Here is a 144179-nt window from a genome sequence, read left to right on the forward strand (position 1 = left end):
ACAAAGAAGAAACAAGAAAGAGGTTATTTTCTGAGTTATATGAGGCAACTTTAAGTTTAGCATATGGTTCCCCTCAAGGAGCAGGTGTCCAATAGACATTTTTCCAACTAAATTTTATTGAAATATAACTGCCTTTAAACCTGCCTGAAGTGATAATTGTGGGCTCTGCCCTTTGACGCCAAATTTGAACTTGCAAACAAGAAAAAAAAGGAAGTGTTAACAGGAACTCCCCTGCAGCTACCACTGGTGAACTGAAAACACTGTAAAACGGCTTTAGTTTTGTTTGAAATTTCCCTGTTGCTTGTAAAAATTGTACTGGACATAAACAGGATTTCATTCTTGAATGTTATCTACTGAATAACAGCAGATAAATGCAGTTCATCTCCAAAGAGGGAGAAAAAAAAAAAGGCAAGAGGGAAAACATAGTGCTCTGGAAGGGGTTACTGTAAGAATTTTTTTACCCTTTCTCCTCAAGGCAGTGGCCAAACAAAGACAATTTTATTGACTTGTAGCTGTTACAAGTAGGATCTTGCTTGTACTCCTGCAAGTTTACACTGCGCTTAACTGTTTCTTTGTGGCGGCGGCAGATAATGTCGTATCTGCCTGCGTAACAGCTGGAACAGCTCCAGCTATTTAGAGACCAGAACTGGAAGAGCTGCTAACAAAGGAGGTCTATGCAAAAACCAGAATGATTCCAGCATATTCAGCTCACTGGGCTCTACCTTCCTCCTCTCCCCCCTCCTCATCTCCTTCTGTTTCTAATTTCCTTTGCTCGTGCATCTGCTTCTGAAGTCGCTTAGCCTCCGTCCTCACCTAACCTTTTGACTTCCTCCTGTTTTTTCAGCTCTCCTTATTTCCTCTGATTTCTTCTTGCGGCTTTTGGGTACCAAAGGTAGCTCTGGTAAACATAAAGTTTGTTTGTTTGTTTGAGGTGTTTGTGTGTGCAGGTGTGCTGGGGGGGAATGTACAGTGACTTATGTTAGCTTATGTTAAGGCTGTAGTGAACTCTAACTTCATACTAGTCTGTTCTCCCCACCCTCAATGCCTCCTTTTCCCTCTTCTTTTAAGCGAGCTGCACCTTTTTCCTATCAACTGTGCTTTTCTCTTGCTGTCACTCTAATAGCAAATACACTTGCTCCAGTGCTTTTGCGTCCTTGCTGGCTTTCTCTGCAATTGCAGCTAACGTTCTGCCCTTTACACCACCGAAACAGCCCCATCCAGCTACCGATGACTTTTCCCATGCTGCAGCCTCCCCGTTTCTTTTCTGGGATTGTTTCTCTGCATGGGCACATCCAATTGTTTCCTCACGTACACCAGCTTTTTTCCTCCAAGCCCATCCTCCGTGGGAGTGAGCACGACTGCCATGTCCTTAACCTTGCCTTTCTTCACGCTGCACGCTGGTACTGTTGCAGGTGCCCGCAGGGTCTCCGTTCTGTTTTCCAGCTCGCTCCAAGGCAGAGGCACTGGGTATGGGGGCTGCGGTGCGGGCTGCCCACTGAGAGCCGTGCCCTTCTTTGCCTGAAGCGACTTTTCACAGAAACCCACAGTCGCTTCCTCCTGACAGGGTGACACGTATGCCCAGGAAAATGATTTCTGGGGAAGAGCAAGGTGCGGCTCAGCGATACGAGTGGTGTAACTGCCCTCGCTGGTCATGTGGTGGGAATGGAGATCAGCAGGAAAGCTTAAACACCGTTGGTTCCTGGCCGTCCTGGTGAGTGTAATGCAAAACAGTTGCTCAGAATAGCAATTTTCACTTGAAAAATATGACTCATTTTGACACTCTTGGCTGTTTTAACTGCATAAACCATTTGTAGGGCTCTAATGACTCAGTGTGAAAAAACTTGCCTGCACAGCTTGCGAAAGGCGAGGTCAGTGCTAGAATTAGCCCCAAACCAAGTCCACCACCACACTTCTTCCAGGGAGGCGGTCCTGAATGAAAGGGGACCCTGAGCGCTGGCAGCTGTATTCCCACGCAGGGTGAAAAGCACCAAGAAGTGACTTCCAGTACTAACCTGACCAGCCGCTGAAAACAGACGCCTTTTTGTCCGGCTTTTGTTTTCAAATGGCCAATAAGAACAGATCAGCACTGGCACCATTGTCTGTAATAAATGTGTTTTCACCCAGTGGAAGACTGTGGCACGTTGTAAACAATTATGGCACTGAGTAAAGCATAATCAGTCACAGAAGTGCCACAAAGGATGCATTTGCCAAAGCATGGTTTAAAGATCAGGATCTGTATAATGGAGCTAGCACACAGTGAAAAGGAGGTATCGGCATTCTCTGGGAGGAAATATAAAATGGAGCGTCATAAAAAGACTTCATAGCCCTTTACCATTTTTGTGTTTTCTGCATCACGGCAAAGCTCTATCTTCTGCTTGTCAGAAGGTCCCTCCCTACCCAAACAGGTATTTTGTATTGCAAGTAACTAGAAGATAAATGCCATGTCTCTTCTCAGATGCAGACTTAGTTTACTGTTGTGCAGTGAGAGATCTTTCTGTGTGCTATAGGTCCTGTTCATTGCTATGTTCTTGAAGCTTTATTTTGGGATTACTCTGCTAAAATCTGGAATGGCAAATTCGGGTGTTCAGAGACACCCCACAATATGTGGCCACAGGATAAATATCTGGGTCCTACAGGGAATATTATAGCTTTCTAAAGGCTACATCCTGTGGCCGTATCTTCTTGCGTTTCTCCTGTTCTTCCACCCCTGGACAGGACATCTTTTTTTCACAAATGAAAGGTTCCCTCCTCCTAGCCAAACCTTATGCTGATAAAGTTAAGCTGCTTTGAAACTCCAAGTATCAATACAGCTCTTCAAGATGCAGGTAAAAAAGTTTCTTTGCAGAAGCAGATAGTTGAAATAATGTAAGGGGTTTTGAAAGCTGCAACACAAAGAAAGATGTCTCTCCTCCAGACAGAGATAGGCAGATCCGTCCAGAGTTACGAGGCTTCAGGCATAAAGGTTACAGCACATGAAGGGAGAGGTGGTGAAGATCTGAAAAAATCAGGTGAGGTAGGAAAGCTAATCCTGTCTCAGAAGAAAATTTAGCTTGACCCCAAGGACAAGCCAGGGAATCAAATCTACTGGGAGAAGACTGGAATTTGTGAGCAGCTTGTGTATTTTATTTTCTGCTTTTTGTTTGTTTCATTCTGGGCGCAGAAGCTACCACCTGGCTTCACCACCACTTTCTCCTCCCCCTAATTAGAGCAATCAATGAGACACCGAATTTTGATTACCTGCTTCTAGCAGAAAGCTGACAAGCACCATGGTGTTCACCTTCCTTCCGTATATAGCTGTAACAGCAAATTCAGTCTGCCCAGTCTTCCTGCAGCCTCCTACAGGGTTTTTTTAAATACTCTAGAGAAGCTAAGGTTTACATGACAGGATGGGTGGAGCCAGCTTCTTGCTTCTGATCTCCTCTTGACACCCAAAGGGAACGGATCTCAGCAGGCTTCCCGGCAGTGGCTGCTTCCATGTGGCACTCCACAGAGACACACCAGGTAGCTTCCACCCGAGTTAGCAGAAGCTCAGACAGACGGACTGCATCAGTTATAGTCAGGTCCTGTTGTCGAACTTTCAAGTATTTGGAGGGAAACATCGTCACGGAGGAGTACGCTGTGCACCTGACAGGCATGAGGGTTAACCAGAAGCAATGAAGGGAATATAACTAAGTGAAGGCATGTTTTCTGTACTGAAGCAAAGATAAAATGGAAGAGCTTTTTAAAGGAAGCTTTTTCATTCTATCAATTTCAATTTGTTACCTGTATATCAATCCTGTTCACAACTGAGAGAAAAAAAAAACCCTGACTTTCAGTTGTTTATCTTCTCTAACACAGTTACCTGCAATTCTGTTTTTCAATAGAGATCTCACAAACCCAAACATAGTATTAAATACATTCTTACTCAAACTGAAATGTCAGAGTACTGGAGCAAAAAAGAACCTCTCTGTACTTACAGCAAAAAACCTCCAAACCAGCCACACCTACAGTATACCTTTCTGCCCCAGGAACAAAGGGTTCTCAGAACAACATTTTTTATTCTTTATTGCCCGTATGATACAGCTGACGATGATGAAAAACTCCACCTATGTTTTACTTGAGCTACAGAAAGCTGTAATGAAATGGCTGCTAGACAAATTAGTACAAGATTAGTGAATGGCACTCTTGGTAAGATCACAGAATTTCATTGTTTTTACTGTTGTGTGAAAACATTTGTCAAGCTCAGCAGAAATCCCTCCTGCCATCATACTGGGAACTTGAGCACTTCCTATAACAAAGGAAACAGTGATCAACAGATGCTGTCAAACCTCTTGAAACCTTCTGCACCATGTTTTGGCAGTAGCTGCCAGCAATATTTCACAAATGACCTGTCTCCCTCCCTTGGTCTGACTACCGGCTTATATTCTTTCCCAAATGGATTCTTTGAAGTGCGGTAACAGGCTCATGGACCAGCAATGCTGAGAGAAGGATAGAGAGAACTCTCAAAAACCTGACAAGAGCCCCCCTCCCAAGATACAGTGAGAAACTTCATCCCTAAAACTAGAGGAGGGACGGGAAACTTTCGGCCCAGGGGATGCTTACAATCCACAGTTTAGTTCTCCATGTCACTACTGAATAACACTGTGATGTCATTTGAAGTATTGCCATCCTTTGAGAGCCACAGAAACAGGAAAATATTTTGAATGAACAATTGCAATTAGTGAGTCATCACGACGAATATTATTAGAAATAATTATTCTGTACTTCTGACCTTTAAATATTCATCTTTGCTGATTTTTACAACAGGTAGCTAAGACATATGAGAGACTAGCGTGTCTCAGCCACTTCTGGGACGGAGTACTGAGATACAACCACTCTTAATTACTTAAGACCAGGAATGAAAAAGAACAGAGTGAAACTAGCCAGCAAGTGAAATACTAGCATTATTCAAATTGTTATTTACTCTCCGTAAAAAGCTCTCAGCCCTGCTCATAGCAGTATTGCCTGGGAATAATTGCTGGCAAAATGGTAGGGCTGTTACTGGGAGGCTGAAAGACAGACATTTCCAGCCACACCAAGCCCTGGAGCAATAGCTAAGTCAGTATTAGCCAATACCTGAGAAATCCCTGGTAACAGTGTTTGCTTAAGGGAGAAATACATTGAAAAGAGGAAATGGCAGACAAAAATAACTTCTGCGATCTCAGAGTCTCCTGCGGAAACTCTCCACCTATGAGCAGCGTGCATGCGGAAAAGCTGGTACTCACATCCTCTGTTTACTTAAGCTCACAGGCACTGATGTCACAGGCCAGGCTTTTCCCAAGATTTATTTCACGCCTTTGTCGGAAAACACCCAGCCATTTCCTAAAACGCTAATACATCAGTGTGAAAGTGGAACACAGTGAGGCTGCAGGAACTGGGACAGGGTATTCGCAGGCGTGGTGTTAGGCTGCCGACGTCTGCTGCGGGCTTCAGCCAAATGACAGGCATGTCATGACACCGCATGTGCGCCGGCACGTGCAGCTGCCGTGCGGAGGCACGCTGCAGCACTGACATTCAGGGAGCGGGCTGAGAGCCAGCGTGAAAAGAAACAGCAACACACTCATTTATTCTTTTTTTTAAATTAACATTTGTCGATCTTGGAGAGAAGCCCAGGCTGCAAAATTTGGATGCAAAATTTAAAGAGCTCAGAAGCTGGAAATGTTCACATACAGGCTCTTCGTTTATGCCCAGTCTTTTTTATAGGTCATGCAGAGATGGCTGAATTGCTCTTATTGTAACTTACAATTAGCAATACAGTTATTTTTTTGTATGCCATAGTGCAGCAGAACTATACTCCAGAAAAGTGGCAATGTTTAATAGTAGGTGGGCATTTGTTTTCAAGAAAGAATTTTCCTGGAAGTTCCTCTCTTTTGGGTGGAGGAAGAGGGGAATGCCTTTAATGCCATCAGCAGAAAAGAGTAAGAATATTTTGACCAGATCTGCGAGTTGTTTGTAGCAGTTAGTGGTTTCTCAAATTCATGTGAACTTCTGGTTTACCTTCCTGCACAGCACTGATGGATGAAAGTTCAAATGATTAACTTGTGTCATTACCAAAATGCTGAATTCTTGGCATATGATTGAAAGCCACTATTAAACTCTTGCAATTTCAATATTAAGTCACTAACTTCACAGAAGGTCCTCTGTGTGAGACTTGGATTAAGAGGTAAAAATCCAGCCCTTACTTTGCACTTTTTACCAGCACAGCACATAATATTCCGCAAATCATGCTGTCTGCTGACAGTAGAAGAGAACGGGAATTGGAATATTACATGTATTACTGTGTTACTTTAATAAATATAACATCACTCTCCATCATCCTAAATGGCCTGTAAACACCACCTCTAATAGAGTACCAAGCACTTTAAGGCTACTTCCAGTTCCTAGCAGGGCATTTGCATCCATTATGTCCTAGCCTAGCGAAGACAGCCCGGGGAAGCAAGACATTGAGTCATATTACGAGGTTCAGAGGGACTTCAGAGCTGTGGAAACCCTATGAAGTAATACGTTGTAGTGTTCCTTTTCTGGAGCTTTGGAGAGTACAGGCAGAAGAGTGAGCTGGCTACTGATGAGCCTTCCTCAGCCACACGTTTCCAAGTCTCAGCTCCCACTGGGGCCACATATGAGGCTGAACAGTCCTGACAGCAAGGACAAAACACATGGCTTCTCTGACCAGAAAATTAAACTCCTTGTTTGTTCCTCTGCGCTACTTCTGGACCTGTCTACAGCTAGCTTCTACTTTGGCTTCTAGATGACATGTAACAGTAACACCATGCCTCCATGCTGATGCATTTCAGAGGAGTGAAAATGTTAAACCTTGGAAGAGAGCTCTCTATATAGAAGTTAACTCTTATGAATAGTCCTTCTGCCCCAAATATTCTTCAGAAAGAAGAGAGACTGTTTTATAGCACAGAACAGCTTCATGTGCATCCTACTAACTTAGGGACACCTTCGTTTTGCTGGTCTTTAGTTCTGACATTGCATTAGATAATGAGCAACATATGAAGTAACGTGAATCAAGTAATTTAGCTGCAGTGTGGCTTCCGATTCCTGCATTGAACCAGCAGTGGAATAATTACACAGGTAATTGGTTTTTTAGAACAGCCTTGAAAGGCTGCTTGTGACAGACCTCTTTGCTCTCCTCATGCTTTTAAGGAAGGTGGTGTGGCCACTTGCTGGATCAGTAAGACTGCTTTCAACACAGGGCTTAAGTGGCTTTACTGTCTAAATGGGCAAACGCCATTCTTTGCCAGATTACGATTAAGGGACACGTATCACTCTTCAGAGAACAACAGAAGTGTCCTGCTTAAACTAATGCCGTTTCAGACAGTACCATGAAAAATCCTGTAGATTAATGACCTATAATTAGCACACTATTTTAGAATTACTTTGTCATAAAGGAAGCTAGCTTTTCTTCTGGAGATTTTTTCCTACCACATTAGAGGTGTTTTGGCCATGCTTGTCTCAATAGATTAATTTCTAATAGAATAAGAGGCTTGATTCTTAAGGGAAGATTTTTGATTAGTTGTGTTTGTTATATTAGCATGAAGGAGGAGGGTTTTTTGAAAGTATTTACATAAACAGCATTTATACAGCACGATATTTGCAATCCAAAAGCATCAGTGAGCTGCTTTGCAGGCAATGGAGAAGGGGACTGCTTTATCTTAAGTTGAAGTAAACCCACTGTTAAAGTAAATACGCAGTAGCAACACCACCTAACAAAGGGAACATGAATAATAACTTTTCTAATTTAAGCTGAATGTGGGAGGATATAGGTAGGCAGCAAATGAAGTTGGAAACTGATTTCCAGCATGATTCATAGACACTTTCAGCAGGTAAATTTTAATAGTTGGCATTTACATATAGCTTTTCACTTACTAAAATCTGATGGGTTTAGGGCTTTTTCTTTTTGGCAAACAAAATACTGAAGCACAACGAAGTTAAGAAACTGGTTCATGGTACTGACTGTGTCAAGTGTCTTGACTTTCAGACACAGAACTGATCCACTGATTCTGCAAAATACTGCTTAACTTCAAGTGAGAAAAATTAATTGCAAGATGAATGGAATTGCCTATGGAAGTTAGGGGAGGACTTCAGTATTGCTGGAATTGTACCAGTGTTGTCCATGGCTTATGAACAATTGTAACCAAAAGGATGTATTAGAACTTTAATAAGGTTATTTCTTTGTTCCACACTCCTTCATTACCCATAACATCTAGAATTACTCCCTACCTACACATTTACCAAGACAAAGGGAGCTCCCTGTTGTCATTACATTTCCGACTCCTTCCTCCTACTTTTTTCTTCTTATTCCCTATTACACAACTTGATTTGACAACATTTTTCCTTAACAGAGATCAAAATTAGGTGTTCTGACACAAGAACAGAAAGCAAGAATAATCCAAAGGATGTCCATGGAGATCTACTATATACTATAAATGAAAGCAGCATTTGACCCAATGCTAATATAAAGTGACTCTGAAACAGTGATGACACATAGAAAAAAATTAGAAAGCCAACAGTACTTTCTAAACAGTACTTTCCACATTCTTTGGTCTTATATAGATTTCATTATCATTGCTTCTGTTAGAGGCAATGTAAAAATAAAAATAATTACAAAAAACATTCATAACAGTCTGTCTGGAGGACCACTCCCCCCCCCAATATATTCACACATTTGTGTAGGGCTGCCCTAGGAGCATGCCAATATTATTGAAATATTAGTTTGTTGCTTAATTCATAAACTTCCAATTCGAAGCACCAATTTACTTTTACTTGCAGCTGACAGCAATTTTGACCCAGCCTTTGTGAAAGGATAACACTGTATTCTTTCAATATCATCAGTTAAATACTTTCTACTATATGTATGTAAATGGCAATAATACACATTTTAAATTCCCTTCAAACCCTTTGCAAGCAATTTTCTTTCAGCACTGTAGAATATCAAGATTACAGGCTGCCAGTATCATTCAAAAGATTTTCACACTACATAACATTCTCCAATGAAGCAGAGACACGTTCGTTAATAAGAATTTATTAGTGTATTTGGAGGGGATCTGCAGTAAATCTTTACAGCACAAAAGTAATCATGGCTCCATGTTGAGTCCAAAGTGTGCATGTTACTTCTTAAAAGTGCATGACAAGCAACTTGTTAAAAACAAAAAAGAAAAAAAAGAAAGCCCCCCTGCCCTGCCCCCCCCCCAAAGGAAGCCTCTAAACTGAAAAGCAAATGGTAGAAAACTGTATTTTGGGCAAACCAAGTCAGCTCGAAACAATTTTAGTAGGCATCTACTGTGGCTTCTGGAATCATTGTTGCATGCATATCTCTAGTCATATTGGATTTCTCTTTCAGCTTTGACTGGAGTAATGTGTGTTCCATTACACCAATTTGTATGTCCATCTGAACGGTTTCTTGCTTCAGTTTTGTTAAGGCCTGTTTAATCTTCACTAGAGGAGCTGTAAAAAAAAAAAAAAATTATAAGCAGTGCAACTCCACGTCAGCTACTTAACACAAAAGCATTATTTTCTATAATTCACTCCTTAAAATTGAAGAGTTGAATGAACAAAAGGGCGTTCCACTCTAAAGACATGACTGTATTGATACATCATTTTTAATATGCAAGACACTTTAAATAGGCCATGACAATTTTGCTGTCTTCTTGACATCTAAGATCTGCATAAAGATGTGCATCAAGATTCAGATAGGTTTGTCAATGATGTGTTTTACTCAGCTGAAAGCCTCATCCCGATACCTGACTCGAGTAGAGAAATGAAAATACCTTCAACAGCAGGACATCTCACCTGTGAAAAGCTATTAAAATGTTTTGTGCTTCATACTTTGTTTCTAATCCCTCACTTCCCACTAATGTCACCCTAGGGATGCTGCTGCTGCATCATATTGCTCCTTGTAATTCTGGGCTCTAGATTTTATCCCGACCTTTGGCCATTCCACAATACAGAAGAGGTGTTGCAAGGCAAGTGAGTAGCTCCTTCACAGTAAAGAAAGGGTGCACAAAATTTCCTTATACAATAATGCTTACAACTTTACTTAAATAAATTAGCTGTAACAGTTAGAGTTAAATATGGATACAGCTTGCATATTTAGCCCTACTGTAACTGACATCAATTTATTTCTGCATTCATACTTCTTATACATTTGCAGCAGAATGCATTTATCAGGAAAAATCTCAGACAACCAAATCCCAAGTCTGAGTCAGACTAATTTATATAGGTGTGTAGTTTTACATATTAAGAAAGTCCAAATATCAAAACACTAAAATGAATTTTCTCACTGACTCCAGATAGCCTTAGTCAGAGAATCCAACAGACACTGCCAGTAACTATTTCAGAATAAAAAGGGCTAGAACCTGTAATGTGTGAATTTCTTCCAGTGAGTTGATAACTATTAAAAGCAGACACAAACCCTATTTTTTTAGATTTTTACAAATAATTTAACAAAGGGGGTAAATCCTGGAATCTCTACCTTCTGCAAACTTACATAACCTTTTCAAAGAGGTTTAGACTCCTGATTTTCTTAGACACCTTCTAAAATTTTAATACTGATATTTTAGAGTAGTCACTCATTCTGGTCTTGTTTTATTTTTCTTTAATACAAGACAAATTATGTACCTGTCACTGAGAAAACAGGTGTTTGGTTTGAGGCAAAAACATACTTACCACCATCAGTCATACTGCTTCCTTTCTCTTCTGTTTCCTGCTTTACTCTCTCTAATACTTCTGTAATCTTAAAATAGGTATTTTTTTCTTAATTAAACCAGATGAATGTCAAGTTAAAAAAGAAAACAAAAAAATTATCTGCTGAACAACTGCATTTGTTAAAAAAAAACAACTAATCTTATTTGTTGTACACAGAGGAATAATTTTTTTTCAAACATTAAGAAAATTTTCATTTAACTTTAAATAAATTAATGGTGTAAAAATTACAGCAAAAAGAGTAAAAAGTTGGCCAAACAGCATGGTGTTCCTGTGAATCTGCATGTCCCAAAACAATAAAAACAACAGTGAAGTGTTGCAGTATGATGCTGGATGGAAGATAGGAGCCAATATCCCCACAGACCAAGGTTCATCAAATGACCATGCCAGCTGCCCTTCTGGAAGTGTCAGGACTTCAGCAGGTGACAGTGGAAACCTGAGAAACAGCACGGGAGCAAAAGATGGTGCAGCAATCAAGCGTGCTGCCGCTGGCATGGGTACGGGTATGTAAAATGCACATATGAAGAAAAAAGTCCATTTCAGCCCTGACTATCTGTCAACCCATTTGCCTTTAGAGACAATGAGGAAAAAGCAAATACATGATTCTAAGGTACAGTCTACGTAATAATTTAGTATATTTGTCTGCAATATAAAAATGGCCCTTCATCAAGGCTTCAATGAGCCTTTTCAGTAACAGAAAAGAAACATTGCTGCATATTAATGCATACCTAAAGTGGTACTGGTATCACCAAGTGGGCTGAGATTTGATTGCATGCCTGAAAGCAAATCAGTAGTAATATCCAATGTGTCTAGTTTACCTCAGATATGCACCACTGCATCTACATAGTTTGAAGACTGCCAACTAGTAACATATTCATCATTACTAATCAGCCAATACTTTCCAAAGCACAAACACATTATAAATCTGAAGTCATCGTAAAGTACTCTCTTTTTTAAACTTACTTCCTTGAGAGTGAAACAGAAGGCAGCTCTAATTCTGCAGAATAATCCATACACTCAGAAATCTTTGCTAGAAAACTCTTTTTAAACCGCTGTGTTTATTACCTACTGCAGTTGGACTAGATGATCGTTCTGGTCCCTTCCAACTGAATTATTCTATTCTATTCTAAAAACTCTCAAACCAGTTTTACAATTTCCAGCACGTTCTTATAGTGTGATCTATTTTATGTAACTATTCCAGACACTTTATAATCTAATAAATAAAGTGGGTTTTTCAAACCCAGAGTTGTTAAAAAAAATTTATGCATTGGACAAAAGGTTGAAAAATTTGGACATCAGGCAGTAATTCTAAATGAAATGCCATGAAACATTCAACATGTTGAGGCAGTTAGGCATTTGGGGATTTTTCTTTAAATTTGTCAGAGCACTGATTTAAAAAAACAAAAAACAAACCCAGAAAAACAGTTTTAGGTATTAAGATAATTTGACTGGTATGGAAAAATTACTACTTAGTCAACTATTGCTTTTAAGTGCTTGGAAGATTAAAATCTCAAATTTTAAATTTTAACTAAAAATAAGAGCTAAGCTTTTCTTCTCCCAAAGAATTTATCAACATGACTTGATTAATCCTCAATAACTCTAGGACGCAGGTTATAAAATACAGAACATCTATCCTCTTTTACAAACTGGGGAAATTAAAAGCTTACAATAGGTTGTCCAAATTCACAGGTTAAAAATCAATGGCAGCCTGTATTTAAAATTTAGGGTCTGGACTAGACCACCTCCACTAAACGAATAGATTAATCTATAACCCAGAAAGAACTGGGTTCATAAAACAGCAAACACTAAATGCCAAGTCTTTGAAGATTGTTTTAAAATAAGTGAAAGAAATTATGTGAGGTTTTACCTCAGAAAGCACTCTAATCCTTTCAGTTACTCCTCCACTTCCCTCCTGGTACTTCTCTTTAGCCTGGAAAGAAACATGTTTTTTGCTGTAATGACAAAGCTGAAGAGGTGTATGCAGATAGCTCAGAGAGAACACCAAAACTTGCTCTCACACGTCCCAGTTCCAGAAACTCTCCCACAAAGTCCCAATGACGTTTACAGCGCTACACATATGAGGACAGGCTTGAAACCTCAGCCCCTGTATTGACTATCATTCAAAAATTTAAAGCAGTTTTAAAAATTGTAATAGCCCTAATATGTACACAATAAGACCTATGTTTTCTAATCATTTACATGAGGAAATAAAGAAAATTTGCCAGAATGCAGACAGAACAGAATCCTGAAACCCAGAATATTTCTTCATCAATAGTAAATTATCGTCTTAAAGTTTCTTGAAGTTTAATAGTAAGCTAAAGAGAAAGCACAGACATCAAATCCTGTTAGTCATATTTTAATGTCATGCCTGCAAATGGGAAGGGTAGCCTAATGGCAGCTTATACAGGCCTCCTAACTAGCAGATCAAAAAGCTCCTCAAATAGCACTCTACTTGCATAAAAACTAAATGAAGTAAAGAAGTCAGAGTGCTTTGTGCACATTAGGACGAGTAATCAATAGAAGAGATGAGTGCTGGACTGAGACTGTGGTTTCTGCACTCATCACAGATGTGTGAACTTCACAGGGAAAGCAGAACTAGCAATTTACTAGCTGCTGAATATAGGTGACAGATTTACGTAATATTCAGGAAAAAAAATTTACTTTCCCATGTTGAATAGTTGAATGAAAATTGCTAGTTTATCTTAAAAACTATATAATTTGACAGCCAATCAACATTTTCCCTGCTTTATATCCAACAGCAGAATTCACAGATAACTCCTCCGAGTCTTCTTTGCCTTCGCCCTCACTTAATAGCAATTTAATACTAGAGAAGGCAACAACAAAAGATCAGTGCATTACCTCACTCAGCAAGGCTTGTGCTGAACGGTACTCTTGAACCAAGTGGTCCAACTGATTGTTGATGTACTTTTCCCTGCTATTGATCTTTTCCAGTGTTCTGCTGATTTCATTATGGAGTTTGTCAAGGTAACCCTGGAAAATAATATTCTGTGGGTTAACAGTATACAGATAGTATGCAAAGAGTATTAAAATGTAATGAAGAAAGGGTATGGAAGCCTACAAGTGAGAGAGAAAAATAGTACAGAAATGCTGTGCTTGGCCAACGAAAAATTATTCCTAATGTGTTCTAGTTTGCCCACCTCCAAACCATGTATTTGAAGTTTTACTGATTCCACTCTCCCCTCCTCAATTAATTACAAATGTCAATGTCGGTAAGTTAGTCTAACAACAGTATTTGACAGTATTTTGTGGTTTTTTTATTAGCACATTTTCAGATTGTATTATTCTATTTTGCTCTCTGTAGTCAGCATTATGGTAATGCACATGATATCTGAGGCAAAGGGAAAGCTCTCATGCAGGTGAGTAGGAGTTAACAATACCGTAAAGGTTACAACATCAGAATGAAACTGGATCTGGTGGTCAAGAAGATGAAGAAGCATTTGTACTTAAGCAGTAAACCATGAAGACTTAGCTGTTCCTGCACCACTCTTGAAAAATGCAACTGCCATGAGGTCAGCAGAATCCCCAGTAACTGGGGTAGACACAAAGGTGGCAGGGGGAGATCGCGACCACCGACTCAGTTGAGGGACAATACAAATTAGACCCCCACCCTTTTGAGGAGCCTGCGCGCCAGTTTGAATATGTGTAACCCATAATAAGCAATGTGGTAATTAGTAGCCAATGAATGTAAACTTGAGAGGGTTCTCTATGGTTTTTGCTAATCACATAAGGGGATAAATGTGTGGCGATTCCTCTGTGTGGTGTGCTAGCTTTGTGGAATACCACCTAGCACCCATATCTGCACAAATGTGCTATAAATAAAATACCTCTACTCTGTGTGTATTGGCATGTTGCACACTGGGTATACAATCCCACTTTTGGGACAACACATACATTAATGAACCCTAAAATCCCTGTTTAATCCTCACATATGCAACTATTTCCCACAGGATATTCTGGCAGTCCCACTGTCCCTAATCATCATTATTGTATATTACCCTTTTTAGTTTTACAGCATTAGCACAAATAAAATGAAGGGGGAAAAAATCAATTTAGTTCTTAACGTACATCAAGTAAAAGAGAAAATAAAAATGCTGACAGGTCAGTGAAATAGTCTGCACATACAAGACATACCCTAGTTTCTCTCAAAGAAGATTCAATTCCATCCTTATGCTGATGCATTTGATCTACATGAATCCTCCAATCCTAAAAAAGATGCCACAAAGTAAAACACAGGTAAGTACAACTTTTATCTTTCTCTGGTTACCAAACAAAGGCTGGTATGCAAGGCAGGGTCAGTTCTCTTTTATGGTATTACTGTGTGTCATTCTGCCACTGCCATGTTCATATCCAGAGGCACTTGCTTAATGTGAACCAATTTATAAATCTCCTAAATGTCACATGTGACACTCAGATCCATAAACAAACACTGACTCCCTCACTGATACCACCGTAGTTATGCCTTTTAGAGTCTGTTTGATCTCTGTGGAACTATTTCTGCCAGAAACCAGTCTGGGCACAAATACTGAAAATATTGATAATAGCTGCGCTAGTTCAGCTTATTCTTAGATAAAAGGAGTGCTTCAAATACCCAACACTTACCAGTTCCAGACTATCAGATCCCCTTTCCACTTAGCCCTTACTATTATCAGGAGAAGAACGGAAAGAAGTGAAAGAGGCAGGCATACCTGAACTTGTTTTTGATAGTGGGACAAAATTAAAAGGGGGAAAATTATTTGCAGTTTCTAGGTCGTAGGAAACATCCATGGATTCAGGGATGGGGGATGAGAAAAGGTGCGTTTTAACTCGATAGGTAAGCATCTTTTACTTAGAAATCAGTTCCAGTTCCCAAGCTTTATCACAAATTTCTCCTTATCAATGCAAACTTTTTACATCTCCCAAACCCAAAGCACAGCTGCAGACAGACTGTGAGTTCAAAGTGAAGCAGAGTAGCAGCACTGCAGAATTACTGCTATTTCAGTATTGTGTTTCTGAACATGCTAAAAATGCTTTTAAGATTTTTAAGCTTTTGGCACTGTACTGTTTTAGGTGTTAAATAAAAAAAGTGATGTTAATAAATCTTTATCACTTGAAATCAAACCTTAGGAGACTTTCTCATAAAATAGGTACTGTAAGGATATGTGGAAGGTGACAGTAAGATTATCTGATCAAGGACCTTGTCAAAAGGACATTAAGCAAAACATAGAGGCACAAACCTGACCGGCAAACAATAATGGAGGCAGTAACAGGAAAACAAACCTGGCCTGTTACACTAATGGATAAGGGCATGTGGAGTGTGAGAATGTTTGTATTAGCACAATTATCTGATCGAGAACCTAGTCAAAATGGATGATAAGGAAAAGGGGGTGGGAAAAAAACAAAACACAGACCTCTCAGACAAACACTAAGGGAGACAAGGACAAGAAACAAAGCTCATCAGTCCCACTCACTGATGGGCTATGAAGAGACTGCAAGCATCACTTCAAAGAAAGTGAACCTGCCCCTTGCAACTGATAAGAATGCAAACCTGGGGGTTCTGGATATTCCAGACAAGGTTTGGTGCAACTATGCAAACCAATGAAGCAACATGCAGGGGAAGCGGGCTGGAGAGGAACAAAGTGAGGAACAGAGAGGGATATAAGAGGGTCTGGTCATGTGTAAACTGTTGCCAGTCAGTCTACTTGTCTGAATGAGCCCTGTGCCTCATCACCGCAATCTGTCCTATCTTCTTATTAAATTCTTTTTTAATTACCTTTCTGTGAAATCTCACACCCTATCCCACGCATGTATGAGTGCTGCAAGGACTAAGTGCCAGCTGCTGGTGAAACAGGATATGGGGCCAGCAACTAGAATCAGACCAGGGCTGCAGGTGTCCCAGATCTGTGGCGTCTGCAGCCAGAGAGAGTGGGGTCTCAGTGGTAGCTACAGGAGCAGGTGAGGGTCTCGGCCACCAAGGCAGGATGGGCATGTATCCCAGAATCCAGTTACTGGGAAGGCCTGGTGCATGTAAAGGAAGTGAGGGGCTCAGTGCCAGCAGCTGGAGTGAGACTGCAGGTCACAAGCCCATGTGGGTGGTGCCAGAGGCTGAGCTGGGGACAGGCAAGTGTTTGCATCTTCCTTAAACCTGCTGTGCATGTGTAAAATTCAACAGCAGACTTTAAACTAGCCATCGAGTCGTAGGCCCTGGATCCAGGCCTGGGTATGAGGCAGGCAGAGGGTATATGCTGGTATTCAGGGGGACCCACACAATCAACCTTTCATGTGGTTGATAAATTGAACAGTGGAAAGATAAGAAGTTTCTCAGCTCTCTTCCAGGAAGATGTTTTAATAGCTGCTAAACTAAGGGTAAAATTTTTCAGAAGTATGAATACACTGGAAATGTTTAATAATTTAAGAAGTTTCCACTGAATAAATATATGGAAATAAGGTGCCCTGTTAAGTAGCAAAAAAAAATATTCTTATATAATATTGGAAAAAAAAAAACCTACTGAAAATTATTGCTTCTAGAGTCAAAAGTAAGTGACAAAGATTCAAACAAGGTAGCGTTGGAGAGTCCATTATTCACAATTGTTGGCATGACAAAAGAAAAAAAGTTGTAAATGGAAAGTAAACAACACTGACCAAAATCACACTTTAATCACCATGTGTACACAGCCATTCTCACATACCTTATTGTCAGTCCTGACTGTAACTTTCAGCTGTGGAAGCACACGTTCCACTTCCAGATTCCACTCTGCTGCATCTGTCGTGGACTGTAAAATCTCTTCTTGCTTTGCAGAGTCATTCACGTCCTACATAAAAATCACAAAGTTTGTATACAAAATATCATCATTATCCATAGTGAGAACTGTTAGAAATCATGTTACAGTGTTCATAGTCAGAAAACTATTTATATCCAGAATGATCTAGACTGCTGATAACAATAGATTTCTTTAACAGCTTTCTTTGAATTCATAAAGACGAGGAATGAAAATAAATACATCTTATAATCATATTTAGAATTGAAAAGAATAAAATGTATAAAATATTATAATATATTCCAGAAAGAGCAAGGGGTGGAAATTAAAATATATTCAAGAAGCTAATACCATGTTTCCCTAAAAGTCTCTGCAAAAATATCTTGCAAATGTTTCCAGCAACCTTGCAGTGATAACAGTTCAGAAACTGGATGTATTTTTTTCTTTTAGAATAAGCTGGTTCTGTTTCAGTTGGAATGTTTTTTAAAGTTTAGACTATATCAGGACTTTCACACTTGAATCCAACAGAAATAAATTGCTGCTACAGATGTAAAAATCTCTCAAGAGAAGACTGATGAGTAACAACTTACCGATCTGTACGTTTGTGCCTTTAAAACATTCAGGTCAATAAAGTTCTCTTCACTGTCCGACTCTTCTTCCTTAAGGAAAATTTCAAAGTAAGACTTCAGTAAATATTGTACAATCTTTCTTCATGATTTTATTTTGCAGAAGCACCGGACAAGGAGTATTAAATTCCAAATTTCTGAACAAACCAAGACATGGAGAGTTTATGATAATGGAGCTTGTATCTACCTAAAAATCTTATGAAGGGACACAGTATCTGGGACAAGGTGAAAGGTGAAAGCTATGCCACATTTCCCTCATGGTACCACAGTATTTAAAAACTAAACCAACCAACCAAAAAAACCCCCAAAACCTAAGCCCTCTCACATCAAATGGGCCATTATCAATACTTGTATGGTAACTGTAATTTCTTATGTATTTCCTAAAGCTTTGCATTAAAAATAAAACCAAAACAAAAAAAAAGGCAAACCACAACCAGACTTGAACAGTTTTCAAGATGTTGTCTGCACTACAGATTTGGAGCTGCAGAATGATGCCACATTTTAAAAAGTGTGCAGAATGATGCAATTCAAATTGAGGTAATTGATTTGTTTTCTTGCCCATGACACTACACACTGGGCTGATGGTTTTATAGAATTATAGTCTCAAAATCGCATTCCTCAGTGATCATAATTAGCTCAGAGCCCACCACTGCATAAGCCAAAGATGCTTTTGCCATGCGTTACCCTCCATTTATCTATACTGAATTTCACCTGCCATTTTATCACCCATACAGTTCCCCCTTATACACCTTGTCCTGTAGCTCTTCTGTTAGCCATCATCTTTTCCACCAAAGTCAAATTTCATCATTCACCTCCTTTCTAGACAAATCATGAATGCTGCAATAACACAGGTCTTAAGTGTAGAACCCTTAAAGACTCAGTGAAAAGTTGGGAGCTTATTCCTGTACCTTACCTAGTTTTTAACTAACAGGGACCATTTTATTTTCTTCTGGCATGTTTGGCCCCTAAGTCCCCTGAATACTTGCAAGAAAATAATGGTGACTAGACTGGGACTATCTTTTGATAGATGGACAATATATATTTGCACAGCACTTAGAAGAACACATTACAACGCTACCATGACAACAAGACTAGTTATCACAACTGAGGAACCAAACTGCAGATTTCCTTGCACAGCCAGCCTCACTGGCTGCTGTTCACCTAATTCCTCAAGATTTACAGAACTAGGCTTGTCTCTGTCAGCCTCATCAATTTTATTCAGAAGAATCAAAACCAGAAGAACAATCAATGAACCTCATCATTAGCATTTAACTACTGAAAATACTGCTAAATTCAATTATGGATACAGCTAATACATCCAGGACATATCAATATATTGGCAGCAATAATGGACTGGGGAAAAAAGAATTACATCAGCATATAATTAATCCCTGTAGAACCATTAGGGGCTCCAAAAAAGTGGTTATCCACTTGGTAGAAACATAGCTCAATGGTTTAATTAAGACACAAACTCAGAAGAGCTAATAAAATATGTTAGTTGTGAAAGTCATGGCCTAAGATACCACAGGAGAGCAAATACAGAGGTTCTTTGAAGGGTTTCAACTGTGCGTAGTTAACTGTTTCCTCCCCACCTCCCAATTTAAACAGCTTAGATCTTAATGAGACACAGAAAAGAGCAGACAGCTGACTGTTTTCATATTTAATGCTTTTAGCCAACAGCTTACATTTCTGAGGCTGGTCAAACATGCAATACAGAATGTTATCTTATTGTTCTCAGAATTATTCAAGGCTTTTTCTGTGGAGACTTCAAAGCTGATAAAAATGCTGCCAGACATCCACATCACAATATTTGCATATTGTATGAAATTTAATAATAAAAGTCTGGGAATTTTCTTGGCTAATAAAAATGAGAAAAATAATGCAATACTTAGGAAAACTGTGAGACGAGGACAAAGAGAAGCAAACTCTTCAACTTACATTCTTGTGAACTGTAGTGGCATATAAATTGGGACTATGATCAGAACCATACGATAACATTACTGGCACCCTATTTCCAACTTTTTTGACCTTTAATTTTTCCCAAGCACTTGAAAAATGTGAACACAAAAATGGGACAGTTATGGCATTTTCTATGCAGTATTGCTGGGCCTTAACACTGCAGAAAATTGTTTTCTCCTCAAGTAATTTACTGACCCAGCAGGCGAACACTTCCAGGCTCACAGCTTTCGATATTTTGGTTTTGATCTACATTTATTTTGCACAGAATCATCAGCTTTTGGAGAAATCAGATGCGAAACTAACTTCTTTTTGTAATTTTCACTTTGTCTTCAGCTAAATTCCCTCTCCAGAAAAATCTTAAGTTTAAATCAGCAGTAAAAAGATTCACTTTGAGAAGACTGACAGAGGCCTGTGAAAATGACAATGTCTTGTGATAATGTTACACTACCAGAAACAGTGAGATTCCAACTCTCATAAAAATAATCTTCAATTGCTGAAAGTCAGTCAGCAAGAAACAACTTCTGTTCAACACCCTGTGATGGTGCATCCCTACCCCCCCGCCTTGCTCGGTAGTCCTTGGCCTTGGAGCAGAGAGTTTGGCAGTACTAAGTGCTCTTCCGTAGATGGGAGTAACTCAACATCCCCGGACAGCCTTGGAGCATATCTTATCTAGCCGTGATTCAGGTGGATTGGTACCAGCGTCACTGGGATGTCAAGAATTGTAGCAATTACCACCAAATGATTTGTGGCAAAGATGGAAATTTCCTGATGCCTAAGGTCAATCATCTCCCAGTCCTATGAATAGTGGTCCCTAGTGAGACACTCTGAGCCCTCCTGGACCGCAGCAGGCTGTGATCAGCACCTTCCTCTGAGAGACGCCTCTCAGAGCCCGTGAACCCTCAAGTTCACGATCAACTCAGAAGCTCAGCTGATCACCCATTGAGCGGTGCAAAAGCATTCCACGTGAGTATTCGATCAAATATGAGGGGGGCATTTAAAGGTACCTTTGTATATATTTATCTCTTTTCTTTATATCTCTTTAAGTGTCTGATCTTAGTATGTTGCTATGATTTAATACCATGATTTGTCTCAATATCATTAATCTTAGTAAGTTTTAGGTTAATTATGTTACTAAGTTTTATATGATTTGATATTGTGATTTATCTCAATAGTGTTAGTGAATTTGACTGCTGTTATTTTAAAGTCACACGAAGCACTACATCAGAATCCCCGATACCCTATCCCTTTAGTCATAAACCATTGACCAACTTTGGGACTAGGGGTGGATTTCGGTCCACTCTGAACCTCGTGACTCAACGGGAGGGTCTTCCCTACTTTCTCTTCTCAATATACATATAAACCACATTAGCCTGGGTTCGATCCACAAGCAAATCATTCCAATCTAATTGTAACTTGGTTTCTCTTTGTACACCTTTTCATGTTAAGTAAGTAATAGAGTGAACCTTGCCATCGAATTCTGTTAAGCTGTACCTTTTTACGAATCTATATTAAAATCATTTCGCTTTCTGGTATTTTTGGTGGTGACTCTTTAAGCAGCCCTACCACTTGCTCGTGACACACCCATCAGTAACTCCTAAAAGCATATTTGAACTTACAGGTGTATTTCATAGGCTGTTTCATAGAACTGACAACTTGACTGTAATTATTATAGTTAAAAAGCAGGAATAAATAAAACAGTTCATCCTCAAACATTGACATCTTGTTGGTAAAAGGCATTTCAAAGAAGACAGATTTATTTTGCAGTCAGAATGGATGATTGGATATTACCACTTCATTCATGGAATATATAGCGATGAGCTGCCATGTCCTTTCTCTACAAGAACAATTCTGCAACCTTTATTTAGGTCTTTGCTGGTGATTTTAAACAAATGCTCATTTTCCAGTTGTTCTTTTCCATCTACCCTGTTCCCAAATCTTAAGATCAACTAAGTACCTAAGTTACTGTTACTGTTTCCTATTTGCAGTGAAATCTGAGTTACAACAGTAACTATTAATTCAGTGCTGAGCAAATTTTAACCAAACATTAGGCAATTCCGTAAACCAGGACTGAAGTTTTGTTTAACATCAGCAGCTTGTACTCTGTCTCTGCAATTTTAATGTAAAGTGAAGGGGAATCTAACCATACATTAACTATAAATGCATGTAAGAACATAAGCTCTGTCCCAAAGGGTTAACAACCTTATCTAAAAAGAAACAAAAAACTCTACAGAGAAGCTGATGATGCAGGAAAGGAGATGCAGGAAAAAAGGGCAATGGAACAGCTAGTAGAAAAGACTTCTTAAACAAAGCCAAATAAAATGAACAGTGAGAAAAATCTCTTCATAGCTGACCAATAATGATAGTAAGCAAAACCAGTTAGGTAAACCTACCACAACATCCTCTTCCAGTTTATTAATTATTAATTCTGCATCATCTTCTGTTATTTCTTCTTCTTCTAGCTCTTCTGTTGGATATGCTGGCCTGAAATTAGTTCAAAGAACAGAAGAGCTTTTAAACACAGCAAATTGGAAATAGCTCTGTAAATTGCTCCTAAGTAAACATCCATGAGAAGTATGGATGATGTGGAATATGACTAGACAGTGGCTCACACACTTAAATAAAATTAATGCTCAGTCTTAAAAGTCTTTGTTTATCTTTGACTGTCTTAAAATTGAGGGTTAGTTATTATGCCAGGCAGTACAGTACATTCATACTGCAAAGATATCTGGGGAGCAAATTTTGAGCAATTTTCTCTTTTGGTCTAACCTAATCTTAAAATTTAAGTGCAAGTCACCAGAGACTCATTTTCAGCTTACGGTCGCATTTGTGTACTAAATAAAGGTAACAGTAAAATATTTCCAAAGTAGAAATTACTCCACTATATCCATTTCAAAACCCATCTGAGGGAAGGAATGAAATAAAGAGCACTTCTAAAGAAATTTTCATGTACTTGAAATTATCTGTCATCTAGTTTCTCCTAAGATTTCCTTCAGATTAAATACTCAAAGTTATTGTAGCCTACTTGTAACATCATCACATACTGTGCATACCTCCAACTGAAGAGGTCAAGATTCACTGATGGGACCTAAAAGAATACTAACATGTTTCAACTCAACTGTCAGTTTAACAAGCAGTTATACATAGGAAAATGACCAAAAAAAGGTCATTAGTCAAATCTTTGTTAATTAGCTAAGAATATCAATGGCCCAAGCTCATCCTTGCTGGTAATAGACTAAATTGTGTGAAATTGCAATAGGAATTTATTTATCCCACTGCTTCAAGCCTAGTTGAATTTTACATCTCATGAAACATTAAGTAAAACATTTTTGGTAATTACTATGTTTTATCTTTAAAATTACAACTTACATTTGCTCGCTGGAAAACAACGTATAAGGGAAGATGCTTAAAAGTGCACTATACCTTTTCCAGCTAAAGCCAGTGTATTTCAAGGCTTCTTCAGCTAAACAATCAAGAACATAGCATGCTTGCTCTCCGTAACCTGCCTTTAATTTTGAGGGAGGAAAATCCACAGGCCTTCCCTAAAATAAAGAGATATACTGTTTATGAACGGCTACCCATCAATCGCGTTTGCTCTCAGGGAGGTAACAAGCTTTACTATGCTAAAACAAAAGTGTCCATTGTATATGAAGATTTTACCAATGTTAATTCATATCCTTCCCTTATGCAGCTCCAGTCAGGCAACAGAAGCAAAAACTGAACAACCCAAGGAACAATGCAGTGTAGAAATCTTAAAGCACATGGTAAGAGGATACTTGCAGGGAGCAGAAGAGTCAGAAGCTGCAAGGGAGACAGATGGTCAAGCACACAAATGACATGCTGGCAAGGCAAGAACAGCTATGGAGGAACTCAGGTACTGAGACTTAACCACCAGGTTTTCAACATTGCCTTGTTTGTTCCAGATTTTTTTTATAAAAAAATTTACATTTATTTATTTCTCTCTTACAGAATAAATATCTTAGGTTTTTTTCAAGTAACTCCTTTAGAGAGCAGTGTTCTTAACATCCTTCACAGCTGTACCACAGTATAATCTTCCATAAGATCACACTTCCCATAAGTTGATACTCTCCTGACCTCGGTGGGTTTTTTTTTTAATATTGAAAAAAATCCCAATAGTTCCTGGCAGTTTATGCACTCTTTTACTCCTTAACAATAAAAAAAAAAAAAAATGAACACAATTCTAAACCATTTCCTTCACTATGAATTATACGATTGACTTTGGAGGAGCAGGATCACAAGCACAGTGTAAACTTGCAAGATAAAATCTTTGTAAATTATACTGCTATAAATGAGCAACATATGTGGCACTACAAGAACTAAGCCCAATTTAATCCATTTGACAGATTGTGGAACAAAATTAATTGGAATCACATATAATATTGTAAGACCATTTTTGTAGTGCCAAAAAAGTTAGCAAGTAGGTACACACAGCATAAACTTCCAATTAACTCATTAACATAGTACAAACTTATAGATAGGAAAAGTCTGTCCAGTCCTTGGGAACATAATCAGACAGGAAAGGAAGTGTGTCATTACTGTTACTTCTGAAGGTGATGCACATTCTTGAAATACACTTGGGAAAACAGCATGTTCAACACTTACAAATGATCGCAATTCTGAGAGTACATTTGATATTATTGCATTGGGGTCATCATATTCTTGTGGCTGTTCGAAGGGATGTCCTGCTTTAGTGATCAGCCAAGCAGCAAGCGTGGAAAACATAAAGAACTGCTCACCGGGATTAGTGGGCAGTGCAAAGTAGTGCCTGTTTAAAAAGGGGAAAAAAATGGTAAATATTTTGAGCTCCTGGAGCTCTTACAGCATTATAGGCCAGCACAGGCTAGAAAGCAGTTTCTTTAACTGACTTTTTCAATGACTGATCCATCTGAACTAAATTCAGGATGTCTAGTTTCACACATAACCACAGCAGACTAAGTTTTCTACATGCAGCTCACCTGTTTTCCACTTTGAGTAAGCTATTAATCAACGTAAGACTTCCAAGGAATCAAATGGAAACTGGGTACTCCTCTGCCAGCAGGATTATACAGCTTCAGTTAAACACCACCAAATTAACATTTCCACATAAACCCAAGTTACTCCTCTTATTTACCTGAGCAGTCTCAAATCATGATGAGCTCAATTCTGCTCCCATTTAATTTTACGGATGCAGAATCCATCCCATCACTTCATAAAATACCACCACTGACTAATCAAGAGCCTATACAATGGATTCGTTCAAATGTCCCTTGCATAACATAAAATATTTGAAAACTCAAAAAAATCAAAAGTCAAAGATCTGCAATTTCCAATAATTTGTAGGCCATGAATGAGATAAGATTTTGCTAAATCTTGGGCATTTTTCACAGGGCAAGTGATTTACAGTGCAAGACAAAATTTAAATTTGAAAAACATCCTCTGAATAGATTAGCAAAAGCGATTGAGAACTACTGTCAACATCACACAGCAAACAGCCTACTTCAAAAAACAAAATTAAAATGATGCATTGCTAAAGCTTTATACCTTTACACATGACACTGGAAGCCAGGGTGAATTTGTCTCATCTTTTAATCTACTTGAGAACACATTGAAAAATGCTTTAGAAGCGCATATTGCTCTCTGTTAAAGGGAGTTTAGACAAATAACACAAAGAAAGGTATTTCTATTTGGGTATACGATTATGCCTCTTTAAAAATAAGTAAGTAAATAAATTAAAAAAAGGAATAAATTTTGCACCAAGTGACCACATGAAAACTTGAATGGCACTTCACTGAGGAGAGGAGAACAAATTTAGTGAAGCCTCATTGCCTAAAAAGACGCATCCTCTTTCTGCATATTGGCCTCATTCATGCCATTACACCACAGTAATCTCACCTCCTGTTCCCGTCTTGACATCCCCAAATACTCTCCCTGACAACAGCAATACATCCGGTTCCTTTTGCTTCAAAGCTCCCCAAACCTCTTTCCCTTCCCATATTCCTCCAAAGTGGCAAGAGGCTGGTGTCTCTAAATCAGTGCGTAAACTCAGATTAAGAGCATGTTTTTGAAGCGATCCTTCTACCCACCCTCACCTACTGTGCTTTGAGTTGCTTTAGAGAGCAAGGTACACAAAATGGGTCTATTTTGGATAACACTAAATTGAAAGATGTGGTCCTAACGAGAATTCAGTCCATAAAATCAGACCACAGTTACTGCCCCAAAAAAATAAATCATGTGCACACTGGATACTCATAACCAAACGCTTCCCTTTACAGACACAGATGCTTGCTACGATGGACAAAGATTTGCTTCCTTGCTCCAAATATATTGACAGTCCGACAGTTGGCTAAAACCAGCTTATAGCCACTGCGTTCATACTCGAGCCTTTTTCCCCCAACAAAAGAATAAATCTGGACTACGTTTTCCCCCCCCTACCAAACTGTTACTTATAGGAAGCTTAACTGTGTGACATGCTGCTGTGGAGCCTGCTGAAACTGGCAGGTCGATTTGAAAGTGATTTGGGCAGGTGGATGTTGGTAGCACATTGGGCCCGTTTCCCACATTTCCTGTCTTCCACCATAATTTAAAAAAAATTACATATGAAAGATTTATTAGATATGAAAAACCAGACTTAAAAACAATGTGTTCAAGTCCCCTCACAAATACACACACCCCACAAGTAGGTACCCTGAATAGAAGAAATTGGTGTAGGGCAGAATTACTTTTTTTGCACAGATACACTGGCATGCAAATATTCAATACCTGCTGGGGGGAGGGAAGGTCAAGTACCTATTTACTTATCCCATCTCAGCCTTCGGAGGGACTTCCAGGACCGAAAGCTTCAAAACCGTACGGGGAGCCGTGAAGTCGGCTCGTTTTTCACTCGCCCCGGGCACCTCGCCATCCGAGGGCCAGCCTTCCTTCCCTAACCCCACCACGGCAGGATTTCTTCCTGCTAGCAACCGGGAGTTGCACCCGGCCGCGCACACCCGCGGCGCAATGTCTGACAGCTCGCGCTGCAGCCGTGGCAGCTGCGGACACTCACGCGTGGAGCTTCGGACCACGCGGCGCCCCCGCCCTGGGTCCCAGCAGACCCTGCCCAGCCGCCCACCCGCCGCCAGGCGAACGCTTTCCCGGACAGGTGGCCGCCGCCCTCCCCAGGGCCTTCCGCGTCCCCAGGCGCCGCCACCAGCCGCCTGGAGGAGCGGGCCAGGGGCACCTGGAGAACGGCCGCATATTGTGGCGCTGCAGCGCCTCCTCCTCGTAGCTCAGCAGCTTCAGTTTATCCAGCAGGTCCTCCATCAGCACGAACATGTGATAGGCCGCACCCGGGCCCCGCTCCGCTGCCGCCGCCCACTCCTCATCCCGGTCCCGCTCTCCTGCCGCCGCGCCACGCCGCGTCCCGCCGCCGCCCGCGGCATCCTCCGCCATCTTGGAGACCCAATGCCGCAGCCCGTAACCAAGGCAACTGGTCCTACCAATCACACGTGCCCGGGGCGCCGAGAAGCCGTGCCTGTCCAGCGCGAATCACCAATGACGATGAGGCATGCCGGGTCAACATCCAATCACCGCTCCACGGCGGCGTGACAGCGACAGGGCCCACCCTCGGCTCGCCACACTACACGCTGCCGCCGAGGGGGAGGGATTGTAAAGCATTGAGCTTCGTCACTTCCGCTCAGTTACCATGGAGACGCGAGGCTGCGGCAGGGCTGAGGAGTTGGCGCTTGTTATTTTTGCTGCTCTTCTTTGCCTGACGGGTGCCACGCGTCTGAAAGGACGGGGCTTTCGTGTTGATTCCTCAGTGAAACGTTTACCCGATTTAATACTAAGCTGTGAACACGTTATGCTGTGCAGGCTGAGAAGAGGCAGCAACTATACCTACCGATAGCTGATAGCAGAGCTCGTGGCCTGAGTGCGGTAGTTTGCAGATGGGTGTATGGAAAAGTAAGTCTTGCGAAGAAAGGAGTTGTAGCTGGAGACCAGACTGCCAGCTGGAACTCTTGTGGGGTGGTGGGAAAGAGTGAGTGGGAAAGCTGGCTCTCCCAGGAAAGCAGGAGACAGAGGTCATGTGTGTACTGCTAACTCCAGCTGGGATCTTTGAGGACAGACACCGTTTCCTTTCACTTCTTCCAGCATTTTGTTTGGCTTTTCGTAAGCCCTCTTCCCTGAAATACTTGAGTCGTTCTATTAGTTTCTTCTACTGGAAACCAAATAGCACACGTGAGGCTTGAATTGTCTGGAGAAAATGAAGCACTAGTGAAATATTGTTAGAAAATAATTACCTACCCTGCAGACAGCTCAATGCACTTACTGTACTAGTTTCAGATTACCAGCTTTTTGAGAAGAGTGGCGTGATAATTTGTATCTTGTGTTCTTTTTATGAGCCCATACAGAATTTACCTCGCTGCCTGCATCAGATTCCTACACTCTTCCTTAGTAAGAGAATTGCTGGTCTGTACTGCAGCTGCAGTGCTCCTGCTGTTGTAATGCCTGAGGAAAATCCCCAAGCAGCATCACCACTGCTGTAGAAATCACATTTTTGACTATCACTGATTTCTTCTGTTACTCAGTTACAGCTTGCGGGAGTTATCATTAAAGAGTTTGTCCAACAAAACCAGACAAAAGAAATGGTTAAGAGAAAAAGCTTATTAAAGCCAAACAGGGAGAAGTGAATTAAAAAGGTGTGCAAGCTTCACTCGTATAGAAACATGGTTCATACTACAGCTTTAATTGTGGGTCAGGAGTGAACTTGCATGTTAGACACTTGAGCTCTGGTATGTGTAGGTGTGGCTGTGAAAGGAGCAGGGAAGAGGCAAAACTCCACAGCTTCAGGAGAGCTGTGTGTTCATTTTCATTGTATATATAAACCCTGCCTGCAAGAAACACATGAAACAATGAGACTCTGAATTTTTTGGCTATTTGTGAAATCAGAAGAGGTAAAAAGCCCCTGACATTCTTACAACAGCTCTATGGTGTTCTAAGTGTATGGGGTGGGGGAGGTGGGGAATATGATATGTGTATATTGAGGTAAAACACAGTATTTTAGGTCTACTTCCTAAGACAATTTTGGATGTTTAGAATGTGGGAAACTTTTTCCTTTGGGAATATTTCTCAACAACTGAACTATGAAGTTAGCATTTAAGTTGTAAATGATTCATTGGGGGAGGCAGAGAATGCATTCTCTTTTCTATTGCAGAAATGCTTCCTGAAGATTCAGTGGGGAAATTCTGGAAAGCTAGTATCACTGTGGCTAGTATGAGATTTTAGCAGTGTGTGATTAACATGGATTTTTTAGAACTTTACACATTTGTTTTTCTTGTTTGCTTTTTGGTAAAACTTGAAATCATCAGGCATTTCCAGTCCTCGTAAGTGTGTGTGCTTGAAATGTGCTGTTGTTAAGTTACCTTGAAAAGGAATTAATCAGAATCCTTTTTACTAAGAAATAAATACCTTTTGTCTGACAGTATGGGGAGAATATTACAATATGCATGGCTGCTCTCAAAGTGTGTCACAGAGGAAAGTTCAGTGAGCAGAGATTATCCCAATGCTTGTATGCCTGGGAAGCGCTCTAATCAGGGTTCAGATTGAATGCAAAGTTCAAAGATGATGCAGGATGTAGGACACATGGTTTGGTTACTGACTAATAGAAAAAAAGAAAGCATGTGCTGTTTGATGTTTGTTTCTTCTACTGGCCAAAGCAAGTGCAGTGTTGCCCCTACTGCTCAGCTGTTCAGTGCTTGACTTTGCTGTATGACTTGGAAGATGCATTTTAGTGCCTTACCTTGCTCTCAGAAACCCTGGCTGAGCTGCTGCCCAGTTGAGCCTGTGGCAGTTCTGTATGAAATAAGTCTCCTGAAAACTAGAGCATCAGTAACTTACATGACTATAGTGATCTTAATTCTAGTTGTACGCTGTCTGTATAAATAATTTTGTACTGATATTTCACTACAAAGCCTTAGGGCATGATTTCTTGGTTGTGCCATTTAGGTCTGTAGTAAACAGGAAAAGCATGTTTCTTCAGTACTTCGCAGTGTGGCTCTTAACTATCAGCATACATGTACTTTATGTCTGTAAGACCCCAGATCTGCTGAAAAGACTGGCCAGAGCCTACACTCCTCACATTTTTTCACAAGACCAACATTTTTCTCAGCATGCTACGATAGGAACATCCAAAGCTAAGATTTGTGCTGAACATGAAAATTTTCAACTAACTAGTTAGAGTTCTGTATTTAAGTACAGCTAGAAGATGTGAGGCAGCCTGTGCTGTCCACGCTTCACTCCTTGATGCATTCCCCAAAGGCATCACAGAGGTGCTGTTGGAACCATGTTACTCTCAGAGCATCACTGCCAATTACACACAACTGTCTATTAAATGTGGCAGATCACTCACTAAGGGATATTTAGCATTGACTGCAGTTTCTGAAATTCAAACATCAAGCACAATGTATTGTATCACTCAGAAGTGATAGACAAATGAGCAAAAAATCCAATAAAGCATGATGTACCCCACTTGCCAATGCAAGGAGGAAAGAAGGTAGATACTGGCAATTGCTGCTAACATGGAACAAAAGTATATATTGTAAGTGTTTGTTTTACTCTTGCATCATCTCTCTCAGGTTTAATATTTTGGTGTCGCTCTGTTTGGGGTTTTTTTTTTTCCCCCCTAATAGAAAAGTGAGAATACATAAAATAATCACACTAGCTTTATAAAAGAAATAACATGCAAAAATCCTTGGGACATAAGATTTACATCTACCACAAATACAGTCATACACACTGGTCAAAATTATTCATTAGTATTAAAAGAACTGAATAGCAAGCCTGACTAAATCTGTGTCCTTTGGTAGAAGTTAGGGATGGTACCTATAGATGTCCTTTGGCAGAAGAAAAGGACTAGGGTAAGCTCGTTAAATCTTTTCAAGCTATCTGATTCATGGGGTAATTTCTCCACTGTGGTACACTGTATTTTAGAATAGCGTGCCTGGACGGAAGAAGAGTGTGGTCTATCAGTTACAATAAGATTTTTTTTTTTTTTTTGATCATGTATGAGAGCTTCCAGTTCATTGGTACTTAACTGACAAACCAGAAGAAATTATGGGAGAACCTCCTCTTCCTCCTTTGGTAATGAGAGGGCCTCAACCATTATGAAATGTATAGTATTACATAATGACTCAGGCCAAAAAACTGGGCCAAGACTGTTATAAACAAAGAACATGATACAAAGGCCTACAGTCCTTAATAAGCTGTACAAAGGAAATTATATCATTAGGGTATGTCTTTTACCTGCATTTAAACAGGTTTTCTCCCCTTCTTTTATGTTGTCAGTTTGACATGAGTCTACTGTGAATCAAAGAAGACATGAAGGGACAGAAAATACCATCTCTTCTCATTTATTTATTTCACAGAGGTGCTGCACTTTGGGGTAGGTTTTAGCTCTATTGTTTATGAAAAATAATAAAGATGGCAATTATTACTCAATTTTTAATAGAGGGGTATTAATTAAATTCAAACACTGTTTATTAATGGTAAAGAATTGGTTTGGGGTAATGTAAAACACTCCTGAAGCAAAAGACAACTGTTTAGAAGATGGCTGCATGGAAGGCCATGGCCATCGAGCATGTTGAGCACACAAACTGTTACCTGCCCATGTTTCTGCCCCATGGCTCAGCTGGTGGAGTGTGTCATGTGACTGCTCAGCAGGCAGTAGTTGTCAGTTTGTACTGAAAATAGTTTGAAGTACATTGGTTGAATTTCCACTGAGGAGGATAAGGAAAAGTCATCCGGATTGCCCTGCCAGATGAGCTGGAGAGGGCACCAAAAATTCTGAGAAGACAGCTGCAGCTGGATGCTTGCTACCAGCCTAACAGGTTGTCTGACATTGGCCAAGAATGTTAAGTTAATGCAGTCAGTTTTTTAAAGGATTCATTTAAAATTGTTCTTTTATGCCAGCAAGGCCTAAATTAAATCTTAACAGTGATCAGATGCTACCACTGTTGTGAATTAATTTTGAGGGATCGACCTTAATTACCTCTGGGGGCTGGGACAGAGCTCCCTGACACCTTCTGTGGTGGTGAAGCTGTTTCAAGAAGTTCTGTCCTTCCTGTTGGTTGCACCATCATGTCGTTTTTTTCTGTGATGGTACAACTGCTTGGCACTGTGTGAGGTTATTGGTAACCTGGGTCATTGCAACATGGCACTGTGAACATCTGAGCAAGAAGTAAGCTGCAGCTCAAATGGTTTTGAGGTTGAAGGTGCTGCTTTTGGAAACATATTTGAAGCTCAGGTGCAAAGGTGGTGGTGTGCTTATTTGAATTTGTAGGTGCGTACTCAGGTTATCTACTTAAACTGATCATAAATTCAAAGACAAGAGCTCTGTGTTATAATATAGATTAAACCAAATGAAGACCCTTGGTGTCCCAGAGACTCATACTGCAGAAGAGCTGTGAAAGAGCTGTTGGCACGCTTGGTAGGAATGTACTGCCTGCCAGAGCCAAAACAATTTTTTTGTCAGGGGTAAGGAGGGGCAAATATGCTTGTAGACTAGATTTAACTTTTTCATTTGTACTTACAGGCTTTAGGTTTTACAGAACAGGAAACGGTAACGGGGCTTGTTCACAAGGATTACATCCTCCCCTGTCCTTTTCCACCTGGGGATGATGAAGTAATTTACTAGAAGAAAGGGGCCAAAAATGTGCACAGCTACTACTACCAGAGGGATCAGCTGGAAAGAAAAGACCCAGGTTACAGACACAGAACACATCTTTTCCATGAGAACATTCATAGTGGAAATGCCTCCTTGAAACTTAGTAACTTGACCATGACTGATGAGGGCTTTATAATTGCTATGTGGGAACACAGCAAACTAAAACAGAATTGGAAGTCACACTGTGCATAAGAGGTCAGTAAGACATCAAAAGCACATACAAAGAGCAACGAAGCGGGTGAAGGGTCTAGAGCACAAGTCTTATGAGGAGCGGCTGAGGGAACTGGGGTTGTTTAGCCTGGACAAGGGGAGGCTGAGGGGAGACCTTACTGCTCCCTACAACTGCCTGAAAGAGGGTTGTGGTGAGGTGGATGTTGGTCTCTTCTCCCAAGTAACTAGTGATAGGACAAGAGGAAATGGCCTCAAGTTGCACCAGGGGAGGTTTAGATTGGATATTAGGAAAAATTTCTTTGCTGAAAGGATTGTCAAGCATTGGAACAGGCTGCCCAGGGAAGTGGTTAAGTCACCAGCCCTATTTAAAAGACATGTAGATACAGCACTTCGGGACATGGTTCAGTGGTGGACTCAGCAGTGCTAGGTTAATGGTTGGACATGATTATCTTAAAATTCTTTTCCAACTTAAATAATTCTATGATTCTGAGTAACTGGTACTTTTCAACCTCTCCTGTTTCTTAGGAAGTATTTTTTCATTGAATCAAGAGCAATGTGAGAGCAGTTCCCTTGAGATGTGCATGGCTGCCTCCATTGACCTGATTTCCCCCTAAAGTATACCCAGGCACTCTCAGTTCCTATGCACATGTTTCAGAACAAGAATGCAATTTTTAGTTTACATACAATAGCTTACAACTATGGAAGGTTTCAAGTATGGTATCACAGTAGGTAACAAGTGCACTATAAGCGTCTATTTTGTTAATCTAGCCTTCTGATCCACAAGAGAAAAAGGTACATTTCATTACGCTTTTGTTTGAATTTCTCTGCATCTGTCTATCCTCTCACTGGAACATTTTGAAAATACACTTCTTTCCTTTTCCTTATATAATAGCAGTGTGGGGTACTGTTTTGTTTTGGTTTGTCCTCATGATTTGCAGCCCCACAGTTTTGTTCATTTAGATCCACACACAGAAACCAAATGTGGTTATACCATGTCAAAATAATGTATTGGTTTCCTCTTCAGCAGACTGCCAGCCCCCACAGCCTCCTGTGTTTTTCCTTCCTTTGCAGCAAATCCCTGCTGTCAAATAGATAGTTGTGCTATGATATTGTCTTATATTAGTATTTTACACAGTAGCTATTAGTTCCACTTACCTGCTCTTTCCTTCCCATTCCTTTTTTTGAAAGCTATTAAGTGTATGTCTTCCACACAGACAGGTAAAGTACTTAAGTCCACCATAGCTGAAAGTTATTTCTAACTAAATACAATCCTTTTATTCTTTTAATTAAATTATGTTAAACAGTTTTACCCTTTTTCTTTAAATGTGCAGATATCTGATTAATTGCATTTTCTCCCTGCTCCCAAGATGTGGAATTTCATGCTACTTTACACAGTAACTTTTATTAATGAGCCCCACAATTAGAGGAGAAAAAACCAAATGAAAACAAAATAATTTTCGTAAGTATAGCTAATACCAATTAGAATTTTGTTTATGTAAGATAAGTTTGATTTTAAAATCTTCAAATGGTTCTAGAAGCATACTGTTATGTTTGAAGATGGTATCAAAATAGTGACATAAGTTTTTACATTTGTCCACGGTAGTATTGGACTTAAAATTCAGAAAGTATTTAAATAACTTCTGTAGTATTTTCAAAAAAAATGGCAGAGGGTTCTTCAGTTATCTGTTTCAGACCAACTGTCTTACATGGAAGGAAGTAGCACTGCAATTCCTTGTGAATACAGCAGTAACACTGCAAACACCGAAGGTATCAGTGTTGTCTGGACATTAAACAGGAATTCAGTGATCCTCCTTCAGTGATACATCTCACACTTACCAGCCTCGAGTCTGGATTAACCAAAATTACTTTTCCCTAATGTTGCATGATCTTAGTGCAAATGACAGTGGAGAATATCTGTGTAATATTTCAACACCTCACTACACAAACTTACTGTGAAAACTTTGCAAGTTGGTAAGTTGCCACTCTTTCCATTTTGGAGGATGGGGACCAGTGAGGGGAATGCAGAGCCAAAGGGACAATCAGAAATATGTAAAATATTGAGAAAAATCATCTTGTAGTACAGGTGAGCAGAAGAGATATTTTGTTATTGTTGTCCCAGGAAAAAACATTACCTAAGATGTATTTATTTAAAGTCTTGAAGTTTCTGGTTTTTTCTATCAGCAGCTTGTTGTGGCAAAGGTGTCAAAGTCAGTAGCTGCCCTCCATTGCCACCAGCTGCCCTCAGAGCTGAGGGCACAGGGAAACTCTCAGAATCGTCCTAAATGCTCTGCTGATAGCAAATACAGCCTTTAAAGGTAGCAGGGTGATGAAGGGAGGCCCAAAGATATGGTATAAATTTGCCTGCAGAGGAAACCTTGTTGAGGAAAACACACAGTTCTTCTTTTCAAAGCTTTAATTCTATGCAGCAGGCCTTTTTTAGACCTATATATGTTTATATGCATGCCTGTGTTTTTATGAACTGTAGTAAATTTCCAGCTGTGAAGTCTTAGTTACAGTTATTTCATTGTCTCCAGTTTCAAGGAGACTTACTGATTAACTTTTCTATTTATTGAAAACTCTTACTGAAGGTTAAAAAAAAATTATTCCAGCTTTCTAAAATTATAGTGCAAACAAATTACAGATTTGTTGAAAAAGAGTGTGCTGTTTGGGATACAGCCTCCTCAAATCTCAGTCCAAAGGCAGGAGAAAAAAAAACATTCAAAGTAGCACATAGGCATTTTACTCAATTCAACACAATCGCCTAAAAGACTCATTTTTTTTTAAAAAAAGAAGAGAGAGAACTTGAAACAAGCCAGTAGGACACAAAAAATAGAGGCAACATAGCAGAAAAGGGGCTAGAATAAGTGATAACAACTGCATATTTTTGTCTTCCTTTCTTCCCCCTTCCCCCCGATAGCTTATTTTCAGTCTGAAAACTTGATGTAGGGTGTGTTTTAAATGGCAGTGGCTATATGCAACCTGAAGGAGGGGAGTTAGATTAAACAGTTAAGTAAGTCAGACAAACACACTTCCTTGCAGCTCAAATTCCAGCATGGTCTTCCTTATACTGTAAACCTAATATTGTGCTTCTGAAATGGAGAACATTGAACAGCTCCAAGGAGTTACACACTTAACTGATGTGCACAAACTCATCAGTCTCCCTGTACATTTACTGGAGACAGACATGTGCACCTGTCCAGTCAAAACATGATATGGATCATCCTCCACAAATGCCTTTCTCTAGCTGTTCTCTGCAGATGGATCTTACAATAGCCATAGGTGATACAAATCCCCTCTTTAATGGCTAAATTATTGTGCTGCTCACAGAATTTTCCTACTTGTGGACCTGAAATACATTATACAGAACAGAGAAGATACTTACCAGAGAGAAAGCAGATAAGCCAATAGAGACAGTAGGGCATAAGGGAATGACCTAGATCAGTTGGATAGTGGTCGTAGCACAGTGGCTGCTCAACTGTCAGATTTCCAAGTGGCACTGAAAAGGAGATTTTTAAGGGGAAAAGTGAGGTGAATTTACAATCATTTCGGAGGCCTTCTCCTGTGTAAAGAAAGGTCGCAACTTAAAGCTGTTCTACCAAAGGAAGTGACAAGATGTGAAGACAGGTCTGCATGTGGGGACAGAGCCAAGATAAAGGCAATGACTGGATTAAATGCTCTGTTCTGGCAGTTCCCATTTTTTAACTGCCAGACATCCTTAGGGAGTTTCCAGAGGAGTGTAGAATTTTTCAAATTCTTTGGACAAGATGCAGCAGTGGAGAGGAAGCCTGAAGTAGAACAACCATACTGAAAGGAATGAGTCCTCCAGGTCTGAGTGTTCTGACATTGAAATTGGCTGGAGTAATGAGACACCTGGTGCTGTGCAGAGGTTTCTGCTAGATGGGCTCTTACCTCTGTGGAATCTGTTGTTACCACCCACCTGAGAATCTGATGCTTCTTGTGCCCACCTGGATTGCATGGTTGCATCATGAAAATGGGAAATGTTTTAGATGAAACTTGCAAAGAGTTTTGCAACAGAAATCATGAAACCAGTGGTCCAGACTGGATAACGCTTACTGAGTTGTTCTACCGGAAAGCAGCAGTACCGCTAATGGCACTGAGCACTGTACCTGGAGGCAGTGTTTACTATACTGGCCAGCTGATTGTTTTTAAATGGGACTTGTGTTAAGAAGTCATCAAGTCAGATTACATGAGCACACATGGAATTTTGTATCAGCACAATTAAGTAAAATAATCTGCATTCAGCTATTCACACTTAAGTCATTAAAGTATGACTTTAAAGTTTTATAGTATAGGTCAAGTAACTTGAACATTGTTGTATTGGTAACATTGAAAAGAAACTGAGACATTCTCCCTAAATCATAGCTTTTAGATTATAAAGAGGAGAAAGATCATAGCTTTGTTATACTTATTGAACAATAATGAACACTAATTTGTGATATAAAGCACTTCTGTTAAACTTTTTAGAATTTGTATTTTTAAAGAAAATTCAGGTAACACGGAAATTGTGCTAGGAGTGATTACTGCAGTGGTGCTGGTAGCAGCTCTGGTTCAAGGTATGTACAATCATTAGGGGATTTATTTTTAAAGGTACTATTAAGCTTAAATCCGGACCTTGAATGTTTGACCAAAACATAAATTTGATTTTCATGGATTAAAGCATACAAAAAAGACTGTAAATGTAGGATGATAAGTCTCAGCATAAATAAATTGTCCTCATTCTTGTTATTTTCTATGTCCTGAAGGCCCTCTGGTACATCTATGCAGTAGTATTTTGGTTGTAACAATGTTAACATGACCTTCCCTTGACCAGATGCTTGCCTGTGCTCTGTAAAAAGGTCAAAAAGTTGGTAGACTTTCAAAAGTTGGTAGACATCTTCACAAATGCTTTCTGATAACTTGCTTTAAAAACAAACTGGTTAATTTTCTCTCACTTGTCTTTAAGACCAAGGAAAAAACCCCAAAACAAAACATAAAGTCCCTCAAACAGTACACATACCTTGTCTTCATTAGGTCTCAGATTACTATTTCAATTATATCCAATGTCAAAGCTCACCAGAACTTCAGTGTGAAAAGTTGTACTACTTTGTTTAGGAGACTGTTATAACCGCATGGTCCCTGATCTCATTTCTCTACACATCTCTCCTATTTACTAGAGTACAGTATCTTCAAGTGGATGCATTTTATTCTTGTGCATTTGTAATAGGCTAGCTCTGTCTTATAGTATTCTGTCTCCTTCCTCTGCATTTGTGGTGAGTATCTGTAAAAAATGAATGTTAGCTCGTAGTCCTTAGGGTACATCTTTCCGTGTCTGACAGTAAAGCCCTATCCATGGAGAGGTATACCTCCAAACTCCCTGGGCCTGAATTTGGTAAGCTTCGGCAGACATTTTATGATGGTTACCATGAGGTCCAGCAAGCACACACCAGAAAGAAAATTCTGAAATTATTTAGTCTCAGTGTTTTTTCATTTTTCTCTCACTTAGAAATTCACTTGCATGCTTCTTATTAGTCAATTTTGATGCTTTAAGAGATGATAACATACTTTTGAGATGCAGCTGTTTGTTTAGTTTAAAGAATTTAAGCAAGATTAATTTGTCTTGGGACCTGCTGAGACCTTTAAAATATCATAATCAGAGGAAGTGGAACAGTTTACAGGTTATCTCAGCTCTAGTTACACTGATGGAGGGCTAGATGGAAGAAACAGGAATGTTTCTGCACTGTTATGTGGATGTTTATTTTACTCAGCTAATGTTAAAATGGAAAATACTGGCTTATCTTTATAGTGAGTGTCTTGTTCTATTTCCACTAGAGGATTAATTTTACACATCAGTACTGCTTATAAACATTTTTGTTTTGACTAGAAACGCAGAAGAGGAGGAATCATATGAGCACCTTGACATACTGGAAGAAGATTCCTCTCTGCACACACAAATGCTACTGAGATTGCTGCTGAAAAGAACAGAGTTCCTTCACCTTTCCTATTAAGTTGCACTAAGAGCCACATGGAAATGTGATTAGCGGAGCAACAGTAACAAACAACTGAACTGATGGATAGAAAAAAAAAAGTCAATTGACACTTGTACGTATGTGAGGAGGTGGCATGAAAAATTGGAACTTGGGTATGCTAAAGGGACGATGAAAAAATTTCCACAGAAGAAGAATCAGTTTTGAGGGATTTTTTTTCTCAGTATGAGACAGGCTTACCGTTTTGCACTTCATTTAGTAATTTAATTTCAACTAAAGACAACTTCCCTGTTTAATAGTGTAAAAGATCTGAGAGAACACCTTATTTCTGAGCCCCAGGCAGTCGTGATGGGACATGTCCCTCCATAGCATCTCCTATGTCTTTCCTGCAGCTGGCAAACAAAAGTCTTTTGGCTGGTAGTAGTGGAAGCTTCTAAACTGACTCTTCATATGAAAAAGTTTACTTTCTCCTCTCCTACAAAACTCACAGAGACTCCAACTGGCAGGACAAATGGAAGCTGGGTTAACCTAGCTTTAAGGGCTGTCTGCCTGCACAAGTTTAGCTGCTGCTTTAACAATCTGCACATGAAATACATGAGGCTGTGAAGCATGATTGGATTTGCCCTTGGTTTTGATTTTGTCAGAGATCTGCCAATTAGGATTTGTTCCAACATAATGAAGTCAGCTGTTGGCAAGATGTAATCTTTTATTGATCCCTGGGGCTTGGCAAAATAGAAACACAAGGAAATGAATGGAATACACTACACAGTCTCTGTGGATTTTCAGTTGATGTTTATTTCTGTAAGTGCTTATTTTTTTTCTACATCTGCTTTCAGTTGTGCCTGATTATATCAAGCATCTTCTCATGTCTGTCAGCTTGGACTGTACTTATTCCTCTTCATGAACCTGAAATGCAATTGAGATAGTATACAACTGTGAAAAATGGAAGTGTTGAGGGGGTTTTAGAGTAAGTTCACAAGTAAATGACAAAAGCTTCTCTTCACTAATGCTTCTGCTCCCTAGTACTACCAGTTTGTATCTGAAATAGACGAGCACCAATCTAGCCAACCTTTGCTGTCTTTCTTCAGCTAACAATACAGGTTTCTTGTCCTCATTCTAGAGTATATATCCCTTTAATAGCAGATGACTTGTCTACAGCCCTGTTTCAATATATGGTGGTGTTTGTTCTGAATCACACACCTCCCAGAGTTTCCAGGAACATGGGTAGCAGCAGACAAGGTATTTCTAGTGCTACATGATTAAAGTAGTCTTTCCAGGGTCTTTCTGTCCCCATAGGAGAAGTGTCATGACTTTTGGGACAGCGGTCACTGCCTGAACATGTTTCCTGGCAGCTACTGCCAGTGGGAAATTTTTTACTCTTAAAAGCTGCAAAACGTCTTTTGAGCTTCAGTTACAGTACTGCTTCCATCATATATAAATGTGGGAGAGATCAGATCTTCATGCAGTTTTAATGTAGCTCTGCTCTAGACAGTGGAGCTGCAGTCATTTATATCAGTCAAAGGTGACTTTATTAGTCCAATATAAAAGCAGAAATTGGAGTGTTTCCTCCCACAGAATGGTGGATACAGAATAGAGTAGGAAGGGCTCAAGTGTGATAAAAATACTAAAATTATAAAGAAAGATTTTTTTCCCCCCTCTTTCTTGACTCAGGAGCTGTCACCCCCATAAAACTTACTTATATGACATTAAGTGTGTCAGTTTATGTTTCGCTTGTAAATGAAATAATAGAAAAAGCAATGACCCAGCTCCTCTGTCTATCATTCCTGCAAGTAACAACCCCACTGTTACTTGCCCTGGTTTCCACAAGGCAAGCATAGATAAGCAAAGGTTTTCTTTCAGTCCCAGACCAAACTCTTAGACACCTTTTACTTTCATCAATATTAATCTACTAGTATTCTGCTACAGTGCAAAACACCACAAATATATTTCTCATTAATAATGACTTCCCAGCACCTAAGTGACTAATCATGAATATTTTCTTTTCACCCAGCTCTTCAAATCAATACAAGTTCCTTGAAAGGGCAGTGTTAAAATATCTGTCAATCTGCTAGTGCAGTAATCCCCAGGCTGTATTACATACATAGAAGTCTACATCATCAGAGGGAGAAAAAGATGGAGCATTTTAATATCCCTTGCAAATAAAACCCCAAAATCACCAGTTCTGGAAACTTCTGGCTGCTGAGCACAGAGGTTAAATGACAACATCAAGAGGACAGAGAACTGATTTTGCCTAAGCATCAGATTGCTGTCCTAGCAGTTTACCTTGATGTTAAAATAAAGGGTAGACTAAAACTAAAAAACGTAGTAAATGAGAATTTACTCTAGTCCATGCTACTTTAAGAGGTGTAACACATCTTCCTGCATACATAGCATCCTCTACTGTGTATTAAACAATCACATTTACCCCATAACCATACCTTTTTCATGCCAATATCTCTTGACTTGCTCCTCAGCTTATTAACTTGAGATTCAGCTATTTCAGCCCGTTCTTCAGCGTCATCCAGATCATGTTGCTGTTTTCTGTACTTCGAAAGGTACAGATTGGCTTGAGCTTCCTGGTGAGAGAAAACAGTGCAGCTGATTTCCTCCTGCCCTCATGAAACAAAGCTTTCCCTTTCAAGTGGGAAGGAAAGTGCTCAGCATGACTAGGTAACAGCTGTATGAGAACCACTTGCCTCCTGGAGGACTCAGATTGTTGTTGTATGGAGTTGACATTTCCAGTGGCACTCTCCATGTTAAGCAAACTGGGAAGCTCTCAACATGCCTCCTGAGGGACTAGGAGGAAAGTTGTCTTTCCTGTTCCTTCCCTTCCCCCCTTCCCTTGCAAATTATACTGCAACCTTAAGATAAAATTGAATACCTTTTCTTAAATATAATCAATGCATAGGCTACGTATCTTATTTTATAAACCCTGTATGTATAAATGTATTTATAATATATATGAATAGAAAGACAAATATTAATATGCACACAAAATATGTACTTGTACTAAAAGCTTCTGTGGATTAAAGATTGTGGGGTTAGGACAACACATTTCTCAAAGGTAAAAAGGCCCAAATAGTTACTTACAGCTTCCTCTGCCTGGTGCTTGTAGCTCTTCACTTTTAATTGCAGCTTGTCAATCAGATCCTGCATCCTGGCCAGATTCTTCTTATCTTCTTCTGACTGCATCAAAACACCATTAATTGGGTTGACAGTGTAAAAAGGCCTAAAGCATCCCCCACAATGAAATAGGTATGGCTGCCATATACATAATTTTAGAAACATATAGTTCGAAATAGAAACAAGCCATAATGTGATCACCCTGCGTATAGACGAGAAAAATTTCTGTGGGTTGACTGAAGATGTACGTAAGCCTGGAGGCTGAGGACTAAAAGAGAGTACCCTCCCCATTTATATATATGTAAATATAGATACATATAAACATGGATATGTATGTGCACATACTTGTGTATACTTGAGGTATACACATATAGACACACAGAGTTCCTCAGGGGTGAGGAACACTCTTGTCTTTATAGAGTGTGTCATTATTTAGTGAAACAGACTTATGGGCGGGCCTAAAATATGTAATTTACCTATTTTAAAGTCTGGTTTGGAGGCATTTCTGGTAAACGGAGCCACGTTTAAGCTGTCACAGTCCATAAGCAGAAGGACCAGCTATCTGCCTGTGCACTGTATTCTAAGGAAACAACCTTCAGCCTCTGCATACAAAAGTCAGAGTAAAACAGGAGGTAGGAAGCTAAATAATCTCCTAAAGCAGATGGATGGGATTATCTTCTTAAGAATGCTGTTGAAAGCAAAAGGATGAGTGCTCTGTGCTGAAGACCTTTTCGGAAAGGCAAGCAGCAACAGCAGCTGTTAGCAAACCTGTGGGAGGCTCACGACTAGACCTTGCTGCTCAGCAATGGGTGACAGAGCCCTAGGACTGGGCAACGCTACACTGAGTGATGCATTACAGTCAGCTGAATCCTTCTGGCTCTTTTTAGTAACATCAGCACAGCTGAGAGACAGCTGGACTCTTTCTTCTCTTGCAGTGTGAATAGTCATCTAAGCCTGCTCTATATTAATACTGTGCTAAAACTGTCCAAATCCCAGCAATAGAGGCTTTCTGACATTATTCACAATGAGTCAGGCAAAATTATGGTAGCCCTAGGTAGATGTTCTTCCTATCCCTAAAGCTTCCTACAATCAGAAAGCTCTGGATAATGCTATCCTTCACTGAAACACTGAGGCAACTTAAGACACTGTTTGGGAGAACACGTTTCGAGTGACCTAGTGGTTACTACAGGCCTCAGCATACCTGGTAAGTTAGCTCCTTTATGCGTCTCTCAAACTTGCGGGCTCCTTTTTGGGCATCCGAATTGCGACGGAGTTCAGTCTCAAGTTCATTCTCCAGCTCACGAACCTGCAAAAAAGGAAGAACCCTTACTGTTATGCTACGAATATAAAACAGCAGATAATTTGGTTCACAGTTCAAGAAATACTCATTTTCTTAGCATCTCCATTGAGTTGCATTTCAGGAACAGTTCAAAATGTCACCTTTCCATTCTGCTTTTTCTTAAATGTATTTAAACTGTAACAGCAAAGGTGCAGACATATGCAAAGGCCAAAAACATTCAACTGAAGCAAGCACTGCAGATGCTTTTCCTGGTTTTAGATGTTGGGTTTTTTTAATTTTTTTTTTAAATCGAGGGCTTGGTCATTTGCTGTGCTACAACAACTCATTGTAGCTGGATGATGAGGGAGAGGAATGCCTGTTGTGAAACAGAGGAAAGCATTCATAGTATCCTTTATTGGGCTCTGTGAACTTACCAGGCAGCCCTAAGGCACCTACCTGGTCCCAGTTCTGTAAGCAGGAGACAGTAGTCTGAAATTGGATCACAAGCTTACCCTGGATTCCAGTTTCTGGATCTGCTTCTTGCCACCTTTCAGGGCTATTTGTTCTGCTTCATCCAGTCGCTTCTGGAGGTCTTTAATGGTTTGCTCCATGTTCTTCTTCATTCTCTCCAAGTGAGCACTAGTATCCTGCTCCTTTTTAAGCTCCTCAGCCATCATTGCTGCCTGAAAAACAACCACATTTTACAGCAGCTCTCTTATACTATTGAGTTATGTCTCAGAAGAAGTGATGGGAGATCGATCTTGGATTATGCACTACTAAGATCATTCACTGTACTCAAAGCTCCAGAGGATATCTTGTGTGTGCCTATCTTGCCTGGACAGAGAAAATGTGAAGACAGAATAGCCTTGGAGGCCTTTTTTCCCCTCTATATTCTAATGCTGTGATTTAAGATTTTTCCCCTGCCTTTGTTTTTCTTTTTTTTTTTTTTTTAGTATCCGTGTTATTATAATGTCCTCATTTATAATGCCTACAAGTAAGCCTATGCCATTCACTACAGACATTTTACCTAGAACTTATTCAAAGTCTAGTCTTGGTGTTTGATGCTCTTGAAAGCTAGTAGATTAAAACAACTGACAGACAAACTTCCTGCACAGCTACAGACAAGAGCTGCCTGAGCGGCTGTAACAGCATCTGCAGTTTGTGCTCGGATAGGAAGCTCAGTCTCAACATCTTACATAGTCCCTGGCCGTTCTGTAAGACAGGTAACAAGGGGGCCTATTAGCTCATTCCAGCTTGACATTTGTGCCTGCCACCAAGAGCCACTTTTGTACACATCACTGAGCAGTCACTGGAAGACAGCAGTCATTGCAGTCCATGCTGGAGCTGAACCAAGGACAATCAGTGCCTTCTTGCTGGTAGGCAGTAATAGTGCTGTCAGCTGAGATGCAGTAAAGACAGGAATAGCTTTGTCCAGGCACTCCAGACATGTAAGTCACAGAAACCTGCAGTTTTAGCTTTCACTTTATCTGTTGGTATGATGTGATACATTAGCTGAACTCTGAAGACATGGATTTCTCCAGGTCTGTGGGAAATAAAACTAGACCTGCCCAAATTATGTCTTCTCTAGAGGAAGAATGCACTCCATCTTTCCTTCTGGGATCTTAGGCCTCATGTTTTTCTGACAGACACTTAGTTCTCAAGTACCTCGTTTGGGATTCAGGAATTTTGTTTCTCGCATCAGATTCTATGAACACCAGGAGACCAGTTAGTGCTAGTTCAGTCTGAACTGGTTTAGCTTATCCAGGTGTATGATTTACCTGATTCAAAGGTGGCATAACTTGAGACATTCATGATCAGTGGAAACTGCATTCTTGAGGCAAAAAAAACCCAACAAAACAACCAAAACCAAAACCCAAACATCAGGAAGAAGTCCTTCCTCTCTTTTTACCCCTAGCCTGTTTTGTTTTGTTGTTTCATCAGTTACCTGCAGATAACTGTGGAGCACTCTGGATGTATGAGCTTTGTAACAAGCACAGAAATGGTGACCTGGGAAATACTTGTTTGTCCTAAGATATTGCTGAAAAAAAGTCATCAAGGAACCAGCCTACTTACATCTGTAATAGCTTTCTTGGCTTTTTCTTCTGCATTCCGGCACTCCTGGATTGATTCCTCCACTTCATTCTGCATCTGGGAAATGTCACCCTCCAGCTTCTTCTTTTGATTGATCAGGCTTGTGTTCTTTTATTAAGTTTTCCCCAAAGCAACAGCAGAAGAGGAGGAAAAATGATGATTAGAGACATAACTTCCCTAAATACCATAGCACACCAAGATGGCTTACTGATTTTCACAACTCCTGGATTACACAGCAATATCTGGGAAGGGAGATCCAGGGACGTGGTAAGGGCTGGCCTTTACTATGTAGCTTAGCTTCAGACTGAGGAAATATTAAAAATACTCTCAAAGATGTAAGCATTCAGGTTTTGGTTTAGATAAAATAATAAGCAAGAGGCTGAAATAGAAGAATGAATAAGCCAGTTCATTTTTGAAATCTAACAATCCATGATCAGTTAGTCAGTGAGGTGATTAAAACAGAAGCCCCATGGCATCATGGGCTGGAGGAAACATTTCAAAACATCACCAGCCTGTAGCACATTTTCATTTCCTTCTGACCATTAAGTATTTGGTGAAGAGAAGCTTTGGTTTTATAGCAGAAATGCTGGCATGTCAGGGCATGCCCCTCCACGTCCTTGTAAAAACTGCAGTGTCCATCATGACAAAGCCCAAAGGCCTCTATTAATGAAGACTTGTGATGTGGCAAAGGGCACTTTGCTGCAGGGTATTTTCCTGCCCTGCACAATGCACCTATTGTTAGAACCCAGCCTCTGCAGTTATCATTGCTGAGTAACATCAATGCCCTGAAGCGTCACTTCTCCAAAGAAGTGCTGCACCATCCCAGCCATGGCTTAACTCGTGGGAAACATTGGAAGTGTGGAAGAAGGAAAGAAATCAATTTACTCTCATTATCTTCCATCATTGCTTTTTCTGGAAACTGTTTAAAGCAGTTGGCTGAATCATCAATTCCAGCTAACTTGAAGGGAGTGAGGTGGCCTATCTACAGAGTGACTGACTTCCTCTCCCTCATTTTTCTCCCTTGAAGGAGGACAAGGTGTGTCTGATTTATGATGGCCATGGACAAACAGTGTCAGAGCTTAATAGACAAGGCTCAGTTTAACCCAGTGAGGGAGAGAGCACAAAAAAAGCTAACCTGAGTGTGAAGCAGGTTCACACGTTCAGTGGCTTCCAGCAGTTCATGCTCTGCCAGCTTCCTTGCCCGTTCCGTCTGGTCCAGCAAAGCCCTCAGCTCATCCAGCTCTGACTGGAGAAGATTGTTCCTCCTGTCAGAGACCGCCAGCTGCTCCTTCAGATCTTCATTCACATGTCCCGAGTCATCTAGCTGCACCTGCAGCTCCTATAACAAAGCAGATGTTTGGGTGTTTTGCCAGTGCAAGTCCATTTCAAGCCACTATGCTTGCCTAAGAGGACCCCAGACTGCAGATGTTGCGTGGGGCCCACCTCAGGAATTTCAGTGCTTCTTTATTGGGGAAAGGCTTCCTCCACACTGTAAGCTGAATAGCTTTTGTGGTATGTAGTGCAATGGGGGAAAAACCTGTGTGTTCAAATCTGTCAGAGCTTGCAGTTCTGCCTGAGGCAGAACTAGCTGCTTAGGTGTTGGAGAGGTGATGACTTAAGAGTTGTCTTAGGAAAGCCCTTTTTTTTTTAAGCTATTACAAATGTCGAAGAAAACAACAACACTGAAGATACACATACTCCCTGTGCTCTAGCCAGCTGACTTGCTCTCCACTTTTGAGTCACTTCTTACACTGATTTGCAAGCTCACAAGAAGGTCATAGATTTTCAGTATCTCATGCTGCAGCTTTCTGCCCCTGCAGGAGGCTGTAGCCAGCAAGGGTTTTATGACTGGATCTCATCCAGCTTGTATGCAAGTCTTGGAAGAAATCCATATTTCAGTATTCTCTTATGCCAGATGAGATCACTAAGGGCTTTCCCTGCACATCCCTGGGAGTAGCTTCTCTCTTAATTACCATCACCATTGCTGTTTTGCTCTGTGCTAATGAAAGGTAGCCTGCACCTACTATTGGCTGCTTGGGACTGGCAGCTCTCGCAGTACCTTTATTTGTGTCTGCAAGACACGTGCTGACTTTGTTGCTTCTGCAGCATGCCTGTTAGCATGGCTGAGCTGGATTTCCATCTCGTTGAGGTCCCCTTCCATCTTCTTTTTGAGCCGGATGGCCTCATTTCTGCTTCGGGCTTCAGAATCGAGGGTGGACTGCAGTGAATCTATGGCACGTTGCTGATTTCTCCTGGTTATGGAATAATGTAAAAAGGACATGAAGGGTGAATGGAGTAATTTTCCTCTCTGCACAGGAATGCAGAACTACATGCAACAATACTTCATTTTCTGAAAGTGTCTGATTTCCAGAAATGGCATATTTCTTAATGACATACATAGCACAGGTTTCTAGTGCCTCACTGCCATCTAACTGGCTGGTGTGCTTCACACCCTCAGCTAACTCCTGATCTGTAAGCACCTATAGCATCCTTCTCCTGTGTTTTCTTTGGCAATATTGGAGCAAGGGATTCTCTCAGATCAAGTACAGGTTTGAATCTAACAAGAAGCACTTCAAGCTTAGCAGTCACTTGCCAAGATATTTACTGAATCATTTACTGGCATGTTTTGCATCTCAGCCTTTTTATGAAGGCATTAGTGGAGGGGATTAATCAAACTGAAGGTAGACAGCTACATTCTAAGCTAATTACTCTAGGCACTCTTTATAGTAAATGGCATGTGTAAGCTACAATTTATTGTATCTTAAAGTAGATGTTGAAACACATTTCTTATGCTCAATTATAAGAGGAATAATTCAGGAATAGAAATCTGTGTTATGGACATCTAAAGAGAGAGAGATTAAGTTCACCCTAATTAACAGCCTGGTCCCCCTGTGAAAGGCAGCTTAGTGCCAATTTAAAGATGGCAAAACAGATACAGACAGGTGCTTAATTTTCTTGACTCTGTAACAGTCAAGTCCTATGATGAAAGTTTTGCTCTCTTACAACCAGAAGGTAACTCAAAGCATAGAATATGACTCATACAGGGAAATATTTCTCTTGCTGCTGGCAAAGTTTTGCTTGAAAGCATAGGAGTTCTGGGAAATCACTGAGTCAGCAAGGAAAACCTTGAGGGCCTTCGTGCTTCAGCAAGATACTGAACTGTGCCCTAGACTCCCAGGGAACAACACAGCATGTCTGCTGAACATCTTAGCAGCAAAACACTCGTAACGAAGCTGAGGCAGAAGGCATTGATTAAGATAGCTTGTCCTGAGATCTCTGTAATGCAGACATCTGCAGGACATCAGAAGATAGTATCTGAAAGGGCTGAAACATTGTTTTCTAAACAATTAACATATCAATCCTTGTATCAACGTTGGCCAAGGTGAGCCTTGGACTTCGTTTCCCTACCAACAAACAGTGACATGGTTCTTGCATTAATAGTGCTGCAACACTGACTAATTCAAGGCCAGAGTTTTCTGAAGAACTGTATGTACACATTACTGAAAATCTGGCCCAGTGTAGCATCGTTTTAAGAGTGTAACTCTTCAGATCAGAGTTGGTGTGCTGGGTGGAAGGGGAGAGACAAAAGACATCATCCTCCTGTCATCTAATTGCTTTACGTTTTTCCTGTTTATCCCTTTCACCTACAAGCCTTTTATATTCATACTTTCTGTACCTCTGCAATTGTCACTGCTTACCCAAATGGTGTACACATAAAGGCAAGCTCCTCACATCCTCCTATAATCAGTGTAGCTATAACTGCATAAATTAATTAAATGCAGAGGTAAAGATTGTCTTCACATAACATAGGTTTAAGCACCATTGAGGTACTACTGCTGATTTTGCCTGTGGTTCCCCCTCGGAGGCAGCCATCCTAGAGGATTAGGAGATGGCAGCTCTCTAGGTCTAGTTGTCTCCATACTGTAAACATACAGACTTAGCAGCCCTTGGTCTGCTGCAACTTTGGTTATGCCGGCCAGCTATGTTACGGCTGGTATGTGATATGTACGATGGGCTTATGTGTATGCTGGCAGAGGCTGAACTGACAGGAGTATTTGAACTAAGAAACGGTAATGTGGTAGGACTACCCTTTGGCAAATAATCAGAGCTGTCTTGGTTTCTAGTGCGGACTGTATCTGCTTGTGCTGGCATAACTACCTGTGGTGCATTTGACTGGCTTGGATCTTGAGAATATTTCTGGTTTTTTGAGGTTTTCCCTTTAAAACAACATGCTGCTTCCTGCACAATACCTTATGTTTTCCATTTCTTCCTCCTTTTCTGTCAGTTTCCTTTCAAACTCTGCTTTAAGCTGAGAAAGTTCAAGCTGAAAACGAAGGGTCTTACTTTCTTCATGCTCCAAAGCTCCCTGAAATCGAAAGCACCAAAAGCTTGCAAGCCAAGAGTTGCTATTTTTTATTTTTTTTAAATCAAACTGCTGCACAAAGATGATTCCTTCACACTTTTCTTCCCATTCCCAACAGCACTGTTTCCTCCCTGCCTCTCTCTCTAGGCAAGGACACAAGTGGCTTACGTGGCAAAACAATGCATTTATTTGCCTTCTAATGCAACTTGGCAGATGAAAAACTGAGCAGCAAGCTCCTCAGAGGACAAATTGTCTAACAGGCCATGGCTCACAAAAAAATACCCTAGGGTCTGCCTACAGTTTTGATATCACCAAGATGTTCCCTGCTCCACACCCCTGTATAGACACTCCCTGGAAATTCACATCCCAAAGCTTGTAAGGGATAGGTAAAAGCTAAAACAAGATAGTTGTTGGGAGGGTGAAGGGATCCACACATCCCCCAGCTTACAAAGATCTCTCCAAATCATGTAATGTTGAAAGCCTCCCATTTATACAATCTTACTCGGTAGTATGACTTCAAGGAAAGAAATAACAGACATCAGCTCTATGTGACAAAATGCAAAAATACTCTGGTCTTTCCAATTAACATGAAGACAACTCTATGAAACAAGGGAGATTTGCTCCTGTGTCTTTGTTCTGACATTTCTCTCATATATGGAAGTCAAGAACTAAGCTGATAACAGCCCATAGTGAAATAACAGGGCCTCTGACTTCCAGGTCTCACATAAACCAGGCTCAGTGGCATTCCGACTCCTCACTGCTCACATCGCCCAGGGAAGGGAAGCAGAACTGAACGCCATATATTTTGGAAGTGCTCTCTGAAGGGTAGAATTACACGGGCTTAGCTATGCTTCCCTTGAGAGATGATGGAAGGCGAATCTGTTCTGAAGACAAAGCGGTACAAAATCCTTGCCAACCTCCAGCCATCATGCGGCAGCTACAGGTCAGTTGAATGCACACTTCATGCCAAGGAGCCACAGTGTATTAATGGGAACAGCACGCAGGAGTGCCGTGTCACCATTGCGACTGCCGGAGACGCAAACTCACAAGGAAGGGAGAAAATCTGTATTAAACCATTTCTTTCACAATCAAAATAAAATACATCCCCACTTTACTTTTGTTAGTTCCTAATTTCACTGAGCTTTAGGAAGCTGTTCCACACAGTCCAGGAAAGTAAAGTGTGCCCCTTAGATCCCTCAAGAACCGATGTATTCTTTCTAGCAAGAGAAGTTTATTGACAGAGTATATAATCACTCTCCGCATCTTAGAGCTGTGGAAGAAAGGCACGCTCTCTGCTCTGATCAGGACACTTGTTTGTTTGGCTGTGAAATCCCTGCAAAGTATAAAGTGTCTTGTAACAGACAAAAGAAGTTGCACAGCATTGAAGGTATTAACGGATCCCTGTCACTGGGTAGTGTTCGCCTTAGCAGCTGTTGTTTAGAGTACAATTCGAAAGAAATGCAGCCTTCACTAAAAATCCCTTGCTATGTGCTGTGTTGCTTCTAGCCAACACCACCTAGACCCCTTCCCAGCTCTGCAATGCACCAAACTTTAAAAAAACCTGACAACCCAGCCCTTTAAGTGAATAGTCAGGATTTCCAGTTGGCTTGTTCCGTATTGTTGGTTTGTTTCTGGAAACTGGGATGAAGCATCCCTCTTGTGCATACTTGTCACTGTAGAAACTAATGCAGTGATGCTAAGTGTCTTTCCACACTCACATGGGAGTCAAAGATTTTCCAAATGGCCTGTTTTCATTTGGTTTTTGAGACTGCTACTATTTTTTAAAGCAGGCTGCAGTAACCAACACAATATCTGAGACCTTACACAATTTAAAGTCATCAGGACGTTTGCCGCCTTATTCTCAAAAACAGGAAATGGCCAATTTGTTGTTGGAAATTAGACACTAGAAATATCTGATAAAAGTCCATAATTCTCATCAGCTCCTGTTTCTTGAAAGAGTGAAATATTCTATGCTGAAGTGAGCAAGAAGGACTGGATTTTCAGGATGTGAGCAGAAGATTTCTGAGCTTCCTGAAAGGGGGAAAAAAACCAACCAACCTCAAAAAACCAAAACATACACGGCACCTCCTTTGAAAGGGCCTCCACTTGATGACCTTAGAGCTGACATCTCCAAAAATCACCAGTCACTCTTGAATACACTGGCTAGCAAGGCCGGAGGAGCTGGGTGCAGAAAGGTTGTACTTGCTAATGATCAACACAATGGCTGTGTTGTTGAAAGGATGAAAAAGGAAGGAAAATCATGATAAAGACACCCTTTCCTCTTCCCTTGAACTTTCTTTCCTTACCTCTGCTTCTTCCAGAGCCAGCTGAACTTCCGACTTCTCTTGTTCAACCTGTTTCTTGATTTTTTCTATTTCATGGAGGCTCTTGTTTCCTTCACTAATCTGATTGGTCAGATCAGAAATCTCCTCTGAAACCAAAAGGATGGATGGATTTAGCGATCAGTGTGTCCCAAACATACTGCAATTCATAAAGTGTGAATACAGGACCCATGCCTCAAACTACTACCTCAAGGGTTTGTCTGTACACAAATGCTGCCTTACTTTCATTTACAGCAACTTTTTTTACCTGACCAACTTGAAGGCAGAGACTTCAAGCATGTGAATGCTTTTTGAAGTGGTTATTGTGGTTTAGTTTTTATCTGTGATCTGTAGGTTAGCAACACTGTGCTCTGCTTTGGGAGCTGTCTAGACTTCATCTGCTGCACCTCTGTCATCTTTCTTGTTCCTCCCCTGAGACTGGCACCTCTGCCAGTGAGCTTCATTGACAGGTGAGCAAAAGGATGTCTGCTTTTCGCTGGCCATTCTGATTTCTATGTTTAAAACCTGCATTGCCGGTATCAGTCAGTGTCTCCAAACACATCAGAAAGCTAGTCTCAAGGACGAAATAAACGCCTTTCCCCACAGCTGTTACAGGGCACCTGCATCCCTTCAGCTGTCCACTGGTGTGGCTCTCACACTGGCTGTGGGCCCTGAATGAAGCCTACCTTGGAGGTTCTTGTTTTCCCGTTTCAATGTCTCCAGATGGTCCAATGTCTCCTCGTAGGCATTCTTCAGCTTGAAGAGCTCAGTGCTGAGGCCACGGGCCTCCTTCTGGGAAGCCTCCAGCTCAGCCTGTGACTCTTCGTACTTCTGCTTCCAGTCATTGATGATCTTGTCGAATCCACGCTGCTTCTTGTCCAGGGAGGCAGCTGCTGAGTTGGCCTTCTCCAGGTCAATCATCATGTCTTCCAGCTCATTCTGCAGCCTGTGCTTTGTCTTTTCCAGAGAAGAGCACTTGGCATTGGCTGCCTCGATTGCTTCCTCAGCTTCCTGCAGGCGAGCTGCAAGCTTTTTCCTAGCAGGTGGGAAGAGACAGTGAAATGACTGAGAACCACTGCTGCCATGTTATCCAGAAAAACTGATACCAACCAGTATCTCAATAAATCAGTTTTGAAAGGGAGAACTGGAGGGGGCCGGGGGGCAAGAAGAAGGGAAGGGGAAATCAAGTCTCTAGAGAGAAAGGGCTATGATAACCTAAAAACCAGCTTAAATAATGAATGCTGACATGTGGCAGATAATTTTGTGCATGTGTACATATGTGTGAATATTTGAAATTGAACTTTTGAACTCTCAAGCAGCAGCTTGCTACTTGCTAGCTGTAACCAGGATGGGCTGGTTGTAAATTTTGGTAACACCTGGTCTAAATGAAAGTGTCATGTTCCTCCAATTAAAAGATATAAAACAGAACTACCAGTTAGGAGGCTGATCACTGATCACAAAAGCCTTGGGCTTTTGTTCATAGACTATTTAGATTAGGAAAACAGAGGGTTGGGAGTCCCGGCAGGAAGAATAGGTCCTGGAAATAAAGGAGGGCCCAGATAGAAGAAAGTGAAGATGCTAGATCGAGAAAATGTACTGGAAGTGGGGGAAGATCCTGCAGATCAGAGATGTGTGGAGGTAGATGCTGGAGGTGCTCAAAGACCTTGCCCAATAATACCCGAGACTGTTAATTGTGAGTGACTGCACAGCACGAACCAACATGACTTTCTGCCCTACCTTCCTGGAGCAGCCATCATCTCCCTGCTGGGAAGGCAAGTTAAGACCTAGGGAACGTAGCACTGGGCCAGGGCAAAGCAAGTGAATGTGCAAGACAACCAAGTAGGGTAATCTGATCTTGTTAGTTCTTAAATAAACTCCAGTATCCATATCTACTACCCCATGAACAAGGACTCAACAGAAACATTGACCTGCTCAAGTAACGAAAAGAACAGAAGAAGGACAGCCACAAATGACAGCAATAAGCCAGGGGGCTTTTTCCAACCAGATTGCCCTATTTCCTTAGCATCATAACAAGACCCAGGGAGCACAGTCTTCCCAGCTGAGGGCACAATGAAGCCCATATAACCCACTTACTTGGCATCTTCCAGCTCCTCAGTTCTCTGAATGGCGTCAGTCTCATACTTTGTTCTCCACTGTGCCACTTCTGCATTTCCCTTGGAGAGAGCCCGCTGCAGCTCTGCCTTGGCTTCTTGCTCTTCCTCATACTGCTCCCGCAAGAGATCACAGTCATGCCTGGCTGCTTGCAGGGCATGAGCCAGGGCATTTTTGGACTGCAGAGATATAAAGGTCACAGTATTACAGGGTTACCTACAGCAAAACCCAAACAAACAGCCCCTAGAAATCCAAATGGAAGCTTAAGCCTTTTTTTCTTTTTGCCTCTGGTCTTGACAGTCCAGGGCAAGGGAAGTAAGAAGTCTCTGAAGTCATCCTTAACTGGTGACACGCTGAGGGAGCTATCAAGACTGAAGATAATCTAACACCTTTGGAGAAGCATCCAAACTTTTAAGATGCAAGATCTGAGATTTTGGCTATACTACTGGGTAAGTTTTATTTAGCAATTATAGATGCTGATTATTTTTCCAAACTCTTCTCCTGTGTCTTGCCTCAGTCAGGGACAGGAACTTATATCAGTACAATTACCAAGAAGCATTCTCATTCCTATGTCTCATTTCAGCTTTTATCCAGGCTACAAATGAGCATGAAGAGTTTTCCCCATTCCATCTCAATGAATGGGACACAGTCAAAGCATTACCTTCGTTTCCTCTTCTAGCTGTCTCCTAAGTTCTTCAATCTGTTGCGTAAATGATGTTTTCCCACGGGACAGCTGACTTATTAGTGACTCCTTCTCTTCAAGCTGTCTTATAAATTCACCTGCCACAGGATTTAACCACAAAACAAAAAAGAGGTAAGACCAGAAAATTACAAAGTCCCAGACAAAATCAAAATCCCACCTGTCCAATTCTGCTGAGGAAAAGAACTAACAGGGATTGTGGCTGACCTCTTGTGAAGCTTCTTCCAAAGTTGTATCTATCAGAGACTTCACCAGGATAGTTTTCCTTAGGTGTTTGGTTGGGCAGGGCGGGGGGGGGGAGAGGGCGGTGTTTGTTGTTATTTGTACTGCCACTCTCTTGAGTCATTAATTTCAGTTCAGCTCATGGATCAGACTAGACTGATGCTTACTCCACATGCAGTTGTAGCTGGGGTTTTTTATACTTTTCTTTACTACTTTATATTGTTTTTCCACACACTTCTTTTCAGAGGGCTCCAAAGCACCCTGAGAACCTCACAATGACCAGCATACAGAACAGAGGGATACATAAGAAAAAGTTCATTTATCACTAGAAGGGCATCACTGCAAGGTGGAAATGGCAGCTTCATAGGAGTACATAGAACTAACATGAAAACAGACAGGAAGTGAAAAATATGTCTTTGAAAATATGCAGAACAGTGATATCTGATGAGGATGCAGAGATTAAATAGTACTACTCTGGCTAAAAAAGGTAACAAGCACTTAGAGGACATGTGGTATTTTTGGTCGGATATGAGCGTCTTCTAGAGTGCAATGCCCAAGGTCATGCTGAGGAAGATGGTATTCACACAGACAGCAGCAGTATGCCAACTCTTTCATCTTCCCTCTAGCATTGCAAGACAGATGTGCACATCCTTGTTCCTGAAACTGGGTGCCTAGCCAGCACATCCATTTCAGCTCATGAGACAGTAGCACGGTATGCTGGTAAACATGGTTATAGGTTTGTTTTAAAAGCCGGTCGAAGGCAAGGTTGTGCCTGCTGCCAAGGTTATAAAAAAAATTTGAAGACAGGAAAGTCAAAGGAGCCAAAGACACTGCTTCACTGAGCAATCTTAATCCAGCCACCTTGAAGCAGATGTGATCACACAATACGTCTCACTGACATAGTGCTGACACACACTTGGTAGACTGTTTCCCAGTAACTTATCTTCGGCTGAACACGCACATACCATTCTCACTCTGGAGTTTTGTCTTCTGAGTAGTGAGGTCATTCATGAGGCGAGTCATTTCCTCCAGTTTAGTTTTTGTCTCATTCAGATGGTCTTCGTAAGTGCGACAAAGTTTCTCTGCATTTGCCTAACAGGAATCAGGAGACAAGACATACAAAGCTATAGCCTCCAGACAGCCATTTGGAAGTGGTAGCCTTCCATATGTATCTTTTTTTTTTGTTTGCCTTTCAGAGAAATGGCAGATAGCAAAGACACAGATACCACAGCTGTAAAGGGAGGAATAGTAGCCCTGTGTCTATAGTCCCAGGCCAGGGGTCTTCCCATCAGATCACCTTCCCCATTTGTTTTCCCTGAACTGTGTACTCAACTAAAGCACCAGCGTAAAAAGACTCTGCAAGAACTTCAAAAGTAATCACATGCCTATGAAGTTCAGGCATAAGCATCCTCATAATTGCTAGATGGGAAAATCACCTCCAATGAAAATTGCTTTACTGATTCTGCCTTAATTGCCATTTACCATAAATTGAGTTTGATGACAGCTTTCTAACTCTCAGAATACTGGAATTTCTTCACTTTGCACTGAAAGAACTCTTTAGAGTGCTCTGAAAGCTACCAAGATTATCTACCCAGGAAACAAAATCCACTGTTCAGCCATAGGAAGTAAAAATATACATGATGGTCATGCAAGCCTTTGCTTTGCACTCCATGAGCGCAAAACTGAGAACCAAGGGCAGGATCTGAGAGGATTCTGCTTAGGATGGGAGATATCCAGCCTTGGATGGCATCACCCCAGTCATCACCAGCCTGGGGGAGCACAACTTAAGTGACACAGTTTTGTGCTCTGACATATATGGATAAACAGTATGCCTGTGACTGGTGTTGCACTATGTGTTTTAGACGGACCATCTTAATTGCTGTCCCATGTCCAGGTAAGAAGGGTTATACCACCAGGTGTGGAAGGGAGGACACTGTGCTCATAAGCACCCTTCGATTGCAAGGCACCACCTTCTAAAACACTTCAGCCCTACCAGGTGTCCTGGGAAACCTTCAGACCAGCCCTAGCTACACATGACCATGTTTCCCAGACGTGACCAGGTCTGGGAAACCTCAGGACCCTTACTTTTCCCTTGACCATCTGCTCCATGTTGGATGACAGATCATCCACTTCCATCTTCAGCTCGCTTTTCTCCTTTTCCAGTTTCTGCTTGACCCGCTGCAGGTTGTCCAGTTGCTCCCCCATCTCAGCCACACTGTCTGCGTGCTTCTTCCTCAGGGTGGCGGCTGTGGCTTCGTAGTGCAGTGTGGCCTCCTCGAGGTCCCGCCGCAGCTTCAGGAACTCTGCCTCACGTTTCTTGTTCATCTCCAGCTGGGCAGCTGTGGCTCCCCCAGCCTCCTCAAGTCGCTCACTTAATTCCTCCAGCTCTCGGGCCAAATCTGATCTCTGCTTTTCCACTTTGGCTCGAGCAGCTCTTTCTGCTTCCAACTCCTCTTCTAGTTCTTCTATACGAGCCTACCAAAGAGACACAAGCACCTTTAGGTTACCTTCATTATGCTTCCCATTGGAATATCTTGAAGCACTTTACAAATGGTTAAACCCTCTGCCAGCCCACACTTTACAACACAGGTGGACACACAGCAACTTGCACATTTGTGCCAATAAATCAGATCTTGCGCTAGAGTAAGAATGATGAGTCACATCTTTGGGTCTCAAAGTTAAGCTGCAGCTAGCCATGAAAAGCTCTGCAAAGCCTTTCAGTGAGGCACAAACTCATCCTAAGGTACATAGAAGGAAGCAAGCTGACCTGAAGCTCCTTGATCTTCTTCTGCAGCTGCATCACTATAGCTTGTTCATCTTCTATCTTGGAATTCAGCTGGCTCATTTCAAATTCTTTCCTGCCACAGAAAGGAAAATCCTACTGTGACCTTTCCCTGTAGCTTCAAGTCAGGCTTTTGCAATTTTTAAAGAGTTGTTCAATAAAAATTCTAATGTAACTAAAAATGAAAGCAATCCTTGTGTATTGCTATTTGCATGAAAACACATCTTCCTCTGAGCAGCAGTTTCCACATCAAGACTCTGCATGCATTTGTGCAATTACATTTCTGGTTCTGTGTGTCATACAAAAGTAACATTATTTTCAGACTCAGTGGAAAAATATATTTATCAGTCAGGTCTTTCAACAATACTGTCATAGCTAGTTAGGATGAACGACTTTAGAGACTTCCTTCAACTTTCTCCTCTAAGCAATGAAAAACATAAATACCTTTATTTTTTATTTAAATGCTGGAAAGGGTAATGAATTCTCATGTTTCAGGTGTATTGTGCACAAGTAAGTGATTATCCCTCCCTCCTTGGCTACACGCTCTCTCCTCTGTCATGGAATTTCATTTTAGCCACCATTAGAACAGGATGACACGCCTGAAGGTTCTGAAATGACTGCGGTAATTGTGCTGCTTTATTTTGTACAACAGAATCAGTCTCTTTCTTACTTTTTTAGCTTTTCTTCCATCTGTAGCTTGTCATTCTCCAAGTCCATGACACTCTCTTGAGTCAGCTTCAAATCCCCTTCCAGTTTGCGTTTTGCCCTTTCAAGATCCATCCTCACTTTCTTCTCTTGTTCAAGTGAGCCCTCAAGCTTTAGGAACAAAGTCACTTAATAAATACATTGAACACAGATGGTTTACAACAGCCAGATATATGCTAAGCCCAGCTTTGTGCTGAGCTCTAGCAAGTGGCAAAGCAGAAATACTTAAGTACAAGCATCCTAATGTACGTTTTTTGTTTTCTAGCAGCCAGTGGACATACGGGCTAAAGAAATATAACATAAGAGAGTCCACACTTGACATTTGTGCAAGCATCACAGTTCTCTTAGTAGCAAAGTTCTGTTTGACTTCATGCCAGTTACAATGCAAATGCAACCTGAGTGGATTTTCCCTTGTTATCACACTCCTTTCAAAGGCTGAACTACACGGATAAATTTTTATAGCATTCCAGTAATTATACCTTTTACAGACAGTACAACAAGGACTGCATTTCTAAATCTTCAGTCATTTCAAAAAGGACAGGAATACATTTCAAAGCTTTGCAGCATTTCAGACTCATGAAACTGTAAGTGGTGGACAAACAAGCCTGGGGAAACATGAAGGCAGAGCCAGCTTACATCATCCACTTGCTGTTCCAGTTTCACTTTAGCTTTGCTCAGTGTGTTGACCTTGTCCTCCTCTGCTTGTAGGTCATCCAGAACTTGCTGATGAGCTTCCTGCAAGGACTTTTTCTCCTTAGTGAGTTTGCTGATATTCTCATCAAGTGTCGCCATTTCTTCTGTCAGATTTTTGACCTGTGTGAGAAGGGAAGATATATTTGTAAGACTTTGAAGTAAGAGATTGTCATAACCTGGGTCAAATAACTGTCTGTACTGAACTTGTATGCAGGAAGACGATGGAAAGAAAGGGATCTCTCTCCCCACAACTCCATGTGGCTTTTTGAGTGAAATTGCCACCAAGGGAGCCAGTGTGTGCCAGCTCTTATTGTGGGTTTAGTACATTCTTTCAAATGTACTAAATTCTTTTCAGTGTCACTTTCATTGTGGCAGACTCCAGCTTCTGATTCCCTCTGGAAAAAGTAGGAAATGAGCTTTACATTTACAGGCTCTAAGAAAAAGAGCTGGAAGAACTCACTGTTACAGCAGAAAATTATTTACTTAAAAATGTCCAAACTAGGCATAATTCTTTATCTGAATTGCAGCAAAACTCACTTCAGAAAAAGGGAAACAGGCTCAGAGTTAATACTGTGTCCCCTCATCAAGTCAGATAACTCTGTATATACTGATCCTTCAGTGTGGCCTGTGTAACAGACAGTGTAAAACCATCAGAAGACCAGTAGCTCTTGTCATAAAGGTAATCCATGCCCAACCTCTTTTGAATATACAGTGAAGTTCTAAAGTTACCTTGTTTTCAGTAGCATGCTTCTCTTTCTCTACTTTTGCAAGTGTTATTTCAAGGTCATCAATATCCTTCTTGAGCTCAGAGCACTCATCTTCCAATTTTCTCTTCTTAGAAGTCAGCTCAGAGTTCATCTCTTCCTCATCCTCAACCCGCTCGGTTAGTTCTTTGACTTTGGCCTCCAGCTGAATCTTGGATTTAATCAACAAGTCACATCGTTCCTCAGCATCTGCCAGAGTGTCTTGCTCCTGGTGTGGCACAAGGAAGAGGACAGCAATGACTACCTGGCCTTTTTATTTCCTCACTTGTCCCCTATCCTGTAAGTGGTCAGAGAGCTTGATCCAATGCTACAGAGAAGCATAAGGAAAATTTCCCACTCCTGATTTCAGAAGACAAGACCAACAAGTAATTAACAGAGCAGGATGAGACAGTGGGGAGCATGACTAGTCACATATAAGACTACTTCTATATCTAACTGCAATGAACATTGCCTTGCACAGAACCTGTTAAGATTTGCATTGCTGGCCCGCCTGGTTATATGCTAGAACATGAGAATTTCTATCCACTCTAATTTTTGGCAAGAGTCTGACAAGACCAATAGCTTTAATTGAATTGCACTAACACTCTGGTCTGTAAGCCTTTGAGCTTCAAAGAACATCTAATTAATATATGAATATACGTGTCTACTCACAGCTTGAAGCTGGAGAAGCAAATCATTTTTTTCCTGAACTAAAGAGACTTGCTTTTCTTCAAGTTCCTTTCTCCTGGCTTCAGATTTCTCCAGGGCCTCCTTCAGTTTCAAGAACTCTTCCTTCATATTGGCCATCTCCTTTTCAGTTTCTGCGGACTTCAGAAGAGGTTTGATCTTAAAGAAAAGCTTCATCCAGGGCCAGTTCTTCACAGCCATAAAAGCACGGATGTTCCACTGAATTACAAGAAGGGCATCCCTGGTTTAAGAAGAAAACAAACAAAATTCCCTAAAACTTAGCCTGAACTGAGAAAGTGAGAATTTTTTTCATTCTCAGTCAGTTTTATGGCTTTGTTCTCAGTAATATTAGGAACTTGTACTAGGTTCCAAGATATACAAGAAACTTCCTTCATATCTCTTGATTTTAAGGGACACAAAAAATTTCCAAATCTGATTTTTACCAGAGCTGCAGGCAACTAATATACAGTTGCTATTATTTTTATCATACATCTACTCTAAACCTTTAATTGAGGGTAAGCTATAGCCTTAGGGACGGTAATAATGGCTCTATTCAACATATAATTAAATGGTAATGACTATTATCTGCTAAGATGTAAGGGGGTGCCTTCATACCTGCGCTCCACTATCTTTTGAAACTCAATCCGCATCAGTCTGCCACGTGCTCTTGCCTGGATCATCGTTAAGATTTTCGCAAGTCTCTCATCCCTCATTTCTTCTAGATGTCCCAAGAGACCGGCTTTGAAGAACACCTGGAATGATTTTATTCCAGAGTTACACAAACCTTATTGAAATCATTCAGAAGAACGGTATTTTTACTGACACGTTACAAAGTAAAAGAGTATAGAGGGCCAAATACTACTTGCATCAAGGACTCCACTGTACAGTTCCAAAGTTGTTTTAAAACTCATCTCCCCAGTTCTGAGTAGGCCAAACTATTTTATTGCCACATTTTAATTGCCACAGTACTTTTCAACCGTGGCGGGTTCAAAGCAGGTCAGCTGAACAACAACCCCCAGGTCCCTGCTAATGGGATCCTCTCATAATTGCACATGGCCTCATTTCAAAAGCTGCAGCTGATCTTGTGGTCCATATATGTTTGAGTGTATCTATATTATATTAAATAAGCTATTGTTTTACTGGAGGTCATGGAGCATCAGCTGCTGTGTCCACTTGTAGTGTGGCTGTAATAAAAGTTTTGTGGGAGCTTGAGACAGAGAAACAAAATTTCTCTAGCACAGCATAAAAATTAATATCACTTTGCTGCTATATTACTGGTTCCTTGTATTATTAACTCTTCATTAATTGCCACCACCAGAAATTGCACAATGTCCTATTCTGCAAATTAGGTATTAGATCCATCACTTTTCTCTTTACATAAGCAGTGATGGTCTTTTCTGGTTACCTTGGTGTGTCCAAAACGATATTGGTTATGGTCAACATCTAAAGATGCCAGCAGTTTTTCAGCAGCTTTTCTGCTATCCACAAACTTATCCTCTGGGATCGCGCCTGGATTCAGAATGCGATACCTGTTAATAACAGATGAGCAATGAATAAAATTGGCTTAGATTCCACTTTCCCCCCCCGCCCTCTTCCTCCAAAACTTAAAAAAAAAAATCACCCAGGGTAATTTCCTGTTTTGCATCTACACAGGCACAAGCAATAGCAGAATTCTGCCCTCCACATTCAGGCAAACTAAATGGAAAATGCATGGAATAAAATACCTCAAATAAAAATGAGAAGACATTCTTTGCTTATTTTGACTGATGGGTTAGGGCAGGAGACAACACAGTTCTGCATTACCTTTGTTTAAAGTCAGCATAAAGCACCCTGTTTGGGAAACCCTTACGGCAAATGCGGATGCCTTCCAGGACACCATTACAGCGGAGCTGATGCAAGACAAGGAAAGCATCCATTTCACCTACAGAGCAAAAACAAGGCTAAATTAAATTGAGCTTCTCCATAGGGCTTCATCTTAATTTCACCATGGGAATAGGAAAATGTGAAGTGTCATCTCCTGAAAGAGCAACACCACTGGATAAGGTGAACAACACAGACAGTATTAAAGTACAGTCTGGTGACTTGGAAGTAAGTGTTGGAATGACATAGTTCAAATATACTAAAATTTTAAGACTGTTGCATTTTCCATACCTGGAGTTTTTGATTCATTGGGGATAATGCATCGTACAAAGTGAGGGGCTGTAGATTTTAGGTTAGTCATCAGCTTATTTAAATTTTCCTAGAACAGACATATTAAAAACACAATTAGTTTTAGCACTTTAGTGGAATTCTAATCACTTATCTCTTTGATTTTTTGGTTGTTAAATTTATTAAGGTCATATCTCTGAATAGTCTCCAAGAAAATTATAAGCTTGCCAAAATTATTAACAGAGAAGTGTGTTCAAATAAACCAAAGTATGAATTAACTTTTTTATAGGAATCCACATCAGTTTTAGCAAAGTCTTAAGAAGGCACATGTTTTACTTACAACCCAGAAATGTCAGAAATGAAATGAACAGCAAGCAAGATGCAGTATCATCCCGCAGAGCATTTCTGTAAAGCCAACTGCATTTTTGCCTAGTCACTTCCCCACTCGGTAAGCATAGTTCACCTTTCCCATCTGTTCCTCGTAAAAGCTAGCTTTTTGTCCTCCTGGCCAAACATTTTCCCTTTATTGATCTTAATCAGACATCTCCCAGGCAGGCAGCAAGCTAGCTCAGCAGCAGCCAACCATTCAGTGCCTACCAGTGATCACCAAGCTCTGCAGAAAGTGTTTTGTCTAGTAAGCAGAAAATAGAGACCATTAGAGGTGGAATATAATGTCATCGGCACAACTGTTCAAACCAAAAATTTCTCATACACCAGACAGGATGATAAATGAGACAACCTGAGCTGGGTACTTAGCAGCAATCTTGTGTGCTGGAAAGTGGGCTTCTATTTGTGGATTATTAAATTACTGAGTGATCCTTCAGCTGTCTTTACACTTCTTCAGCTGGTAAAATACAACTCTCTGTTTCCTATCATTTCCCTTCACAAGGAGTACCTCCAAACAAGCGAAAATTACATGACTAGTGGGAGATAACTACTTCCTTCCCTACCCGTGGTTTACCTACATTACAGCTTCCTCAGTGTTATGCATAAGAAATGGTACTAATGGTAAATTACAGGCTCCATTTTTCCCCGGCATGATCCTAGCGACAGCTTCCACCACAACCACATGCCAGTCCCAGTAGAAGGGAATTACTCTGGCAAAAAAGAGGCTATATGCCGCTCCATTCAACAACTTTTGTTTTCTGTGACTGCTCTAACCCTAGGATCCAACTGCAAACAGTAATCGGATAGGGACTGGCAAATAACTTGAAGTCAGTTCCTGTTACAAAGACGTGCATGAAGCTGTAAGTCACAAAGTAAGTGGTAAAGGTTGTTCGCAACATTTTGTGATACTTCCTCAAATTGAATAAAAAACACGTGTTCTCCTGAATGGTCAAAGAAGATAAAATGGAGCAGCCCCTCACACATGCTGTTTTAATAACAGTGTATTCACTTAGCCAAGGTCAATAACCCAGGCCCCGAATCAAATTCCCATGTTGGATTTCAATTTTTATTGTCCATTGCAATCCTTAACATTCCTCTTCAATGTATTATCTTAACTCAAACCATCAGGTGGGGAGGGGTCAACAAACCTTGTGCAATGAGGACACCGTTTGAAAAGAAGCACCTTTCTTGCGTTTCTTTTCTCCACCCTGGTCAGCTAAGAAAAAAATGAAATAAATAAAAATCACAATCTGTATCTCAGTAAGGGGTACGGGCAGGGCACGGGAGACAGACAAACTCTTCTAATAGTACACCTTCCTTTGAATGAAAGGCATGGCTAATCACTTGATGGCTCTGGTTGCTCAAATATTACACAAAGACTTCTGAACATCAGGTGTTATGTATCACAAGTTTGCAGCTCTCTGTACGTACTCAGGATTTTTGTCAAAGACCACTATAAGCTTTCTGGATTGCATTTGCATTTCAGATCCAGACATCATCACTTGTTGTGCAGAAAGTCCATAAATATGAATAAGGCAGAAAAATAACTTTTAGCAAAATAGAGTCATTTGCAGTTTGTTAAAAAGCCTATAGGGTGAGGCGATGCAGAAAAAGAAAAAAACTAAAGTAAAGCTTATGGAAAGTTTATACTGTACATTGTACTGTATAGACACTTATTCTCACGTGTGCAAGGAACAAGAACTTGTGCAAGGAACATCTATCTAGAAGAGGGAAATAAATATTTGTCATTTTAGATAGAGTAGCTTTGCATCCTTTGAATTTTGCTTAAAGCTTCAGAGTCAAAATCACTCAGATCCTCCAAAGGAATGCTAGTTTCTGACATGACCTTTATGAAGTTTCACAAGAGCCAAACACCACCCAAAAATGCACAGCAATTGCTGTAGCTTTCTAAACACTGGACCATTAGATCATTCCCAGGAGGTCTGGCATTCTGTCACCTGTCAACAACAGTCAACATAAAAGGAGAATTGAGAAATACAATGTGTTTGATGCAATTTCCCAAAACCTTTCCCCCTTTTGAAGGTGACACTGCTGAGACTGGAGGAGGCTTAATCTGGACAGGCTGTTCTTTTCTCCTGACACTGAGGAAAATCAAGGTAGTATTCCGACAGACAGGAATATTCACAGGCAAATAGGCAGTTAGTAACTTGCAAGAATTTGCTAGTGGTAGGATTTTTGTTATTTACATTCAGCTCTGTCTCTTATCACATTATGAAGTCTGCAGCCTGCTTGCTTCCTTACAAAGTGTCTTATGATTCATGACAACATCATCTATAGAAATGAGGTTACTAATAAATAGGCTGTAAGTGACTGCAATTTCAGGACACAAGAGCTACATCTTTGTAATGAATGCTAGTCTTATTTACTTAAGATCAATTTTCTGGGTGCTTGCTACTTGTCTTCTCACAAATAAAACTGTCCTGTGGAATGCATACAGCTTAAATACATTCTCAGACATACATTAGTCTTGTCAAACAAAAAAACAACAGCAACCAAAAAGGAAGATGTATTGGAAAAATCTTCTACTTTGGCCTATGTGGAATGGTGTTCAGGCACCTTCGGTGCCTACTTGCCACTAATCCAACAAAATATTCCAAAACATTCTCTTAAACATTGTATTTCTTATTTAATTCAGGGTGGCTAGCAAAGGAGGACTACAGCGTGGGAAACAAGAACTGTTCTTGTTCATAGGCATGTATGTAGAAAATTTTTTGTGCAACACTTGCCTGCATATCTGAACACTTGCATGCTCAGACTCCCTCTGGAGTGTTCACAACACACAGTTCCGTTGCCAGAATTGCTCAGAGGTATGGCGTATTCAAACTAGCTGAGTTAATGGCCTCCTTGGCATAACTGGCAACCTCCTACAGATGCTGTGCACATCTAAATAATTAGTCACTGCCTCATCTAGCATTGAGTCAATCGCAGTTGAGAGAATTGTTTTGTTTCTTAAATTAATTCCCAAGCACACATACTAGAAATGAAAGAAAACCCATGTGAGCTGATTCTGCTTACCGCTGTCAGCGCCAACGTAGCTTTCAAACAAGCTTGCCAGGAGTTTGTTGGATGATTTTTGGAAAATACCTACTACAGTTTCATTAAGCGGGTCTTTGTTCTTCTCAAGCCACCCAATGATGTTATAGGGAACCTACAGCAAGGCATTGAAAACAAACCAGAGGTTGCAAATGTTCCCCTTCAGAGCAGCCTGTAGTTCTTTACGGTTTGGCTTGAAGCCAGTAAGCTTTTGTGAAGCGCTGCTCTCAGAGCAGTTCCAGCCACCCGGTTTTTCATCACTTCCCCTCCAATTCTCTACTTCCTAACTCCCAAATCTCTCTTCCTAATAATACCACCTGAATCCCGCAAACCCCTTCCAAACTATCTGGTCCCTACATCTTCTCATGGACTCCATGCAGTTGGCTGTAGAGATACCACGTCATCAGTGTCGCAGGACCCTACTAATAAGTGCTGAACTATAAAATAAACAAGTAATAATTTCACTTCACAGCAGCATGCTACACTGGAATAATCAATATTTTCTGACAGAAATTTAGTGATTAAAAATCTAACTTCTGGACTTTGCCACAGTTCTGTTTAGTGGGAAAATATGTTCCGCTATTCTACCCCCACAAGAGGATAGAAATTCTAATTTTCTTTGCTGAATCCATTAACAACTACAGATAAAAAGCATGATGGTCTTTATTTCTCTTAATACATACAAAATTAGCTTAATGTTCAATTATAATTTGAAATTAACAGCACTAGGTTGGTTCCAGCTGTGCTGTCCTGAGGCTTCATATCAGCTCTAGTTTGATAAAACATCTCCTGTGTCCCTTTCAAATTCTTTCTGCCCATATGGTCTGAAAACAGAGCTTTGAAACTGGGTGAGTTTTGGCTCCGGTATCACAGCACTGGATTGTATTCCCGTTCACCCCATCATCAGCAGACCCGTTAACTAAACCTTCGCAGTAGAATTTCCCTTGGTTACTTTGACACACTGGTCATAACGTGAGTAAAAAGTCTTGTCAAAGATTATTTTTTTTTTAATCATCCCTGGAGCTAGGCAGAAATTACTCAGTTCATTTGCACAGGGAACAAAGATGGAAAGTTAGATGCTGCTGGTGTTTAATCACTATTCTGAATCTGATTATAGGAAAAGTGATAAAGGCAAGACAAGGCATATTTTCAGCAAAAACACCTGAGCCTTCCTCAATTTGTTTCATTTTATTTGTGTATCCAAGAACCAGATGTCCTGGAATCTGATGGCATCTTACTGTGTGTTGCAATGCCTGTGCAGAGAGAGTAGACATCTGCTTTTACTCCTCACTGTCCCTTTCTTCCCCTCTTCATCCTTCCCACCCTCCCTTGTTGTGTGCTATGGGCCAAATCCCACCTGGAAGACCCCTAATACAAAGTCTACCTGCCAACAGAGGAACTTACTGCACCGGCGTAATGAAGAAGTTCAAAGTGAGCTTCATATTTCCTTTTCTTATCAGGCCGGGGCTTCTGTAAGTTAGGTGACTTGCCAAGATGATTGTCGTAGAGTTTGGCTTTGAATGTCATATCAGTAGCTTTCGGGAACATACATTCCTCTTCAAGGATAGAGAGAATTCCCAAGGGCTGTGGATTTAAGAAATGGTTGGAAAATGCTTAGGCTGCCTGCTTTCAGTAGCTGTGCAGCCTTTAAGTTTGTTTGATATGATGGAATTTTAAGCCTGCAAAATTTCTTCTCATCCTGAGGAGGAAGCCTTTGACTGTTCTGTTAAAATAGTAACCACACCTTTGACTATTCAGTGTGTTAATTCTACCTTAGGAGGCTTTATGATGACTTCCAGAAAGGGCTTGATTTACCTTTCAAGGCAGTTGCACCAACTAGCATTTTATTATTCATGACTCAGGAAAAGATGAACTAACTTCCCAGCACTGGACAGGTGGTTTGGGGGACTAGGATCATGCACAGATATCCTACCCCTGGAGAAGAAAGTGATCAAGTAGAAGAGCACTTAATCAGCCTTTCTACTCCAGTTATTCCAAATGTCCTGCTAATGCAAGACTCAAAATTTAATTTTTCCTCACAGATCAGCAGGGTTGGATGCCATGCCATAAGAGACAGCAGAAGGAGAGATACAGCAAGGGACAGCTGTGCCCACCAGGACCACATTATACTCACCAAGTAGAGAAATGGAAAGGCGTATCTCATGCTGGGGAAGCAGTGTGAGGGAAGCAATAGTTCCAGGGTAGGAAGAGCACAAAGGACTTTGCACATCAACATATAATGAAAGAAACAGGAGCCTCACAGGGGGAGGTACAGGGCATGTGACTGAAACATAGCATTTGCTCTGAAAAGCTGACAGGTAAGTTTGATGTTAAGCGTATGTGGAACAAAGTAAATGGAAGAACAGTAGGGACAGAGAAAGAAGAAAGTAGAAACCAAGGAAGATTGTACAGCCACATAAATTAACAGTTACAGCTTGTGGTTACTGTTGGCTCTGTAAGGCAAACTTACGGAGGTCAAGCCAAGTAGCCACAAATGCCACAAATACTGATTTTCCTCTGATTCTGTATTGTACGTAGAAAGGCAAGAAACCTGTCCTGCTGTTTATCCTCCTCTGTTCACTGGGACTTGAGGACATCTCCAAGGGAGCATCATGAATAAAACCAATTCAGTAAATACACCTTAGCACTCCTGTGCATACCTTCTCAATTAGATCAATGCAGGCCTGCAGGTCCATGCCAAAATCAATGAATACCCATTCAATGCCTTCCTTCTTATACTCTTCTTGCTCCAGGACAAACATGTGATGATTGAAAAACTGTTGCAGTTTCTCATTAGTGTAATTTATGCAGAGTTGCTCAAAGCTGTTAAACTACGGGAGACAAAAAAGAACATTTTCACTACAGTTAACTATGGTAGGGGCTTGATGGAACAGCAAGAAGGAAGCTGTTTACATCTAAAACCTTCTAAACAGTAACTGGCTGAGAAACTACTGAGCATAACACTGAAGTCAAAGGAGGGGGGAGCTCAGTAGCAGGCTGCTGGCTGCCTCATGTGCTGTCCTCCAGAGTATGAGGATGCCCAGATTTGTTCAGGTCCCTCAGGATGCACATGCCTTTCCTTCAGCAGCAATGCCACATCAGCCCTGTAAAGCAGAGCCAATGTGCTCTTTGCTCTGCTGTGTACAGAGAGCAACATGTAGCATTAAGCAATTATCTTCAGGAATGGATCCTGAGAAACAGAAGTTGTGACATGCTTTTCTCACATACACTTCTTGACAACGATGATAGAATCGCAGAACAGCCCAGTTGGGAAGGGACCTCGAAAGATCATCTAGTCCAACCTTTTGTGGGAGAGGGATCCTAGATGAGATTGTCTAGCACCCTGCCCAATCACATCTTGAAAACCTCCAGTGACGGGGACTCTAGCAAATACTTGGGGAGGTCATCCCAGTGAATGATTGTTCTCACTGTAAAAAATGTCTTTCTTATATCAAGGTGGAGATATATATCTTGAGATACAAAGAGGAAGAAATACCATATCCTATAAAAGATGCTTTCTCTCAAAGAGTGGGAAGAATACATTCTCCTAAAACAGCCCAAAGCATATGAGATGTTGTCTTTGCTAAAGGTTGCCACCCTCTTGTTCTCCAGGAACTATCAGCATGACCAGCTGTGCTAAATGCTGAGTGTTTTCTACATGTATTAATGGAATAACCTTGTAAAATCATATACACTATTTGCTTTACGGCTTTCTCAGCACTTTGCCTTCTGTTCATTTAGAAGAAGAAATGCCCACCCAAGAGCTATTGCTTGGTATCTTTTATGTCCTTCCACCAAGTCCTTGCACATTAATACTCACATCAAAGATTTCAAACCCGGCAATATCCAGGACTCCAATGAAGAACTGTCTTGGCAGCTTAGTGTCCAAGGTCTTGTTGATACGGACCACCAGCCATTTGAACATTCGATCGTACACTGCCTTAGATAAGGCTCCAACAGCATACAAAACCTAAAATACATGTTCCAAAATACCACTGTGTGGAACAAAAGGATTTCAGTGCAGTAGCCTATTTCCACCCCTACTTATGGTTTAAATGAAATTTCACAATGGTTCTTATAATCACAAGGCATACTTAATACAACACACAGCTGCTCCCATTATCTATGCTGACCTTTCTTCAAATTGCTGCTATGTATATATATGTATACTAACATATATATCAAGTGATAGTAAAGTACCTCTTGGGAAACTGCTAGACAGCAAGTTGCAAAGATTTTAATCCCTTACATTGCCATGGAAGTTAGGTGCCAGAAAGATCATGGGCCAGATGCTAGCCATGATGTCCAGAGCTACTGCCAGAATAGGGTATGTCTGTGCTCAAGTTGCTCATTGCCATTTGCTTCTAATTTTTGAGAGATGCTATGGCATAAGCAGGCCATAGGAAGTCTCTCAAAAGTCTCTTCTTTAGCCTATGCATGACTACACCGATAAGATGGACCTCTCTCCAGCAGTTTTCTAGTTTCTGAGCCTGTACCACAGCCTATCTTCAAACAACAATTTTCATTGTATCCAAAATGCTGCAGCATCTTCTACAATACTACTACAGCTGCAGCAAGTGCTGACTCAAGGACTTTTGTTTCATAAATTAAGAGAGATGTCTAAGTGAATATTGCCTTTAGCTGATTGAGGTCACAAAGAGCTTAAAATTACATGAATAATGAATAAGTGATGAGTGAATAAATAATCCATGGCTTCCATGTAACTATTCTCATCCAGAATAAGGTATCAATCCCCATATGGTTTTACTGCACCTGGCTTCCTTGAGTGGCTGCTACAAACGCATCAGAAAAACAAACCTATCAAAGGCAGTGCTGGCCACTATTCCTTTGTCAATCTCTTTACCAGTTTCCCACGCTGTTTGGGGATATAAAATGAGAACAGGTACTAGAGGTACGTGTTAATATTTCTAGCAGCTGTCTGTCTCTCTAAGATATTACAGATGAATCCTTAAGGCTTGCAGGATGGGCGTCCAAATACGCTGAAAGCTTCTCCTTACCTGTTCAACACTTTGACCTTTGGTCACATACTCGTTGCCAACTTTCACTCTAGGGTGCAATAAACCCTTAATCAAATCAGAGGAGTTGATTCCCATTAGGTAGGCAGCTTTGTCAGCACCTGGTCAAGAGAAACAAGGTTTCAACTGGCTTTGAACTCTTATATGGAAGCATGCCTAGCCAAGAAAAAGGTATTAAGTACACCCACTTCCAAAGAGAAACTGCGTAAAGACCTTGCTCTTTTAATGATTTGTGTTAGGTGTGCCTGTACTCTCCCTTGTGGTAGAGAAGGTCATCTAGCTACCTCAGACCCCAATTTCTGCAAGAATCACACTTGAGAAGCTCTTTGGCTATAGGGAAGAGAAACATAGACAGTTTCAGGTGCAAGAGGAACTAAAGAAGTAAGACCTGAAGATATGAAAGAGAAAGCTAAGGTAACAACTATTTACAACCATTTTGTTCAAATTATCACAAAAATGGAATTTCAGTGGGTTACTCTGACTATGTCTATTCACCTTCTGTTAAGTAAGATTACCCACCACTGAACAAGCCACTGCTGCAAATAAAGCACGGCACTCTTGGTTGAGCAGGAGCTACATTGTGCAAGACCAAAGCAAACAGGCTGCTTCTTCCTCACAGTGCATAATACGTGACAGTCTTTTGAAGGTAAGGACTAATGTTATGTGTTATTCTTACTTTCAGTGCCATCAGCCTCTGCCTGCTCTTCTCTGGGTCTTTGTTTGAATTTCATGTTCCCAAAGTGCATGATGGCACCTGTGAGCTTGTAGGAACCAGTCTTCTCATCTGGCACAAATCCCAAGATGTCCATGGCTTGCTGTGAAAGGGAAACATAGATATTTTGTCACTTCTCTCTTCAGAACCAATGGCATTTTGCTGCCCTGCAATCTACTTTTGCATGGCAGATACTACTAACCTGCCAAGGGGTGTTGTCTCACAAAGCAGACACTGGAACACCCTGAAGACCTAGTGTTTGGGGAGCAGAAGGAGAGCTCCCTTTATCTAGCATTGATATATCAAAACTATAAGAACATTGTGCCCATGAACATTACATGGAGCAAGGCCAGATGCAGAAGTGTGATAGTTTATTAGGCCTCGTGCTTCACAGTATGAATGCAGTTAAGACCCGTTTCTACTTTCACTTTAGTGCAATAGTTTCAGTGACAGAAGTTAGGCTCCTGACACCAATTTTCCTCCCCACATGCACCTAATCTATGAAGTAGTAAGTCAAATCAATACAGGCTTACATCCGTTGCCATCAATTCTTCTCCATCATCCAAGTTGTCCACAGTAACTACTCCTTGTGAGCAAAAGTGGTAGTCATATGGGTTGGTCGATACCAGTAGCATATCTGTAAAAGAAATTCCAAGGTAAAAACTGCCATCCTTTCAGGATATCTCCCAAAAAATGGAGATCAAAAGCTCAACTCTGATAATCATTTGTCTCTGCACAACTGCGTATAAAGTTGTATTTTGGGTTTTTTTACAACTGCAGGGCAGCAACCTACTTTCTAATTCTACTATTCCAGTCTGAAGATCAAGATTTAGAGAAAACATGAGTAAGAAGAATATGGGAATACTGCATACACATCCATTAAACATGTTTTGCAGTATACCGAGTTCATAATTTCCCATATAGCCCTACTTCCTGCCTTGCAAGCCTGTAGGGGTTAAAATCCCACACAAGTACAGAGGAGAAAAAGATTTTGGTATGATCCAAGACAAGGACAATGGGCATCATTCTTCTCTTTTATAATAGACTAACAAAATAATGACTTCCAGGACTCTTTGGAGAAGATGCTTGGCTCTTGATAAACAAAAGTCTAAATATGGCACTGTCTGTCTCTCCTCTTTCTTTTCCTTTCACATTAAAACCCAAAAATGTAGAGTTGTTTTCTAGAAATCTAGCGGGCTCCAAAACTACAGGGAGACTCCTGCTACCCTAAAGCAACAGAAAGTTTCACTCACATTCAGCAGACCAAGGTTTCGTCTAGATTTCAATCTTTTATATACATATACACACACCTACACGTCTAAATATGTATGTATGTAAATATATACATGTCTATCAATATATGTGTATATAACATTCTCTGTAAGTCACTGTAGTCACTATGTTATGCATTCATTTATCTACATTTATATTTTTCTGTATCTATACTTATCTATATTTAGATATATACGTATTTATATACAAACACATACATTTCTTGTCTACAAAACAAAGTCCCTATTGGTTTCAGCCTCTTCAAGAGCCTGCAGACATGATCCTGCTGGCCAGAAAGGTGTGTGCTGTTGTAGAGTATACAGACAGATGGTTTACGGAAAAGTGCGTGTTTTCCCAGCACAGGGATTCACACAGGAATCTCAGTGCAATGCTTCCTTGAAATCTTTCCCATAATCGTCATTAATTAGGCCACATGAAAGCTAAGAGGGTTAGGGACTTGACCACGCACTGTCAGGATTATGACATTATATTATACACTTCAAAACGGATTATGATTGCTATGGCTTAGTAGGAGTTTAGTGGAGCAATAAAGTGACTCTTCAATGGATTTTTAAAAATGTGTTCCTTCAGAGCACAAATCAAAGTCAACAAGCCACATCACTTAAATAACCGGTGAAGGTTTTATTCAAAGCATTAGGCGATGGGAGCAGAGAGATCTCATCTGCTCTCTGCTCTTCTCCAGCAGGTCTACAGGACCGCGCTCAGCCAGAAGGAGCTTGAAAGGGGTAATCGCCACATAATCTGCAGCAGGCAGCTTTGCATATTCTCTCTCGCTGCGCCGCATGCTAGGATGCCAGTTTTGGCACTTGGGGCAGAAAGAGGAAATCAGGTCTTCTTCATGGACCTACACGCAGATCCCCTCATACGTGAAAATCTGCATAATTAAAGTTTTATCATCACAAATGCTTTGGGAGGCGTAGCATTTTCCAGATGTTTCAAGACCTTGGATTACACAAATTCAGTGTGATGTTTTTTGCCTTTATAATGCTACGGTTTAGAAGTCCTGTCTGAATCTCATTACCTTTAGACTAATCTGTAATACCACTTCACCTTACAGGGTTCCTGCATCAGTATATCACAGAAAAATGGACTCTGTTGCTGCCATTTCAATGGTATCTTTAAAAGAGTGTATTTGACAGTGGAATGCCAGTTTCATCAAGTGGAAACGTAAGGGCCTTTCTGCACATGGGTTTGCCCCGTCCCCTCCTCAGCCACTGTCTATTCAGCTGAAGGTTGGTTCTTAAAAGCTGTAGATCCACGTATCGCTTACCCAGTAACTCTGGTTTCTTTCCTGACAGGATTTGGTAGAAGATGTGATAGTCTCTTTCGCCCGGTTGCTGGAAAATCACTCGGGATTTCTCCAATAAATCTAGTCGCACAAAGGAAAATTCGGTGAGAAAGGTTCTCCCAGCTTCCAGATGAGCAATTGTATTTTTTAAAAGGAGAGAGTTTTCTGCTTACAAATCTCAATATCAGCAGATGACAGCTTGCCTGTGGTTCCAAAATGGATTCGGATAAATTTACCCTAATTCACACAGAAGAATATTCTAATTAGTGCATATAGTACACACAGAAGGAAACAAAGGATGCTGCTTGAAGGCAGCCATTTGGCCCAAAGAATCAGTTTATGCTCGCTCCCTAACTTTGCACAGGCCGATTTTCAATGAGAAATATTAAACAATGATCTTACACTTTTCCAAGACTAAATCTATACATACAGCTATGTAATCAGCTTGTGGGAAAAGGATTACAGTATACTTATCTGCCAGGCTAAGATACGGGAATGCATGTAGCTTCCAGTTTCATGATGCAGGTTTACTGTAACACAGGACTCGGAGCAATAAGCCTGGGCATGAGACACACAGGCTCCTTTTTTGATTCCTCCTCATTTGCAGCCCTAACTAACTTGATATGCAACTACTTATGTCAGGAGGGTGCTGTGGTTTTACACTGCTTTGCCCATTAAATTTGCATATTCATCCTTCCAAATTTCATAAAAATTGAGTAGTTTTCATTTAATTTATCATATTCAAACACATCAACATTTTAAAATAATTAATTTCCATTCCAGCTGACAAACTCCTTACACAATTGTGTCGCTTTCCACAGATGCTTTCCACCTCTGACCCTCTCCACCCCTTCCGATTTCATTTTTAACTGGATTTGTTAGGGAAGCACGGGCTATAAGCTCAGGCTGCCATCCTCGTGCCATTCCTTTTGGACCGTTTAAAGAATTATTCAGGGATCATTCTTTGTTTCTTTTTATCTTTAATCCTTCCTGTAGTTTTTCCTGGTTAGATGCTACTTCATTATTCTTCCACCATGTGGAAATCCAACCATTTTAGTGGACAAAATGAGAATCAACTTATGAAGGGGTTATTACAAAGATGTTATTAACTGGCCATGGTTGAAGAGGACATCATTACGTTATGTTACAGACTTACAAAACGTGAAGAGTTGTCATTTCTCAGGGTTTTGGCATTTCCAAAAGCTTCTAGGGCTGGGTTTGCTTGAATGATTTGATCCTCCAAGGTTCCCTAGAAATCAAGGTTTCTATTTTATATATTAAATATACTATTAAGAAATAGTATATTCAATATAAAAATATATCACAAATATATATAATATACATAATAAATATAATATATAAAATATACTATATTCATATATAAATATATTTTTATATATAGATATACTATGAATATAGTATTGAGAAACCTACAAGCCACAAACTCAGCTTTCAATTGCAACTCAGCCACGCTTTCACTTACAGAGAGAAGCCTCCATAGCAAAGTGATTTAGCTCCACTCCAGGGGTGGCACGGTGCGAATGCCATAACAGCAAGATCGTCAGTCGATTATGAGTGCTTAAAAGGCCTCAAACATTCTGCTGCTCTCTACTGTTTCGCTTTGTAGGTTTGATATTTTATGCCATTTGCATGTGAAAGAAATCACCATATCTTCCCATGTACTGTGAAGCACGTGGGAACATCCAAGTGGACGTGTGTAGGAGGGGGCTATTGAAGACAGCAGCAAGCACTAAAATGCGTTAGATTTGAAAGCACTTAGAGCTTGTAATATTTGGGATTTTTGGAGATGAGAAAAACATTAACTGTCACTTGCACAAACTTAGTTTGCTGGAGCAAACTGCTTTAACTGCCTGGGCTCCAGGGATCCTTCAGTGGGGGAGCCACTCAAAGTGAAATGCTGAGGTTCGTGAGACAGACTGAGAGAGCCCAGTACCATTTTCACATGGAAAAGATAAAATAGCAAAGCTGATGACTTACCCCAGTTTTGGTAGCTGGTTGCTGTCAGAAGAGGAACACAATGGAGAGGGGAAAAAAAAAAAAAGAGATAATGTAAGTACTACCACGAAGGGCATCACAAAAGGTAAAGGTTAGCCAGGTTAGATGTCTAGTTGGCACCAACACACCAGCAGGGCTTTTTGAAGCCTTCCTTCAAAAACACCGTTACTTTGTCTTCGCTATACATCACAAACAGCCACACGCTGTTCCCACCCAGCTTGTTGTTTTAACCCCCGCTCCGAACGTCTGCCTAGTTTTGCTCTGGAGATGTTCCACAATCAACCTAAAGGCTAACTAACTGGGCAGAGGAAAGAGACTGGTGCCAGGTGGTAAGAATAACAGGATGTAAATGCAAACAGACAAGTTTTAGACAATTAGGTCATGCTGCACCTAAACTCTTCGGATTATTGGGAAAAAAAAGGGATGATGATAACGAAGATAAAGTGCAACCTGATCTGATAAATTACACGGAATATCTTCCAGCTGCAATATCTGTTATTTGCAGAGTTGTTGCACGAGCACACCAGGTTTCAGATGCTTCAGTTATGAGCACCGACCTCATTGCACGCAGAAAACTGGCTCTGGACCACTCAAGTGTTTGCTGAGAGAGCCTTGCAGGCCTCAGATGAATGTGGGTTAGATTTTGGTGAGGTGAGTTATGCACACAGAATCCAAACCTGGCTGAAATTTTGGCCTTGTAAATACAGTTCATAGGAATCAATTAATTCACCACAAAAGAGCGTTGAGCCTTCAAGTGCAATGAAGCTCATAGTGAATAATCTCATAGCAACGCAAGATAAAAAGCAGCATGAATACAGTATTCACTGTAACCTTGGAGAGCACTTATAAGTTGAACAGCACTTATGCAAAGAGAAATACAGAACAGCTGATTGAAAGAAATCTTTTACCAAAACATTCCTTTTTTGTGGACAAAAAAGCTTTCAACAAAACAGACATTTTGATGAGAAATTATAAACCTAGTCCTTTTGAAGACTATTTTCCATGTGGGGGGGAAAAAAAAAAAAAAATCAATCTTTACAGTCACCTCATGTTTTGACCAGCTTTAACGTGATCAGAAGCATATATAACACACATGAAAACAAAAACTACTAGAAAAAGGTAGCAGCAACAAGCCACTGTTCAGAAACAGGAGTGGTTTTGCTGCTCCATCTGGAGCGTGGCAAGTTCAGGTGAGCATTGCCTTTCCACCTTCAGAACAGCATGCTCCCAGTAATGCCATATAGAAGCATCAATGTCTTTTCCCAATGGTTTCTTTTCTTAACCATGCCTGTTGAGGTCTAGCAGATGATCGAGCTTTCAGGATGCAGACTTGTGAGGTTTAGTTGTACACAACAGAAAATCCTTGTGAGTCTGAAGTGAAACAGCCGCCAGCAGACTTACGTTCTTTTTGCCAGGTTCACCCAGGGCTGCCACTGTGGCAAAGTACTGGATGACGCGTTTCGTGTTGACAGTCTTGCCAGCACCGGATTCTCCGCTAAAGGAAGGAGGAAGATAACATAGGCATTGCCCAAACAGCTGTAACTCATCCTTTCACCCTCCCATTCCGCCAGCTTTTCCCCCGCACACAGACTGTTCTCAAAATCTCTGACTCTGGTTTCTGCAACCTGTTCTTCGGCCATTTCAGTGGAAATAACATTAAATTGACTGAATGAAGAGGTGAATGCCTACTATAGCAGCAACTAATTCTTTATGTGACTAGGCTCAGAAATCTAGTACAAACCCATGCTACACTGAGCTTCCTTTAAGGACGCGAAGTTTTATTACAAACACCCAGACTGAGGATCTGAGGTATATCTATGTACAGCTAATGTATAGAAAATGTACAGAAAAGCTGCAGTAATTTGCCGTCATTATCCAGGAACACATGTGAACTGTGTAGAGAGACACCCAACTCTCCATCTTTCATGCTTGCCAGTAAATGACGTGCCTCTGCTTTTCTGCCTTGGTCATCTCCCTCCCTTTAGATGTGTCTATACAACATTCTTAAATATAATTTGCAGCAAGAGCAACGATATTGAAAAGAAGGAGTCTTCCGTGTCTGAAGAGGGCAGCCACAGCAAGGCTAACCCTGGAAGAAGCTTCTTTAACTGCCTGCTGAGTTGTTTTCATGCCTACTTGGAATGGATACCATATAGGGATCAGAAATGGGCCAGCCTTCATCAAACCCTTAGCTCCTCCTTTCCCATGGGGCTGAAGACAGCCATCAGATGGCCAAATTGCCAGTTACTTGGCTTAGATCAAGTTCCAGGCAATTTAAGCTGAGCTTTCAAGGGTCAACTTGTATTTCAGTAGTATTTTTTTCTTCTAGGTTATTCACAGCAACAGAGTCTCAAATCAGTCAAAAAAGAAGCACTTACGTGATCAGCATAGACTGATTCTCCCGATCTGTGGCGGAGGGGGGAAAAAAAAGGGATAAACTTAATAGGCTGTACAAATTTCTTGTTATAATTGCAAATGAGTACCAACTATTCCAGAATCAGTCCTGCAAGGACAGGAGAGAATCACATGAAGCAAAGATGGAAAGAACGGAAAGATAAAAGCTAGTATCACCTAGTCCCACCTCCGGCAGTGCAAGTTCTATCCCTGCCCTGAGTCCTCCTGTTGTGTTTTGTTCAAGTAGGTGTTAAAGACCTGTCAGTCTTGCAGGTTCCCCTTGTGTCTGGGAAACTATAATAAAGAAAGTAATTTCCCATTATTAAAACGTTTCTTTTCTTACTCCTGAGTACCTCTTTGCTCACATCTGACCCTTCTGCTCCTGCAGTACTAGACTAACCCAAGTAATTTTGCTGTTTGTTCACAGGTGGTTCCTTACTACGCATACGTACTCTTCTTCTGTTGGCCATGCTGCTGGAATGGAGTTTTATACTGTCCCTGCTATTAATGGCCTGACCAGAAATAACCATTTATTAGAACACTTTGCAACCTTAATAAATTATTAACCAAGTTCAGCAAATGCTAAATCATAGCAGCTTCCCAAGCCATCGAGCCTAAATTTCTCCTTTCTTTTTTAACTCGTCATCACGACAGGCTGCATACTGGGCAGCCTGGCCATATTTCACCCTTCTCTGATAAAAGAGCATCTCTGTGCAGCTCCTCACCCCCACCCAGTGCTTTCTGCCCCCTCGCAGCTGTGGCACTTCCCATTTTATCAAAAGCAGGTGACAGCAGCATGTGTTCCCTCCAAGTCTCTTTGGGATTTACCGGGCTGCCTCACAGGAGCTGATGTGAGCACATCACTGCTGCCCTCTGCTGATAAACTCTTTTTTTTCCCAGTAACTTGAGGGTCCGGGCGAGAAAATTTCACAGGAAAATCTGGAGTTTGTGGCTGCAGGGATGGTGCCCATTCCCACGGCAGGCAGTGCAGACCTGACCCGACGCATGAACATCGTTCCTGCGAGCAATGTGCACATGGCACCCTAGATAGCTGTCCTTCAGTAATCTTTGAATGCATACATCTTATAAGTGTTAGAGTACCGAGCATAAACTGACAGTGAGTTTCTTTTTGAGGCTGGGAAAATACTTACAGACCTTTGGGGCATGGCCCTGTTTCTGTTATAAACTGATGGATTTCCCTCAGTTCAGAGAGCTACATTTGTGCACCTTATAGGTAATTCATATACAGAGCTTACTCTTACCAGAAGTACCACAGGGACAGTCAGGGGAGTTAAAAAAAAAAATAAAATAAAAATAAAAATTGATGCAGACTGCCAAGCCCCTGTTGCTTGTAGAGTATTTGCACATTTGTTGCACACTGCAAAAAGTAGCGCAAACTTCCATCCGGCACCAGTCACGTCAGCTAAATAAAGCAAAAGCAAATCTGAAAGCAGACAGCGCCACTTACTACGCAGCATGTCATGGTACGCGTTATCAGCGATGGAGAAGATGTGGGGAGGAGCCTCTGAGCGCCTCTTGCCTTTGTATGCAGCAACCACCTCCGACTTGTAGACGGGCAACCACTTGTAGGGATTTATAGTCACACAGAATAAGCCTGAATAGGTCTAGAGAGGAACACAAAACAAGAGTGAAAAAAATATGAAAAAAAAAAATCTTTATTAACCAAGCAGGAACTGGTGTTGCCAGCTTCTGATTTGAGTTTGAATTCTTACTTGGATTTCAGCCTTTGATCTGAATTTCCAAAGCTACTGGTCTGCTAAACAACTTCCTATTGGCAGTCGATAATAAAACTACAGATATCAAACAGTTTTCCAAAGGGCAAAAAGTATTTTCAAGATGACAACCAGAAACAGTCCCCTCAGCAGAACAAAGGAGCAACAAATAGACCTACATATGATCTTCTGCCTTTCTACCCAGCAAGACTTGTTTCTTCTAGAAAGCAGTCCTTACAAAGGAAAGAAAAGTTATAGCTTTCCCATTCAGACTCCATTCTTCGGAGGAGAACCCTGGGAGAAACAATCTCCCGTTATTGATGTGAGCACCTTGGTGCAATTTCTGGTGGGTGTTCAAAGAGAAAACGACTTCATTGCGTTATTCCCCAAAGCTGCGGAGCTTTTTCCAGCTTTTGGAGAAACGCAGTTGGCAAAAATCTGGCTTTGTAGTAGCTCTTTCGGCTACCTACATCAGTTGGCTGGGGCCTGGTGGTTCTGAGGAGGAATGAGTTTCCAGCCATAACCCTGGGGAATCGGTGTTAGCTGGTAACTTTTTCAGGTACTTAGTCCAGGTTGAAGCAGAAATCTTCAGAGGAACCCAGCACTTTGTGCACATAGTGCTTGTGCCCACTAGATCAATGAGCTCATTTACATTCTAAAAGTTTCGGGTGAAATCCAGGTGCCTTCCCCTAAAAATGGCATTAGGACCTGCTCCAGAATGGCCTTGGCATGAATCCTCGGTCCTATTTCTACGAGTACAAAACACTCCAACCAGTAAATGGATTAAGCAAGATGACAAATTTAATTTCCTACCTATACTGATCTGCAAGCAAACCTATGCTTTATGCCATTCATGTCCATACAGGGGTTATTAGAGAAATGCAGAAAATATTGAAAAATTAGAATTTAAATGGGAAAAAGTTGGATTTGCTCCTCTGACAAACACCAAGAAAACAGAATAGGGAGTGGCTAGAAAATCTATAGATTCCCCTGACTGATTTCAGGCACAATTGAATGCAGCAAACTGAGAGCAAAAGTTTGGCCTTATAAAATTGCACGCTCATGAAGCTTGTTCTGGTGTTGACAGAAATTATGTTAATGATGTCATAGGGAAGATACAAAGCAAGGGAAAAGGCCACAGTGAAACATGACAGATGTCAGCGCTGAAAATGAAGGAAATAAAATTGCTGAACTAAAGATAGAAAGGCTCATACTTAAAAGAAGTTATATGTGTGCTCTAAGCTTGAGGCATTGTTTCTTAACAAGGAAATCTCCATGGCTAGTATTGACATGGATTAGTATTATTAATGGATTAATATCAGGAGAGGAAAATTAATTGACATGGATTAATATTAGGAGAGGAAAAATAAACTAGGTCTCCCTAACACCTTGATTGCTGAAAATATGTCCCATGACACCCCTTTCCTAGGCAAGCGAGCAAAACCGAAGAACTAGACACCACCTTATTCATTCAGTTTTGTTTGTCCAAGCAACTGGTTTCCTGAAAAGATGGGCAGGACCCTTGGTTTTGTGACATATCAAAGTTGTCAACTGAATAGCAACATTCAAACATCACAGCACTGGAAATGGAGATTTCTAAATATACAGAGTAATGACCCTTACATAGATCATCCAGTTGCTGTAGCGCTTTCTCAGATTGTACAACACAGACGCCTCGTTCAGATGGGTCAGCATAGCCATGTCCTCGATCATGTCAAATTTGGGAGGGTTCATTGACTGCACGTCATCTTCTTTTATAGTCATGGTCTGCAAAGACAGGTAAGTACAGCACCACTGGAAAACACTGGGATTTTCTGTTGCTTCCCACACCTTATAGGAGAACATTTTTTTTCCTCCCCTGTGGAGGGAAGTCCTTCAGCTCAAACCCAGCCTATGTACATAGCATCGTTTGTTTTCACAGACATGAGAAGAAGGGGGAAGGACAAGATGATCAAAGTAAGGAGCATGGTGGTATGGCTGCGAAAGGAGCCACGGGATTTAGCTGCAGCACAGGGTTTTGCCTCTGGGGCCCAAACCAGAACTGACTGCTGTGCCATGGCTGGACTTCTCTTACACGCCACCACATTGCCAGTTTTCCTTTGGTGGTTTTTCATGGGGCTTCCCATTCACAGCCCATTTCACGGACCAAGCACCTGAGCTTAATCCGGGCTGGGTACTTTCTGGAGCTTTCTGCTCCAGCGTTGTTAGTCACAGGTCATCCAAAACCCCGTTTCATACCCTTCCATCTGTCGTCTGCACAGTCACTTTGCCACCGCTGGTTTCTGTAATTTCAGCTTCAACGTAAGCTTTCTTTTCATCAGGAACCCAACATTTCTTCTTCCCTGTGAAATTAAGGAGACCGAGGGTTCACAACCTTGCGTCAAACTACACCGTGCCTAGCTAAGGGAGATTGCTGGGTTGCTTTTTCCGTACAAGCGACACAAAACCTCTGTGACCGCAGCAGATCGGCAGTGCTGGGGAGCTGCCTGCCAAAGCAGAAGGCATAGGGCTCCCAAATGTTGTCTCCCCTTTGAAACTAACCACTTGGCTTCCTCTAGATCCTTCCAGCACAAGGTGTCAAAATATTTCACAGATGCTGGCTAAGCCTCAGCCACCACGGGAAACCCATAATCATTATCACCAGTGTGCAGATGGAGGAACTGAGATCCAAGCCCATATTAAGGTGTTTTCTAAAAAGTCACACAGAAAATTGTGATCTGAGTGAGGAATTCAGCCCATGTTATTTGCCTGCCAGGTATCAGATTTAACCTTATTCCTGCACATTCTTCTGAGGTTTGTCTTGAAAAACAGAAATATTAATAACTCGCGTTGAGTTATGTGTGTGGCTTTTTAGAGTTTGGAGTAGTTGCACTGGACTTCAAGTCTTTAGTTACAGCAACTATTCTGAACAGCGAAAATGCTGTGGTTATTGGTGTATTTATACTTACTACGACACCTCAGGGCTCATATAAATCCATTTAATGAAAAACAAATTATGGGAAACTAAAAGCTAACATCACAATGTCATACAGCCTGCAAATCGAACAGAGGTACAGGTACAATATAACAAGACATCTCGTCAGGCGCAGAATCTCTCTCACTGCAGGAACATCAGTGTGTGGTGTTTTTCTTTCAAACGGACAAAGCAGCGATCCCCCCTTTAGCAAAATAGTACAGCGACGCCTTGCTTTTAAGTCCAGTTAATTACTTAGTTATCATAAATTGGTAGATTATTTCTAGTTAGTATTACCTGGGATTTTTTTAGTAGCTTTGCAGAATAAGGAAACCAGAACTTGGTTGAACCAGCTACCACAAATAGCAGCAGCAGCCGCGGAGGCTTTGCATCCTGCTTTGCTCTGCATTCCCACAGCCACACTGGGATATAACCTCATCCCTCTTAACCGGCTGCTGGCAGCAGAAGGGGTACTGCAACTCACCATCAAAGGCGACGGTCTGCGCCATCATCAGCTCCTTCTCGCTCTTTCGGAGGAAGGGAGCAGCCTCCCCGAATTCTGACATGTCCATCATCTTGGCAAGGGTTCAGTGTGGCACAGCTCAAAGAGGAAAAAGAAAGGGACCTGGTCTATGAAAGAAAGGGAAGGGGGAAAATTTGTTTCATGTAGGATCTGAGGCAGTACAAAGCGCTCAGCACAGTGTGGCAGGTGGCTGATCAAAGCGATGATTAACTTGAAACGCAAATACCTAACACAGATTTGGGGCTATACTGCACCTTTAGTTAAACCCTTCCCTGGCTCAGCTTATTTAACGCCAGCCAGAGCCTGTGTGGTTCAAAACCTCGGCATGGGTCACAGTTATCTCCACAGGAGAATTTAATCCCTTCTTTGTGGCGCGAATGGTGCTGAAGAGCAGGAGATAAAGCAGACCACTTGAAGCTGTGATTTCAAAAACCAGTTAGCAGGGGAGCCTTTCAGACTTGCCTGGAGCAGACCCTGCGGCTCTCCCGCACGTCTCCCTGGGGCCATGCCGCTCAGCCACTTCAAGCATCGTCTAGGGCAGGCATTTTCTGGGAATCGTGGAGCGAGGCTTCACTGCCGCAGACCGGGAACGTGCGTCACCCCCTTGGTGTGGCTCCAGGGGTGTTTGCCCACGCTCGTGCTGGGGAAAGCCAGCCCTGGAGCGGGAAACGGCTCTGCTACCTGCAGCACATTCCTCTGATGGCACAAATTCGCATGATAGAAAAATCCGGGACTAACGTGGCTCAGGCAGGCCCTGTGCTGGTGCAGCTTCCCAGGTTGCTGGTACCTCCAAATTCACCAGCGTGGGTAACCCCCTGCAGCAAGGCACGGCAGAGGGCGAGTGTATCTGCAGTATTGGTGCAAGGGCTCGATAGGTTTTTTAGATTCATTTGAGGTTATTAGTCCAGCTTAACGCCTACACTTGTTTCCTCAAATGACAAGGTCACGGTGTTTAGGAGCCTTTTATCATGAAAGGGAGGGCAGGGGACATGAGTGTAAGTGAGACCCATTTGCTGGGTTTGTACTTCCAAGGAATTAATTTGATTGTTATGTACTCTCTGAAGTGATCGTACAGATATGGTTGTTTTGGTTTTTTTATACACACACGCAAACGTATAAAAATGCTTACACACACAGACATTCACACACCTGCACGCAATTTAAGAATTTCAGATTTTTTTTCTTTAAAGTCAAGACACTAGCTGATTACTATTTGAAGCTGTACAAGTGGCCCTCAGATATTACCTCTTCCCTTATTTTATTTACTGTGCAATATCCAGAGCAGCTGGACAAATTTTCTAGAGCCCTATCAAGACTGACACTGTAGTCTTTCAAAATTTAATTCAATTTCTTTCTAACAAAATCCTGGTAGGGACAAAAACTCGTCATCAATCAAGGCAGGTGGTTTTTTACAACACATTCCTCCTGGGGAATGTAAAGCCCCAAGACAGCAGAGCTGCCAATAGTTTTACATTCAGCTGTCTCCCACTTCTGCAGTACAAGCTTGAGACCTTCTGTCTTGTTGCTGTGGAGCAAAAAATTTCTTCCTCAGAACTAGCCTTAGCTTTTTTCCTTTTTAAAGATTAAGGGCCTACATAAGCACAAGTATCGGCAATTATTTTAACATCATCTGAGATGACCAAAATTCCCAGCCGGAGACACAAGTCAAAACAAGCATGGCAAAGTCTCTCTCCTGTGGAGAGTGTGTCTTAGCTCTGGTGGAGCAATGAAATTACATCAGTTCATCCCTTTAAAGAGAACAGCATTAGAGCATGTAAGTGTCATTTCACATTAAACGTGCAAATGCCACAGGAGCCACTCCAGTGTTAATGGCTAGGACTCAGGACAGATTCTCACAAGTCCTAATATACACTAAAGCACTCTAAACCACCTCTGTGCAACCTAGCTCCATTTGCAGACCTCTTAGGGAGAGCTACTCAGCTGTCACCTTCTTATCTCATTTTGGTTTTTTTTCCATACATATTCAAGGCGAACCACTATGGCAAGCATGTCATGGTGGAAAGCAGCACTGAGGCAGCTGGGAGAGAACCCCTTTTTCTTCATCAGTCCCATGTGCTTGGAGTTATGACAGAGGCCAGAGTCCAGGCAGCGCACACCTTGCAAGTACGGAGAACTCAGGCAAATCCATTGCCAGATATGAGAAATTGGAAATGTTGTTTAGTTCATGGTCATAGGATTATTTTTAAAAGGCAGTATAGTCGGGAAAGACAAGGCAGAGCTAAAGACGTTCACTTTCTTTTCAGTCTGTTCTAGCTAACAACAAAAAGAGCCAACCCTTGAATATGAAAATTGGGGGATCCTTGAAAACGCCTACTCCCTGTAGAAAGCCAATATGATTACACAAAGTTAAGTGGCATGGCCAGGACCACCAACAGTTTGGTGGGGTGTTCGGACTTGGAAAGGAGGGTCCTCGTCTTTCTTTGCTGGGGCTGTTGGAAGAGCTACTGTAGGGCTAATGGCTCGTCAGCAACAGCAATGACAGCAGGCATTGCCCCTCTTTGAAAAGGAGCCCAGTAATTCTCCAAGGGTTGGATTAAAGAACTCCTTGGACCAACGAGCTGCTTAAAAGTGCAAACTGCATAAGCCACCACCTCTTACAGATGATAAAGAAGGCAGAAAATAGGATTTGCAGGTACTGGCTAATCAATCCACCCAGATGCATAATTACAAGGGCCCTGACACTTTCCTAAGCGGCTATTCTAGCTGGCTAAATAAACGCGCTGATGTTAGAGAAGAAACATGCATTTGCCATCCTAGCATTCAAGCAGCATCCTAGGCTGACCAACACAGCGCTGTATGTTTAGTGATATTACTACTAAAACCTTAAGCCACGGGAAAACCGCGGCGCAGTGTTAGAGCACAGCTGGCTACCTGCGTTTAGAAGCGAGATGTTGGTACTCACCCTGGAGAGCACACGGAAAGCGTCACGCCGCCGCCGCCGCCGCCACCGGGTCCAGACTTTATATGCCCCTATCTCAAGGTCACTGGTGATAACTCTGGAAAGGCATCAGCGGTTTTCCTCCGTGCCTATATTTGTCGGCCGGATCTCGGGTGAGGAGACAATGCGCGAGGAGGGGACACGTGCGGCTGCGCCCCGGTGAAGGCGGGGAGGGGGGGAGCAGGAATGTCAGCGGGGAGCAGCGCGCTCCTCGCCGGCTGCCCCTCGCCACGCCATTCTTGCTCCATGACTTCATGGAAGAAACTTTTCGCTGCCTCTGTGTTTTCACAGGGGCAAGTGTTGCTTTTCCAAGTGCCTCAGAACTTACTTACCATGGGCTTAGGGGGGTGGAAATTAGAACTATTCAGATGTAACTCCCCTAGAAAATAAAAATCAAAGCCTCTTGCACAAGGTACAGGTGACTGAAAGGGAATTTGGTTACGTGAACCAAGCTGCCTTCAAGAAACAAAGCTAGGAAGTGAGTTCTCGCATCCCTGTCAAGCACCTTACATCCCTTTCTTGGGCCCCAGAGGACAAAAGCCAAGCCTATAGGCTCAGGTTTGGAATACACAGGTATTCCCCAGTTTATAAGCCAGGCAAGACAGTGAAGAAATTTAAGAATATATTGATCCTGCCTGGAAAGTGAATCACAGATAATGAACAAAGTAGGCATCAATTTTAGCTAGTGCTTTGCTTCAGGAAACTCATTTATAAGACCGAGTATAGGCAATGTCTGGCCTGCTTATCGTAAACTAATTTTTTCCTGTAAAACAAGCGCCATAAGTAACTCAGGTCTCATTTCACTTCAACCCATAAATAGCAGAACAACTGACACATCCAGATTGATTTGCTTTTACCAGCATGAGTAGACATATAGGTTTCCTTTGGTCCTAGCATAAACTGAATATAAAAGCACAAAGGAAAATAAATATTGTGGATAATGCTTGTTGGCCACAAGGGAAGGCAATATATTAGGGCTTTAGAAAATTCAATTCCAAGGAAAGAAGGAGGAGCAGGGAGGGAGCTTATCCACAGCTTCATCGAATTCTTAGATACCCACAGGAGCAAGTGGTTTGGTTTGTGACCAGGCAAGAAGAAAAACGTTTGCATACCGAGACTGCTATTTTTAAAGCTGTTTTCCCGATGGCTGGACAGTGACAGGTTGCACGGACGAAGTAGGTTTTTAAGAAACAGAGGGATTTATGGACGTGATAGACTCAAAGACGGGAGATTGATGTGGCAAGTCTGAGGATCCAAGCGCTTTAGTGACCTGGTATTTTTAGCATTTGGGGAATGCAACCAAGAGACAGAGAATCACTACTGCTTTGCTAGAGAGATGCCCACCTCCAGGCAGGCTTAAGGGGAGGTGAGGGTCCCCTGCTTTCAGCCCTGATCTGGATGCCTCCGTGAAAGGAACCTTTCCTCGAGCGGAAAACGAGCGGCGCGTCACTCTCCAGTGCCCGACGGGCCATCGTGCCCTTCTCCCTCGTTTCCTTAACCCAGAATCGCTCCCCGCTCCTCTTGGCCCGCTGCTTTGGAGGTGCTCGGTGCCCTGCAGCACGGACGTATGTTGATGTTGGTTCTAGCTCATCACCTTTTCGCTTTGTATCTGGCGAAAAAGAAAGTAGAGCTGGTGATCTCAGCTGCTTAGGTGAACAGTGAGTGAGTGTGTAAAGCTCAAGCAGGTGGTCCTGATGACACAATTTGAAACCAGGTAAATTGCATTCATCACCCAGATTTATGGATGCTGTTAATCTGCTGTGAAGACTGAGAATAGGATTGTTTCATCCCATGAGGTTATAACACACTGATACTCTCTCACTCCTGCTCCTTTCTCACAGTGCCAGTAGCTTTACTTCTAACCACAGTATTCCCATTACCGCCTACTTTGCTTAGAAGGCATCTTTTTACAAATATTGTTATCACTTACATTTTTTCTGTTCTGCAAATATTCAGCTTTCACCAGTCCTGCACGAACACTACAATCTTGCTCCCACGCCTCCCTTTTCTTTTTTTGGGGCTGCAAACAACTGTTTTGGTAGCTGATGCCAATGCAATTTCAATGCTTGTGTCACTTAGAAAGGGACACAGCCAGCACTGGCTCAAACATGATCAGTTTATTTTCCCTGCTAGCCTGATGTGAATTGGTGCTGCACATGTTATGCCTGCCTTTCCAGAGTTTATTTGCTTTGTCTTAATATGAACCAGGATTTGCAGCACATTTCCCCTAGTTTAAATTTGTAACAGCGACAACCAAAGACATTTGTCTCTCGCAGTGGCTACTTTTAGAAAGGTTAATGCTGGTCACTGTTTCTAGGGAAACAAGGGACTTTGATAAGAAGCCCTTGTGACTAACCTATTTTTAATAACATTACATATTGGAAAGGAATGCAATAACGTTTATCAGCTCTAGACACAGATAGTGTTAATATTGTGGTCTTATATAGAAAAGTTGGCATCTGGGATCTGTAGAAGCCAATTATGAGTCCTCTCTATTTCCTTAGAAAAAAAGATCGACTAGCCTGCTGTGTTTTGACAAAAGCTGGCCTTTAGACTACTCTTAATAACACGAGCACTGTAATAGCCTGACACTCCTGAAAAGCAAGATCAATGAGATAGAAGGACACTAGTTCAAGATACAGATGCTTGGAGAAAGTGTCTTCTGAGTCAGGATCCTCTGGACTGCTCCATATGCAAGCAGAAAGACTATCCCTCTGTGAGATGCATCTAAGTATGTGACTATCTAAAGAGACTGAGAACCTATTATTTACCTTGGGGTTTTTTTTTTGGTCACTGGTCCTTGCTGCTGTTGCAGTCTCAGTTTAAAGGACAAATGGGAAAGAGCCAAAATGACCTAGCTGGATGCTCTTTGAAAGAAAAAGATCATCCACGTGGGAATAGATTCAGCAGAAGAAAAATGTGAACATCGTACCTGGCAGCAAATTCAGGCCCATTCCCTACAAGTGGATGTATGTTCTCCTGTGAAGAGTTAGGGTTTAATTCTTCAAGCCGCTGGTGCCCCAAAGAGAAATTGGAAGGAGGAGGGAAGCTTAGCTTTAAAAATAGTTGCGCTCTGCTACATCTCTAAAGGATGAGAAAATTGGCACTAGACGGTACACTGAAAGCGTGTTTGTGACGGCTAGATTCGCATTATCAGGAGCGCAGATTTTCAGGTTTCTGCAAGCCTTTGTGCTCCCCCTGCTGCCGCGCCCACGCCAGGCAGTGGACACAAGCGGCTGCAACCTGGAGGGGTATCGGGAGCTTCTGTTCACGCCCCTTTCAGAATCATCGCTTTAAATAGCTTCCTCCAATTAATTCTTTGCTGATAGCTACCATGTGTCGATAGTATAAAGGAAATTTAAGTTTCTCCAGGGAAAGCATCTGCTGTCATGCAAACATGCGCTGGGGAAATAATTTCTAAGCCACCAAAAGTGTTTTAAGCGCCTTTTAAGCCACTGAAGTCCGTGATCTACCGCTATCGGTATGCGGATCCCCTGAAACGGAATACCCCTCCCCTCTTTGAGCGGCTTGAAATCACCAGCGACTGCAGAGAATTAGCGCCCGAAACCGCAAGAGGAGAGTAGCTGACCCTGCTGGTCCCTCGGCCGCGCTGCCCGCAGGCCTCCGCCTCTCATCCCGTGCCAAGCGCCGAGCTCCGGGCCACGTCGGCGCGCTCCCCTCCTAACCCGGGCTCGGATAATAAACATTTCAGAGCTGTCATTGCTGCCTCTCCCCTGCTGACATTCGATCATTACAGTATCTTAAGAACGTTTAAATAGGTCAGAGTTTTAATGGGAGAGCTTGGCTTCTGGGAGCGAGACTGACAGCGCTTTGAGAGCAGATTAACAGCGCTGATAAATCAATCTCAAACGGACTCACAGCCCTAAGAAATATAGGAAGGAGAAAAGAGTAAAAAGGGAGCCTAATTAAATAAATGGTCTCAGGTCTTCAGCTTTGGAGGTGTATTGGGGAAGGGAAAGAAGGTTTTTGTCATGTACCTCTCCAAAAGCTGACGTTCCCCCATCCGCTCTGTGAAAAGTTCTGTCTCCAATAATCTCGAGCATCCCACCCTGCTCGTCAGGTCAGCCTACGTAACTGCTTGTGTTCAGAATTGCTGTGCATCCTTTTCCCAACTTTCACATATCCAGATTGCCATTAGCGAGTTTTGGGTCATCGTCATCATCCCCGCCTCAAACTGCTCTAAATTACCCACGACCAGTGGGGGAAGTCGGGGAGTTAAAAGCCCTAATAATGTGTCCAGGTTGTTCGGGTTCATCTTTTCAGTATTGGTTAACTAAGCATTTATTTGCACAGCACATCATTAGACTTACCACATACCATTCACCAATTCTATTGTGCCCTTCTGAAGCTAATAGAAGTATTTCAGCCTTGATCAACAGAGATAAGAAAAAAAAATAATAATCCATAAACGTCTCTCTAAGGGTTTGCATGGTGCAATCTGGCTCCATTACCCCTACTTCAGCCTGTGGCTATGACGCACGCTCTCCGCTCCAGCAGCCTGAAAACCGCATTTCCATTTCAATAGGCAGCACTGCCCTAAAATACTCCTAGGCCTTCAGGCACAGCCCATCCCCGCTCCCGGTGCCAAGCTCCTGCAAGTCAACTTGCTTTTCTTCACCTTTTCTACAGGTCAGCCTCAAGGACGCAGCGCCCGCCTTTCAGGTACGGGCGAAGGGGGTACGGCCCTTGCTGACGGCCCGGTTTTGCTGCTGGGGAGGTTTATTTTTCTGAGGAAGCGAGGGGGAAAGAAAGGAAAGTAGTCACGCCTTTTCAGACACAAGCCCTTTTTCCATTTTTCCCGTCTGTAACGCCGAGTCGTAACTCGACTTTCTGTCCAGGGTTGTTTGCTGTCCTGTGTTTACTGTATGCCAGCTGCACGTTATGCTAAAAAATGCAGCAGCGGTTTAATTGGCGAAATAATTACCACGTGGGGATACATTATGAACATTGCAAGTGCCACAGAATAAACCCGGCATGACACCGAATAGCAAGAAGGCACTGCGGGAAGCAGACTCCCTGAGTTTTGCAGCACCTGCATTCTGTGAGCAAAGACAAGACATCGCTCCTTTCTGAGCACAGCTACACTGAGCTGGTCACCTCCACCAGGAAACTCAGTCAGCAAAGCTCCTTGAAAAAAAAAAAAAAAGCCCAGTTTAAAAAAAAAAAAAAAAAAAAAAAAATCTGTTTCCAGAGGTATTACTTTCTGCCATGAGCCTGAAAAAGCACAGGCCTGTGCTTCTCACGTGGTCTAATGACTTGATGCTTCTTGTCAGTCAAATTTAAACACCTCCAAAAATGGACATGACATCCCTCTCTCCAGCAGCAATGTTCTGGAGTGACTGGCTGGTGTGTGCACGTAAATATATATATATATTTATATGTTTATGTGTATATCTAAACATATATATACACAGATATATATAGATTTATATGTGTGAAAACAAGTTTATTTTCTAACCTCTCTCCTCCCAGCCCTGATGCTCCATGCTTACAGCTTAATACTAGGTAAAATGAACTTTTTCCCTTGGAGCAAGCAGCAGCTGAGCTTTCCAGTGGGGTTACATGCATAACTCCCTTTACAGTCACGCAGGCTCCCCAGCAGCAGCAAATCCTGTTGTAACAGAATTTATTTTAAATATCTTTTTTTTTTTTAACTGAAATACATATTTTGTCTTTGTCTACAAAAAAAAAAAACACCACAGGAGATGGGGAGAAAAAATAAGATCAGATTATACGCTTGAGGCTTATTGCACAAAGCCAAAGTACCTGCCACATACACAGTTTTAGGCACTTGCTCTCACACAATAGTCTAGAAAAGAAAAGGGAAAGAAGAAAAGAAATAATGCATCTGGTATAATGATGCAAAGCTAGATTGCTCTAAGAACACTGAGCAAGAATGGGAAATACACCCTGTCTCAGTGGGGGCCACTGAAGCTTCACTTTATACCAGTAGCTCAGCAGCATGAGAACACCAGCCCAGCTGAGTAACTTGTTAAATTTTCATCAAAACTCACCCAACAGAAAATCTCAGGTTTTGATCTACCCAGCCCATCCCACAGAAACTTCTCACCAGCAGCTCCATCTATTCAAACCTTGTTCACCAAAAGAGCATTTTGGAATAGTCCTGATTGAAGAGCTGTTGCTGTAGTGCCCTGCAGATGCAGATGGTTATTCATCTCATCTCTCTAGATGCCGTTCTGCAGGTCCAGTGCCTGTGCCTTGCCTCTGCTAGAGGAGAGAATGGGATCCTAACAGTAACTCCTGCAGGGCAACAAAATAACATTTTTATTTATATACCTATAGAAAGCTGTACATAATTTTTTTTTTAAATCATCACTGATGATTTTCAGAGAATCCAAATTTACAGCAGAAGGCTTAGCTGCAAAATTTAACACAGAACTTTGACAAAAATATGAGCTATTTTGGGGTATGAAAATATGCTATGGAAAAAAAGGAAAGGAAGCTTTATTTAAGTAAGATTAATCAGCCTCTTGACTGTCAAGATATACTGGTCCTGGTGGAAACTCTGGTCCTTCTTGTTGTACTGCAGTTGATGAACAGGGATTTTCCAGAGCAGAAAAATCTCCCCGCCCATCTTCACCCAAATGTGCACCAGAACGGCAGAGGAGGAATTGCAGAGCTTAAGTGCAGATGATTTGCACTGCACTGCCATCATGGCCTGCATACCTACATTCACTCATTACTGACACACCTTCATGCTTCAAGATCTGCAATGCATCCCTCCTCAGGGGAAGAAAAAAAAAAAAAGAAAAAAAAAATCACTGTGCTGCAGGAATCACTGACACCTTTCTAGGAGAGGGAAGATGACTGAGGCAAAGGTGGGGGCTACATCCATATAAAGAACGAGGCATTTAATTCCACTGCTTTCTCTGTGTGGCATTACAAAGCTGATAACCTTTAAAGAAGAGGGACTAAGCAATCTGTTCACGGTCACGCTGTTGGACCAGGAAAAACCACCAGGCAACAGGGCTGTAAGAATTTGACAGCGCCCTCGGGGCAAGTCCCGCTCTTCTCCACGGGGACGCGGGCGTCTCACCGGGTGGGGCCATCTCTCTCATGCTTACTTGATTTAAAAAGTAGGAGGTTTACCCACGTGAAAACTAATGGCAAGTTGTTCTTGCCCGACCAGTTTTTTCTGAACCTTGAAGGACGGGGGCAGATTTTAGACACTGAAAGTATAAGGAGCAATAGCACTAAGTGTCACTATTGTTCAAAACAGATATGTTCCGAAACAATAGCAATGCCCATTATGTTTCAAGTTACATCTCAGGGAAATTTGGCTCACTCTTCATTGGACACACAGACTTGAATTTTAGCTACTTGCAGCAATTGGAAAACTATCCTGAATACCCCTGAACTACTTGCAGTTTCCTATTGCCACAGAGGGTGTCTGTGCCTTGGCGTGAAAAAAGCATGCAAATTGGAGTATGAGAGCAATCAGTAGAGTTTCTTTCAATGAGAGAAAGAATCAGAAAGCAGACATATAGATCCGTTCCCCCGAAATAATAAACCAAACGCTGTTTAAGACTGAGTCCATCAGTGGGCACCAATTCTATCCCGTACCCATGCAATGCAGACAGGTCTGACTGATTCGATCACAGCGTACACATAAAGTTCAAAGAAAAAAACCCATCCAAATACTCCCTTAACCAGAAAGGGCACGGGCTTGCAGACTACAGCTTCAAGATGTGTTTTAGTGAGCGTTAAAAAAAAACCTCAACAAGTATGAACGAACGCTTTTGTACAGCTTATGGAAAGGAGGTTGCAAAAGAACTAATGAAACGAAATCTTCCACTCCCTTCCTATTCCCCATAGGGAATGTTGTCAGCAGTAACAGCGTGTGACATGTCACACAGGGCTCTGCTGAGCTGAGCTCCAGACCTCTGACACTCAATCACTGATAAAAGCCATAACATGGAAAAAAGGGCCATCCAAGTCCCTTCACAACAGCCAAGCTCTGGGTGTCAGCAATGCCTGCCTTAATCCAGATATCTCCAGTAAGTGTCTCCCACCACTGTTATCAGAACCAGAAACGAAAAGGTACTAGCCAAGGAAAGATTTTTTTGCACAGTGCTCTTTCACTGAGTAGGGTTCGTGTCCGACTTCCACCGTCCCGCTCAGCAGCAAGGGGCTGAGCGAGGAGACCGGGTGTGTGCGAGGCCACGCATAAGGACCTCAGCCAGCCACGAAAGCTGCTCGTAACAGCGTGCATTCGAAGGCCAAGTCAAGTGACGATCATCCAACCATACCTTAACAACTTCGTATCATTTAGCTTTCCTCAGCGTCACCTCCTTTCTCCCCCCTGCCTTCAACTAAGGAGAAGATGATCTAGGAGCCGGCCCGTAGTCTCCCTCCACACCACTCTCTTTTTGGGCTTGCGGGAAGCCCATGGCAGAAAGAGAGCTCATCGCTGCTGGCTCTGCATTTACAAAACAAAAGACAACCATGTATAGGCAACAAAGAATAATTAGCAGATATTGTTTCAATCTCACTCCTCCTTTATTCATTACTGTCTTCAAAGACACCCCCTTTCTTCCCCAAAATAAACCCCTCCTTGAAACAACAGGATGGACACATCACCTTGAACGTTTTTACAGCCTGACAAAACATATTAAGCGCTGACATCTAATTCATCATTCTCGAGATTCCGCACTTGTCATGTCTATCAGAATTTCTTTAGAGAGCTGAAATACCAAAAAAGGAATCCAGCACTTACTAAGAGAGTATCTTCCTAGCCATAAAGGATTAGGGCCTTTAAACAGAAGAAAAGCTGAAAAAGCTGAAAATTCTGCATGAACTGACGATAGGAACAGATCGTTAGTATTAAAAATGCAAATACAGGAAGGATAGACCATCCTCCAGCACCAACAGTATTTCTGATCAGCCAGTCTAAGTAAATCCAGCCCAGTATTTACGTATTCAACTTGAAGAAAAATACATATTAAGGATAGAGTTAGTTAGGAATGCAGCAATGATGTTGCAATTAGCCTTCAACCAAGTATCACTGATCCAGGAAATTAAAGATTACATAAAAAGAAACCTGACTAAATTGAAACAAGAAACAGACAGTTAGGTAGTTCAAAAAGTCTTAATGATGCTGTACAGTGAGGACATACTGTGGCTAAGGCATCTGAGCATTTTTATTCCTACAAGCTTTTTTAAAGCTGATTCCACCTTTCTAAATTCATTGAATGAGTAACCACTAGCGTTCATTCATTTTTACAGGCTTTTTTTCCTTTTCTCCCCTTCAGGAAGTTTCCATTTCAAAACGATTACATGGAGACCACGTGAGGAGCACCAGCTGGGGCTCCTGCACAAGATTTCTGGCCTTCTGGAGGAGCAGGGCACCATTTTAAAGGCAGAAGCGTAAGACAACCAGTGGTTGCCAGACCTCTAAAGAGGCTTGCACCTATTTTGCACCACGGGAACCTCACAAAGCAGCCAGATCCACTCACAGGTTTGGCTTTTAATTTGCAGTAGAAGCACTGGCTTGGGGCCTTTTTCTTCAAAAGGGAGAACACATGCAAAGAAATGATGTGAAGATGCTGCTTTCTGAGTCCTGCCAGCACCAAACTTCTGGTGTTCCCTGGGGTTCTGCCTCATTCTCACCAGCGGGCAAGGTTTCGGTGGTATGGGGGACATTTCAAGCCAAAACATGCAAGCCATTCAACCATTAAGCCATTCAGCCTTTAAAGACTAATGCTAAGTGGCATGGTTAATAGACCAGGGAAAGTCTACGGGCACCCTGTCTCCCCCATCCCCCATAAGAGTGGCATTTCAGCCAGTAAAGTGCTGGCCTGCAAATTATCTGCAGATGACTGGTAATAAGTTGCATTATCTCTGATACCATGGTGGACCTATTTAAGAATTTTTAGCCTGGCTGTACTCTATACGTTACATTAAATACAGCCATTACTAATGACTTACCTTAATTATTAGCTGTTTTCTTCATATACATGCAGGCAGAAGATTTCAATTATTTTTAATTATATGGAAAGGTCCAAGTGTCTGTTTTATTCCATTAAGATCATTCAGAACTTGGTAAAACCCTCAAACACCTAATTCTTTAAATGACAGTTTTTAACTAATTTGAACTCAGGCTCACTACAAGATTTGCAGATTGCAATAACCTAGTCCCTTTTCAAAAGGCAAGCCTTTGCATCTGCAGAAAATATGCTCTAGTTTTCTGTTCAGATTAAAGATTCAGCCTGTACTTTAAGTGCAACAACCTCTTCAGCCTCAGCAGTGGAATTACGCCTGACAGCAGGTAATAGAAATGCTCCACGGGCTTGGGCTTTAAGCTACAAACAGTCTCTCGAGAATAGCCAAGTCCATTGCTCCCACTTGCATGAAAATCTGGGCACTGGAGACGGGAACAAGAGCTTCAGCCAGAGCCTTTGGCGGCAACAGCCTTGGCTTAATCCTCCTCACCTGCCAAACACTTACCTGTTTGTGCAGCACTGTATGGAGGGGGAAACCAAGGCCCCGCTCTGACAGCCACCAGTAGTCACCCTGCAACAAAATTAGGGAAACTGGTTACCCCACAGAAACACTAGCTTCAGTGGATAACTTCAAAAAGGAAGGACAAAAACATTTGACTTTAAGTTTGTAGCCAATGGAAATAAGGTTTTTGGTTTTGCTATAGATCTCTCCACACCCACAGTTACTTTTATCCTCAACAATCAATTCCAATGACGTTTCACAACAGAAGAATCACTCTGGTGACAGTTCTACAAATCAGTAGCTGGCCAGACACTGGACTCAGAAACCAACATGTGCAGAAGTTGTTTTTCTCACATTCTGTGCACCAGAGCCTGGGCCAGCTAGCACCTCCGTAATTTCCAAGGCAGCATCATGACATGCTGTTTCCACCCCAGTGGAACAACCTCCCCAGGGACGTGGTAGAGTACTCATCAGTGAAGGTTTTCAAAATGCAGTTGGACAGGGTGCTAGATAACCTCATCTAGGCTCCCTTTCCCACGAAAGGTTGAACCAGATGATCTTTCAAGGTCCCTTCCAACCTGGGCTGTTCTATGATCACTGGGGGCACACAGGTGAGGAATCAGAGGTCACTTTTGTGCAGAGCAAAACAAGGGGCTTAAGGAGGACAAAGGACCCGATCCCACAGTGCAGAAGTTTTGCTGCTTTCAGTGTGCACTGCTTTAAATGCATCAAAGTCATTATGTCCTTGACTGGCATGAACAAAGTTGGATTTTCAGCACACCACCTTCACACAGCTGCTGGTGAGAAGCTTCCTTCATATACAAATATAGTTAATGTATACAGCAATTGTTGGCTTGATTTCTCCATTTAGAGTGAGTAATGCATACAGCCATAGTAACCATCTCCTGCCACTGAGTCTTCCTTCTCTTCTGAAGTCAATCTATTTATGCATAGATCTGTGAGGGAGTTTACATTTCTCCTGGTTGGAAGTGAGGGAGACCTGGCTCCACAGCTCTGTAACACACTGCCGAAATGACATGGAGTGACCTTGGCTATTGTTCTGTAAGTGGTTTTCCAGCACATCACATGCATCTGTTACCCACTTATCGACCCACTTGAGTCCATATAAACCAGCCAATATTCTCTTTGCTAAACAGGTTTATTAAAAACATGACATTGATGTGCAGTAATATCGCCAGACAAATTTCCCAGTCAAGGTATTAATTGTTTTAAGGTGTTGGAAAATCATTTCCAATGAGTTCATGGAGCTCCAGAGCAAAATAGGTTTATGGCTAGCATTCACATTAGCATTTTTGCATGCCTGAAGGTTCTCAAATCTGAGGACATTTAGCTTCTAACATTTTAAAGATACAGGCATACCAGAGCCTTTAACACAAGATAACAAAATCCAATTTCACTTGCCTAGATCAGCCTTTGTAAGTGCTGCTACCCAAGTGCTGAACTCAGGTCCCAGATCTGACCTAGGCTTTACCCCTTTCTAAATGGGTAAAAATAAACACATCCTTTCTTACCCTTTATGGAGACAAAAACATTGCAAAGAAGGAAGTACACGTGCACTGTGAAGAACTGAACTAAGCAGCAAAGATTACCCCAAAAGGACATGCAGCAAGTACTACTTAGTTGTTGAGCTCTTTATAGTAAATAGTGGTGTTTATATACAAAACTAATGATTCAGACAGTAGCTTAGACTACAGACCCGTTCCATGGAAGAAGGGAAAATCCTGCCTCCTTCCTCAGAGTGCTAAAGAGATTAGAGACCTTTGCATGGAGGAATAATATGTAGAGACTCAGAAAAAGCTCAAAGCTATTGTGACTTTTTTTTTTTTTTAAGTGTTACACGGTACCTGACTGAATGAAAGGGAAGCTAGGCAAGCTGCCCATATGCATGAACTGTAGAAAACGACTTACTTTAAACAGGTTTGACCTAAATTGCTGAGCTTAACTTTACCTTTGGGCCATGCACAAGTGCAGAACTTACTAGAGCTCAGCTGGCATCAGTAGCCCACTGAATCCCCTAGCTTATCCCAAAGTTGTGAGGCACCATTGTAACTATCCAACAAAAAATTACCAGTTTGTATCAGCGGTGTGAATGGTCATTGATTAATATTTCAGTCCAGCAGAGTTCTCATCCAAGCACAAGTCATTGTGATTTGCTTTGGGACTGACAATGTTTAATGGGTGTGAGAGAAATCCAGGAAGAAGTAATCACTGAACAGACAGAGACTAATGCCAGATTTCAGCTACCCGATTTAAAATTTTTTTTTTTAATCACACTTCAGCACTGCGATGAATGGAAAATACTTCCCAAGGATTAGTGCCACTCCTCTGATCTCTCCTGTAATCACTTTCTACCTTAAGTTCTGAGAAATGGAAGAATGTTAGGGAGGCGATAGTAGAGGGGACATTCCAGTTTCTGTAATGCAAGCCATCCCACGCTTCTTAGCTTGTGGGGCAAAACCCACTCCTATGTCCTGGCTATCCATGGCTGTAGTGTAATGGTTTTCCTAAGTTGCACACATCAAAAAATGACTGGAATTCTTACAGAATTTAAACACTTTCCCTCTAACTGGAGGCTTACTGACAGAAAAAACCCAGTTTCATCTCAGCAAGATATCAAGAAAAGACAGAGTAGACTTAACAAGTATCACCAGCCCACCCACCCTCCCATTAAGCGGTGAAGTCAGCTCCTGGAGAACTGTACCTCAGGACTTGCACTTGCTCAGGCTCAGCCAAAAGGTTTTTCACCCTCTGGCAACAGTTGTTTGCAACCCTGCTTGCATGCAGGCTTGGGAAGCTAATAAAATCGTATCTGCAGTTTAGGCCCAGCTTCTACCCTTTCTTCTCACGAATTCATGAATAAAGATGACAGTTTATCATCAGGCCTTGAGTAGTTAGATTTATAATAAACAAGGCTTGGGAGCAGGAGGGAAAGGGGGAAGGAAAAATGTCACTTGAGTACTCCAGGCTTCAGAAATAGAACTAAAATTGGAGGCTGCGCGACCTCGCTTCAGCACCTGCGTAGATAAGCGTTCTGCTTCCAGTGATGCGATTAGATGCTATTTTTCCCCCCGGGGCTCTGCCTCATTCTGCATATGAGATAGGCCTGCGTGGGGAGAAAGGCAGAGTCAGGTGGTAAAGGAGGCACTGCTGTCTGCATGTCCCTTTTCACTCTGTTGCAGGAGCTGCCTTCTGTATGAGTCAGAAGTGGGAGAAGACAGACAATTTTAAGATTCAAGTAATTGCTTGCCGTATTAGCATGCCAGGAGGCTTCACCACAAAGTACCTGTGTGACAGCAAGCAAGCCATTTACACCAACCTTTAGACTGGCAACCACCATAACTGGTTTTATTTTCTATGCATCTGGGTTGAAAACCCCCGATTTGCATGGGAATGCTGAGTGGAAGCACGTGGAAGTACCGCGCGCCAGGGCTGCAGCTGAAGCCACCAAGAACCATTCTTTGGAGCTATAGAAAGCATATCTGTGCACGTGTGTATAAAGCGTTATGTACTAACAAATGCGGGCTTTCAACTTTTCACACAAGGAGCCCCAATTCATCAGTTTACCCCAGTTTGCATCTTGATTCTCTGTTGGTAACATGAAGGTAATCGTATGGAGACACCGTAATAAATACCATACAGAAATGAATGAGAAAGGCTTGACATTAGATATTTTATCTTAACCTGTTTAACAGCTACATCAGGACGAAGGTTCTTCACACCTGTGCGAGTGTTCAAGCGCGGTCTAAGCAGCAGCATGTGCCTGGGCAGCGAGAAGCCACAGCAACCGTCTGCTCACACGGGGAGAGGCAGGAGCAATCTCTGCTCTGGCACTCCACAGAGGCCAACAGCCAGTTACCTCTCCAGGGGAAAACAGTCACCTCGGAGGGCAGCGTGCTCCAGCCAGCCCTAAGGTCGCCCTCTCTAAGCACACCGTGCCTAAAAATATAAGTGCTTCAGCCACAGACATGAAACAGGTGAGGGAGTGACAACAGCCTCACACGCAGAGAGGATGCTGTTCCCCAGCGTATTAACACCCGACACCTCTCCCAGAATGAAACTACTGCTGTTCTTGCCAGTGAAAGGCGTAACGGCATTTACTTGATCTTTGCAGAACGCCAGCGAGGCAACAGCACAATACCCTGACACATATTCTGAGGAGCTTTTTGGTGTTGAAGCAAACCGTTAAACTAATACTGAAAAAACACACAATAGCACGCTCAGATTTCCTGCTGCCTCAGAAAGCCACAAAGAAGTTGTATTGATTCACCTCATCCTGAATATAAGTAAGAAAATTAAAGGCTTCTTTTAAAACTAGATTAATTTCCAATTGCTAGATACATGATAAAAATAGATCAAAGATATTTTTCTAAGCTTTACCCTCAAAAGATAAAAAGAGAAACAATTAAGGCACTTGATGTGGCACATAAGCAAGCAGAAATGGCTCTTGACTATGGCCCCCACCTTCCAATCAAGACAAAAAAAAAAAATATTGTAACTGAGTACCACCGGATTTTTCTTCCCTTTATCATAAGCCTCTGGATATTTGAGTTACAATGTACTGTAAAACACAACTGGAATGCAACACTTCAGTACCGATATAAGCAAATAGTACACCCAGATAGAATATTCTGAAGTAAAACTGAGCCAAAACAACAGCTCTTTACTTACAAAATCAGTTTTTCATAACTTAGAGCACAAAACCCTAAAACACATTGTTAGCTCTGTTACTCTGAAAAAATTTAACTAAAAGGCTTATGTATGGGTAAATTAAGGGCTAACTGTCCTTACTATGTGGGAAATCCCAGCAGTATGAGGCGCTTGTTCTCCACGCAGAGATAACCTTTTCAAAGATGTACTTTGGCCCAAAGGAGCAGTATCCTACAGAATTTAATCAGCACATATTAAGTCCCACAGGCTGGACTTAGAACAGACTATCATGAGACAGCCACACTAAAAGAAAACTGCAGTCAACTGTTATACTACAGTGGCTTAGCCAAGGAAATCTGGGATTTTTCCACTCCTATCAATTTCTTTAGGATCTGGTGACACAATCTCCCCCTTTTCCTGCACTCTCTCCTTTCCTTATCCCAGAGCATATGCAGTGCTGGGAAAGCCTCACCAAACCCCCAGTTACACTGGCTGTCTCCCCAGGCTCCCCGTGTTGCAGTGAGGAATCTGGAAGCTGCCTTCATCACATTTCTCAAACACTGGAGTTCATTTCTGATGCAGAGCTTTAGAAGGAAGAGATGTTTTAAAGCCCTGCAAGCAAGAAGTGCTTTCAAAGTCCATCTAAGCAAAAAGAGCTACAATGCCCACTCTCAAGTAACATATGTTGCCCTTGGTTTTGTCTCTCCTGTCTTTAAGAGCCCCAGGGGTTTGTATCAGACACACACACAGAGTATGCTGTGTTCAGGACTGGGATTGTGTACTGGCTGAAAAGATACTTCAGATCATTCCCAAATATGTTTCAAGGTCCTTTGTACCTGCTGCTTTCCTGCCCCCATATGCTGAAGTGTCTCATCACCTGCTTGCCTCAAGGTTGAGCAAAGGCTCAGCTGTTAGCCTAACAGCTTTGGATTCAGTTTTACAAGTGTAACGCTATGCGTCTTTGGTACAGCTAGGTTGAACACATCCTATTGCCATTAAGACTTCTTGCCCAGGCTGGGGACAATTTTGTCCATGCAGTCCGTTTCTCAAGCTAGGCTAGAGCCTGCACCACAAGATGAAAGTTCTGTGCCAGGTGAACCCAGATGTCATTGCTCCCAGCTGGGTGCCTTACCCCCAGCACCTTTTTTTTTGTTTGTTTGTTTCCCCAGTCAACATTGAGAATTCATAAGGCTAAAGGAGAAAGTTGCTGCCCCACTAGTTTTGTTCCATTGTTTTCCCTTTTTAGCAGTTTACCCACAAACCTTCTGTTCAGAAGGGAAAACACTGGCAGAAGGAAGAATGCAGCATGCAGTGATGCTCTTATGCATTCCTCCTGAAAAGATGGGGTAGTGGGGCAAACACCACGAAAGTGTTAGAGATACACCAGTAGACTTGAATATTTCCAAAGACACCCTCAGTAAAAAGAAAAAACCCCTATTGTTATAAGCAAAGTGGACACAATGTTTGCTCAAAACCCAACACAGCCCAATAATAATGGATCAGGAAGACAGACTGTAAACACATCATTGGTAGCAACATATCATATAAGGGGTGCCATAATTCCTGAGCTTCAATTTTCAGATAAAAGCCTGTGGCCATAGAAAAATCCCAGTCAACCAAAAAACTCAACCAACCAAAAAACCCAACCCGAAACAGACCCCACGTTCTAGACTCAAAACAGCTGTATAGCTCAGTCAGAAACCCATGCAGGCATAAAAGGAGACATGGAGAATTTCTTGTCACATACACATGACACTAATGCCAAGCATGAAACACATGCATGGATCCAGCTGGCTCTCCTTAATAATTCCTCTTTACAAGGGAACAAGATATTCCAGCTGACCACCAGCAATTGAGCCAAGACCATCAGTTGACCCCAGGTCAAAGGGCAACACATCCCAAGGGACATGAGTTTGTTCCTTGAAGAGTTTAAACGCATTGCAACTATAAGAACGTCAAGCACAGCAGATTCAAACAGAAGCTGGACAAACAGAAGCTCATAAAAATGAGGACGACACTACCTTGTTTCTCTTCTGAAATGGATGCCCTCTTTGAAAGGTGCCTAGTTTTTCCAGCAGTGACCAGAACAATCTAGACTGCCAGTCAGGAGGTGGGTAAGCACCTTGACCTGGTTGTCAGGCATGGTCCAGGGCTACTAGGATGTTTACATCAACAGCTACACAGTTTTCATTGTAACATAGTTCAGCCTAATTATCCCTTGTTTCTGTGTACTCCTAGGAAAGTAGCCAGTTTAGATTGGACTGAGGTGGAGAGATACAAATGTGTCACTGAGGATATAAAGCTAGCAGACTGTTCCCAATTTCATCATGCTGCAGAAGGGAAATTGGTGAGAAAGCTTGAAAGGAAGCCCATTTCAGACAGTGAACAAATCTGAGTATTTCAAAAGTAACCAGATGGGACTGCATGGAGGAGTTTATATATAACCAACTTTGCAAGGCTGAAAGCGTTTTTTTGTGAAATAAGTACTTGCCTAAAAATACTTGATCTTTGGCTGCTAACTGTAAACTCTAAGAAACAGGAGCAGAGAGCCTCTCCTTACATCTTCACAAGAACACTTAAACCAAACCTATAAAGCCGTGTGTCACAGTTTCAGTGGCGTTTGTCCCATTTGACACGCACTTATTCCAGAAAAGTGTGCTGCTAGAGAATTCCTGGAGAACTAGACATGTATCTCTGAATCAAGAAAATCATAAGCACAAACAAGACAAATCCTGACCAGCAGTTAACACTTCTGGCACTGCTGAATCTGTAGCATAAGTGGTTTTTAGACTCCTTTACTCAGATTTTTACATTCTGTTTACATCATCACTAAATAAATCCTACTAGTCACAATCAGTACTAAATACTTCCGGAGAAATCTATCAAAGATCATATCAGCTGTTCATTATACCGCTTGTTTTAAACAGGCTTACTTACCAGCACTTACATTTCGGATCACTTCCTACAGCAAGGCCATGCTTTCAGTTTTTAAAGCTCCAAAGTTCTACCATTTGTGCAGGATGTTAACTTCATCCTAAAGAAAGTTCCAGCCAACATTTCACAAGCCTGAGGGGAAAGGATTTTTTGCCTACATTAAGTTGAATGTGCTAGCACAAATACCACAGCATAGATATTTTGACCACACCAATTAAAAAAGTATTCTGCCTTGTTTATAACAGGGATAAGCATAGGGGGAGGACAATGATAGCATGGGAAGTGGTTCAAGAAAAGCTTCATGTTCCATCTTCTGTACAGGCAAGGATGATCGATTGCACTTAATTTAAAATTCAGAGTTCAATTCCACAGCCTCTCTTATCCCAGAGGTGGGAAAGACTCTACTACTAAATCCAAAGAGCACACAAGAAAAGCTTCCTAATTTGAATACAACACAGAGACTTCACAAGGGAAGAGCAAGTAGTAGGCACTGTCACTTGGAATTAGCGGTGAAAGAGAGGTGGAGAGATGCAGAAGTAGGGGAAATGAAAGCCTAAAATAAACTGCTAGCAGGGAAGTAGAAAGGGATCAAAGAATGCAGGATCCAAACCAAAAGAGAAAGGGGAGTGGTAAGATGAAGACAACATACAACAGATGCTGAATTGAAGAGCATCAACTCCAAACTGTTTACAACCTCATTATCCTCAAAAAAGTGTACCAAAATGAACTAGAGAGCGCAGAAAACACTACAGAAAAAGAAATACTGTTTTTACAGCAGGATTGAAATAAGGTACAGAGCCACATGCTGAATGGAAAACTTTCTCCAGATGATGTAGAATAGAAGGTAGCTACTTTCAGATAAGAAGTACTAGAGTGTCTGATATCGAGACTTGAGGTTGCTCTGAACGAAGACAGATCAAAAGTCTCTGCACTTGTAAAACAGGCAATTGACAACCTGACATAACACACAGATAATTAAAAATTGACTCTGTTGAAGAGCTTTTCCTTGTGCTGGTGCCAGCTACTCTCAGCACTAAGTGAGGGAGCCTGTGGGGAAAGAAAAAAGTCCAATAGCATATTGGATACAGCATGTAGCAAGAATATTAAAACTGCACAGGGAACTTTATTACAGAACTGTTTTCAACACTGATAATACCAAGACACCTAAAAGCAAAACCTGAGAACACAGCTATTTCTCTGCATGAACTAAGTGTAAAAATCTACAGGGTTTTCTACAGTGAAAAGAATTATATGTTTTGAACAAAATTTTAAACAGACATCAATTTGCTAGTTCCATTAGCCACTATTCATTACTAGTTGGAAAAACACTGCCAGGAAAGAACACAGAAATGCTCTTAAAGTAGCTTGATGTGTCCATGCATTTATTTGCTATGCAACCCAGAGTTCAACAACACTTGGCTTAGAACAGCACACTGAAGCAGCACATTTTTTCCAGAGGGGGGAAGAAAATAAGAAAAAAAAAAAAATCAATATTTATACACCATGCTTATTACTGTGGATTCTATGATGTAAACTCCAAAGATTCCTTTACCATTTTCTGGCAAGATGAACCTTATTACTGCAGGACCTTATTACTACTGTATAACCTTACTCTGGTGAACAGCTTGACATTTTTGCCCCCTCATTTGAAAATAAAGTCAGACCAGCATTTATCAGCTTCATTAGTCACACGCTTGACATTTCCTACTTGAATTTCTTTACATGAGCAGTTTCTGCCAGAAAGGGAGCAAAAACCATTTACTTAGCCTTTCCCCATGACAAAGATACTTAAATAGAAGTGGACCCATGTCTGCAAGTTTACTTTGACACTCAGATTTCTTAACCCATTAGACTGAAGTAAAAATTTACAGTTAATGAAGTTTCTTTCCTAATTGAGTTTGCAAAAAACTCTAACAAAACCCCTTCATCTCAGCAATTCTGATAGTACTTTTTTTTTACCTTCCTAAGCAGTAACTGCATTTTATGCAAAAAGGCAACCAAACCGTATGTGTTTTGCACAAAGTTAGCAGTCATCCCTATAATTTACCTCACTTAAGAGAACACAGAAAACAGAAAATAGAGCAATTTTTTTTATTCCCCTGGTCTTCAGAGACCAGAACAATGTCTATAAATCTTACCTGTGGTTAAGTTATTAAAAAAAAAAAATATATATTTCAGGAACAGGATAAAATAGATACAATTCATCTGATGTTGTATAATTCCAACGGAATGTACAAGGTTGTACTTAGACGTAAGTTGAACAGATTCAGTAAGACACATCTATTATACAACTGAAAAAACAAAGAGTTTCAGTATTTTAAAATCTAGCCATTACAAATTAGATACAATAAAGACAGTAATGCTACAGGAAAAGATATATATTAGATCACCCAAAACTCTGGTAGTTCTATCGAGATACTAATGAAATAATTCTGCCAATGGCTAAAAGACATGTTATGCGACATGTAAACTAAAGACAGTGTTCTATAAATCAAAAACATGCATCACATTCTAGTATTAGTCTTTCATAGGAAAGTACAGTTTTTTAAAAAAAATAGAATTACCTGAAGAGTTCTACTATGAACAATATATATGAAATCCTGTTGGTGTATAGCAGAAAATGACAGTGCTGACAATAGCTAGCATGTATCAGATAGGACTGTCAAAAAAGTGCAGGTCTTTTTTAAAGAATGAAAGGAAGTGTTAGAGGATTAGGGAAGTATTATCTAGTATTTAAGAAATATTTGTATATTCATGTATTTCATTTTAGTATCAATTAGGGAAAGCATGCTATTTGCTGAAAAGTCATTCAAATATGGTGTTCTATTTGTTCAAATTCATACCCCCTCGTGATTAGAAATGCCTCCACATATTTACTACACAAAACACTTGCACCAATACACTGATAAATACAGCTTTCAATGTAACATGTTCTAGCTAATATAATCCACTTTATTTTTATGTTTGTACCTTATACATCAGGAAGCAACAGAGCATAAATAATAATGGTATTCAGAAGAGTCAAAATTAACAAGATGAAACTATAGAAGTGCTTAACCTATGAAGCATGCTGCTTGCTAGACAGCCAACAGAAGAACATAGAAACAAAAAAAGTTGACAGTGGCTCCTATTTTGCTTTATGTTTCCCTATATATATTTAGGAAGGTTAGTATCAACAAAAAGTTGCATTCAGCTTGCAATACAGATGCTAATACTTCTACCAAGACCATCAGAAGACCTATCTGCTATACAGTAGATCAGGTTTTTTTAGATCAAAGCTTCCACAATTACTACTTTTTCTTCTCAATAGATAGTTAAGCTACTTTAATTTTAGATTTTTTTTCAAGCCAGATAGTATGCTAGCTTCAAATTTACAGATCTTTACATATATTCATACATATGTATAAAATACTAAAAACCTTAACAACAGAGCCCTATAAAGTGAGATTCACTGTTTCTGCACTTAACTTGCCACCACTTAGACTGTGAATCATTGCAATCATATTGGAGTGTTTGTTCAGTTCTTCTTTCTGTAGTTTTACAAGCGCTTCTTTTTCTTCCAAGCGTCCTTCCAACTGGGATTTTTGAACTTCCAGAGAAGATGCCTGCAGAAACAAAAACAGTAACATTTCTTCCACTATCAATTGAAAAACATACACAATACAGCAAAAGCTGAGTGGCCTGGTGGTGAATTTAAGCAAGTAATCAAAAAGCACCATTCTAAAGTTAAAAGTTTGTTTCAGAAATATCTCTTTCAGCTATACATTTGGTGCACATGAATGATTACAGCTTCAAAATGTTAGATACCATGGGAAAGCACCAACCCTCATGTTATCATTCTCCTATTCAAGCAGGAGTGTTCACAGTTAAGCCATCCACCTTTCATTTCAAGCCCCACACCAGTAAAATATTTACCTGGGAACAAAGGAAATATTTGCTATATACAGGATAATATTGCCTGGAGAGATTAGAGTCTGCTTCCAGGGAATAGGAATACAGCAAATGCTTCACCAGACTGCACACTGTGATTATTGATCAGCTTGCATGTAAAAAGAATCTCTGCCTTGTGAGTTTACAGGCAAGAATACATAGGTTGCACTGAAGTTTTGGGGATTGTGTTTTCTTTTTTTTTTTCCAATATTACCTGGTTAACTTGGTATAGCCAAACTGGTCTGTTTTGAAAGACACTATTTTTCTTAGAGATAAAAAAAATATCGATATTTTCTTAGAATTTCAAAGATCAAAAAGAAAAAATCAGATGCATTTTGGTGCAGATATATGTAGTATATACACTGTAATTCAGGACATGAGAAAGGGGAGAAAGTAAGCCAATCCACATTTTACAGTAGTCAAAATTACTGAAGAGTGTGCTACATTCTCTTATTTAATATTGCACTACAGGTGCAATTTTTTTTATTTACAACCATTATGTACTCTCACACCATGCCTCATAAAGGCTTATTAGAACCTGACCCTAACTTCCCTCAAATTCAAGCTCAGCTACTCAGAACTCAAAAGGTATACAATTAAAGTTGAAATAATTTGTTCTTGTCCACTACATGGATTGCTCTAGTTTAAGCCACTTTACCACTGAAATATTGATTTAAACACTCTATCAGTTATATGAGTGTCTAAAAACTCCGGTCTCTAGAATGCAGGTGCAAATAATTCCTTACCTTTATACTCAGTTCTTTCCTTGCTTGTTCTGTTTTACTTAATTCTTTTTTAAGAATATCTATAGTTTGTTCCATATCTGTTTTTTCTTTCTGTTCAGCTTTCAGTTTTTCTTCCAGAACTTTTATTTTCTGTTGCAAGGCTTAAGAAAACACATACATTAAAGATGGGTTGCCAAACTTAGAAAAGAGGTACTGCATTGCCTGGGAAACAAGTTGGGTTTTTTGTTTTGTGGGTTTTTTTTTTTTTGGTTTTGTGTTTTGTTTTTTTTTTTTTTTTAAGACCCAACATGGCAGCTAATAATTGCATTACTGAGTAGCGCCACCTACTGCTAAGTTTTAGTGGTTGCTTCCAGTCATTTGCAGAAGAGTGAAATTAAATTCTTGTTATTTGCAGTTCCTACAGAAAATAGTGCTAATGGACGTGCTGTAAAAAGATCCTGGAGGGACATAGGATGCTGTGCAGAGATTCAGTGAAGTCCACATAGTCTGGGAAATTATGTTTATGTATCCTTTCAAAAAAATAAAAATCTATTATTTGTTTCACTCAACTGTTAAATTATGTAAATCTTAGTTAGCCGGGGATACAGGTTACTTAGTAAGATATAGCTGCTTACCTAGAGCACATAATAACATCTAGTTAATCCAGTCAGTTCTCTAGGTTCAGTAACCTTTAGGTAAGTGACTTACTTGCTATTTTGCCATCTCTCTCTTGTAGCTGTTGCTGTAATTCTTTTCTGTGATCTTCAGTTTCTACCAACTGTGCAGCAGTCCTAAAATTGATCATTACAATTTCTGTGCAAAGTGAGATATGCCACCATTTCTTTATCCTAATAAGCTAAAGTGATTTTTGTGTAATCTCCAAGTGCTGTCAGGAGCCTCAAATAAACCTATGAATTTGCAGGGTGTGAGTACAGACATTTTATTCCCTGCCCCGAAACAGTCATTTGCCTTCTCTGATCATGGACACACGGTAGAAACTACTGAAAAGGTTCATACCCAGAACTTAAATACCAGAAACTGCTGCCTTTGATTGTGATGCCACAAAGCATTCCCAATACCATGATAGAACTGAAATGTTCATTCAAACAGAATCAAAATTCACTGCCATTAGTGATGGAGTATGCTGGGGGTTTAAGCTTTTAGTATGCTCCTGAATCAACAATATCCTTAGTAAAATCTGTTTCAAGTATTATCCATACAAGCACATCTATGCATAAAGATTTTCCCAATACCATTCTGAGCATCTTCCCAATTGTTGCAGAACACTCAGCAAAAATGATCATTTCATAAGATATCACCATAGCCCATACACAGGTCTGCTGCAGTCCTCACTAGTTAGGATAATACTTAGTTTCCATGATCATTTAATATATAGGTACTGTCACCTACCAGCACTATAGCTGTAACCTGAGCACTTTATACTCTGTGAAGCTCATCTACTTTTTCCCATTACTACCTAGCCTAATTTCTAAGGTATATTTTAACTGCCACTTGCCTTGCCTAGATGGCATCTACTGTCACTTGTTTATCCGCTTTCTACCTACCAGTTTCTAAGCTGCAGCCTCTAGCAAGAGGGGGAGTGTGTTTCCATGATCTCCATTTTATTCATGGCAGTTCAAGAATATCTATATAATAACTGCTTCCCCAACCTGCTTTTAAAAAGGGGCAGCTTTCATCAGAATACCTCCCTGATTACACTGAGCTGCATACTGCACTATTGAAAGTGTCCAAATTTATTCATTAGCAAACTAATGGAAAATTTTTCATGCCGATACATTGGAATCTGAATTCAAGGCAGTGATTTAGACTGCTCTGATCACTGACAAGGCAAGAACCTGGAAGGATGAAGTGAACTCTGCAAGTAAAACCAAGAATAGTATTTTATTTCTAAACTGAATACAAGACCCGACTACAAGAATATTTTAACTACCTATTTACTACAGATTTTCATCTAACATACATGTATAAAGCAGCCTTGAAGCATCTTTTGCTTAGTCTAACTCCACTTCTCATATGTCTCAATTTTTCAGTTGTGCTTTAAGTAACTAAAGTGCTATTTAGTTTTAGTGCTTATCTTTAATTTGTTTTAAAAAGACTGAATTGAACTTACCTGTCATTCTGCTGCTTCAGTGATTCATTTAGGTTCTTCATTGTTTCCATTTGTTTATTTAGTGAATTGCATGTAATCTGTAGATCTTTATATCGTCTTTCAGTTGTTTCATACCTACAAATGAATTACAGGGTTGCGGTTGAAGAGTATAAGTGCTTTTGAAGAGCTTTTACTTTAATAGCTTGTCAAATAAAAAAATACTTGACATCATCTGTGCAATCATCCCACTCAAGCTAAAAACAAGGTATTTGGGGTGTGGGGCTGGTGTTTAGCTGAGCATTTTTTGGTGGTAGTTTGTTTGGGTATTGGGTTTTTTGTTGTTAAATGAACATACTTTGAGGAAGGAAAAAACTAAAAGATACCAAAAAACAAGCTTCAGTGGATCCCTTGCATATCCTTACTTATTAACGATCAGGAAGCAACCTTCTTCCAGTAGAAACTCTTAGGAACTGATAAAACCTCAGTTTTAAAGATCCCTTTAAAAATTTGGCATACACAAAAGATGACTGCAGAACAGTTTTAGGGGACCCTTTGAGTCAGTCTGACCTCCAGTTGTCTGGTGATACTAAAAACTGACCATACTTAAGACAATGCAATGTGCAATTAATACAAGTTTATGAGGCAGATCTCATGCTCCAAGAAATGTTTTCCTACTTTCCTACCAAAAGGAAAATCCTCTCCCCTGATGTCAGTTATCCCATTGTTTTTAAGGAACAGTATATTTAAAGTGTGCAGATTGTTCAAAAAGCAAGTCTTTGCTTTATGAACACATTGTAAATATCAGAAAACTATTTTATTCCTACTTTGGAGAATTTACAACTGTTAGATACTAGATTGAGGCTAGTTTTTCCACAGACATTAGTCAAATACATGTATGGCTGCATACAATTCAAGCAAGAGAGGCACTTCCACAGTGAGCATACTAGATAGTTACTCAAGAACCCCATAATGGACAAGAGTTCTATACATTTTTCCTCCCTCAATGGCTCCCTTATTGGCAGCAGTATGCCTTCAAAATTGTCTAATAACACCTGCTCCCACTAAGCAAGAAACTCACGCTCAGTTTTATTAGCTTCTTTTGCCTTGCTGACACCTAGTGACAAGACCAACTCATGTAAGTTGAAAAGCCAAAGCTCTTAAGACTTTATTCTTCCAAATCTTATTCTATTTTCATAAATAGTTTCTATCTTTATGTACTTTTTGTGTCTCGTGTCTTTTTTTAGCTTAAGATCCTAAAGAAATAATGCTTATAAATAATTCGGGACACACAAGTTGCCTCCTTCCTTCCTCCCTACTTTCAGTGAAATTTGTTACAGAAGTGATCAAAGATGCAAGCTTATGCAGACATACTGTATTGGCTGCTACTCCAGACTATTTATAGTCTTTTGTCAAGACAGCATATAAGATCAAAGAAAAAAGCCAAGAGTATGGTATACTACTAATAGAAACAGAATTAACAATGCTTAGTTTCTTAGAGAAAAGTGCTCCCTTTTATACAAAGTTCATGCTATTTCCTGAACTGGACCTTCCATATCTACAACTTTAGTTCTCACTCCATTTAACATATTAACTTCTTGAATGACTTAGGTTAACCTCATTCACAAGCACATAGAAGAAAAAAAAAAAAATTTTTCATTTAAAAATATGAAGTAGCATGTAACGTTGCCCTTCTAACGTGCTCAGCCCAGTAAGAGGCTTCATCACTGAATAAAAAGTATTTTCTTAGAGATCTTACATGCCTTACCTCTGAAGAAGATCAACAGAGGATTTTTTCAGTATTTCATGTTCTTCAGCAACTGTCTGTAATTTCCTGTTGTGTTGAAAGAGCTGTTCAATATCAGTCTGTGCTCTTTCAGATTCCACATGCTGAGCTTTCAGCAAATCATTAAGTTCTTCATTTTTTCGTTCTGCATCCTTCAACATTGCAGCAAGAGTTCTTGCCTTTCAGTGGAAAGACACCCCCATCAAAAACAAAAACTCAACACAAATTACAAGCAATTCTGTTTCACAAGTCACTTTGTAGTAAGCATATTTGAGGCCATAGATGTAACACTATAATGCCATTAGCTACATTAGGAAATAGATTTATCTCACTTAATATTAACTACAAATTAATTTGTTCGTTCTAAATTCCTTTAGCACCCTTAATAGACAGTGTAAGGAAGAAAAAAGTAAAAGATGATACATTTTAGCCATAGATTTAGTAATCTGCAACCCAGTCTTTATTATAACCTTTAAAGGATAGAAACTGTTCTGAGTTTTCAGTGCACACTTCAGATACATAGCCCACGGAAGCAAGCTAGATTTATTTGAAAATTCATCTTTGACAAGTGATTAAAAGGCACAAACCGTAAACAGTTTTTCATATACCAGCAAATTCTATATAGAATTCTAGTAAGTGGCTTTACTCATTTTCAAGATTACTACCATTAAATTAATACTAGTGGTTAACAGATGATAATCCGTACAGTAGGTTAGTTTTGCTGACTTCCTATAAGGGAAAGGACATTAAAGAGAAGTGTTCCAAAGGAAAACAGGATGTTTATGATGAAAATTAAGACCGCTCTAACTTGCAAGCACAGATTACAGCTAAGCAGTATAGAGTTTCCACACACGCAGTCACAGTTAAAGCTACCTAGCCAATTATTCCTCAGCCCCACCCCAGAGTCCCAGAAGGAAGCCCCTGCTACTTACCTCGGACTCAGCCTGGGCTCTCTGACATCGGTACTGAACCATCAGCCTATCAGCCTGAGCCAGAGCTAGCGCCTTTGCTTCCAAAAGGTCTTGCAGCCTAGTTTCTTTAGACTGTGCACAGGAAGAACATTCTTCATTAACATTTTCTGAATGTACAGACAGCAATTACCCAAACATGTTAGGTTGTACTCACTGCTAATGCTGACAGCTTCTGCTCATAGACATCCATTATGTCAGAGATCCTCATATCAGTTACTGGCTCCTTCATCTGTGGAAATGTTTTCCAATTACTGCTATTGTAAATTTGTATTTGCTTAGATAGGCAATGTGTACCTAAAGAGCTCAGTAGTTTTGTGAACTCCACCTGTCCACTAGCTTTTTAAGTTTGTATTTTTATATCTGAGACTGTCTGCTCAAATGCATCTGCCTGACTCTTGCAGAAAGTTTGTGAATAATTGAACTATTTAGGCTGAATAGGATTCATCTGCAGAAGACTGTATCAGTCCAGTACTGTGAAAAGATAACACCACTACTCTAATGTGGTTCCCCTTGGTCTAATCTTTGCTGGAGAATTAGCAATCCCCTCATAGCACACCTAAAGTAATTTGCCCTAATATTAGCAGCACAAAATACACATAGCTAAAAACCCTTATTCATCATCTGTAGCCTTCTCAACATACAGATTATCAGAAAAGGATACTATGCAGAACAGCTCTTACTATGTCAACCCATTGACTTACTAGAGGAGGTTTACCATACACAGCACAACAAGTCCTAAGTGTTTATTAAAACACATGCAAATAAGAATCCTACTTGGTGATTTCAGGATATCTTTTTCCTTAGGCAGTGCTACTATAACACCAGTTTTGAGCAGCTATTCATATATGCCAATGCATGACCAAGTGCAAGCTATCCCAGCTGTTCAGACAATGAACACCTACTGAAAAGCTACCATCTCTGCACTATTTTGAACCATTATGTACGAATTTTTTGGCATATTAACAGTAGGCTCCACATAGCTCCAGTTCGCATTTTCCTGTCCCTGAAGTAAGAAACAAGTAGTATTCTTCCTGCTGGCAAACTTGTCATCTCTATGTCCTTTTAGATATTACTATTATAAGAAAAGCTTCTGTAAGGTCCCTTCACTCTGTGTAGCATGTTTCTCAATTATGTGTTTTCCACACATATTTGAGCTTCACACAACATACAGAACACACACAGATATGAAGCACTGGACATTTTAAGTAAACATGTACATTGATTTTTAAAGGAAAGTTCTACTAATTAGAAGGTCTAAGAAAAGATTCAGTCAACAATTCATCAACAACTTTCTTCCCTCAAAAATTGAAACAGCCTTACAACCTGTCACATTTCTGGAAGCTACTGCGCTAGTGCTGTTAGGCACCTGTGGCTGCTTTGACTTACATTAATATATATACAGCAGTGCATCTACAGACTGTCACGTGCAGTCCTGAAAAGAATGATCAATAGGAGCATCCAGTGACAGAGTATGAAGTAAGCCAATGGAGACTCACTTTACCTTTTTCCACTATTATTCTAGCAGCTAACTAGAACTGATAGCTTGCCAAGTTTCATTCTTATCAGTTACAACAGAGGAGGGTTGCAAAGCTAAGGCTGGAGGCAATGCCACTAATACAGTTCGTGATAACGGCTTGATATCTGTTAATTTTCCCAATTCCATACTGTTCTTTTAAGACAAAAAGAAAATAGAAGCAATAATCCATCACCAGCCTAAAGCAACTAACCTGCTTTGAACAGAAGAGAAAAAGGAAATACATTCAGTATCTGACAGTATGGCTTGCAAAGTAGTGCATTGTATGTGGTGCCTGTTTGAGTGTCTCATTCACAACACGTTGCTGCAGAGGGAAGCAAAAACTTTCTTCTGAAATAATAATAATAATAATGCCTTTTCAAGAAGGCCACAAAAATCAAACTGCAATTGCTAAAGAGTCAGCTACAGGCAAGAAAAGGATAATGTTCATATGCCTGTTTAGGCATACAAGAGATGCACCATACTCATACAAAGCAGCATATCATCTCTATTTTATCACAGGCTATTTCTTAGGAAGGGGGGCAGGACGAGGCTCCTTGTTCATGTCGCAGCAAGTCTAGGCAGTTGCTACTATCTCCAACACCTGCCTCCGCATCTGACAACTAGAAGAGTGTGGGGAACACCACTGGAGAAAGGGATCTCAAAAAGGAGCCCAGCTTCTGATGTAGCACAAAAAAAATCATCATTGAATCCTGCTAAGGAGCTTTGTAAAAGAAGCACATTCTAAACAGATAGGAATCTAAACTGAACTCAACTGATACATGTGCTATAGCTGACACTTGGATTTTAAATTTCCACACACCCCCCAGTGAAAAGTATAAAATATTTGACAATAGTATAAAAATTCTACTAACCTCTAGTCCAGAATTGAGTTTTTGTATTAATTCCTGAATATTTGAAGTTGTGGATTCATCACTTGAAGGACAGGATGAGGAACGTTTCACCAAAGTAAGGCTGGTCACTGGTGACTGCATTTGAATTGTTTTTGATGCATGCTCTGTTTCTTGTTGTCTATAAGCATTATTTGCCGCAATGCTTTCACCAAGCCTGTATAAACATAAAGGCTATTAATGAAACAACCTGTCACAAATATCATTGCAAGGATTGAAGACGAGAACAATTTCATACCATAATTAACTTCTCTTCTGTTTAAAACAGACTACTGGGAACAGTCACATTTGCATTATTACACAGCATTAAGATGTAGTACCTGACACGTGCCTAAACTGTCCAGAGATACAAAGAGTAGGAAAAAAAAAATGCAAGCCTGTCATGGCTAGCCTTTAGAAACAAATGCAGTATCTCACCAGAAAGGGCAGAGTGTTCTGCTTTTCTTGAGCAGAGCAGATCACCTGTCTCTTACTAGCTTGAGAAACAGAGCTTATTCAATGTAACTAGGCCACTGTTTGTAAGTAGGAAGATTGAGAAGGTATTTAGTAAGAATTTTTATTAGGCATAAAAATAAGGAGATTGGATCATGAAAAGGCAGAGTGCTACCAATAAACCTCATTTTTTCCTTGTCTGCAATGCTATTTTACAATACTAGTGTAATCAGTATTACACTGTATTAAAATCTGTACAGGGAAGGGAACACAAAAGCTTAGACATTATAGCGCCTATATTCCAGTGTCTGTATGTAGCTTATGGTTGGTATTTTCAAGGCAACTACTAATGACATGTTCCAAATCAGAGAGAACGAGAAGTCAAGAGATGATTTTTGAGGCACCAATCAGAAATCTTTTTCTCTCAATAAATTCCTTAATTACTAAGTTATCCCAAACACTTCACTGAAGTGCTGTCTCAGTTGCTTCCTAAGTGAACAGAGTCCATGTTTAACTTGCATTTATAGACATGTTATTTGGTTATTCCATTGTACAACTCCAGGCATATTGAATTGCACAGGTCTTTCATTCTTCCAGCCAGACTATTTGCTACTGGTCATTATAAAAATGTTTCCTATGTCCACAAAATCATGTGATCACATAATAGTTGAGGTTGAAAGGGACCTCTACAGATCATCTAGTTCAACTCTCCTGCTCTAAGCAGGTTGCCAAGGACTATGTCCAGTAGTTTTGACTATCTCAAAGGATGAAGACTCCACAACCTCTCTGAACAACCTTTTCCAGTGTTTGACTGCTGTTACAGTAAAAGGGTTTTTTTCCTCTTATATTTAAAGAAATTTAAAAGTTGGGTTTTCTTCTTGTATTTCAGTTTGTGCCCACTACTTCTTGTCCTGTCAATGATACCACTGAGAAGACTCTGGCTCCATCTTCTTTGTTCCTTTGCATCAGACATTTATATATAATAATATTCCTCTACCAAGTCCTCTCAAAAACTAAACAATCCCAGCTCTCAGTCTCACTTTGTAAGACACATACTTGTTTCTCAAAAATCTTAACGGCCCTTCACTAGACTCCCTCTAGTATGTTTGTATCTCTCTCTTGTATCAGGGAGCCTACACCTGGACACATCACTCCAGATTTGGTTTCACCAGGGCTGAGCAGAAGGGAATGATCACCTCCTTTGACCTACCAGCAATACTCTTCCTAATGCAGTCCAGGGTGCTGTTGATCATCTTTGCCACTCTTGAAGACAGAAGTTACATTTGCTTTCTTCTAGCCCTCAGGAACCTCTCCCAGTAACAGTGACTTTAGAAAGATAATCTGGACTGGCCTTGCAATGACATCAGCAAACTGCCTAAGCACTCACGGGTGCATCCTGTCAGGTCTCATGCATTTCTGCATATGTCCAGTTTGTTTAAATGTTTCATAACCTGATCCTTGCCACCACAGTAAGTCTTCCTTCCTCTAGACTTTCCCATTGCTCTCAGGGACCTAGAAGGCAAATCATACCAGTGAAGACCAAGGTGACAAAGGCATTAAGTATGTCAACCTTTTCCATGTCCTTTGTTACCAGGTCCCCTGCCCCATTCAGCAGAAAGGCACGTGTTTTTCATAGTCCGTCTTTTGTTGCCGATGTACTGGATGAAGTCTGTCTTGTTGCCCTTCACATCTGTCACCAGATTCAACTCCAGGTGAGCTCTGGCTTTAACAACCCCATCCCTCTATACTTAGACACTTTCTCCATAGTCCTTCCATGCCACTTGTTTCTTCCACCTCTAGTATGCTTCCTTTTTACACTTTAATTTTGTCAGAAGCTCCTTGATGGTCTCCTGCCATGTTTGTTTAATCTTCTGCTCGTTAGGATGGGATGGACCATCAAGGCCTTGAAGAAAATGATCCTTTGGGGAGGAAGAGTGAAGGTGATGGGGCAGGGGGGAAAAGAAATACTCAGCCAACCAGATCTTCTTGACCTCTCCTGGGTTGTATCCCAAGGGATTCTTCCAAGCAGTTGACTGAAGAGGCCAAGATCTGCTCTCCTGAAGTCCATGGTTGTGGTCCTACTTTTTGCCCTGTTCCCTCCTCTCAGGATCTTGAGAATCACCATTTCATGGTCACTGCAACCAAGGACATCGCTGACCTTCACATCCCCAAACAGTTCTTCCTTGTTTGTAAGTAAATCAGGCCCAGCAGAATGTCTCCTATCATCAGCTCCTCAACCCTCTGTGTTATGAAATGGTCATCAATGTACTCCAGAAACCTCCTCTGTTACCTCTTGTGCTGGTTTTGCCTGGGACAGAGCCAGCTTTGTCCATAGCAGCTTCTCTGGAAGCATGGTTTGGGTTTGTGCTGAAAAGGGTGCTGATAACACAGGCATGCTTTCGTTATTGCTGAGCAGTGCTTCCACAGCATCAAGGCCTTTTCTGCTTCTCCCCCTGCCCCAGCAGCAAGGAGCCTGCGGGGCACCAGAGGTTAGGAGGGCCCGGAGCACGGGACAGCTGAGCCCAGCTGACCAAAGGGCTATCCCGGACCATAGGACGGCACGCTCAGCAATAAAGAGCTGGGGGCAGAAGAAGGAAGGGGGCACGTCCGCAGAGACAGCGTTTGAATTCCCAAGTCGCCGTTCCGTGGGACGGAGCCCTGCTTTCCTGGAGATGGCCGAGCACCTGCCTCCCGGCAGGAAGCAGCAAATGAATCCCTCCGTTTGCTTTGCTTGCATGCGCGGCTTTTGCTTTACCCACTAAACTGAGTCTTTAGCCCTCAAGTTTTCTCCCTTTCACCCTTCCAACTCTCCCCTATCCCACCGGGGGGGCGGGGCAGGGAATAAGCAAGCAGCTGTGTCGTGCTTACTTGCTGGCTGGAGTTAAACCATGACACCTCTCCAGCACACATCAGGGTGGTTAAAGTCTCCTACAAGGACCGTGGCCTGTGAACATGAGGCTTCTTCCAGTTGTCTAAAGGCTTCATCTTCTACTTCTTTCTGATCTGGCAGTCTGCAGCAGATATCCACTACAATATTGCCCATTTTGGTCTGCCTCCTAACCCTAACTCAAACTTTCAACTGGTTTACCTGTCCCAAGGCAGAGCTCAAGGCATTCCCTCTGCTTTCTCAGATAAAGAGCAACTCTCATTCCTCACCTTTCTGATCCATCCTTCCTAAAGTGCTGTATCCATCCACTGCAGCACTCCAGTCACACGAGCCATCCCAACACAGCTCTGCAATTCCATAGCCCTGTAACTCTATGCAGAATTCCAGTTTCTCCTGTTTCTTCCCAATGCTGTGTGCATTATTGTGCAGGCACTTCAGAGGCAAACCATCTCACTGATTTCCCACAAAGAGTATGAGGGATTTTTCCCCCACTGTACTGTCCTGGAGGCAATTGCTTATTTATGTGCATATTAAAGTGACCCAGCTTTAGTCCTGTGGTGTTGATTGTAAGGTTCTTCCTATTGACATAAACCCAAATGCTTTGTTTTCCAACCCTGTCTCCCACTTCCTCACTTGATGATTGGTCATCTTTTCTCCTACCTTGTCATTTTTCATTTAAACCTCTCTTCACCAGGTTGGCCAGTTCTTCATCCTCAGTCTCATGGTCATGGAAACCAAACCAAAACTGTTTCCACCACTGATGGCACAAACAATTGTTGAGCTTCAGACTCTGTCCATTCCTCAAGCCCTACCCCTCTCCCTGGCAGAATAGAGGGGAACATCACTTCCTCTCCTATGAGGAAATTCCTCACATCATTTCCTCTCCTATGAGGACAGGCTGAGAGAGTTGGGCTTGTTCCACCTGAAGAAGAGAAGGCACCGGGGAGGCCCTACTGCAGCCTTTCAGTACTTCCAGGGGGCCTTCTAAGATAGACGGGGACAGACTTTTTAGCCGGGCCTGTGGCGACAGGACAAGGGCTAATGGTTGCAAATTAAAAGAGGGTGGATTTCTACTACATAGACAGAAGAGATGTTCCACAATGAGGGTGGTGAGACACTGGCACAGGTTGCCCAGAGGGGTGGGGAGATGCCCCAACCCCAGAAATGTTCCGGGTCAGGTTAGGCAGGGCTCACAGCAAGCTGAGCTTGTTGACGGTGTCCCTGCTCATTGCAGGGGGGTTGGACTGGATGGCCTTTAAAGGTCCCTTCCAACCCAAAGATTCTATGATCACCTGTGCCCCCACAGCTTCTAGCCATCACCATCACAGGAGTCTCCATTTCCTAATCCAATAGGTACAGACTCTGTCTGACCCTGCTTTAGTACATCTGGGGTCTCAGGTCCTTGAATCCAATGTCTTACAGAAGGGTCCAGTCAATCTCCTCCTCAACATCTCCAATACTCAGAGGCTGCTGACCTCCTGCAGTTCCTTTACTTGGCACCACAGATCCTCAACAAACTGCACACCTCCTGCAGGCTAGAGGACCACCTTCTGCTGCCCCAGCCTTAGTAAGAGGTCCCAAGAACTCCCTGAAGACTGAGAGCTCCAGAGATGCATACCTCTTCTGAAACTATTTGGGTTGGTGCTTCAGCTTTCAAAAATTTATTTCGTACCTGTTTTGATTGTGTTACAGACAATCCCCTACTTCAACACCCCTCCAATATTTCCTTCCTGAAGTCTACAGCTAACTATATTGATATTATTGATATATAGTACTATTGAGTAATCATCATAAAAACAGCAGTGATATTTTCAGGATGAACACAGTTTTAGACTCTTATTACTGTATTCTTAGCACTGGCCCATCTTTGGGTTATGGTAGAAAACAGTATTATTCCCTGGGGTGTATATGGGGATTTTGCTTAGTTTTGTTTTTTTAAAAGTTCCTGTACCTGCCAGCATCTTCCCAAACTCTCAAAAACAATCCAAAAACCCACAATGAGGCAAATTACCGTGATTTGGTTAGGTCATCTTTTTACCCCATATAAGTAGTAATTCTGTCATTGTTCCAAGATAAGCTAGTTATGTTACAAATCCTTCACTCAAGAAAAGCAGCTCAAATGCCAAAGAGTCATCCAATCTGTAAACCTTTTCAAACAATTCCCATTTTCGCTTTTAAAAAGCTCTGATAAAAAGGGAAGAAGTTTCAGATTTGTTTCCTGGATTGCAAAGACTGATGCAGTTCAACATAGGTTTTCTTGTTTTGTTACACAGACTCCATCAAATAGCTTTTTGCAATATTTTTCCCCCCCCGTACTTAGGCCGCCTTTTAAATACTACCTGAACAGCCACCTGCCTGTGCCTTATGCTATTATGTTCCCTCTTGGAAGTTACTGCAAAAGGGTAAGCAAAGCTTTAGGAATTGATGAGTGGTATCTCTGACAATGTTCATTGAAAACCATCAGCATTTGAACTACCTCCTCTGACCTCCAAGATCACCACTGTCTCCTAAGTGCAGATGAAAAAACAAAATTTTTCTAAATTTTATCTTGGATGGACTGAAATATACCAAGAAACATGGACATCACTAAGCTGATAAAAATGTCAGATTTTTCCAAACTATCACAAAAATAAACTTACACTATGGCAGGAAAATCTGGTAAGGGCGCAGCCTCAAACAATATTCTAAGTCCCACTTGGACTTGCTCTCTATGGTCTGATGTTAAAGCAAATGTCAAAGGCATAATCAGGCGTTGATCCTAAAAAAGAAACTCCTTTGGTGAAAACAAGATGCAACAGTCAACAACAAAAAACCCCACGCAGACATCACAATATCAAGGCCCATGAGCACAGAAATGTTTTCTTCAAAACTTATGCTACCTTCTTAAAGTTTGCCATTCTAAATTTCCAAGCCTGAAATCAATGGAGAAGCAACTTTAAAATTAGTTTACACTTTGGAGTATTTAGAAGTGTGTTTTCCCATTAAAGCAAACGCAACAGGTGAAGAGACCACTTAATTCCTTCAAGTTTTCAAGTGCTTGATTTCCATCATAAAGGGTCACAAGCTTAAGTTTTCTAAGGACTTCGAAACTCTCATTACTACCCATTAAATTACACAATTCCCATTCTTGGAAAAAAAAAAAAACGCCAAAAGAGCATGAAATATTTGACTGTCTGGATTACTTTTCCATCTTCAAGTAAGCTGTTAAGGTATCATCTGACCAATAGTTACAAGAAGCTGTTTTGACTATACAGAGTCATAAATTAGATGTATATATATATAATAGTAACCAACTCCACAAATAATTTAATGATATGGTCATGGTAATTTTTCTAGTTTGCTACCTTTAAACTGCAGTCCTAATGCAGTCTTAAAAAGATAATTCTTACCAGGCAGATGAAGTATTATTTTACATGCATTACTGAAATAAATGATTGGAGTAAAAGCAAACTGCTCTTATTTTAGAAGAATTAATAATGAAACAATCTTTAGGAACTGTGCCCAGGGGACTATATTTTCCTAGAAGTTTTAACACCTCAGAGATAAGCATGCAAAACATTCAGAACTAAACCTACTGTAGTGCTATGACACTTTCCTTCACAGATATGCTTCATAAGACATTTTAAAATCATACCTGTAGAATTTTGTAGAAGCTGACTTCCATACCAGGTACATCCTGCTTCAGTCTGCTCATAAGATCAAGTGTTTTCAAAACAATATCAGCAGCAAGTTTGCTTTTAAACATACAAATAGAAAAGAAAGTTGGAAGAGGGGAAAAAAAGGCAAAAGCGAGATCTGTCAAATCAGTACAGAAAAATAAATTCAGTCAATTTTAAAAAAACTAATATATGCCTTCACAAAGAAATTAAATATGTCTAGCAAGGCAACAATGCCAACATCAAGAGAGATCACTGAGTTCATTGGACATGTTGCTGAGCTTCTCCAACATGCCAAGAATGGCAATAGTGAAGACAAAAAAAAAAAAATCACTTTCAAGTTGAAAGTGAGGAGGGTTTAATCATAGGTCAATTATATTTCACTGGTTTTTGGCCATTAACTCGTACTTATATTGACATTCAAGTTAATGACATTGACCTGAAGGAATGTATATTCCATTCGTAGCATAATGACCCTCCCCTTCCCCCATACTGACATGTGGTATTTTTGAACTCTGGTTGCATAAAATCAAAATGAAAAATGAGGTGCCATCAGCAGTTCTGGTAAGCTGCAAGTTGGATAACCTTGAACTACTGCATGAAGTTTAAGGTCATTGTTCCACATAAGTGGATCTCCAGCTTATGCTGAAAACAGTATCTGAATGTTTAAACTAGGTTTTACTTACCGAACTGACCAGCAACATCACTTTCTATTGCCACAAAAATACTAAGTTTGATTTAAAAATAGTATTGATTTACAAGCATTTAAATGGTACTTTCAGCTACAATATGTTTTTCATTGGAACAATATCACAACTCTCATACAAGTCTTGCTAAGTTAGATTTCAGATAAATTTGTTTGCTCACCACATTTTAGAGTCCACTACTTTTGTTCCAAAACCGGTACCAATCCCACTATAGGTAAATTGGTGTTCTATTAGAGACGTGCATTGGCTGGCAGTCAGTACCTTTGAGGCATGCATTTTCAGTATGTCATCTCTACAGAGCAGTAGACTGAGTTAAGAATAAAACTTAATATATCTATGCTTAGGTATTGGCACCAAAAGGCAACATTTTCTAATAACAAAGGACACAAAAGTTAGTGTATCAAAGCACAAAAGAGCCTCCAAAAATGCTTTTAAAACCCAACTACATAAACTACTCATGCTTAATTCATAAGCCAAGTAAGTTTCACTTTTCAGTTAAAACACACTTACCTAGAAACAGATCACTAAGAGAAACCACAGTAAAATGAGTGGCATAAAGAAAGAAGATGAACAAATGGCATTGAACAACCAGTCCCTAATACAAGAACTAGTTCTCTAGGAGTAAACTAGCAAAGAGACTGCTTCACAGTACTCAGCTTAGATGCAGGACTATGTCCTACAGTCATGTCCTTCTTACTACATTACACTGTGGACACTAAGAACTCCAAGAGGAGCGTAAAACTGTATGATTCCATGTTATTTTTCCTCATTTCACTGATCTAAACTTGTATCATATTCGGCTGGGAGCTGCACTTGACCTAGATAGATGAAAATGCTACACTGATCAAGAAAATGGCCACCCAAACTCCCTTTACAATTTCAACAGAAAACATTCATCTTCATTTTTGATCAGCAAAGTCCTTCTATGCTGTTGAATAACCACCACATTTTATCCTGCAGCACAGTATTACACAACATATGCACAGCAATTAGAAAGCTACTTAAGGTCTTTCAAAATGACAGTCCTAAGTAAAATTAGGGCAGTTATTGTCATTAAAAGTTATTAAACTGACTCTAGATGGACATTTCTTCTAACACCTTAGAGCAGATCATGGTGGAAGAATAATAAATTAATTGCCAGTAGGCATATAAAAAGGATATTTGTCAGAACATTAATAGCCTTGACCATTCTTTCACACTTTTTCTTCACTAACAACTCATCCACAATCTGTTCTGGCATCTGAAGATGATCAAGAAGAACAGGCAGCAAAAGATCCACAAAGTGTTCAGCTGAAGCACCGTTCCCAGTATTAATAACATCCTGTAATAAACACATTTTATGTCAATATTTAAAACTACAAAATAAGGAAGCCAAGCCTACCCTACCCCTTCCTCCACCAGTCTGTCTTCTAGCTTTCCCAGCCTCTTGCTACTTCAGGTTTAAGACCACTGATCAGTATCATACTGGAGGAGGAAGTTTAACAAAGAGCACAGAAACAGCACAAACTTCCTCACTTCCACAAGTCCTAGAAAGTAATTGTTTGAATAGCTTTCTATCTACCTCGTGACTTCATGAACTGCTGTATCTTCCACTTAGCTTTCAACGCGGACATATTTCTAAAATATAGCATGTCTTTAGAAGAAAAGTTGTTTTACAAAGTATGGAATTCTAGAACAGAAAGAATTTTATTTCAGGTATATTTTTACATGCTATTTTTCAAGTAAAATGCTAGTAGTTGTTTAAAAAAATCAATGAAGAATATAGCTGCTAAGAAGCTCTTGAAACTCAATTATCAGTCTTGGTACCTCAAAAATCTCTTTGAATAGTTGCAGTGCTAGCACTGAACAGTCTTCAGAGCCTTCCAATGGTTGGTTTGACAAGTGCACCAATGCAACAGAAGGTTCAAAAGTCTTTGAGCGAGTCACAAATCTGGTATTTCCAGAGACTGGCAAGCCAGATGGTTCCAGTATTGCCTGCTGCAGGGTATGACGCAGTTGTATCACAGAACAGAAGGCAAGCAGCAGTTCTAAGATCTGTGTGAAGTGAATGAGAGTTCAAATGCTTTTAAATCAAGTACTTACACGGAATTTGCAACTCCCATAGCACAAGTCTAAAAGGAAACACAAGTTCTATGCAACTCCTTTAGCACTTTAAAGTTTCCTGAAGAATAATTTTCTTTCCTTAAAGCCAAGTCAGCAGCAGAAATACAGTTCATTAGACTGGCAAAGGCTCATGACAGTATTCAGCATATTGCCTTCCTCTCTTTTTTAAAAGGCATGACTGCTGGCTAGCAATCTAGTAAGCAGTAGAAATGCATATACACTCAGAATGAAGAAAGCTATAGAAGGGAAAATATTCTCAGACATGCATGTCTTATGTGCATACTCAGAGATGAAAAGGAAAGCACCCTGGAAAGTTTCTTGTCAATATGTCTTTCTAAATAAAACCAATAAACAACAACAAAGTCACATACACAGAAACATTAGCATTTATCATTTACTATGATGCAAAACACATTCATAAAAAAAGCTTAAGATTCTTTTTACAGATGTATTTAGCCTAAATATTTTCATGTTTCATATTTCAGCCTTTAGCAACAGGTAGCCAATATTTCATTTATGTAAGGTGGCAGTGACAAAGTTGAATGCAACAGTTAAGCAGTTAACTGAACTTGGCATCAATTTGTTCAACTAATATGAAAGAACTTATTCCTAAGTGTTTGAAATTAGCATCATGGTTCCCTGATCATCAGTTCAAAGTCTGATTAGTACTAATTGAAGTTTTAGCCAGTGAAGCAGGGTACACACTGCATTTCTGGTAGATCCCAAAATTTCTCATTAGCCAAAGCACAAAAAGTGTTTATGTTGGCTTTCTGCCTTTATGTCTGTTGCCTGAAAACACATGCACATAATCTGGCAAAAAACCCAACCATTACAAATTCAACCTAACAGCCTTTTGAACAACTAGAAGACATAAACTTGGTGAATACCATAGGTCACTTAAAAGTCCTGAAGTCAATGTATTTCATTATCAACCCTCACACACAAGGAACCTACTTATGACTACAGAAGTGGAACTAGATTAGGAGTTGTACCCTCTTAGGCTTAAGCTGAAAAAGTATAAATACCTTAGATGATGAATCAGGATCCCTTCCATGAAGAAGATCTAATACTTGACCAAGGCATGAGGTAAAGTGCTCATATCTACAGCATACATAAAGGAAGGAAAAAAAAAAAGGAATTTCAACACTCAGACATTTATATCAAGTGATGAATGCAAGTGACTCATCCTCCTCCTTAACCCCCAAACACTTCAAGTACAGTGATAGTTTTGATAATGTAATTTCTATTTAACGTACACTAAGCTTTACAAATATTCTAAGAATGAAAGAAAATTCTTTTAAATAAGCCAAAATTTCCAGCTATTTTTATTGCTAGACTTAGATTCAAATTCAGCAACTAAATTCTGCTAGCTGAATTTGCAGAATGATTAGTCAAGCCCTACACAGAACTACTCTGTAATGCCCTCCAGTAAAATTATTACAACTTCAACCATAGTATTCCACTTCAAGATAATATAGGCCTGTAAAAGGCAAGATAGCTATTCATCAAGTTATCTGAACACCAATACTGTCCAGACAAAGAATTACTGAACAAAATTATTAATATTCCTTAAGTGACAATTTAAAAACAGATTTTGATTCATATGTCTGCATGAAACTAGTAACACAAGAATCCTTTAGTTTCAGGTACAGCAATTATAATAAACTAGTAACATTCAAAAAGCACCTAGGGAATTTTCCAATGTTTGGTTCAGAATACAAACAGCATACAGCGAAGAAACTGAACAAGAGCCTAGGAAAAATATGCTCTACTTTTAGGAAGTGAAGCCATACCTGGTAAGATAATCTGCAACTTTAGGGTTCTTCAGAAGATCCATGAGTAGATCAACAGAGTATTTTCTTGTTAGCGTACCGTCTCCATTTACAACAATATTGAATATTAACTGAAATGTCTGATGGATATTTTGAGCATGAAAGAGCTGAAAGGAAGAAGAAAGTTATGTATGGGGACATACTTACTTTGCTGGGTCTCTTGCTTATTAAAACTAGCTGGCATTAGAACTTTATTTTGCCCATGTGATTATTAATTTTATATACAATTTAAGAATAGAACACACTTCAAAGTATCACTTACTTTTTCTCCTACTTCTTCATTTAAAGTAAGGCTTGACAATATTGAAAGTGCAAACACAACCACAGTCAAACTACTATGGGCCAGGAAACTTATTAAGGTACGATAGAAGCTCTTCACATTATTCTAAAGCAAAAAGGAGAAATACAGGCATTATATATTTTACGCTGTTCTAGAAAAACACCAAACTTACAGATTGCATATATTTATAAATAAGCCATACAAATAATGAATAATAATATAAAGATGTATTAGAATAACTGTTCTCTAGAAAAATCTATTTTCGTTTTCTACTGCATGATACTGATGTTGATGTCAGTGACTAAATTCTCTGGTGAACTTGTATAAGAAAAATGAGGACGAAATCCCATCATTATATTAAAGAAAGATGAGAAAGTCATTTTACTAAAGTCTCTAATACAAAATAACCACTGAAAACTGATCCCTCATCCCTTCTTGCTCAGTGATCAGATCTGACAATAGTCCCTCCTCGCCCCCCATCAGTGTAACATCCACCACCATGTAGATGAATTTGTATTTCTGAATTGAAAAATAAGCTATGTTTGCACTGACTTATGAAGATATAGGAACTGAATAGCTCAGATATGGATGTGTATTTGAGGATTCAAGGGCCCTGACCTGACATCAAGATCAGTGGTATTTTATTGATTTATAAAGGCAGAGCTCTTTCTTGGACAAAGTTAATGCAGCTTACCAAAAAAATCCAACTACAGTCTTTATATTAACAACATTTAATTTTTCTAAGGAAGAATGCTCAAATTTTAAAGTAATCTTTCATTTGCAGAGAACAGTTGCAGAAACTGAATGCATAACACAAGCTAGTGCAACACCATAGAAACACAGAGAAGGAAAGAGAATACCCAGCTTCTACTGGTTATTTTCTCCAATACAGGAAAAACAACTACCAACTCTGGAGAACAAACAGCTCAGGGTTATTATTGCTGCAAAAAAGTCTGTAAGAGATACTAAGGTGATTCCCCAGAGTCACGTAACTCTTGCCCTCAAGCCAGGAAATCATGCCACAAAAACAAAACCCTTACCAAAGATTTTATCCGAGTCTGAATAGATAAGTTGTGACGACAGAGATTTGCCAGAAGTCCTAAACATGGTATCATTAGCTCATCTTCAGTGGACTGACTTAAAAGAAAAGTCCAGAAATTTAAACAAAGATGTTTTTAGTAAGGCATACAGAATTTAGTTACAAGAATTTGTGGGTTGGGGGACTTTTATTTTGGTTTTGGTCTTTTTTTATTAGACACCATTTTACCAAGAAAGCAAAATTCAGATTGCAATCCCCATAGTGTGGGCAGTTTTTAACTGAGCACGTCTTAAAAAAAGTGTCAGAGATCAGTACTATTAATGGTCCTTTATTGCAGGTGCTTTTAATAGCCATTAGATCTCTCACAAGGACACTTGCACAAAATTCATATTAATCTTGCATAAGTCTGTTCCTAATGACAATCATGAATTTTCTCCTCGCTTTTTTCTTTGTTAGCTCCCTGCTCCCAGGGGTGTTAGTGTGGCCCAAGAAGCCAATTAATATTCAATCACCTAAAGTTCCAAAATCACTGCATTTGACAGTCTGTAACAACATGGTTTTGAAAGAATAATCTCTGTTAACTTCAGAGCAAAAATGCCACAGCTCACTCTGGAGACCAGGTTAGTGCAATATGCCAATGGCCTTCAGAAAGTTTAGAAACTTAGCTAGCTATTTCTGATAAGAAAAGACAACCAAGTGCACACTTACACATGATGTATTAGAAATGAAATTAATTCATCGATGTTGGCACCAGCACAAAAGATTGGAACATTGTAGGTTAGCCTCTGCAGCAACTGAACACTCTGAGGAAATAAAAAGCTGTTCACACATGTCTTTCCTATAGCATCTCACTGAAAATGTTACAAGTTACAAAAGCCAAAACTGAAAGGACAAATAACAAGACACCGCAAGTGAATCAATTTTCAGACTCTGTAATGTTAACATAACAATTAAACAAGCTGCTGCAAGCACACCAAGTAATGTCCTACCACACTGATGTACTTATTAAAAGCCTAAACAGATGAATAAGGTTTTATTTTGACAGAGGAGTTACCTTTTTAACCCATCCAATTCTCCCCTTTGCCACATCAGCCAGTTCTCCATTCTGCCAGTGAGAAAGGGGCTTTGTCCTATTGAAAGATCTAGAAGTTTCACCAAAATCCAAAAAGCACTTTGCAACCTCTTGCAGAAAGTATGTTTATAGGAAAACAGGTTTGCTGTAAATACTGTCAACAGATCTAATGGTAGTAAACTCCTTCATACAACTTTCAGCACATAACTGAGTTAATATGAAGTTAATACAATCAAACATGACAAGCAAGATCAAAGAGAGAATACAGAGAACTCTATGCAGTGTTAAAATCCTGCCATACTAGCCTCATACAGCGAATAATACACAGCTAAGATCAACTTTCCCCCAACACATTATTTCAGATAGAGCTTTTAAAGAGTTATTATATGCATACAGTATAATGTATACTATGTAACAGTAGCCAAATATTATTAAGCACTAGTTCCTGTTACCTGTGATAAGACTGGGTCACTCAGATTAGTAGAACTTCGATGAACCACTCCTGCCAGCACACTGGTCAGATTGTAGGTATCCTGAAGAGCTTCTCTAGTCTCACTATCTAAAGCTAGAATTTAAGAATTATTAACAAAAAACCCTATATAATACCAAAAGCAACTGTTGTATTAGCTACCAATTTAAGCAGAAGCTGAAGTAACTGACCAGTTTTTAATGTCTATTTCACAAATAACTGCAAATAAAACACAGCTCCTATGCACTTGCATCTCTAACTTACTTCTGAACTTACAGTTAATTGAAACACTAATACTTTATCTTAAGATGCTTGGACACTGAAGGGATGGCCTACCTCCTACCTGCAAATTTTCAAGATCTCAAACAGAACTAAAATCTGCACTTAAAAGGCTTTAAAGCTTAAAGTCAATGATCTTGCTTCATGCTATGGTGGGCAAGTAGACTGAAATTGATACTTTCATATGGTTATCTATCAATAGTTAAATAAAAAAGCCAGTTCCACTTAGGCGGTCCTGGAAAAGATGCAGCAAACAAGGATGACAGGTAAAGCAGCAGATCAGTAGGAGGACCACTTCTTAAAATTTTCCAGACACAAAAGATAGTTAAGAACCCCAGCAACAAATATAGTTTTACAGTAACAGTTTCAAAAACCTAAAAGAAAGCTCAAGGAGGCTAAGAACTCCACGAATCAGGGAGGATGGGGTCATCATAAAGGACTCTAATCTTGAGTAACTACTCATACATGATGAGAAACTAGGCAGTGAAGGGATAATTTTTCCCTGTACATGTAACCTATATATGCAGGTTACAGTGAGCACAGGTCTCCCTACACAACAAAGACCCACTTCTGTGAACTGGGGGCGGGTGGGGAGAAGCATCTCAAGAAACAAGAGGCAGTAGAACCTATTTCTTAATTGGGAAACTTGATGCATACAGGCCCAGGCCACTGGAGCCCAAACTGTCACCCAGCAAACACTCCAATGGGAAAGGTCAACTGAGCTGATGACAGTTGTTGATGTAACACAGCTTCTCCCTGTCTCTGCATCCCCTGGGCAGGTTTCTTTACTTCATTAAAAAGGTAGTCTTTCCAAGCTCCAAAAAAAAAAATCAAGGACAAGAGAATAATTCCTCACCCTATCCAGTGACAAAATAAATTGACAAACATGATCACTGTCATTTCACAGTGATGACTTCAAACCTGCTTCTCATGGCAATTAACATCTTATCTGGCCTTATACCTACAGTCAGGTGGCTCAGCGAAGCACTCCACTACAATAAAAAAAATCACTTCATCTTTCACACCTTATGCTTTTTCTAAGAAGTTCACTACCCATGCCATGGAATCAGCACCTGTCTTGTCCCTTTCCCAGAGCAAAGATAAAAAGTTCAGATGCAAACCTCACCTAATTGTGATAGCAAAGTAACCACCGACAAAGTTAGAGATGCATTTATATCAGCATCCTCGAGGAGTTCAACTAGGCAACCGAGACATTCACTTGGTAGAATCTGGTTTGAAGCAAACAATCGTGTAAGCTTCAGTCCAGAGATAACCTGGAGATGAAGGGAGAAAAACCACCTCAATAACTCAACTGCAACAAAGTATATAACACAGAAGTCAAAGCACAGAGTTGGATTAAATAGATTTTGCCCTATTTGACAAATCGAGAATGTAAGTGTCACTAACAGGACATTTGTATTCAGATTTGCTGAAAAAAAAGTTTTAAGAAATCTAGCTTTCATTCCTGTGGATGTGTTCCCTTTACTCTTGGAAAGCACCAAGTTCGCATTGTGATAATTTATAATATATTAGGGCTTCTTTTGTTTGCTTGCTGACAGCATTCATAGTAACAGCATTCTTTTTAATCTCATAGCTATAGCAGGGCAGCACTTCGTATTTCTTCACACATTGAACAGAATTAATACCAGGTTACTATTCTACATATGTTTTAGCACAGATAGAAGATAGGTTTTATTTATTTGGAAAGAACAAAGACAGGTAACCCAACACCAACATTTAGTAATCAGCCTTCAGCTCAGACCAACAGCCTGCTTTCTAAAGAAGTGGACAGGAACCTACAGGTGCCACCCTGCAGGAAGGATAAGCAGTAGCAGGTAGTGCTGCTTTGGGAGCACTCTGTGCTTGAGGTGAAAAAATGAAACCTGAGTTCAGGAAAGTCCACCTAAGAAAATGCTACACCTGCACACCAGTACAGGTAGACATGAGTTATACTTGCATAATAAATTGCAACATAATGTTGGTTTTGCATATCCCCTGTATACCTCTTCAAAAAGGATACAAAGAAGAAAGTTAAGCTGAACACTAACTCTAACATTAATGTTTAGCAATTAAAAAAAAAAATCTGTACTTGAGAAAGGTACTTTGCACATTAACAATTCAGTCAATCTCTTGCTATGCCCAGTGCGCCCAGCGCAAGGGTTGTACACAAGGCTCTACCTGGAGGTCACGGAAATGGACATGCCTATCCCTTAGCAGCAAACACCTTTGATTACAGGTTGCACGACAGTGGCAAACTCTAGATACAAGACAAGTTCATCATTCAAGAAACTACTTTTAAGATGTGGAAATAAGTGATCCTTGTAGGTCAGAACTTAGGTAATATGGAAAAAAAAAGTTCCTCATAAGGCACATTACATGCTTAGCCTATGTGCATATAAACATACTGCACAAAAGCATAAATACACACAAACGCCATACAACATTATAATAAAGGACAGAGTAATAGTCCGAGGATATTGCTAAAAACTGTAACATTTCTTCTGTCCGACGGTCGCCTCCGGCCACTGGTTCCCCTGGAAAACGGTCGTCGGGCGCCTTCCCTAGCCTGCGGCCGCTGAGCCAAGCGACAGGTGACAGGCCCGGCCGGGGCAGGGCCCGCGGACGTCTGCGGGCAGCGGGGCGACGGACCCAGCGCTGCGGCCGCACAGGGGTATGACGGCAGAAAGGAGGCAGCCGAAACCGGGCCCCGAGACCAATATCCGAGTGGACACCCGACACTCCCGGCTGCGCCGCCCCACTCCCCAGACAGCGCGGGAACCCCGAGTCGGCGCCGCTCTCACCTCCAAATTGCGCTGCAGGAGCGCCGCGTTGGGCGGTGTCTTTGCTGCCCGGTACTGTGTTGCTGCCAGGAGCAAAGACTTCAAGCACCCTAAGGCATCCATGACGCCTCCACTACCCCTCAGTCACAAAAACAATAAACCTTACTCGTATTTCCCGCCGACGCCATTATAATGGAGGGATCCCCGGAAGGGGAGAGGCCGCTAAAGCCGCGAAGCATGACGGGAAACAGTAATTCCGCCATCTCCATTTATGGGATGGTAAGGGGGAGGAGCCGCGGCGGGGCGTCTCAGCGACGTGAGTCGCCGCGGCAAGGCTGGGGGAGTGTGGGCAGTTGAGGCTATAGCCCTGAGGTAACGGTGGAAATCAAGAAGCCGTTTGGCTGGGTTCCTACGGAGTCAGGAATCATGTCCGGCTAAGGCACTTGCAAAGCGTTAAAAAACAAGCCTTTTGGTCAGAGGAGGTGCCTGTGGTCGGGGCGTGCGGAGCCTTCCAGCCCCGCGCTTCTTGCCGGCAGCCTGAGGGCTGGTGGTGCCGCAGGTTCCCGCCTAGCGCCCACAGCCCTCCCTGTCCTCGCTGCTGCTGCCGCTGCCGCCTTCCCTGGCCACGCCAGCCTTTCCTGCCCCTTTGGTGTGGGGCTGAGGCCGGGCAGCAGCCAGGCGCCGCTGCTGCCGCCTGTGGCTGCCTGCGCTCTGCCGTGGGCAGGGGAGAAAAGGGAGAGGGTAAGAGGCCACAAGGCCTGGCGGCTCCGGATGCCGCCCCGTTGCGCAGGAAAGCCCAAGCTGCCCGTGCGGCGCTGGCGCGGCTGGGGCCGAGGCGAGGCCGAGAGGCAAAGCGCGGGGAGGCGGGCAAAAAGCACGGGGTGGGGATCGAACTCGCTACCCTTGGGTCCAAGGTCGGGCGACCTGGCCGCTCGTCTATCTCTGATCCCCACCGACGGCGACCGCACAGCGCCGCCTATAGGCCTCACGCCGCCCTGCGCCCCACCGCTCGCACCCACGCCCTGCGGGCCCGCCCCACCCGCGCCGCGACACGCCTCGACACGCCTCCCACCACCGACGGACCCCGACACCGCCCGCCTCACACCCCCCGCGGCTCCTCCGACACACGCACGCCAGCCCGCCCTGCCGCGCGCACACCACCCGCTCGCCTCTCCTCCGCCACTGCGCCCGCTCTGCCCACCACCTCAAGCCCCACAACGAGCCCACCCGCCCCCCGCCTCCAGCTACAGCCAGGCAGGACCACCGCGGCCCCTCGCCTTCCTCGACGCCGCCCTGCCCGCTGCTCCCCTCCGCCAAGCTTCTCCTCTGCTGCCAGAGCGCAAGCCCTCCTGCCGCCGCCGCCGCCGCCGCCAGCGGCCTGCTCGGGGCCTCGGCGCATCACCACTGACTCAGCGCTGGCCCGTGCCCCCCCAGGCGCGAGGCTGGGACGCAAAGGGCGGCGTGACAGGAGGAATTCTTTCCCCACGCGCGTGAGCTGGCCCCTGCCACCTGGGCCACCCCGAATGCGCTCTGACACTCCCTTCCTGTACCGGCCAGCGTCCAGCTGCAACGGGATTTGAGCCCTCGCTGCCCAGCCCACGCTGGGACCCGCACACACGCCTGCTGCCCTGCTGTAGAGCGACTCGAAGCCCGTGGCGAGGGATTTGTTTGCCGCTTCCCGCCGGCAGGCAGGTGCTCAGCCATCTCCAGGAAAGCAGGGCTCCGTCCCGCGGAACGGCGACTTGGGAATTCAAACGCTGTCTCTGCGGACGTGCCCCCTTCCTTCTTCTGCCCCCAGCTCTTTATTGCTGAGCGTGCCGTCCTATGGTCCGGGATAGCCCTTTGGTCAGCTGGGCTCAGCTGTCCCGTGCTCCGGGCCCTCCTAACCTCTGGTGCCCCGCAGGCTCCTCGCTGCTGGGGCAGGGGGAGAAGCAGAAAAGGCCTTGACGCTGTGGAAGCACTGCTCAGCAATAACGAAAGCATGCCTGTGTTATCAGCACCCTTTTCAGCACAAACCCAAACCACGCTTCCAGAGAAGCTGCTATGGACAAAGCTGGCTCTGTCCCAGGCCAAAGCAGCACAACAATGTCCACCAACTGCCTGTCTGTCTGTCTATCGCTCTACCTCTCTATCCGTCTATCTCGCTGCCTGTCTCTCTGTCTTGCAAGAAGGTTGATACAAGTTCGTAGACTCAGGGACTCCTAGAAGAGTTTGGCTTGGAAGGGAGCTTTAAAGGCCATCCAGTCCAACCCCCCTGCAACGAGCAGGGACACCTTCAACGAGCTCAGCTTGCTCTGAGCCCCGCCTAACCTGACCCGGAATGTTTCCGGGGATGGGGCATCTCCCCACCCCTCTGGGCAACCTGTGCCAGTGTCTCACCACCCTCATTGTGGAACATTTCTTCCGTCTATCTAGGAGAAATCCACCCTCTTTTAATTTGCAACCATTAAGCCCTTGTCCTGTCACCACAGGCCCGGCTAAAAAGTCTGTCCCCGTCTTTCTTAGAAGCCCCCGGGAAGTACTGGAAGGCTGCAGGAAGGTCTCCCCGGCGCCTTCTCTTTTACCAGGCGGAACAAGCCCAACTCTCTCGGCCTGTCCTCATAGCAGAGGGCTTCCAGCCCTCTGATCATTTTTGTGGCCCTCCTCTGGACCCTCTCCAACAGGTCCGTGCCTTGCCTGTGCTGAGGGCTCCAGAGCCGGACGCAGCACTGCAGGTGGGGTCTCACCAGAGCGGAGCAGAGGGGCGGAATCATCTCCCTCGACCTGCTGGCCACGCTTCTTCCGACGCAGCCCGCGAGGTGGTTGGCCTTCTGGGCTGCGAGCGCACCTTGCCGGCTCATGTCCAGCTTTTTGTCCACCTTTACCCCCACCCCAGTCCTTCTCGGCAGGGCTGCTCTCAATCCCCTCACATCCCCCAGCCTGTAGTGATAGCGGGGCTTGCCCTGACCCAGGAGCGGGACCCTGCCCGTGGCCTTGTTGAAACTCACCAGGTTCACACGGGCCCACTTCTCGACTCCAGCTTGCCCAGGTCCCTCTGGAAGGCATCCTGTCCCGCAGGCGTGTCAGCCGCAGCGCTCAGCTCAGCGTCGGCTGCAACCCGGCGGAGGGTGCACGCGATCGCGCTGTCTCTGTCATTGGCAAAGGTATTAAAGAGTGGGTATTAAAGAGTGCTGGTCCCAGTGCGGACCGCTGAGGGACACCGCTCGTCAGCCACCTCCACCTGGACGTTCAGCCGTTGACCACTACCCTCCGGATGGGACCGCCCAAGCATTTCCTCGGTGAAGGCCCAACTGGTGCACTAGTTCAAGAGGAATCGGTACACGACAGTCGCGGGAGAACGAGCCGTTTCCTCCGAGGAGGTGCCTGTGGTCGGGGCGTGCGGAGCCTTCCAGCCCCGCGCTTCTTGCCGGCAGCCTGAGGGCTGGTGGTGCCGCAGGTTCCCGCCTAGCGCCCACAGCCCTCCCTGTCCTCGCTGCTGCTGCCGCTGCCGCCTTCCCTGGCCACGCCAGCCTTTCCTGCCCCTTTGGTGTGGGGCTGAGGCCGGGCAGCAGCCAGGCGCCGCTGCTGCCGCCTGTGGCTGCCTGCGCTCTGCCGTGGGCAGGGGAGAAAAGGGAGAGGGCAAGAGGCCACAAGGCCTGGCGGCTCCGGATGCCGCCCCGTTGCGCAGGAAAGCCCAAGCTGCCCGTGCGGCGCTGGCGCGGCTGGGGCCGAGGCGAGGCCGAGAGGCAAAGCGCGGGGAGGCGGGCAAAAAGCACGGGGTGGGGATCGAACTCGCTACCCTTGGGTCCAAGGTCGGGCGACCTGGCCGCTCGTCTATCTCTGATCCCCACCGACGGCGACCGCACAGCGCCGCCTATAGGCCTCACGCCGCCCTGCGCCCCACCGCTCGCACCCACGCCCTGCGGGCCCGCCCCACCCGCGCCGCGACACGCCTCGACACGCCTCCCACCACCGACGGACCCCGACACCGCCCGCCTCACACCCCCCGCGGCTCCTCCGACACACGCACGCCAGCCCGCCCTGCCGCGCGCACACCACCCGCTCGCCTCTCCTCCGCCACTGCGCCCGCTCTGCCCACCACCTCAAGCCCCACAACGAGCCCACCCGCCCCCCGCCTCCAGCTACAGCCAGGCAGGACCACCGCGGCCCCTCGCCTTCCTCGACGCCGCCCTGCCCGCTGCTCCCCTCCGCCAAGCTTCTCCTCTGCTGCCAGAGCGCAAGCCCTCCTGCCGCCGCCGCCGCCGCCGCCGCCAGCGGCCTGCTCGGGGCCTCGGCGCATCACCACTGACTCAGCGCTGGCCCGTGCCCCCCCAGGCGCGAGGCTGGGACGCAAAGGGCGGCGTGACAGGAGGAATTCTTTCCCCACGCGCGTGAGCTGGCCCCTGCCACCTGGGCCACCCCGAATGCGCTCTGACACTCCCTTCCTGTACCGGCCAGCGTCCAGCTGCAACGGGATTTGAGCCCTCGCTGCCCAGCCCACGCTGGGACCCGCACACACGCCTGCTGCCCTGCTGTAGAGCGACTCGAAGCCCGTGGCGTCATCACCCACCTGCTTCTTCCTGGATGGAGACGTCCCTGCCGTCGCTCTTGCTACACTTCCTTCTCCGGCACGCGGGGTCACGGGGGGGCTTCGCAGAGCGCTCGGAGGGGCTGGGGTGCTGGCCTTCTCGCGCTGCTCCGGGGGTCCTTTGCTGCTCGGGGCGGGGGCTGTGCTTCCCTTCCTTGCAATGAGCGGCGCTCCCTTAGTCACGCTTACTTGACTGCTTGACTGTGACCGCGCGGCGGACAGTTGTCCCAGCTTGACCCCAGCCGGCAAGGAAGCCCCACGCAGCCGCTGCCTCACTCGCCCCTGCTGGGATGGGGGAGAGAGTCGGAAGGGTCAAAGGGAGTCAACTGGCGCGTTGAGCTAAAGACTCACTTTAGTGGGTAAAGCAAAAGCTGCGCGCGCAAGCCAAGCAAAGCCAAGCAAAGCAAAGCAAAGCAAAGCGAGGGATTTGTTTGCCGCTTCCCGCCGGCAGGCAGGTGCTCAGCCATCTCCAGGAAAGCAGGGCTCCGTCCCGCGGAACGGCGACTTGGGAATTCAAACGCTGTCTCTGCGGACGTGCCCCCTTCCTTCTTCTGCCCCCAGCTCTGTATTGCTGAGCGTGCCGTCCTATGGTCCGGGATAGCCCTTTGGTCAGCTGGGCTCAGCTGTCCCGTGCTCCGGGCCCTCCTAACCTCTGGTGCCCCGCAGGCTCCTCGCTGCTGGGGCAGGGGGAGAAGCAGAAAAGGCCTTGACGCTGTGGAAGCACTGCTCAGCAATAACGAAAGCATGCCTGTGTTATCAGCACCCTTTTCAGCACAAACCCAAACCACGCTTCCAGAGAAGCTGCTATGGACAAAGCTGGCTCTGTCCCAGGCCAAAGCAGCACAACAATGTCCACCAACTGCCTGTCTGTCTGTCTATCGCTCTGCCTCTCTATCCGTCTATCTCGCTGCCTGTCTCTCTGTCTTGCAAGAAGGTTGATACAAGTTCGTAGACTCAGGGACTCCTAGAAGAGTTTGGCTTGGAAGGGACCTTTAAAGGCCATCCAGTCCAACCCCCCTGCAACGAGCAGGGACACCTTCAACGAGCTCAGCTTGCTCTGAGCCCCGCCTAACCTGACCCGGAATGTTTCCGGGGATGGGGCATCTCCCCACCCCTCTGGGCAACCTGTGCCAGTGTCTCACCACCCTCATTGTGGAACATTTCTTCCGTCTATCTAGGAGAAATCCACCCTCTTTTAATTTGCAACCATTAAGCCCTTGTCCTGTCACCACAGGCCCGGCTAAAAAGTCTGTCCCCGTCTTTCTTAGAAGCCCCCGGGAAGTACTGGAAGGCTGCAGGAAGGTCTCCCCGGCGCCTTCTCTTTTACCAGGCGGAACAAGCCCAACTCTCTCGGCCTGTCCTCATAGCAGAGGGCTTCCAGCCCTCTGATCATTTTTGTGGCCCTCCTCTGGACCCTCTCCAACAGGTCCGTGCCTTGCCTGTGCTGAGGGCTCCAGAGCCGGACGCAGCACTGCAGGTGGGGTCTCACCAGAGCGGAGCAGAGGGGCGGAATCATCTCCCTCGACCTGCTGGCCACGCTTCTTCCGACGCAGCCCGCGAGGTGGTTGGCCTTCTGGGCTGCGAGCGCACCTTGCCGGCTCATGTCCAGCTTTTTGTCCACCTTTACCCCCACCCCAGTCCTTCTCGGCAGGGCTGCTCTCAATCCCCTCACATCCCCCAGCCTGTAGTGATAGCGGGGCTTGCCCTGACCCAGGAGCGGGACCCTGCCCGTGGCCTTGTTGAAACTCACCAGGTTCACACGGGCCCACTTCTCGACTCCAGCTTGCCCAGGTCCCCCTGGAAGGCATCCTGTCCCGCAGGCGTGTCAGCCGCAGCGCTCAGCTCAGCGTCGGCTGCAACCCGGCGGAGGGTGCACGCGATCGCGCTGTCTCTGTCATTGGCAAAGGTATTAAAGAGTGGGTATTAAAGAGTGCTGGTCCCAGTGCGGACCGCTGAGGGACACCGCTCGTCAGCCACCTCCACCTGGACGTTCAGCCGTTGACCACTACCCTCCGGATGGGACCGCCCAAGCATTTCCTCGGTGAAGGCCCAACTGGTGCACTAGTTCAAGAGGAATCGGTACACGACAGTCGCGGGAGAACGAGCCGTTTCCTCCGAGGAGGTGCCTGTGGTCGGGGCGTGCGGAGCCTTCCAGCCCCGCGCTTCTTGCCGGCAGCCTGAGGGCTGGTGGTGCCGCAGGTTCCCGCCTAGCGCCCACAGCCCTCCCTGTCCTCGCTGCTGCTGCCGCTGCCGCCTTCCCTGGCCACGCCAGCCTTTCCTGCCCCTTTGGTGTGGGGCTGAGGCCGGGCAGCAGCCGGGCGCCGCTGCTGCCGCCTGTGGCTGCCTGCGCTCTGCCGTGGGCAGGGGAGAAAAGGGAGAGGGCAAGAGGCCACAAGGCCTGGCGGCTCCGGATGCCGCCCCGTTGCGCAGGAAAGCCCAAGCTGCCCGTGCGGCGCTGGCGCGGCTGGGGCCGAGGCGAGGCCGAGAGGCAAAGCGCGGGGAGGCGGGCAAAAAGCACGGGGTGGGGATCGAACTCGCTACCCTTGGGTCCAAGGTCGGGCGACCTGGCCGCTCGTCTATCTCTGATCCCCACCGACGGCGACCGCACAGCGCCGCCTATAGGCCTCACGCCGCCCTGCGCCCCACCGCTCGCACCCACGCCCTGCGGGCCCGCCCCACCCGCGCCGCGACACGCCTCGACACGCCTCCCACCACCGACGGACCCCGACACCGCCCGCCTCACACCCCCCGCGGCTCCTCCGACACACGCACGCCAGCCCGCCCTGCCGCGCGCACACCACCCGCTCGCCTCTCCTCCGCCACTGCGCCCGCTCTGCCCACCACCTCAAGCCCCACAACGAGCCCACCCGCCCCCCGCCTCCAGCTACAGCCAGGCAGGACCACCGCGGCCCCTCGCCTTCCTCGACGCCGCCCTGCCCGCTGCTCCCCTCCGCCAAGCTTCTCCTCTGCTGCCAGAGCGCAAGCCCTCCTGCCGCCGCCGCCGCCGCCGCCAGCGGCCTGCTCGGGGCCTCGGCGCATCACCACTGACTCAGCGCTGGCCCGTGCCCCCCCAGGCGCGAGGCTGGGACGCAAAGGGCGGCGTGACAGGAGGAATTCTTTCCCCACGCGCGTGAGCTGGCCCCTGCCACCTGGGCCACCCCGAATGCGCTCTGACACTCCCTTCCTGTACCGGCCAGCGTCCAGCTGCAACGGGATTTGAGCCCTCGCTGCCCAGCCCACGCTGGGACCCGCACACACGCCTGCTGCCCTGCTGTAGAGCGACTCGAAGCCCGTGGCGTCATCACCCACCTGCTTCTTCCTGGATGGAGACGTCCCTGCCGTCGCTCTTGCTACACTTCCTTCTCCGGCACGCGGGGTCACGGGGGGGCTTCGCAGAGCGCTCGGAGGGGCTGGGGTGCTGGCCTTCTCGCGCTGCTCCGGGGGTCCTTTGCTGCTCGGGGCGGGGGCTGTGCTTCCCTTCCTTGCAATGAGCGGCGCTCCCTTAGTCACGCTTACTTGACTGCTTGACTGTGACCGCGCGGCGGACAGTTGTCCCAGCTTGACCCCAGCCGGCAAGGAAGCCCCACGCAGCCGCTGCCTCACTCGCCCCTGCTGGGATGGGGGAGAGAGTCGGAAGGGTCAAAGGGAGTCAACTGGCGCGTTGAGCTAAAGACTCACTTTAGTGGGTAAAGCAAAAGCTGCGCGCGCAAGCCAAGCAAAGCCAAGCAAAGCCAAGCAAAGCAAAGCGAGGGATTTGTTTGCCGCTTCCCGCCGGCAGGCAGGTGCTCAGCCATCTCCAGGAAAGCAGGGCTCCGTCCCGCGGAACGGCGACTTGGGAATTCAAACGCTGTCTCTGCGGACGTGCCCCCTTCCTTCTTCTGCCCCCAGCTCTGTATTGCTGAGCGTGCCGTCCTATGGTCCGGGATAGCCCTTTGGTCAGCTGGGCTCAGCTGTCCCGTGCTCCGGGCCCTCCTAACCTCTGGTGCCCCGCAGGCTCCTCGCTGCTGGGGCAGGGGGAGAAGCAGAAAAGGCCTTGACGCTGTGGAAGCACTGCTCAGCAATAACGAAAGCATGCCTGTGTTATCAGCACCCTTTTCAGCACAAACCCAAACCACGCTTCCAGAGAAGCTGCTATGGACAAAGCTGGCTCTGTCCCAGGCCAAAGCAGCACAACAATGTCCACCAACTGCCTGTCTGTCTGTCTATCGCTCTGCCTCTCTATCCGTCTATCTCGCTGCCTGTCTCTCTGTCTTGCAAGAAGGTTGATACAAGTTCGTAGACTCAGGGACTCCTAGAAGAGTTTGGCTTGGAAGGGACCTTTAAAGGCCATCCAGTCCAACCCCCCTGCAACGAGCAGGGACACCTTCAACGAGCTCAGCTTGCTCTGAGCCCCGCCTAACCTGACCCGGAATGTTTCCGGGGATGGGGCATCTCCCCACCCCTCTGGGCAACCTGTGCCAGTGTCTCACCACCCTCATTGTGGAACATTTCTTCCGTCTATCTAGGAGAAATCCACCCTCTTTTAATTTGCAACCATTAAGCCCTTGTCCCGTCACCACAGGCCCGGCTAAAAAGTCTGTCCCCGTCTTTCTTAGAAGCCCCCGGGAAGTACTGGAAGGCTGCAGGAAGGTCTCCCCGGCGCCTTCTCTTTTACCAGGCGGAACAAGCCCAACTCTCTCGGCCTGTCCTCATAGCAGAGGGCTTCCAGCCCTCTGATCATTTTTGTGGCCCTCCTCTGGACCCTCTCCAACAGGTCCGTGCCTTGCCTGTGCTGAGGGCTCCAGAGCCGGACGCAGCACTGCAGGTGGG

The 144179-nt window shown here is 42.4% G+C and overlaps 4 protein-coding genes across 5 annotated transcripts; 1 reads left to right on the top strand and 3 right to left on the bottom strand.

Moving 5' to 3' along the window:
• Positions 1-8806: 8806 nt before the first annotated feature.
• IFT57 (intraflagellar transport 57) lies at positions 8807-27493 on the bottom strand (the record flags this gene model as incomplete). The annotated part of the gene is made up of 11 exons (XM_082003690.1): positions 8807-9471; positions 10693-10759; positions 12596-12658; positions 13588-13719; positions 14881-14952; positions 17415-17537; positions 18074-18142; positions 22459-22549; positions 23489-23607; positions 24689-24851; positions 27282-27493. 11 exons carry the CDS (start codon positions 27491-27493, stop codon positions 9293-9295), a joined length of 1290 nt encoding a protein of 429 aa, XP_081859816.1. The 3' UTR covers positions 8807-9292.
• A 3109-nt stretch (positions 27494-30602) lies between these two features.
• Positions 30603-37527, top strand: HHLA2 (HHLA2 member of B7 family; the record flags this gene model as incomplete). The annotated part of the gene is given in 8 exon segments (XM_082006875.1): positions 30603-31484; positions 32641-32732; positions 32736-32892; positions 32895-32960; positions 34629-34743; positions 34745-34872; positions 34875-34907; positions 37439-37527. Coding segments are annotated over 8 exon segments (744 nt in total). The 5' UTR covers positions 30603-31420.
• Positions 37528-39695: 2168 nt separating this feature from the next.
• Positions 39696-84330, bottom strand: MYH15 (myosin heavy chain 15; the record flags this gene model as incomplete). 2 transcript variants are annotated; one of them, XM_082013966.1, is made up of 42 exons in its annotated part: positions 39696-39826; positions 41359-41496; positions 42011-42106; positions 43245-43349; positions 43835-44005; positions 45396-45521; positions 46549-46752; positions 47473-47665; positions 49664-49779; positions 52083-52207; positions 52784-53133; positions 54192-54388; positions 54871-54989; positions 56097-56223; positions 57217-57606; positions 57899-57989; positions 58584-58729; positions 59255-59431; positions 60041-60283; positions 60727-60982; positions 61357-61493; positions 62147-62270; positions 62545-62662; positions 62893-62980; positions 64425-64492; positions 66313-66445; positions 67735-67914; positions 68991-69161; positions 70151-70300; positions 71349-71467; positions 72043-72181; positions 72612-72715; positions 74642-74740; positions 74833-74896; positions 75816-75908; positions 76658-76675; positions 78077-78170; positions 79054-79081; positions 80538-80694; positions 82426-82569; positions 83041-83144; positions 84240-84330. In XM_082013966.1, 42 exons carry the CDS (start codon positions 84328-84330, stop codon positions 39809-39811), a joined length of 5811 nt encoding a protein of 1936 aa, XP_081870092.1. In that variant the 3' UTR covers positions 39696-39808. The 2 variants fall into 2 exon arrangements, with proteins under 2 accessions (XP_081870092.1, XP_081870091.1); XM_082013965.1 differs by having other exon boundaries at positions 76658-76678.
• A 24428-nt stretch (positions 84331-108758) lies between these two features.
• CIP2A (cellular inhibitor of PP2A) lies at positions 108759-134926 on the bottom strand (the record flags this gene model as incomplete). The annotated part of the gene is made up of 21 exons (XM_081999709.1): positions 108759-108929; positions 110001-110140; positions 110688-110770; positions 112111-112224; positions 113855-114051; positions 114805-114915; positions 114998-115072; positions 117232-117424; positions 123226-123344; positions 124221-124320; positions 125110-125256; positions 126116-126270; positions 126756-126983; positions 128078-128153; positions 128846-128991; positions 129147-129269; positions 130205-130301; positions 130912-131006; positions 131728-131840; positions 133150-133297; positions 134825-134926. 21 exons carry the CDS (start codon positions 134924-134926, stop codon positions 108759-108761), a joined length of 2733 nt encoding a protein of 910 aa, XP_081855835.1.
• Between the last annotated feature and the right edge of the window lie 9253 nt (positions 134927-144179).

Source organism: Phaethon aethereus, assembly GCF_964289735.1.
Source record: "Phaethon aethereus genome assembly, chromosome: 1".
Classification (NCBI taxonomy): Eukaryota; Metazoa; Chordata; class Aves; order Phaethontiformes; family Phaethontidae; genus Phaethon; species Phaethon aethereus.